Source organism: Psittacula echo (assembly GCF_963264785.1).
Source record: "Psittacula echo genome assembly, chromosome: 1".
NCBI classification, from domain to species: Eukaryota; Metazoa; Chordata; class Aves; order Psittaciformes; family Psittacidae; genus Psittacula; species Psittacula echo.
This window is the reverse complement of record NC_137735.1, coordinates 67,835,941-67,951,614: the sequence shown is the minus strand read 5'-3', so window position 1 is coordinate 67,951,614 and position 115,674 is coordinate 67,835,941. Positions and strand designations below refer to the sequence as shown.

The window sequence follows — 115,674 nt, the reverse complement described above, 5'->3', positions numbered from 1 at the left end:
GCAGGTATCTCAATGTTAGGAAATGTTAGGAAAATATTGCAACTGAAAGACTGTGTTGAAGTGACTGACCCAGACATAAAAAACTGGGGGATTGGACTATACAACCTTTTAGGATCAATTCCAACCCAAACTATTCTACGATTCTGTGATCTCACAGCAGAACACAACTAGCATCACTATTTTCCAACCCTAACTCCTTTACGTCTCACCATCCAGCTCATTGTGTATTCCTTCCTCTGCTTGTATCACCTAGTGCTTTTCAGGAATAGAAGGAGCACACATTTATTCAGAACCGTAAGTCTTGCTTTTGTTCTCTTTTTAAAGTAGCTAAGTCATTCTACACAAAAGTTTCCCAGGTCTCAGCATTGTTCTCTTGTATTTCTAAAACCTCACTACACACAACTGCAACTTTTGTGAACTAAGGACTTACTTTCAGCATTACCTTAGCATTTCCAGAGAGTATCAAATTCTGTGGTCATCTGTTTGCCAGATTCTGTGTGTAGTCTAATGAACAAACTGGTTTACTCGTATGTGAACTGGGAGAAAACTATGAACTTGTCACTTCCAGCAAATGGTTATCAAGTAAGGAAGGAGAAGCAAGTTAAACTTGACTAGTAAGTGGTTACTGTCAATACAACACAGGCCTGGTGAAAACCCATGAATCAGTAAACAGGGCTTGGTTAATAATTTAAGACCAGTCAGCTGCTCTGCTGGTGTTTGAGATGGTGTATTTATTGAGTCCTGCAGGCCCATATGTTTCAGTTTAGCTTATTAGAATCATCATGCATAAGGGTGGACACACAGTACTTACATAAGGTTGCAGTTCCAAGGCTGTTGATATGAAAAACACTAAAATTGTGAAGAAAAAGACCAACTTTGACCTTATAGTCAGATTTATGCAGACAGACTCTGGCTGTGATATGCTGCCATATGAAAGCAGTGCTTTGAAAAACCTTGTTACAGTTTACTGTTTACCTCTTTCATCTGTCTTCTCACCCTTCCTCCCCCTTCCTCTTGATGGACAGTTTGATAACTGTTTTTAAACACCTGCTTGAGACAGATGACTGGTACTTTCCAATGGAAGTTAATTTGTTCAGCACAAGCCGAACTACCTGTTCAGCATAGCAGACTATGTAGCTTGTACTTTCTTGCTGTACAACATATCTAAGCCATGACTTTTCTTATCCATCCACACAGCTGAAACTCTGATTCTCATCTTGATTACCACAACATCCTTCTCTGTGGCCTTGACAGATGCAGTCTTGTCTGTTTCATTTAATTCAAAGCTACTGCAAAGATGATTTCCTCTTACCTCATTCTTTTGACCGGCCATCTCTCAACTTCTAGTTTTCAAATATCAGCTGCTTCTTTACTGCAAACTCAATTCACTCATTTAAATTCCTAAGGCTTCCCAGTTCTCTTCCTCCCTCATCGTCTTGCGCCACACCGACATGCTCCGTTCTGATCACACCACAAGGCAAGCTTGCATGCCTAATCATTATATTCCTGAGATTTCTGCCATGTCCCCAATGATGATTAGGAGATCCCAAAAGATAGCTGCAATATATTGGCAATATTGCCTTATTGTCTTTATCCACAATTCCCTTCAGAACCCTTTTTCCCTTGATGTCCTAAAGAAAAGCTGTGACAATAGTCAGACTGTCAGTGTGCTGAAAATACTGCTTGGCATATTGCCAACATTATCTCACTGTTTCCTCAGGTTTCCTCCTCTCTTTAATTTCTCTTAATTGCAACCTCCATGGAGCAGCAATCTTTTTGTTCTGTATTTGTACAGCATGAAACACAGTGAAATCCCCATCTGTGACTGAGGATCAGGTACACGACATAAACAATAATGAAATTACAGAGGTTCACAGTTTCTCTGAGCAAATACCACACGGCAGAGCCCAAGGAGCTGCCAGTAAGCTTGAGTTGTATTTGTAAGGAGGACTACATTCATGTAAATTGTGCTGGCACACCTTCCCATTTCTACAGGGCATCATAATATTTCTAGGTAGCATTTCTGGCAAAACATTATTTTAAAATACATTTGGCAGAAACCAGAAACATTTTAGAGTTAAAAAAGTAGGCGAAAGCATTTTGTCTGGGCTCTTGGCACAGTTGTAAGCAAGTACCGCACAAATCACTGCACTGTAGTTTAAATCCAGAGGTTTTACTATGAAGGCTACTGCAGTACAGGGAAACTCAGCATTACAAACCCTCTTTTCCTCTCCTGTATCATGAGTTCACACATTTGAGATAAGCATCTCACCTGCCCATCTGCTGAGCTTTTCTGTATTCCACATGAATGTATTTATTTAATACACCCAGATATGCAACCCAGTTCAGCTCTCCCCCAAAGGCACATCTCCTACCATTTTACCCAGCCTGGTTCTGAGAGTTTCTAGTGATGGAGCAGGTTTGCACACTTGTTGTAACCTGACTACAGTTGTTCTGTAGTCAAAACAGTCTGATCTGGATAAATGTTACCCCTTTAAATTTCATCCCTTTACTTCTAGCATAGCACTCCATATAACCTTCCTTCATCCTTGCTGCTTGCCTAGTTCAAATATTCAGAAGCATGTAGCTTTGCTTCTGGATATTTGGTAAAGCCATAAAATTCCTCTAATCTCTCCTCATAAATAATATTTCTTCTGAGGACGTGTTTCATAACTGATTTAGTACTGACTAGGACATGGGAAACTCATGATAAGTTTCCAGTTCTGCTGCCAGACTTCAATTTAAGGAGGCAGTCTCTATATCCCTTTCTACTAAACAGGGCTCAGTATCAGCTTGTTTTGTAAAGCACCTTGTACAAAAAGATGAAATTCTAATAAAACTGGTAAAGTTTGAGGGAGATCACCAGTGATATCAAGATAGCTTCTCTTTTTTCTGATGTTTAACTATCTAGTTGGGCACTTTAAGAAAAATAACGAAAACAAAAGATACAGATAAAATGTCCCAACTTGTTTTTAAAAGTCCCTACTGAATTTGCTTCTCATTATTATTTCCACAATTCCATTCAAAAGCCCACTCTGGAAAGAGCTCTATTGTACAAAGAGAATTAATGATTGCCTCTTGACTATTAATGCTCGTAAGGAAGCATGCAGAATGACTACACCTTCTTGCATGTTTTCAAGGTTCTTGAAAGTTTATGCAACTTTTTCATGTTGCCAGTGTTCTTTATTCGTCAGTTTCATCTTTTGCTACAGGAAGAAACCAGCCAGCTACTAAACATATCCCTTTGTTCATGACTTCACATGAACAACTTACTAAGTAGTGTTAGTTCAGGAGTCAATTCAAAAGTCAGCTGAAACATTTCTCAATAAGCTTTAGAAGACCTACAAATCAAAGGTCTCCCATCACAGAAATTGTTCCAAAGTTCTGTAAATTCACAGGAGTTCTTTTCAAATCCCTTGCAAATGTCTCTTCCTATATGAAATGCTGTGTGGCTTTCTAAGGCGTACTGTGACTGTTCTCCCTATCTGTCACTGGTCTTCCCTTGTCATTGCCTATTCTCACATGACAAAGGACAAGCAGAAGTATTCAGCATGCCTTTCTCTCACTGAACTGCTGTCCTGAGGTGGCTCTCTACCATTATCAGTCAGATTACTGACCTTTGTTCTAAACTTACTCTTATCAGATATAATACTTACTTTATCATACTACTGCTTCTCCAGAAACAGATGATTGTTAAAAGTAGCCTTTTAATTATACTGTCCATAAGGACTTGATGTAAGACTCTAAATGTCTCAAAAATTATTTCTGAAAGATAAGTCCTATTGTCACATTGCATGTAATGCCTAGGTAGTGAATATCCATACAGTACTGCGTGCCCTCCTGAAATAGGTCACAGGAATACTTTGTTAAAATCATGGTGTTTAAGAGATTAGTCCGTTATCTATCCCCATATTTAATAAATGGTCACATGCTTCAGCAACTGGAAAATAACTGCAAGATTGCCTCAAGCCTGCACCACAGTGCAGTCATGTATGTAGTGATCTGATACGACCAAACAGATGACCTATGTGCAACTGTAACAATCTGACAGAGTATAGATAGAAAGACAGTTGAATTGTTGGATGTTGAATGTTTTGGCTCAATATAGGCACTGAGACAGAAAGAGGGAGAAAGCGAGTGTGTGCATCTCCACTAAATTACCTCTGTGAGTAATCCACGCTCTTGATGTGGCTCAGCGATACTAGTGCACTACAGAAAGTAGATGATCACAGCTTTATGCAGAAACCCAGCTTTTTGTGTTCTAACATCATTAAAGTGACACCTTTTAAGTTGTTCTGCTTATTGCTTAGCCACCAGAAAAGCTGGAATTCCTATTATTTATTCATCTATCTTTTCCAATCTGTGTGCACAGGTAACAATTCCATTGCTTACTTGAGCCTCATCACACAAAGCTGATTTGAATTGCGGGTGTGTGCTGTGGATACTAGAGCCGCAGCATAGAAGTGCTAAAATTAGGGGTGAACAACAACAAAAGCAGAACTAGAAATGCTGAGGTTTGACTTCCTTGGCGTGCATGTGTAAGAATTCGTTGCTGAGTTTTATTACTCTGGCACTTCTAGAATCAAGCAAACATTCACTCCAAAATGAGGGGCTTTTATATATATGTTTAGTTTCACTTTTTATTCTATTCAGAAGTATGTTCTGTAAAAAAATATACTTACAAGCAGTTTACATAAATATTAGGTACATTTAGCAGAATTAAATGTAAATTAATTACTTTTGGACTTTCTAAACCAGTGTGTAGTAACTGATGATAGATGCACTCCTAGTATGCCACAACTACATTGCAGAATGTGTTAGCCTAACTCACCTTTGTGAGCTCCTCTGTGAGCATATGAAAATACAAATTGCTTCAGCCATAATTTAAAATCAATCACACTATACCAGGGCAATGATTTAGTACATGTGTTTCTCCACTAGCTGCTGGTAACTGGGAGCTGACCATGCTCTATGCTGACCCAAGGAACAACTTTTAGAGCAACTTCAACTGAAAAAAATAAGTTGAAAAGTCTCTCAATCAGACTTCTTTTTCAAACAAACTGAAAGAAACACTTCCTTTAAAAAAAAAGAAAACACTGCCCTCCTTTGGATCAGACATCAACAGTCACCAGTTTAGAACATAGCAGGAAAATCTCTTCTGGAGGAGTGAAGTCTGGTATCATATCCTTTAGCTAATTCCTATGTAAGGTCCATCTTGGAAAAGACCTTGCAAACCACAGGCCACATTTTGTTCTAAAGCATCAGAGTACGACTGTACTGTAGTTTAAAGCAAATGTGAGGGAGCTGCTGGTTTGCTTTTGTGAGGCTGAGAATAATTTAAATAATTTTTACGAAGCCGTAGACATACTGAAAAGAAAGTGGCATAGCAAACAAAAGTTTTACCTGCTATTTCTACAATGTAAATAAATACAGCTTATGTAAAGTCATTACACATCAGGTAAAAGATGGAAGCTCGATAAACCATAATTAACCAAATCAGAAATCAGAGCAACTTAAAATGTAACAAGAAAAAAACCCCACATTATTTAAAATCTTATCTAACAGATATCACCCTCAATGCCCACACATCTCCTGCTATATTTGCCATGGACCTGGAAATGAGGATATTTATTACATACAGCACTTCATGCAGTAGTCCCTGGCTGGAACCAGCCCCAGTCTGAATGACAACAACACACTTCTAGACACTTATTTAGGGACATCATAAATTAGGTTGGCAATGTCTTCCCTACTTTCAGTAGAGAGGATAATTTGCATACAAAGCAATGGATTTTAGGGAACATGTAGGTAGCTCTCTCAGCTAATCAAACAAAATAGCTGTAGAGATCTGGTTTCCATACACATGCAAAGTATACAACACACAGAGCATGAATAATTAGCATTAATGAACATCAAACTCATCACTGAAGACTGGCTGTTGATTCAGAACACTGCTGGAGTGCGGAACTACCACTCCACTGGGAACTAATACAAGGAAAGGGACTGAAGTCTATCAGGAAAGTCAAAGATGAAGGGGACCTTCTGTGAAAAGAGTATTAATAAAACACATGCTTCTTTTACCCTTTGTAAGGCAAATACACCCTCCAATAGCTAGATCTGACTAATGGGAAAAGAACTGGTAAGAGTCACATACTGAGAGGTTTCTTAGGAGGGTTTTTGGTTTTTAACCACAATTCTTCCTCAGAGCTTGTCAAAGGAAAAACTGGGTAGGCATTTCACGATCTGATTCTTCATACACTAGCTGGATGTAGAGAACTAATAAACTTTTATTTACAAAGAATCCATGGATCTTAGGAAAGTTGTTTATCTATTAATTCCTTGTATGTGCAGACTCAATCTTCACTTTCTGTCTGAAATTATTCCACTGGATGCCACCTCTGAAGTTACTGGATTTCATTCTCAAAGGACAAAACTCAGGATACTATAATTATAAAGCAATTCTTATTTTTCCTCTATGAAGGCATCATTTCATATTAAGTTGTTCTTAAAAATAAGGCCAGATTTCCCACCCTCCTCTCCCTTCTGAAGCATGTCCTAGACATATTTGTGGTCAAAGAGTAGGGAGCTGTGAACCACAGCAGAGAGGTGAGCTACTGCCCATGAAACAATAATAATAATTTGCCCCTGTGGGAGGCAGCCTCTGTACTGAGCCTGCCAGAACTCAGCAGGAATCAGGACTTGCACTAGAGTGACTTAATGACAGAAACAGGATCAAGTAAAGAGGGCTTAGAAAACAAGAAAAGGTGAAAGTATGCAGAAAGAGGGATGGAGCAGGAGCAGGGCTAGGGAAGAAGCAAGCAGTTGGGATACTGAGGAGGAAGGAAATTGTGCAGAATGAGGCAAGGAGGGGAGAAAGACACACCACAGATTTCCTTTAGTCTACAGAAATATCTTCCCTAAGAAACATAAAACTAGGGGTGTTCATGGCTGTCTTGTACCTGAGTAGGCACAAAGCTCTTCTGTGATTAATCCTGCGAAACTGCATTAAAGGCATACACCTAAATGGTGCATTCCCCTCAATGGCTAAAACAGCATCTCCTCAGGTGAAACAGAGGAGACCCAACACCATGGGAGCTAACAGACATGGTACTGCTGTTGCGCCTGGCTTTTCACTATGAGAGAACAGTTTTCAGGTCCACCCCACATTACACAGAAACTTCAGCTGTGGCACAGGCAGAGGAAGATTTCTTGCTGCTGCTTCACCTGGACCCTTTTCTGGCCCATGGCAGGTAATTCCATCAGTAGATTTGTAAAGCCTGAGAGCAACTTTTCTGCTCCTTGGTGAATTTTTTGACAAGTGGCATTCACATACAGTATGTACTGTTACTGTTGCATGGGCCTTGCAGCTGGTTCTCACTAAATGAGATATCGTTGTAACTCCTGCAATTTTATCCTGGACTGTGTTAACACAATGGTGTAATTCTTCCAGTCTCAACTCTTGAACTGGTATACTTTCATACATCTTAGATTTGATGCTCCATAAAAAAAGAAATATTTGCTTGGGTGTGAAGAGGTGTTAGAAGAATTACTGTTCATGGCTAAAGAATGCAAAGGCAATAAAACAATCTACTTACTATTTTTTGAGGTTGAACCATTTACAGAGTAACATTTTTGAGTCTTTGGGTTTGGCATTAATGTCACAGCTTCATTCTTTTCTTCTTAAATAGTTTACTTGGCTTGGAAATTGGGTTTGTTCATACACACTTACTGTTTTATCTTTTCCCCTTCACCTTCGAGCTTTCCCAAAGCAAGACTGGAAACCTTCACTCTAGTGTGATGCAATTCCCACCCGGGGAAGTTGGCAAGGGAAGCTACTCAAACACAAAGGTAAGAGATAATACCTTGCAACAACCACTTCCACAGTCTCAAAAATCTCTCTTAAACATCGAAATAAATTAAAAACAAAGCCACCTTGATAAAGCATTTTTATAAAGTGAGATAGGGAACAAAGTTAGTGCTCCACCATGTAAGTGTTGTTATTCAACAAATTAGGTTTAAAGTAACAGAATTTTTCCTTAGTACATTCAGATACTTCACATTAGTGTTCATTCCTTCAAATTTTCATCCCTTATCACAAGCCTTGCATTAAAAAAAAAAAAAAATTTCTCACGTATCTTTATATTTTTTTTTTAAACAAGACATCAACTACTGTAAGACTCATGATAAAACTAAGATCTGGGCACAATTCTATCTAATTCCCTGGGAAACAGCCTACTTTATGGAGGCAAAAATGTGGCCAAAGATCCCTTCCTTCTCCAGAAGATGTTTTTTTCATACACAAGGTCTCTCTCAACTGAGATCTCTCTGCTATTGTATTATTATAAGCGCTATTGATCATCGAGTCCATTTAAAGCATTAGCCACCTTAAATAATTCATCTCTCCAGACTAGCTTTGGCCCCAGATGCCAGCAGCAATAACCCTCTACAAGACTTGTACTAAAGAAGAGCCAGCATAGCTGCAGCTTAAGGAGAACACATCCAAGAATAAGCAAGACAAATGACTGAGCAAGCATGTCACACAATTACATTCCACTGGGGATTCCTCAGCATTCTAGAAACCAGGTATGTGGGAACAGGAAACGCAAGATCTTCAGATTCTGCATCCGTATGCAAATGTCAATAATATTTATTGAAGTATAGGGCTTTGAAAAAAAATAAAATTATATATATATACACGCAAAGATTTTGTCCTTCTTGTTATCAGCCTGTTAGTATGTGACTGCTGACTGACACATTACTGTGCAGATGCTCCACTGGCTGGTCAGCACAGTGGCCTGGTTACGTGCTTTGGTGGGTGTTCCCAATACCTGACAGACCATGAGGCAGGCAGCAGCAGAGAAAAAAAGAACAACGCCCAATCTGTTTTAGCTAGTAAGTTGCTGGGGTTTTGGAGTTCTGCCTGGTACTCTGGACCGAGTCTTTTCCACTAGTTGCACATTACAGAGCAATGAACCATTCAAAATACCCTGCAAAGAAAAACTCCCTTGGTGCCCAAAGGGACCCTCTCTTTCAAAACCTGTAGCAATAGCAGGCACCCTGGTCAAAGTACTTGCAATGAAGCTGATCAAGCCCAAGGTAGGCAGAATCCAGGCCATGAAGAGATCACATTTGATTTTTCAAAACAGTTTTGAAATGGCAAAATTCTTTAAAATATATCCCTTATTTTTCCTCCTGTTAAGTGCTATGATTCAGAGGATATAGAAAAGCTGGTGGAGTGGCACATGGTTGGACGGCACACCAGTACCTGCTGCAGCAGAGGGCTCACAAAAGCCAACTTACTCTGCCCCTGAAGCCAGCAGTACTTTTGAAGCCAGCACTGGAATCTGTGTTGCTAGAGCTAGACTGCTGAAGAACTCCAATCAGCCATCTCAGCACCTGAACTGTCGTGCTGGGAGTTTCTATGGCTGCATTGAGATCCACTAATTTTTGCAATACTCTTACAAAATAAAATCTATGATCATGGTATGAATTTAACTGTCATTCAATCAACAAGCTTTGATTTAACAACCATTAACAATGACAATTTTAACGACTACACGTTTAAAATCTCAAGTGTTTTGCATTTAACTGCACTGTGGAACAGAAGAAATACATGTTAGCCACTACAGAGCTGGAGGGCTCTAGGAAGGACTAAGAAGAAGTAAAAGTCCCTATGTTCTGACTGGCCACACTCACTTTAGAAAGATGCCAGTGGTCAGATACATTAGAGAACACTGTCAAAAGCACAAGAATCTCATTCCTTGGAACAGGGTATGCACTGCCAACGCTGCGCATCTCTATTACAAAGAGGTGGAAGAAACATTTAGTATCACTTTGGAGTGATGAAAGAGAAAATGGTGTCTTGTCAGTTTCTATAGTGGTACTCTCCAGTGAGCTAACCAGAAACTTCCTAGTATCTTTACTGAACACAATGAAAAATTATTACAGATGTAGAAATTACCTGGGCCAACGCTGCTCCTGAATTACTACCATCTCTAGCATTATCACCAGTGGAGTGAGGCAGAATGGGCTTTCATTCAAAGGGAAAAGCAAACTGATCATTCTGAAGTCCAGCAGCACCCTGTTCCGCTGCACATGCCGAGTCACCTAGTTAAGAATTAAGAGAAGATGTATCAGATGAAGGAGAAAGGCCTGGGAAATGGAAGAGGGCACACTCGTACATTACAGATAGGCTCACTCTTGCCCAGTCACTACCTGGTTTTACAGGAATCATAATAGAATTAAACTTTAAGGAGTATTTGAAGTAGTCTGAAGCAGTAGATTTATTTCATTTTTTTAATTTAGCGGGCAAATGTTCTCTAAGTCTAGACAGACGCACAACAGGAAATCTGAGAGTAGAATGGACAAGTGTGAAGGAAAGTAGGTCTATTTTAAGACACATATGCCAGATGTTATGAACAAGTCACTCATTTTCAGACAGCAGATCCATATTTTTGCAAAATTACTCATGTAGAAAAGAACAACATGTATGCATTTACAAAAATTAAATGTAATAAGTGAGTGGATATGAATGCAAGTGGGCAGTAGTTGTGGATGGTTTCCAGGCGGCCAATTTTGGATGCAGCTTCAGGAGCAGCATCTGCAAATAATGCTGCTCATTCATGTAACATACCTTCAAAGTGTATCTCAAAATCTGCAAGACTCTCAGCCACAGCATGGCTCTTAACTATCTTAAACTGGTAAGTGGTGAGTGAACAGGGAAGTGTGGGGAAGAGAACATACACCTAAGAGACTTACTGACAAGTATAAATACACCTCAGTTTACAGGTTAAATCTGCAAATGACACATTTAATACACTTCTGTCACCATCTCCGTAAACTGTTGTTCTGCAAGTAGGTTACTGTCATAGGGTGTCAGTCAGACTAGCTTTGAACACCCTGTGAATTTACCAGTACAATTACTGCTTTATTAGCATGCACTAAGCATGAAGCTCAGCTCCTTTCAGTCAAAGTTCATTAAAACAGAAATGCACTGGCAGCTGTCATTTCCTAACAAGGCACAGATTTTTAAAATGCTGTATTTTACATACAGTGTGAAATTATATATTGGATGTGTTTTTATAATGTTTTGTATAAGAAAAATAGTTCCAAATGCTTTGTTGTATGTTAGAAAGTACCAGTGAGTTTATACAAATGCAAATTACCCAATTGTATAGCCTGAGCTGGATTCGTCTCTTTCCTCAGAGCTTATTGTCTTAGTTATACTTACTATTGAAAAATACAAACCAAAAGAAATATTTTTGGTTTTGTTTTCAAATGTGCTGACTAAAAGCAGAAGGATACAGTATCTCCTAGGATGCAAACCATAGGTTTTCCTGTATCAGAATCCTTCAGTGGCTTACTTAATATACTGCATTGCTTACATCTTATACAACCACATTTGAAAGACTTGTCTTCAAATTGGACTCTTGATCAAGCCACTGTATAACAAAAGCAAATGGATGCATTAAGACTGTACAGTACAAACTGACAACCTGATTGAACGAGCCGTTTCACCCATACTGCAACGAGGATTTAGCATATCCAGAGTACCCTGCCTCTGCCTTCTCTGAAAGCAACAGAAATGTTCTTTTACTTGAGTGTTTTTGACTTTAAAAACCCCACCACTTTTCTATTATTGATTCTCAGAAAGTATCAGAGCAACAGAAGTTATCTCCATAAGATTACACTTTGGAACAAGGAGTCAGTGAGGTTTTGCCGAGTGATGAACTGCAGAAATGTCTCTCAATTGACCAACTTCTCTTCTTTCCAGCCTTCCCAAGTTAGAAAAATGCTTGCAATGCCGCCACTGAAGAGTGTTTTCAAAAGGCACCGCAGCTGTGGACTTCCAGAGATAACAAATTAGCGCTGTAACAGGAAACAAGGGAAACAGGTGAAAAGGGCTGTTGAATGTTTTGATGTTGGAGCTCAGTTTGAGTGCAAAGCTGAACCCTACAAAAAGAGGAGTGGTATTGAAGTCTGCCTCAACCACACTATAAACACTGTTAACGCTGTTGGCATAAATAGGACTCACTGCACATGCTGTGGTTTAGCTAAAACGTTCCATGCATCTGTACTTAACTCTTAGCCAACTTCCTTTTCAGGTCACTATTAAATCATTTTAATTAGGAAATAGTTGCATGGTACTTTCAGTAACAAAAATGTGAACCTATTACCACGCAGGCTTAGCTATGGTGTTTTAAATCTAAGCCTCTAAACCCTCCTGTAATGACACATGACACAAAGTTGCCTGACCAACTACAAAATCCTGAGCTTGGAGAAGCATTTCAGTACCAAACCTGAAGACATTCTGCATTAAGCCCCTGCATTCATGACCATCATAACCAGAGAGTGATTTGCTAACATGCTTGTTATCAATACTCATCAAAACTGGGCTAGCACACGGCTACATTGACTGGTACTACTCCTATAAAGTCAACAGAAGGCTCACAGGAGCGCCTATAGGAGAGGCTGTCCCACACTTCTTCTACCCTCAAACCTCTGTTAGTTTATGCCACCTACTTTAAAAGGCAGCCAGACAGCTGGTAGGTAATCCACCACCTCTGCTCAACTTCGTAATGAAACCCTCAGAAAGATGAACTGATATTTTATAACCAAATTAACTTTTGCATTAATGTCCATTACTCCAGTGAAAATAATTCACACATGGAAATAGCTGAACTCATCATGCTCTGACAGTTAATTCCATTACACAGCTTTCTTTTAAGCTGGTCAGAGCTCCTCTGTCTGCTGCTGCTGCTTCACGTTCTTCCTTACAAAACTAACATGGTGACAGCAAGAAATCAATACTTCTGCTTTACATTTTCATGTCATCTCCTATTGAAAGACCTTCATCACTAATAAAATACCAGGCCACAACCAAAGAAAATGTTTCTCACTACAGCACTCACAAAAAGAAACAAGCTACAGATATAATTCTACCGTGCTTTTGAAATTAGGAACACAGGTGTATGTTTAAACATGGAGAATCTTACGGACAAGAATGAAAGCAGATCATGTCTCCAGAGTCCTTAGTTAAGCCCCATCCCTCTCCCTGTTGGTAAATGAGTCTCCATTTCCACGAATGAGTTGTGTAGAACTCCCACAAACCTGACTGACTCCCAGGTCCTTCTGAAAAGCAAAGGCCTTCTGTAATGAGTGCAGCTCCAGAGTCCCACCTTGGTGTTTGTTTATATACATATGCTTTGTTTATATACATATGCATACAACTAGGTACAAACACCAAACACATTCATCTGCACTTTTCACTCACTCCTTCAGAGGCAGAGGCACTGATGGAGGAAACGAAGCAAGCAATTGATCCAAATTACTTTCTTTCCAAGAGAGCTTTGATGAGCTCTGAAACACTTGCAGCACAGCCTTATTTTTGAGTCTTGGAGCCTTGACTCTGCAGGTAACCTGCTCTTTGGAGCTGCATGGAATGGAAAGTGCCTGGCACAAGGGCAAGAGCCTGACTCCCTTAAGTTGCAGGGATCAGTACACCTCACATGAGCCAGTGAAACTCCTCCTTCAGCCATATTCTCCTTCACCCTGAAGAGTCTTTTTACTAGCCTTTATTAAAATACAGCTCTTATTTTGCACCACTTTCACTAATGGCTTTGATCTAAACATGAATAACAAGTGCACAACATCCATTTTCGCTAGGCTACTGTGAGAGTCTGTCTAAAACCAGCTAATAATTTACATGGAAATTGTATCTAGCAGAGGGAGCCACATGGCCAATATAACAGAATAATATTGACACAGGCTAGAGAAGTTAACTAAACCTTTTATATGAGGCCTACAGAGTTCAGACACAATACAACCCTGAATTCCACAAGTGTATAATTTTACAAAATTCAAAGGTAACAGAATATATAATTACATTTATTTTTAAGATCTGCCCTTCCAAACTGACTTGCTGAAATGCTTTTACTGTATATAACATGTCTGAGAACAGTGGAAGACATAATAAAGACAAAAGATCAAAAAGTTTTCTATCTTTATCATCATGAGAGCTTTGAAGCATGCTGCTGCACCAACGAAAGGAGGAAAAAAACCCAGCTGATCCAGATCCCCCCTTGTGATACTCCAGGATTCGGAATGAAGTTAGTAGGTCTCTTTACATAGACTACTCAAGACCAGTAAGGTAAATTCTGAACTGGTTCTGACCAATGTGAAGCAGAAATGAGTAACTCTCAACACAATTCTGAAAATGCAAGATGTGCTTGGTTTTCAGTAAGCTCTGAAGGCAGCTGTCAGCAACTTCACTGACACCAACAAAAAAGCTTAAGTAAAGCCAAGTAGCGAAAGGATCAGAAGAAAAAACTAAATAGCAGCACTGTAGTTACACTGTAATAACATTTCTGTAAGCTGCACCAGTTCTGATGCTTAGTGTCTTAGGCCCTTTGTCCTGCAAGTTGCACACATTCACCTTTGTACCTAGAAGCTGTCTCAGGAGTCCAAATCGAGATTATGTCTAAAAGTGTGAGAGGCAAACTGTAAATTCTGAGAACTCTCTCATTCTGTAGCTGGATAGTGCTTCACAAAACCAAGATTCAATTTTTAATGAGGCTTCAGAGAGGTTCCTAATTACAATTAAGAAAAAATTATCAACATCCTAAGCTGTCAGCCTTTCTTTGAATACAAATTAAAAGACAGGTCGATTCTGAACATGCAACCCCCTGAAAACAAAGTGGTTCCACTATTCACTATACTGTCCTTAATCAAGCCAAGTCCATTTATAGTTTTAAATTAATTACAAGAAAACTCCATTGTACTCCATTCCAGGAGTACAAAAGAAAGCTATTTCCAAAGAGGTAAGTAGTTTAAGGTGAACTTCTAGTTTATAAGTTCAAACTATGTCAAATTTTCTTTAAGAAGCAAAACTAAAAGACTAAAGTGGGGTTTTCTTTGAACTCGATTTCTCTTCCTGCCTCCCATCTACCACCACAGAATGTCACACGCTCACTTACGTAACTTCACTCATTTACATTACCTGACTGGTTTTGATGCAACTGTTTATGCAAGGAAAATGACTCACATTCCTAAGTATTCGAAGATTACATTTTAGATGTAATTCTTTTCCCAAATCTGTCCATTGCATCTGTTTGGACTGTAAGTAACATTTTTTGAAGACTTTAAGTTACTTTCCCTTATCAAACAAACCCTCCAACAAACCCCCATACACAGCCTTAGAGAAAATAAGAACAAGAAAAAGCTAGCTGCTGGATGAACACACAGTTCTTCCACAGAAGCCTGCCATAACAGTGTTTGCTCAGCATATCTCTCGTGAAGCAGTTAGAAACCTTCTAGCTTAACAATTTCCGGGAAAGAGCTCAAGGTTCAGGCGATACACCACACAGCGTAAGATGTGTATAGCTGCCAGCAGTGTGCAATAACACCTGTGTGCTGGACTCATTAAAGATTTAACCACAGCAGTCACATGTACACTAGAAAATGGCTGACAACTGCCATGCCTAATGCATGTCTCCAGAACACTGAGAAAAGAAAGTAAAATGGAGTTACCTTTGGATGAGGAGGATGGCACCTTCACCAACATTTCTTTGGCAGATGATTCAGGTAAGAAACTACAGTAATATACTGATACAATACCAGTTCCATAGGGTGAATACTAGTACTGGAGTACTGGGGGACCACACAAATCTGTAGATCCTGATTATCAGGTACATTGAAGTTTTAGCTAATGCCCTCAAGTAAACTTTTCTAGTTGTAGAGTTGAATAAGACTTGTGATTAGTTGAGAATTGAGATTTTGGGGGTATGGAGCATACGACAGTTTTCACAGGATAGCATATGGTAATATACATTTGAGCACATACAGCCTATCACTGTTTAGAATGAAAAAGTTACAGAAATGTGAACTCAGGAGTTACTACTATCAAAGAAAATACAGATAATGCTGACCTTTCCTCCTGAATATGGGATGATAATCTTTGACATACAGCAGTGAGAGCTCACAAGAAGTGATGGAAATTAATTGGCAATGGAAATAATCTGATCCATTTAAATCCCCACTGTTAAGCATTTAATTCTTTTAAAAGAAACTGGAAAAGCAAAGACTGCCCCCTCCCTCCCCATCCCACCCTTCTATCTTACGGAATAAAAATTATTTAGAATGGGAAGGAAAATAGTTCTACATACTGGAAAAATTAAGTGAGTTAATATGAACTGACAATAAATTATTTAGAAAGGTGTGGCTAGAGTATCAACTTGACTATGTCATTATGGCTGCTGTAGAGCTGTGCTAATTAGTGTTAGCTGTGCTAACACTACCTAGGAATCTGGATTACTTTTTAATGAATAATACAAGTCCTATTCTTCCCCTCCACCCCTTTTCTTTTAGTTTCCTATATAAAAAACAAAACAAAACCACTCAAAAAAAACCCACAAAAAACCAAAACAAACAAACAAAAGCCCCCATGGAGTTGATCTTATTTTTAAAAAACAGCTCTCTAGAAATCAGTGTGATGGTGCTGAACTGGAGGTTTGAATGCACTTTGTTTATATGGTATATAGCTTAATGACATCAAGATTTGGTTGACCCAGACTATTCACATGATGATAACCTGGCAGACTTTGGTCCAAGTTGTGCAGTAATGAAGGGCTCTCTTGGCTGTGAATCCCACTCTTTCCCTGAAGCATGGTGTACAACAGTAAGGGAACTGTTTCATGACCTACTGCACAGCTGGTAACATGGCAACAAACAGATGAGGGGCAGCATACAGCAGCAAGATTGTCTGGTCTTTGCTGAGCATGCAGAAGCAGCTGAGTTAGGGATGACTTCATTATACTGGATGTGTTTGAATCTGCCTTGTCTCACAGATGAGCGTTTTTGCTACATTGCGTTCTTAGTCTTTCAGAATACCTAAGTCTCTTTCTTTAGAAAGCAAACACCCACTAGCCTCCTATACTGCTAACCTCAGCACCCTCACAGCTTGGAACATGTTAATACACATGAGAAAACAGAGGCAGAAAGTTCAAACTCTTGTTCAAGTACAGCTGACACTGGATACTCAAGTCAACCCAGGCATTCAGGGCCTACTACTCACTTGAAAGATGTCACTGCTATAAAAGTAGCTGCTCAGCAACAGTGCAAATAAGACTCTACTGCACATCAGAAACTGAGCACTTAAAATTTACTAGGCTCTTGACTGCAGTAACACACCCGAGGTCAGAGAAAGATCACGTTCACAACACAAAGAGGACAATACACAAGCCTTCTTTATGCAAGATCTGCTACCAAAACCAGAGCTTTTCCTCTAGTAGTGAAGAGGTGGAGGCAGTCACTCGAAAGTAGACGGATAACTTCAGAGTAACTGAAAATGAGTTACATTTTCAAGGAAGCTTTTAGCTTGAAGGCATATTGGGAGAAGACAGTAAGACTCCTGGTGAACATGATAACTGTTCTAGAGAGAAAGGTGTAACAAAATTCCTAACCTAGAATAGGAAGAGACTATCACATACTTTGTAGGAAACAGCCTTCCTTATCACTCCCAGTTGAAGTTAAGACTGGCTACAGTAACTCTGAACAGAAGTTAAACAAAAGTTAGCACAGAAGCTCACAAACAGAATGGGCCTTACAGCTTTAACTGTAAAGCAGGAGAAGAGCATCAACTCCAGAAGAGCAGAAAAGACAAAAGTTTTACATGGTGAGAGAGAAAAGATTCCTTAGGATGGACATCAGCAAGCTCAAGCAAGGGATAAGGAAACTAGACTTGCAATACAGAGATCATAAGTACACTTTGCCTGAGGATGATCTGATGTTTTAAAACAAGTGTTCTGTAATTAAATGTTAAGTAGTATCACAAAGATGAGCTGGTTTTAATGAACTCAAGTATGTCTATAATTGCATAAGGCCTGCCCCCCCATTTCTTAAAACATACTGGAAAAGATACTAAACAGACAAGTAGAACAATGTGCTACATATGTACAATCTGAAGCATAGTCAGAATACAGCCTTCATGTCAAAGTTTCTTTAGTAAAGTGAAAAGCCATTGTGGCAAAACAACAGGGGTTACTGAGTCTGATTAACTGAGTGCAGTGCATGAATATTTAATAGCCATTGCTCTTTCAAAACAGCAGCATTTCTCTACTGGTTAAATACACAGATATTAAAAATAAATCAAGATGGACGCAAAACGGCAGCAAGGTAGAAACTTCTCAATAAGTATTTTAATAGCAATATCAAAAGCGCATGAAGTCAAGGAGAGCATTCATTAACAGCATTTGTGACCATATTTTCACCTTTAATGAAAGAAATATCTTTTCACTTAGAAATCCAAGGACCTGATAAAGTTCCCTCAAAAAAGGACCTACTCAAACAAAATCACAGAGGAAATTAAACCAAAAGTAAAGCAGAACAGTGAGATGATGCCCAACGGCTGGAAAAAATTCTTAATGTTCCTCTGATCAATGCTGTATAAGTAAATCAAGGCTCTCTTTGTTTACTACAAAGACCCTCTTACTCTTTTCAAATATGCTTTACAGAAAGCCAACATTAAGGACTATATTTCTCATGTAATACCCTCCTTTTAAAAGGCAGATACAAACCCCTAAAGGTTTAAGCCTAACTTACAGAAAGGCAAAACAGCTTTTCATCTCATTAAGCTACCAGTAAAGCTTTATGGAACCTCACTTAACATCCTTCCACAAAATCTGGTGGCAAACCTACAGGTGATGATTACAAGCACGATCAAACTCTACATAGGCCAACATCATGCCATATATATATTGGTATTCACATACCAATTTTTTTCCCCAACTGAATGCTCACCGTAACATCACCTGATGAGGTCCCATTCTCACTCAGGAACTCAGGCACCACCAAAGCACATGCAATAAGTAAGGATGCAGACAACAGATAGATAGACCAATGTAAACCAAGATAGCTGTTCAATTTGTAGAATTTGTAGAATTTGATTTGGTTGGGAAAAAATGCAAACTAAGAACTACTCAAATTCTGCATTTGACAGCAGTCTGTAATTGTAAATTAGAACGCGCAAGGATGTGCACAAGGCTACAAAAGCCTTCTGAGGTTACTCAAGAAAGAGTAACAAGAAATGCAAAGAATTCTGGTATAAAGCAACACCAGTTTAAAAAAACCTTCTCAGGGTCTGTCATTTCTGCAGAGAAACAAAATTATGAAGATTTGATATAAAGGGTCTTGATATTGCAAGGAAAAATAATTAAGTCATTTGTATTCCTTTTTGTCTTTTTCTTTATGACAATAATTAAAGGAGAAAACAGTACAGTTCAAATAGCAAACTCATCTCAGAAATAAGTACAATACCTTCTTCTGTTAGCAGAAAGAAGAATACATTTCTATTCTGGTGTTGGACAGTGAAGCCTCTGTCACCAGTCAGCTCATGTAGGCGCCTCTTGCGCCTGTAACCTTGCCAAAAAGGAAGTGAAAGGCTTGTTGGTTTGCACTGTGTACCATGGAAAAAACAGGATGTATACCAGAGGTTTAAGAGTAAAATGTCTGAAAACCTTTGGCATTAGCTGCAGTGACTTAGAATCTGAGTCCAGAGCAATAAAATTCTCTCCTGCAGTTATGTACCTGTACACATATATTCATTCAGGTAAACTATTAATGATGCTTTATATCCTAGGGAGATTGTTGCCATTTTAAGCAAAAAGTGCCCTTTCAGTGAACCTAGATAAATGAATTCCTTTTGCCAGCAACATCAGCTAGAGAATCCTCTTATTTCTTAAGTAGTAAACAGTCACACAGCCACTCTAATTTGCTCACACTTACATGTTAGTAGTATTCAGCACATTAATTTTACCCCTCCCAGTGAGTGAGGAAACCACAGAGAAGCAAATGCTGCCAGACCCCTATCAAACCAAAAACAGCTCCTGGGAATAACCCCCAGACAGGACCTGCCACTCTAACAACTTACAGAACACAGAAATGACACTTTCTAACACAAGGATTAACAGAAAACCCTACAGGCTGATAAAAGCAAGAATTGTTATAAAATGGCTTGAATTGGCCATCTCCAGCCAAAGGGGACACCAAGCACACTCCTACAATGCAAGGTAGTCTTTGGTTCCTCTACACACATGCACAGGCATTGTATGAGATCCAATACCCTAGAATCCTAGAATGGTTTGGGTAGGAAGAGACCTTAAAGCTCATTCAGTTCCAACCCCCCACCATGGGCTGGGACACCTTCCACTAGACCAGGTTGCTCCAAGCTCTGTCCAACCCGGCCTTAAACACTGCCAGGGATGGAGCAGCCACAACTTCTCTGGGCAACCTGTACCACTGTCTCACCACTCTCATAGTGAAGAACTTTCTAATATCTAACCTAAATCTCTTTCAGTTTAAAGCCACTTCCCCTTGTCATACCACTACATGCTTGTAAAGAGTATATGTCTGACTATACTGCAGTACAAACCTAAGGAACCATTTATGCAAATGTCTAAGACTAACCCAGTAACACTGTGTAGACTAAAGACACCATCTGCTCTCTGCTGACAGCAACTCTACACCGCTAACTGCAAAAGCTCAGATAAAGACAACATTCCCAAAAGGAAAACCCAAAAACCTCTTACACATGTTAACTTCTGAAAAGGAGTTTCAGCCTGGTGTTCATGCTCAGAGTAAATGAAAGAAAATACTACAGTCAGAAAACCGCAACCATGCAAAGTAGAACGAACCCTCAACAGTATACGTACTGAAATAGAAACAGTAGGTAAACCAGCAACTCTTGGAATTACTCCTCTGTTTTAGCTACAACAGAATAGGAGCCAATTTGTCTGGTTTCCATTCTGTCCCACAATTTAATGTAAAGGATCTTCCCACTTTGCTCATTTGAAATGGTTTAGACAACAAACTGAAAATGTAATGCAGTGAGCAAGGTGGAATTTCTATCGCAGAGAGGTGCACTTTTCCAAGGTGAGCCTGCAGAATTTACACACACACCCTCCTTACAGTATAAACCACAGCAAGCTCTTCACCAGGTACCCACTTGCAGAGTCTGGCCATGTTTCTCACCCCCAATCAAAGTGCTGGAGGCTGTCTTGCTAGGAAGAATTAGGAGAACCTGTTGAATGCCAGGCTTGCCACACCGAAAATACAGCGAGCAAGATACTGACAGGGTGAGAAGCACCCATCATTTTAGAAGCAGCAATCAAGAAGAGTTACTAATAATCTCCTAAAGCCCAGCAACCACCTGAGAGGACTGCCTGCAGGGTTAAAAATACCTTTTATAGAGAAGGTGATATACTTCTAAATAAACCAGCTAATGGAACTGAAAACAACAGAATCGTCCAGTGCAAACAGACTGCAGGACTCTAGTTAGAATACATTCTCATAATTTGAGCAGCATTCAGTCTAATCAGAATTTATCCAATTGTGAGGTTAAAAAAGTTATTACCATGATGTTAATAATATTGTGGAGACACCCAGAAGATGTAGATACTAGAAATACATACTATCTGAAGTGTATTTAAAAATACAGTAGAGGGCACACTTACCAAATGTTTTTATCCTTCTCATTTATCCACACACCATCAAGTCATTTATTTGTAAGACATTTATATCATCGAATGGTTTGGGTTTGAAGGTACCTTAAAGATCATCTAGTATTCCTGCAACATACAGGTATGATATGGATATATTTCACTGCAATATGGTTCAAGCTACACAGTACCTATAAAGATATTACAGATCATGCAGTGCAGTTACTTCAGTGAAGCCACTAAAATTAGCTTAGGTCCTGCATGTTGTCTTTTCTGTGGGTGACAGACTGTCCTACAGGGTCCGAAGAGAGCACAGGGGTTATTCTCTCCAGGAAACCCATACACAGAAATAGGTGTGTTGGTTTGGAGCTACTGTTGCTACTAGGTGAGAGCAACTATGTGAAGTTACTTAGGTTTGTGTGTGATGTGGACTCTAACGCTGAAAGATCCAGGAGCAGGGAGTTAAATCAGAGGTTTCTTGGTCTGGACACTGTTGTGCAAAAGACTTATCAACCTGCCACACTGGAATGGGCCCAGCCATGTTTACGCAACACTGAACTGGAGTGGATAAACACTGCTAGATTCCGGCTGCGAGGCTGCCTTCTCCAAGAGTGCCACATATGAGCATCCTGCAGTTAACTGCAGCCTTACACATACTTGGTTTTCTCTAGCATTCCTCAGGCTTTGCCAGCCTACCTACACTTGGAAGAGTTAGTTACATGCTGAGGAGCACCTGCCTTGCCTCAGTTTCTTCTGAGCACAACAGCATCCAAACACTGGCTGCACACTACCTTTCTGGACAAGGGCACTAGCTTAGGGGCACAAAAAATAAGCTGTCAGAAAAACGCTGATATTAATTTAGTTGTGTACTCACACGTTGCTTCCATTATTTTATCTGCAATTCGGCGGTGTTTAACGGGCAAGTCCTGCCTACGATTAAGAACACGCGTGAGGAGGCTGAGGCGCGACTAACTATCCCAGGCGCCAGGGGGCTCCCTCGCTCCACGCCCCCCCAGCAAGGGGCGGGAAGGAGGCGGTGTCAAGCCCTGCCATTACGTGAGTGGGTGGGAGTATCCCCACTGGCGAGTACCGGCCGTGAGGATACTGGCCGAACGGGACGGGCCTCGCCGGCCGGGAGCGAAAGAGGGAGGCTGGAAGGGAGCAGCCGGGATACGAGCCCCGCAAACGGAGCTGCGGGACGGCCCCCAGAGCTCCTCCCTTCTGTCAGTGAGGCGCCGAGGCCCTACCCCTCCTCCCCGCCGCGCAGCGCCCATTGGCTGGCGCGGGCAAGGCTGTGTGCGCGCGCAGGGCCAGCTGCCGGGGTGCGGGCGGCGCAGGCGCGGCGGGAGGCGCACAGCTGCGGCCGGGCCGGGGCCAGGGCGCAGCCCGCTGGGAGGCAGCGGCAGGTGAGAAGCGGGGCGGGCCCGGGGAGGATGCTCCGAGCCGCGGGATGCTTTGTGATCAGTGCTGCCGCTCCCCAGTCCAGCGGGTGCCAGCACTGCCGGTAGCCGTTCGCGTTCCGCGCTCCAGCGAAGGGCAGGGCTGCGGCGCGAGGGGCCCGCGTCCTGCAGGCCCGGTCTCCGCGACACGGCTGCCTGTGACAACGGGGATGGAGGGGTGGTGATGGTGAAGGGGCTCTCCTGCTTCTGTGCTTCTTTGACGGCCAATTCCAGAATGATCGGTGCCGGGAAAGTGGCAATCACGTCATTAAAACACAGGGTTAGTGATGCACTAGAGTGAACAGTTATTCTTGTGAACTGAACCACAGCTACGTCAAGAATTATATATCACATAAGGCTCAAGGAAAAATAATGTTAAAAAGATGTTGCTCTGGTTTAGGGTTAAGTGGTAGCTTTTCAAAAGCAGTTAGAAAAATGCATGGAAAAATACAAATGTAAAGGCAGGTCCATTAACAGTTGCATCAATGTTACTTTTTTTTTTCCTTTAAGCAGAGCATCTCTCAAGAATACGCCCTTCAAAGGCAGAAAGAGACCACCCTACAATGATGAATGCCGACATGGATGGTATCTTACTGCTTTTCCTTATTATTTTTTCTATTTAATACTTCATTTCCAGCTGTTACAGAGGTTGCACTAAAACCCATATGATTTATTGCAGCTGTTGAGGCTGAGAATCAGGTGGAATTAGAAGAGAAAACACGCCTTATTAATCAAGTGTTGGAACTGCAGCACACACTTGAAGGTTAGCGGTTTGACATATGAGATTTTTCGCAAACACACACTAGTATAGCAAGAGAAGAGAACCTTGGTTTTCTTGCCCTACCTTAGCCAGAGTGCCCAGAAGTATGTTGCTTGCCCAAGTGAAGGTACATGAGCAGGATCTCAGAAATACTTTATTTTTTTTTCCCCCTCCTTATGCAATATAACATTTGCTCAACTCTTGTACCAGAAGCAGAAGAGAAGAGGTGATAGCGTTAAATGTGCCCAAGCTCCTTAGTTGACAAACATCTCTGAGTCTGCTCCTACCTGTACTGTTGTGTCCAGGCAGTTTAGTTTGCAACAGCTTAATTCAGAAATTTAAGAGAATAATAAAAGTACAGATGAGCAGTTAGTTTGTGTATCAAGTTTGTCACCATACTGGACTACAAAATGCTACAGAAGAAATGGGCTTCAACCAGAATTTGCAAGTAGCACAAGTAATACCTTATGGCAATGTTTCCCACAGTTAAAACTATTCACAGTTTATGCAGGCACATAGGACATACTCATTGTCTACAACAGTGTCTAATATGTTTCTTATTATATCACCTTTGCAGATCTCTCAGCACGAGTAGATGCTGTTAAGGAAGAAAACTTGAAACTGAAATCAGAAAACCAAGTTCTTGGACAGTATATAGAAAACCTGATGTCAGCCTCTAGTGTTTTCCAAACAACTGACACAAAAAGCAAAAGGAAGTAAGGGTAGACTCACAGATGATGTCATTGTATTGCTGCTGTCTTTCTTTTTTTTTTTTGTTTTAATTGGCATAGGCTACATGAGCTAAAATACCTTAGTTTGCGGCTTTACTGGATACCTGAAGATGAAAAGCTCTGGTGATAAAACACAATGAAGAACATTATCATGAACAAGAGAGATAAGTTTGTGTAGTATTAAGGTTAAGCAGTGTGCACATGTAGTGTGGAGACTTACTAAACTTTTGTATTTTAAAAATGAGCATTATCTTTACCAGTTGGATTCAGTTTGTCAGGTTAAACAGAAGTCTGCTGGCACTTTTTGAAGTCTTAGGGTAGTATTCTCAAATAGCAAGATAATAGTTATATTGTGTTGAAACCTCATTTGATAAACGTGTTCAAAGTCTCATTGCATCACCTTTTCCACCTTTAATATATTACAGAATAGATCTGCAAAGCAATTTTAAACAAAAATCTAGAAACCAGTTAAGAATTTCTGTGAAGAAATATGAGTATGACACTATTTGCAGGGCTTGTGTACAGAAAAACACTTAAGATTTTTTGCAAAGGGGGAGGGTAAGAGAAGAGGAACGAGGATAAGCAACTTCAATCAGGGAAATACCAAACTGAGGCAGCATCAGAGCATTTGTAGTTTGCAAGATGCACTGTCAAACCATTTTCAGTTTCCTGTTTCCTCAAAGAATGATCAGTCACAGCATCATGATCCTCCTGAAGTTTTTTAGTTGTGTGATGAAGAGTTAAATAAAAATCCAGGTAATATACCTTACAGAAACAGGTGGTCAACAACTGCAGAACAATCTGCAGTGAGGAACCAAGCACAAGTCTTTCCTTCCCACCTTTTACCTTCCTTCTGAAGTGCCAAACTCGTCTTTGCTTCAGGCCTTAGAGCAACTGTTTTCCTGCCCCAGAGCCTGAGCTTGTGAAGTACCTTTCAAGGCACAGCACAGAAACAGGTATCTTTAGGCAGAAGACTGCAGTGGAAGAAAGGTGGCTTTTGCTGCTCAGATTTTTGCTGCTCTGAGCAAAGCCTAGCGTCAAGGTGCCCTGTTTTTTACTGGCTTGCCAGTTTGTTAATAGGTTTGGCAGAGAAGCTCAGCCCAAGTTGTGGGTCTGAACATTTCTCATAGAAGCAGCACATCTAGCATTATCAGTATTAACAGAGAGAGAGAGAGACTGAAAAACAAACAATGTACATTTTAGCAGTACTCAGTCATGCATTTCATCTTGCCGTACAGCAGCATTGCAGACCTTATTTATGGGAGTAATGTAGAACTGAGCTCTCTCTCTTCAGTAATGAAGCTGTTGTACTTTTAACAACAGCAAACCACTAGTTAAAGGATCTCTTCCAACCTTGCTGTGATGAATTCTATGAAATAAAGCTGCAGGAATGGAATTAGTAGGTCTAATAGTAGAATAAATCCCTCTCAAACCCAAAGTTTCTTGGCAGCTAAGCACTGCTGTGTCTTGAGTGTAAGCTGACATTGTGAGGTTCCCCCCTCCCAAAGGAGGGGTTTCCCATTTCTCCCCATTTAAGATGGCTGTACAGCAACTAGAGTGTCAGCAAAGTCAAATGAGTGCAAACAGGGCACTAACAGTTCAGTTTTGAGGGCTGATTGGAAGTCTGAGGCAAGAAAGATGATGGAGAAAAGTTTTACCCACCAAGGCACAACTGGCTGATACCATTTGTGTCATCACATCCTGTAAACATCTCAAAGTATTTTTACTCTTACACTGGCTACTTTCTCACTGGAACTTTAAATTCATCCAGTAATTGCTAGCAGGTAGAGCAGATCACATGGTTAGTCCAGGGTTTGGGCATTAAAAAAAAGACTACTCGCACCAAACACTTGACTTAAGATTGCCTTGTATTACAGCCATCCCAGCTTTAAAGCCACCTCACTGCACATCTCCATCTGCACTGTAGGGGATCAAGTGGAAACAGAGCATGCGCTTGTTAGACTGCAGCAATTTCCCGAGATCAAGTAATCTTAAAATCATGGTTTTGTATTGTAAGATTGGATAGTGATATTTTAATCCATCAGTGTGTATATAGTAGCCATTTCATCTATGTACCATTTACATCCCGGTACTGTGGCCTTCATTTAACTTATTAACATTTTAAAGATGTTGTATTTCTGACTTTACACTAAATAAAAACTTTTGATTTGTCTCAATTAGTTTGGTTTAACATTTGTGAACTCTAAAAGTTCTCTTAACTGTCTCCAGCTCTGCCATCACCTTAATTGTTTCTATGCAGCCAAAATGTCTGAAAGACTAGATGTAATTAGCAAGTGTTAAAGAGTAAACCTGGGTTAATTGATATATTTTCAGCAAAGCTTCCAGTTCCAAACTCACCTAGTGTTTCCATCCATGAATTTTGAATTTCTGTATACTTTTCTGTTCTGGCTAAAGGAAGAAGGAAAAGGATTGGTAGATTGTGTCTAACATTGTCAAAGCTAAAACTTGCATCTCTCCATATGGGAGAACTTTAAGCCAAGTTAGAAGAGATTTGACCTTTTCTTAAACAGGTAGTGAGCTCTACATTAGACAGAAACCAGAATTACTTCATCATATATTCATGAAGGTGAAAGCTAACAGAGGAGTAGCTTCAGTTGTAATTAAAGAGGCCTCAGTCTCCTATGTAGCCTCCCCTGAATATAAGACATAGTTTGGGATTGGGCATCATCAATAAGACTGCTTTTACTAAGCCATGATGTAGCTGGTGTGTCTGCAGGCTGCAGAGGTCTGATACTCACGAGGTTCCAAAGAGGACTGACACTTTTAATAGCAAGGCATCCTGGAACTGGATTATCAGTTTCAAGCAGCCATGATAGCAAGAGCAAGTATTTTTCCTGAAAAACCTGTTCAAATACAAATGGAATACACAGGAACTGTGGGGAAACCTCAGTTACAAGTGTCAATGAAGGTTCTCCTTTTAGCCTGGCTTTCTAGGTCTATTGCCTCAAACCCCCAAAGCTCTGATATTTCTCCCCTAATTACTAGCATAAGACTAGATCCAAGTAAGATGATGTGCAGAAAGATATCTTCTATCTCTGGGTAATCAAGGTCATTAAGTCAGTATTTAAGTGAGATAGGCCTTACAGAGAGTCAGTATTGCTGCAAACACCATCCTTGAGTCATAGCCTCATCAGATCATTTTACCCATAATAAATAGATCCTTGTTTACTGAAGTGAGGTACAAGCAAAGATGCTGATGGCGCATTAATCAAGACCTTATGGGAACCTTACTAAACTCTAAGGGAAGACTAGCAACCCCTCTGGGAGTGACCAGTTCCTGGAATAACTGTATCACACCAAACAAACCTCTCCTTCTCTCCGCACACCCCCCCCCCCCCCAAAAAAACCAAACCAAACAAACCCAAACAAAACCACCCCCCCCAACAAAACAGATAAACACTACCCCCAAAACCACAGCTGAATGCTGTAAAAAATCCAAAGGACTTTTACCAGGCTCAGACAAGACACATTCAATAGAAGTGCTGAAGTGTTCCCTGACAGCTCACAGTAGCTGTTATTAGCAGGGTAACAGATTCTAACAACTGGTAAAAACTTCTACCTATTGGTCACACATCTCAGGCAGGAGGCGGAATCTGTACTCTTCACTTAACCTTTTGAGTTTAGACCCTAAATAAAGAGGAGGGAACCTGCATTAAATCAAACAAAAACCCAACCAAAAAAAACCAAAAAAACCCCCAAACAAACAAAAAAACCCACAACCAACCAACACACCCCACCAAAAACCCTCAAACTCTTAACAAAACCAGAGGCCTTTCCACATAGTTCACACAAAATAAGAGTCCAATATAATTAACTTTCAAATAGTTCAGCACAAGCACTTGAAGGCACTAGCTTCTTGATTAGGGTTAATTCATTGTTCATTTGTTAGAGGCTGCCATGGAATATACACTGACCCAATCTGCTGTGAAAATATTTAAGAGGTTTCTGGTGACTGCAGTTTTATTGTTCATTTTAATATACAGCTGAGCTTTAACAAAACAACATTTCTTTTACAATATGCAGTTTATTTAAACTATGTTATGAGAATGCCCAGTTACTCACATCTGTAAAAAACTGAATCCATCAAAAATTCTTATCTATATTAATAAATTCCATGTTAAGCAAGAGAGTTATTAAATATTTTCAGGAGGCAGTGTACACTTAGGAAGTATTCTATAAACAGAGGTTATACCGCTCTGGCTTGGAACATGAGAACTATAAAAGTTTGAAAAAATCATCTGTATATGTCACTTTTGCAGTTTTGATACCTGCATTCAGAAGTAAATCAAGTCACATCAATTACTGCTTGTTCTAGGAGTATTCTATTTTAAAACAGCTCTTAAAAATAAATTACAATGTCTAAAGTAAACAGGTGACCAGCCATATAACAAGATCAACTAAAATAAATAATTTACAATAGAAATTGTTGCTAGCACTAAATCATACAAAAACAATTATTGCATTTAGCTCTGCACAGAAAAAATACCTTTTCTCATAGCAACGTGAACTGCTATAGATGCTACATCTATACTATCATCCTCTTTCAGCTGAAAAGTGTAAACCACTAATTTTGTGCTAGAGCTGCAAAAATATTATAATTTATTCACTTTAAAAAATATGTAGAGTAAGTTATCTCCAACTAATACTAATTTCTAGGAACCTTCAAATCTTAAGGATCTTCACCTTAAGATCAGCTGGCTGACTTGTAATTTCCCATTTATTCTGAATTCAAAACATCAGACAACTCCTCACAGATACTTCTCCTTAAAAAAAGGGAATCAAGGAAGGTTAAAAGAGATTAGAGAATTCAAATAACAACTTGTATCAATGAGCCCCCCTTTTTCCTTCAAATCTCAGGAACTTGCCTGCTCTCAAGGCCCACTGAGGTGACATACCAAAAGTTACTATCATCTAGATCTACAAATACTAGCTGGAAGTAACTCAGTCCTTCCGTACTCTTCTTTTGCGCACTGATTTCAGTGCACCATCTCCATAACCTGTGTCTTCGTTAGCTTCTTTCACCTGTGGGGGGGGACCAAAAAAATCAGCATTAAAATTTTAAACCAATTTTGATTATCACAACTGGCATACTACTTTATCCCCCTTTCCCTCACCCCCATCATTGTATCACTAAATGCAACACTTCAGTGATAGGACACTTTTTTTCCATAATACTAATCTATGAATAAATAAAGTAAGTAGAAGACTTTCTATATGCAGAAGGAAGAGACTGTACATCAAAGCCGATGTCAGGAATTTGGTTTTGCTCATTTACTGCCTGGTTTAAAAGCAGACAATGCATTGCTTTCTCACCTCCCTGCATCACCTAATCGTAAGCACCTCATTTAGAATGAGCAGCTCACAGACTGTGGCACAACCCGAGTGAGAATATGGCATACATGATATCTCCCAAGTAGGTCACTAGGTAACTCATGACTGAAATTTGTACACCCTAAAAATACCCTGAGAGAAGCAAGACATAACCTCACTGTGACAGCATGTAATGGCATACACACAGATACTGTTATTATATTCACAGAGAGTCACATGCACCTTAATGGATTCATCAGATACTGTGTTCTCAGGTAAGTTTAAGGGAAAAAAAGACGCCAAACTTCTTAAAGGAAGAAGAGGAAGTACTGAGTAAGAGGTAATTAATGGAAAATTTCAGTGCTGAAACAATGCAACCTCATGTAAGGTACAGTTTCTTAGAGGACTTCTATATGAAAAGGAGTTAAGGTTACATTAAACAAGTCCTCTAATCTGGGAAGGGACTCATTTAGGGAGTGGCAAGCACAAGGATGACCAACAGAAATACTGTGGGTGGATCTAAAGCATCTCTGACATACCAGTGTTACTAAATGTAAGGATAATGAGCAGTTGACAAGCAAGAAAAGCACACACAAATTCCATTCTACAATGTAATTTTCTGAAAAACATTTTACAGATTATCTGGTGACTGGATTAACCTGCACAAGAAAAATGGAACTGCAGGTGCTGAATTCAAAACCAGTATGGGTCATTTTGATTAAACCCTTATTTCTTTTAGCCAGAAAAGAAAAAAAAAAAAAAAGTCTCACTGAAAGGCTATTTGTTCAGAATCACATGTTTCCTCAGTTAAGTAGCATGATATAATGAGACTGACACCTGCTGCAGCAGCCAAATTTAAGGCTTGATTCATTTAACAACTTGTTAAAAACTATACTCCTGTAAAAATGTTTCATGTTTAGAGACCTGCATGATCACTTCATACTATAACTATATTTTAGAATAAATATCACCTCTTAGCCAGAATTACACAGGAAAAGACATGTTTCACAAACCTATAGAGAGCAGTTGAGGTGTCCAACTCAAATAAACACACATCCCCCCTCATGATTTGTTTTATGTTTTAACAAAAGAAAAACTCTTGTGGGTAACTGAGCTTAGAAGAATGATGTTGGATAAGGACAACCCAAAAATAGGGGAAAAAACCCCACAAACCTTACCTCATCTTCTGAACTAGATTTATTTGACTTATCACATTCTTCTTGACTTGTATCCGCAATGTCATTTTCTTCTTCTTCACCCTCATCTTCTGCAGAAGAAACTAGTTTTACTTGGTAAACAAAACTATATTAAATATGTACTATTTCCAGACACACCAGTAAGGAAGGGAGCCAATCTCAGAATGAACTGCTAGTTTCCAATAACCCTTAAAAACATCTCTAATACAGAGAGTAGAATTCTCAGTGTTCAGTAGAAATTGATCAGTGTTGGATTTACTAACTAATTTTAACAGCTTTGGCATTCACTCTTTTCACAATAGCACATACTTTCAGACTTTTAAGTGACCAACTGAAATGACAACTTTCAGTTGGTTTCCTTCAGGGAAAAAAAAAAAAAAAAAAAAAAAAAGCAGCAGCTTTCAGTATTTCCAGGCTTTATCAAGAATTACTAAAATCAGTGACCAGTAGAATAGTTCAAGGAACAGCCCTCCCACTGACAGGATGAAAGACTTATGTTAAAGACTTAATGCATCTGTAATAGCTTTTAAAAGGTACATGTATCTGAACCATTCAGATGTGTTCAATATATAAAATATTCAGAACTAAGAAAATACATACTGTCTACAAACACAGAAAGACTGGTGGAAGCATATTTACTTCCTAAAAGTGAAAAATACTGAGAAGAACCTTACTTTCTGCTTATATTTATCAAAGAACTATTAGCTATGGAATGCTAATTGCTGGAGGTTGTCAAAGACAAAAAGATGACTCAGAACACAGCAGGTTATGCATACTCAAAGATAACCGGCTGTAATTATTGGCAATGCAATCCACAAAATAGTCCTATTCATATATTTACAATCAATCAAACAGCAAGCTGGCTTGCTCATCTTACCATCTTCAGCAGTATCTTCATTTCCTTTTTCTTCTTCTATTTCATCATCATCTAATTCCTCTCCCTCTTGGTCTAGTTCTCCTTTTGTAACTGGCTTAGATATATCAGATTTTTTAAAGTCAATATCTTCATCTGTTTTCTACAACAAATTAAAAATCAATTTACACTTAACCTAAGAATTAAACAAAAGCCACTGTAAGCTAAGTAATATCAATGGCATATTGAAAGTGCGTACTGTTGCACAGATGATCACAGTTTTAAAATAAAGTATTAAGAGTAAAATCAAATAAAAAGATAGTAAGTTTCTCTTACCTTTGTTGGCCAGCAGAACAACACCCCTAGACCAACAGGAAGAGCTAAAGTCAAGATGTAAAGAATCCAGAGCCACGGGTGGTCTTCTGCAGCAGTCACCAGTTGACTAAACATTCCAGGCTACATTAAAAACAATTATTAATTTTGCATTTACATCCCTCAACACTTAAGTTTACAAAGTGTACTGTAAATATTTTAAGCTTTATGTTGCCTAAAGAAAACCCTTCTTTACCTCTATCTTTTAATGAGTAAAACAAGATTGGATTTTAATACTAGTAAAGTAACAACTTGACAGACCACAAACTAATAGCAGGTGCTAAGTAAGAAGTAACAAACCTGGTACTCCAAATGTACTAGACTGGCCACCACTCAATTTTGCAAAGCAACATTTGAAGTCTTGGCAAGCTCACACTTTATACTCTTCCCAGCTACTTTGTTTTTATCCCATACTGTGATAACTCAGCTGGAAGCTCCCAAAGCATCAAGAACCTCAGAGCAGCAGACAGCCTCCTGAAGAGCAGTGTCTTGCTCCGTCTGTACTACCATGTTCTCTCCTTTGACAGCCAATTATTCAGGGTGTAAACTGTCCTCCCAGCCCAGTTCTGACTTACGTAGTAGAGGGAGGTAGGTAGGCCAAGTGCCTGGTCCAGCAAGACCCCTGGAAAGGGTACATCAGAAACAAAGGCAGGAAGTTTGAGAGGTGGAGCAAGAGGACTCAAAGGGAATTTTTTTTTTTTTTTGCTATTGTGTGTATAGGCAAAGATACAGGTCCAGACATAAAATCTTGTTTCAGAAAAGGGCAAGGATGTGGGAGGTGTCCTTCCTAACAGCATGGGAAGATATGCTGTTGCAACTTGCTCATCCTGTGATGCTCGTCCCCTGACAAACAGCAGCTGTCAGGAATTTGACACATTTACCACTAACCCATCATTTCTTTCCCACAACTGCAGGCCTCTTGTCACTCAATCAAATACAGGACTGTTAGAAAAACTGTAGTCACTACAGGCAGACACTAGAGGGGCTCACGATCCCGTATGTCAGAACAAGTCGAGCCTTTGTACGTGAAAAAGCTCTAGCAAAAAGTGTGGATACACACATCGAAACGGAAGAACAGACACAGCTCCATAAACGTGTACTATTTTCAGAGCTGCATAATATGCATCCAAGCAGCCAAAGGCCTAAAATTATTACACAGAAAAAACACATGACTATTCACCCATTTCTCATAGGAGGGAAACATGCAAACATGCAAAGAACATACATAATGGAGTTATCCACAAGAAATAAACAAAAGAACAAACCCCCCACACAAAAGTCCACCAAACCAAAGAAAGAGGTCTTTGAGTGCAAGTAACTCAGCTTCCATTTGCTGACAGGTACTCAGTTTCTAGTATCACCATGAACAACAGAACACTTAACCTATAGTGAAGCCCATTTCCCACTAGTGTTTAAGTAAAATGTTGTACCCTTTTAATTTCAAGAGGGTATTAATCTGGGAATGGTAAAAAGCTATGAGAAAAAACAACCCTATCATAGTTAGTACAAATATTAACTGCACACAAATTAATACTGTCAGCATTAACTGACAGATAATTCTTCCAAAAGCACATCTTCCTCACTACTTTTGGCTACCAAGAACATAAAGTTTATACCTCATTAGCACCTGCTACTAATTTCTTCAAGCCCCAGCCATCTGCTGCCCAGCGATCTGCTACTTCTTTTTCTGAACATATAATGAAGTTATCGAAGTAGATATCAGACGTCATAGACCAGAGTTCTAAACCAATAGCACTGACAGCAGTCATCTTGAATGGGTGACTATCTTCAAAATAGTCTGGGTTTGGTATTTTCCGAGGGCTCCAGATTCCCTTTAATGGAAAAAGAAAAAAAGAAAAAGGAAGAAAAAAAAAAAAAAAGCCAAACAAAAAAAAGTACTCGCATTACTTATACCTCACTAAAAGCCAACAAACTCTGAAACAAATTTTAAAACAATTGGAACTTCCTGACTATTTTAAATACACTATTTAAGAAGACAAGCAATTGAGTTTAACCTACATAAAACCAGAATTGGAAGTAGCCCATAGAATTTTGGTAGCTGGATCTCAGTTTTCTGTTTAGGGCAGACATCTTAAAATTAATGGGTTTGTCCACAGAGGGTTACAGTAATAACTAACTGTACACAGTATCTCCATTCTTGCTGGTACTGGCGATTCCAAACACACTCTTTTTAAGTTTCCTAGAGTAACTCTAGGAAACAAATTTCCTACTGAAGGGGAAATACGATATTAGCATTACTTCTTCCTCTAGTCTCTCCTTCTCTGACACATAGCTTTGGGCTTTGTTCATCAATATAGCATATACATTTTTGTAAGGGCACTGCTTAATGTTTTGTGGTCACTAATAGGATCTTCTGAGGTAAGCATCTATTGTCTGGTGGCCTAAGACTGCAGGGGAACTACATCCCATGGTCCATATGGTCCTTTCCATTATGTGTGCGTATAAACTGACAGCTACTGTAACCAGAAGCGTTAGGGAAAATTTTATGGAAGGAAAATTCAGCTTTATTATACCTATGCAAATTAGATTCAAATTTTGTTTGCAAATGTGCTTAGGTTCTTAAACTCGTAGAAATCAGATTCAAGTATTCTCCAGCCACAATACAAAGTAACTTCCCTTAATATCAAACTGATTTCCTTGTATCTGTAGGCAGAAGGGGAATTTAATTATTGATGCTTCCACTAAAATTTAACTAGTAAGTCAATCTGCTTACTGAAAAGTTTCGTTTTTTAAATTAAAAAATGTTAAGACTTAAAACTCCAACAAAAAAGATCAATATTTCACTAAAGAACATGATCCAGAATACAATTATACAGAACATACTAAGTGATACGAGTGCAAATCATGCCAAAAGCGACTTTTAGCATAGACATTGTTTTAATGTAGGAAGCATTTATATTTTCCAATGTACTTAAAGAATATAAAAAAGCTCAAAATGTTTAGTGAGGGTATTCACGTTCTAAAATACAAAACATACTACATATATTTATTACTTTGAATTGACTGCTCTGTTGAACTCCGTACCTTTTAACAAAGACTATTTCTATTACCTGATAGTTTGGATTATCTATCAAAGGTGCTTTCCATTTTCCTTTATAGTTTGGGTTATTCTTCATGGGACGCACCCAGAGGCCACAACCAGGTGCAGCCTCACACTTTGGATTAGGGATCTGAGGGGCTTCCCACTCCCCATCCATTTCTTCATCCCTACATAAAAGATAAGAAGTTACAAACAGCTGATTTGAGATTGGGCTGGTCTGAACACTAGCAGTCAGTCTGAAGTTAGGGTCCATACACATTTTGCTTTAACAATCTCAAAATTTTGACCAGTTCACAGAACTTTACCTAACATCAGCAAAACTTTTTTTTTTTTTTTTTTGAGGACTGCTATACTCTACACAAAAATGTTCTGGTTTTGTTTATGTATCTTAAAAAAAAAAAAAAAAAAAAAAAAGGCAATAAACATGTTCATTTTTCTCTAAAAGCAGCCCTCCAAAACAAATACACATTCCAACTTACTCCCTCAGAAGGCAATGAGATTTGGATTGACTTCTGATCCACAATTCAATTTGCCACAGACAATAGCCAGGCTTATCTACAAGCATGTTAACAAACCTGTGCTTACTGAATCAAGTTCTTACCAGTCCTTTGGTTTTCTTGCATTAGGGTCTGGAACATACTGTGGTTCATCATCAAGCCATCCCTCAGGCTTCACAGCATCAGGATCTTCTATTCTGGAAGGCTCATCTTCATCCCTTCAATTACAGACTTATGTTAGAAAATACAGCAGTTGTATTTTGAATCAGCACCTGAAACACAGCACCTGACTTTGAATGAATGTTCTGTTCAGAGGACTGTAACTGGCATGAAAGGCATGATTTTCAAAGGCACAAGACAATTAGACACAGTGATCACGAGAATTAGACATCCAATTATCTGTTTATAAATATCCTAGTTATATTTACACTGTTTCAAAGTACTCCTTAGCCCAGAAATTGCTGCCATTAACCGGCAAGTGTCAGCTGGATCTTACCATTAGGTTTTTCCCTCCTCTTCCTAAGTTGCCATATGAACCACAGTTCACACAGAAGGAAGTAGAAATCACTGAATGTAAATTAAGACTATATGGTGAAGAAAAACCTCAATGACCCTCTTCCTAATCTCTCAGGTATAGTAATCTTAACTATTAATTGCAACCATGGAGGGTAGAAATTGAGCAAAAAGCACAATTTTTATTTCCTTAAAAGATGACCAGATTCTTGTACCGACCTCAGTTATGTTTCTGAATTTTAGTGCTTCTAGTAGTGAAACATATCCCAACTGCTACTAGCAAAAAAAGTAAAACCAAACAAATCCTTTAGAAGAAGAACTTGCAAGTAAAATATATTGTACAGATAAAAATGTTCTCCTTACCAGTCATCTGGTTTGACAGCATTCGGATCAGATATTTTTGGTCTCTCATCCCAGTCATCAGGCTTCTTATCACTAGGATCGTCTATTTCTTTGTGAGGGTTTACTGGAGGAACCATATCCTCAAGAAGACTTCCTTTACTGACAACCAGTTGGTCAATTAAAATTTCAAATGTATCATCTGGTTTTAGCACTAGAATGAATAAACTAATATTAAAGCAGTAATGGAAGCATTCATTTTACAAATATCTTTAAACAAAACCTATGTAATAAGCACAAACTTAGACAAGTTATAGCAAACAGAATCCTCACTAGCCACTCAAGTACTGGATCTGAACACAAAACATTAGAATTGCTACTGTGGGGAAGTATGACAGGAATCAGGCCTTCCTAAATGAAACTTCTTGCACATCCAAGCACCTTGTAAGAGATTTTTCAAAAACCTACCACTTGATCAAAATTCTGCTTCATTTTAAATTACAGTTTCACACCAGAAACACAGGAAGCATGGAAACACAGCAGTTGCATCAGTAACACAGCTAAAGGATCAAAATATTTTCTCTCAGATTCAAATCTGACAGCCATCTCCCTCAAGTGCAGATTATGAATACAGAAAATTCTTTCCAAATGTTTTGGTATTTTACAAGTGTATCTGAGAAGCCAGGGTCATAGAACTGTGCTGTGACAAACGCAGTAACAGACACTCAGTAAAAGACACTCTATCCACATCCATTTCTAATAACCAGTGAGCACATCTTTATGTTCAAGCATCCATTCAACAAGCTATTAAAATAAATACTATTCCATTTTTATGACAGCTTTATAAAGATGGATGATGAAAACCAGAGTAACAGTCTCATAATGACTGTTTGATAATAGCTAATTAAACTCCTGCAGGCTAGAAGTTTTCAACAGTATTAAAATACCCATAAATGAAAAAGTTAAACCCCTGTATCACTTCAGATACAATGCAAAGAACTGATTTTTAAACTTCAGTTATCAGTCACGTAAAGCATTAGAATCACACAGCTCTATGGAGTCTATTTGAAAAATTATAACAGAATAAATGCAATCTGGAGTTGAAGTATCTTTAGGCATAATTTCTAATGAACAACCCAAATACAGGAACGCATGCACTCCTTTACCACAAGAACAGAGTTTTGTTTCACTTATTATCTAAAAGTGAAAGCTCATGGTGGCACACTACAGTAATCTATTAAAAAAAAAAAGAACAAAGTTACTTTTCCCATGGCACAGCAGTTGAACATGCCTTCTATTATTATTCCATGAAAGTTCAAAAGTACAATCAATTTTGCTGAAAAAAGAACTAAGATATTAAACTTTCATCTCTGCTATACTGTTTGTTGGCACAGAAAGAAATGTCACATGAATTAAAACTAGCTCATATTAATTCATCTTCAGAGAATATGGTAACATCTGCTCATACACACTGCTGCAGATACAGGTGTGAGAACTCTTAAGAAGTGGAGGAGAGTGGCACATGGCATGCTGCAGATGTAACTGAATTCCTGTGAACTCTGATGCCTTCCTGGAATATTGGACAGCTGTGTGTCTTTCAATACCTTTAACAAATGTATTTTTATCATAAGTACTGAAAATACTAATTCTTCACACTAAAGGCTGGCCAGAACCGGTATTCTTTCCTGTGGCTGAATATTAAACAGCAGCATTCAAAAGCCACTCATATGTCCTGCAGTTAAGCCCAGTCATTACGTCACTTAAACCCAGTCATTAGATCATTTAAGCCCAAACCACTAAGCAACCACCCCTCAGAATTAACAAACTATTACAAACAAACAAAATCAGACTCAAATACAAAGCTTCAGGGCATTGAAACACAGTTTTAATCTCTCCTTTCCAATTTAAACTTGTAAGTTTACCAAGATGTATACCAAGATATATACCAAGAGTATACAGATGCGTCTTCTTGTCCAAGTAGAATTTCTTTAGGTCTACATCAGGACGTTTTGCATGTTTTTCCTCATATTCTCCAGTTTTAGGATTCTTATGTCTGAAGATAAAGTGTAGTTTGTAATCTTCTCCACATTTATCTGGTCCAAACATAATAGTATAAGGTGTTTTGTCAAAAAAGTATTCCTGTAGAAGCAAGAAAGCTGAGCATGTGTTATACTGTATATTTTAAGAAGTTATACTGTATGTTTTATGAAGTAATTTGGGGTACTTTATTCCCTTGATGTTACGGCATAAGGCATAGTTGTCTTTTCCTAAAAGGTAACTGAAAACTGATAGCGTAAACCATGAGGAGAATTGAACTGTTCTCTCACGTTGCTGGGTGCTCTCTGTTCTCAGGGAACGGAGTAACTGTAGAGATCACTTAAGCCTCTGAAAGGAGGATTATTTAGACCTTACCCCTATGCTAAGTAGAGATGCCTGTCACAAATCAACACACCCAGGTATCTATATTTTTCTACAAACAATAAGCTAAAAGATGGAAGGGAACTTGATATTGTTTTTCATAACAATTTTATTTTTTCAGTAAATCCCAGAAATATTATTCTTCAGTATTTTATTACTCTTCTTGCTCTACATTAAATAACAGCAACAGTAATATACAACCCTGAAAATGTCAGATACAGTGATTCTCCTTCAAAGTATGCTGCATTAAACTGGGATTTTTCTTCCAACTATCTGTATGATTTTTGTACTTGGAATGCACAGTAACATGGTGCCTTATATCCTTAAGCAATTTCCTGAAGAAGACCACTTGATTTCTGGAAGTTTTATTCTTGAAAGATATATTCTGAGATAAATGCATTAATTAAAATAAGTCCATATTCTTAAGTTTTTTGAATGCAAAGTAAAACTTTTTCACTTCATGCACTACAGAAGTGCATGCATTTTAAGTTTGGTCCCTTTTACAACACTCAACAGTCTAAGGAAAATGTCAATGATAAGAATTAACAATAATTAACTATCTAATAGCAGTATGCACATATACAGCATTGAGACATGTCCAATTTCAAAGTTTAAAAAACAAAAACCAAAACCACAAACAAAACCAAACAAAAAATGAGAAAGAGAACAGTGGTTCTTTTAAGTTACCTCATCACAAAGCCAGTGAAATTTCAAAACCAGTACAGGATGAATTGTGAGCCAGGTCATAAACAGGCAAATTTTGCATTTGCCATCTCCTGGTTTACCTTGTAGTAAGACAATGTAAAACTTACAACTTCAGTTTTACTGTCGTTTACATGTCTTTCCATTATGACAGATGTCATGCTTCTACTTATTTTCCTACAGTCTTTTAATACTTATCTGTTCGTACTCACCTTATTTGAGCATAAAAAAACCTCCACACCGGCATACAAATGTTAGGAAAAAGGAAGAGCACTAGGAAGTTTCATTTAAGGTTTTATTAATACATCTTGGAAATGCTTACAAGCAACTTCTTACATATGTTGTCATCTCCTAGACTCTTGCAAAAATAGATATTATCCCTTAATATCTCATGAAGAGTCCCACTGTTAAGTGGCTCTTCCTGACTGTCGATTTGCAGTCAAGTCCTATGCTGTCAACACAAAATTTATGTTGCAGAAGCTCCTAGGTCACAAACCACTGCCAGTTCTCAATGTTAAAAAAGTTGCTAAAATACCCTCCATCACAGGCTAGACAGCTTATATCTACACCCAGTGCAGTGGCAGAAATACTGAAGTGGAAACAACCAGTGCCAGAACTGAGACTTGGCTAGAAAAGGCAGTATTTTAAACACTGGCATGGTAACGAAGAGTTTTGCAGACAAGTTTGGAAAGGGCAGGCAAGTCCATGTCAATGTATTAAGGGAAAAAAATAATCTACAGAATAGTCCAGCATACTAAGGCAAGCACTTACTAATTTTTCATACCTGATCATTCAGGCCTTTTCCTGGGAACAGAGATTCCCCATCCCTTTCAGTTTCTAAATCCAAGCCGTGACCCCTTTCTAAGATGCTATGTTGTGTGCCATGCAGTAAAAGGTGTTTCACAAATTGCAAGTTGAGATTTTACAGCTTCTATTATTGCAGAAAGTCAGGTTAAACACACACAAGAGACTTTTGTCCTGGATATAAGACATCACTTGTGCAGAACTAAGAGTACGTTAATCACAGCAAACTCTTTATTCTAGCCTTCTGAAATTCACATTTTGAAGTTTTTTGTGAGAATACAGATCTTAAGAACTTTAAGTTTTAGACTAAGTTTCATTAACATAAATAGAAACTATAACAAGAATAACATCAAATATTCCACCAGTAAAAAATGCACAATTCCAAATATATTGTGTGTATATAGTAAATTATATGTATATTATTACCTTGGCCAATCTTCTGCTTAAACATTTGGGAAGCTTTTAAGAATTTAGGATCCATTAAGAATTAATTTCTTATTGACATTTCACAAACACAATTATGCATTTCTCAAATGAACAACTGACAGCGAATGTTAAGTATGAGGACATACCAGATTCAAGTCATCGCTGCTGGAAAGAAGTTTAATATATGCACCACCACAGTCAATGCCTTCTTGAAAATTCACTTCATATCTGGGCAAGTTAAGAAAAGCAACAAAACATTCGAAGTATCAGACAGATATAAATTAACATCTAATCTGCAAGTTCTAATTATGAATACATTAAGACTGTATTAGTCACTAAAGCAAAACACTTCCATGTGACCAAAAGGTCTTAATTGCCATGCGAGCTAATACAGCAGCAATGTCCATCAAAAAACGCCACAGTAGCAACTGCTACAGTAGGTATCACCAGTAAGGAAAGTTTCAAGGCAGTATCAACCAACATGCAAACATCAAAGTGAAGTAAAAATGGGCGAGAGTTCTACAAAGCTTGTGCCACCTCTGAAACTGACCAGATGACACACAGAATTTACCCAGAGGAGTTATCTGGATATATCTGTAAATACAAGAAAGCAAGTCTGAATATCAGAAAAAAGCAGTCATATTGCCATGGTGCTCACAATCACTAATACTGCTATAACATGTTCAAGATTCTAGTTGCTTTTATGGAGCTACACAAGTATTCTGAAAATGGAAAACCACTGTGCTCAAACTCCATATGATTTAGATCCTAGAGCAAGACTGAAAATTAGCTTTTTCAGCAATCTTGTAAATATTAATTTTTTTCCAAAAATATGTCAAGAGTTTAATTATATCTTCTTATTCGATTACTAAATTACTTACAGTTCTGACAGCTCTGAATAGGATAAGGCAATGCTATGTGTAAGTCAGTTTTTTGTTTTTTTGGTTTTTTTTTTTAAACAGACATTCAAACTATCTTCTTGGTGCAAAGATTTTAATAATATTAAATCTTAAGCAAAAATAAAATCTGAGGGATTACTTACTGAACAATCAAAGGTTTATCATCAAAAATAAATTCCTTTGTTAGCATAGCTGATATTGCATGATGCTTTGCGACTGATTTTAACACTAATCCTCTGTCTCCAGGCACTGTGTTTTCTTTCAGCTCTTCTACTTCCCATTTTCCTAACACACACATACACACACAAACACAGAGTCTTTGAAAGAAATATAGGCTGAATTAAAGAAATCACAGCCCCACTGAAAGCAAATAAAGACCAATTGCTAAAGTACAGAAAAAATCTTGACATGTGATGTCACAGAAGTTAAACAATAATAATCCAATCCAATACTGGTAATCCTGCTATGGATACAAAACCTCACTCAAGTCCATCTTACATTTCCCAAACTAACTGCTGTACAGCACTCAAACTGTGTTCCCCTCCCCCAGTTAAAAAAAAAATCATGGTACACAAATTTGCTGCTCCTATTTTTCTATCAAATCAATAACTGAACATTTTAACCAGCACTTTTCAATAATTAGAAACTACTAGAATTCCAGCTCCACAGTTAAAGGATAAAAATAAAAACTGTGTCATGCCAAAGATCCATCTAACCCACTGCTCTGGCTCAGACAGCAAGGAGGAGAGAAAGCTTAGGGAAAAACAGAGCAAGTAGTTTTAACTACAGTAAGTGATAAGCTTTTTCTTTTTTCTTTACCCCAAGTAGCTCTTTCTACAGCAGTAAAACTCCTACTATCATAACTGTTACAGCCAAGAAAGTTATCAAAATCTCAGTTTTATGTTTAAAACAGACTTTCTCAACTCAAAGGAAAAAAAAACCCATTACTCCAAAGTAGGAAAGAACTACATCCTTTCCATAATCCACCATAAACCAATGAAATGGAACAGAAAAATATACACATTTAACATTAAATGTGTTTACACCACAAAATTTCATTAAGTTTATTGCACAAACCCGTAGCGTGTGTAAACTTCCACTGGATTTCTGTTTAATTGCAAGTATTTCTGGTAAGTGCTAAACCTAAAACCATCTCTTCTATACCAATTTACACACCAAAACCCTACAAGTTATGTTTGCTTACCACTTTCTATTAACATTGACTTCATTTGACAAAAGAGCAGTGTCAAATACTTTTCTTCTGCAGCAGAAACTTTTCCTGTTCTCCCTACTTTTTAGAATCACAGAATGGCTTGCATTGGAAGGGACCTTAAAGATCAGCTAGTTCCAACCCCTCTGCCACAGGCAGGGACATCTTCCTTGAATGGGTAGGGACACTTTCTCTTGAACGAAATAAATTCATATGGTAATACTATTGCCATGGATCACACATCTGTTAGTTTAAAATCATATTAAAGCAGGTATTTCTAGCCTAGGAATTTGTAAGTGCAAACCCCACTGACAAAATCCATCAAAACAACTTTTTCATTATTACTTTACAGATTTATTTTAGACTACTATAAGAAAAAACTGTACAAGAACTACTGAAGAACCCTATGCTCAAGCACAGGCATTCTGAAAAAGTATTTTAAAGAAAAACATCATTCAGTTTAACACTTTCATTTCAGAGGCTAGACCTGGAGACTGGGCTGGAATAAAATTAATTTTCTTCAAGTTTAAACCACGACAGAGACCAACCCATAAATCAGTAGGACAGACACAGCAACACAGAACATGCTGCTTTAGAAATGTGCTTAACAACCAAAATTGAAATGGTACATCTTACTGACATGATTTCAGAGAACATAGTTCTCAAGAGGTGCTATCCACAATCAATACTGAATATGTAGATGCCAGAGGGTATTTTACTATCATTCACTGCAATAGATTGTTGGGATGCCAAAAATAGAAAATTATCTTCACGCTAAGTGACCCAATGAGCAAAATTTCACATCTCTGTTTCAGGGTAACAGTCATTATACAAACTTTTTTCAAAGTTCTCAAAGAATAGTTCAGTATAAGAGGTAGTTGCTTCCCAAAGAGCAAAAGAACATCAGAAACTATACAGTGGAAATGAACATTAAAACTCTCTACCATCATATTTAGAAATGTTTTCATCTGTGTCTTCTTTCTTGGTTTTAGACAACATCCACCTAAAACAAAAAGCGTAGTAGTCATTGAACTGCTTATGCAAAGCTGTATTATTTAACAAGCACAGGAAAACCAGCTTTTGCTTCTAGGCTGTGAATATGAGAAAATGATTTTGCCAGTCAGCATCATGGCACTTTGTGTAGTTCAAAGAACACGAAACAAAAAATTAAAATAGACTAGTCTAATACAGCATTTCAAAATACTTCCTAAGATTATAATTGATTATACAATTATAGCACTAAAGTAATTCAATTATTCTGAATAAACTTCAGTTTTATATACAAGGTAAGTTTGGCAAAATATAAGAATTTTACATAAGCATATAATGTCAAAAATACATGGAAAATAGCAAGGTTCAAGTGTAACATCTTCAATGTGATAAGGAAAAAAAATAATCATCCAAAGAAACTTTAACGCTACCCGACAGTAACAGTACACATGCATAGCAAGGGACAAAAGGCAGAGGTAAAAGCGTCCAAATGACAAATGCAAACATGCATTGAACACATTCTAAGTGTATTGCACACAGGGCACCCCAACAGGGAAACCAACTCCTGATCTCCTTGAGACTATGAACAAGGCGAACTCAGCTTATCAAATTGAGGTCACCAAAAAATATGCACATTTCACACATAGGAAAAAGTGTTCATTTGGAAAAGGAAAAAAAAAAAAAAAAGTAGAAAGAAAGGGCAATCCACCCTCATCTGGCCATACAATGGTTCTATCCCGAGCCATGTCCAGGAATATCTTAAGCCAACAGTGTCACTGAACTCTTCATTGTATCAACTACAATACTACATTTTTGTTATTAACTCTAGAAAGAACTACCTTCATTCATTCTGAACCATCCTCTGCATGGAGTATTTCAGGGATGAATAACTTTCCTGCTCAAATTTCAGTCAGATTTGTTTTTCCAGAGATGCTAGAAAAGTTCACAATGTAAATGGCAAACTAGATCCTTGGTCTACCAGGGGAAAGACCAACAAGGAAATAAAACATCTCTACAAGTCACACAGAAGATTTTCAAGATTCATTCTCGAAAAAAGCTATTCTATTCTGGTGATTTACTTAGTCAACTTATACACACTGTTTCCCAAAAGCTTGGCTGACGAAAGGCAACACACTGCTTACTTTCTCATACAGCTTAGTTCCACAGTTGTTATCCTTATGTAAATTATGTACAGCTAGACCAAAAAAAAACTCCCAAGCATCGTAGCAAAATCTTTGAATTGTAAATTTAGCAGGAAGACAAACTCATCTTTCAACAGATCTCATGAAGCTAGAAATTGGAGTGAATGACATTTTTCAAGTATCCCAGTAAGTTTTTGCATTTGTTAAGCAATGTTCGCACAAAAACCAGCAACATATCTGAAATGTTAACTATCAGGCTTAACATTATGCTGTATTTGTAGCAAGCATTACCAGCCTTCCCAATTGTAACCCCTGTAAAAATTAATTTTTATAGAAATACTAGCAGAAAAATGAATACAAAGTCCTCCCACTATACGTTAAAGTGTTCGAAGTTTAAAATTTTAAGGCATAAACTTACCCAGCCAATACTCCATCAAAGGTTTCTGTAAAATACACTTCCCCAGTTGGCTTTGGAGTCCGGTACACAACCTAAAACACACACACAGGTGTATACTCTAACAGAAATTACAATTGTCAAGTTGAAATACACTATCATACCTCTAGAAGTAGTTCCACCCAAACAGACAACCAGATTTTGATCATTAGAAGTATCTAATAGCATAAACCACCTTTCCTCACCCCTCTCATTTTCACAGTTTGGGTGCATCCCTCTAACAGTGAGCAATTTCCCATCTGTGATTTTTAAAAATTGCTTCCTAAAAACCTCATAACTAAAGTACTGCTACATATCTTATGTGTAACAAAACCCCAGGAAATTTACCAAATTTACCAAGCTTGGACCGATTCTCTGCTTCCACCCTCTCTCTAGAAACATTTTTCATTCTTCTGGTTTCCTGTCTACTTGGCACATTATAGTTGAGCTACACAGTAAAAAGTTGAAAAAATGATTTATGAATATTGCCCACATCTATTGCGAAGTAGAGCATAACAAGCAAGGTTTTCTGAGAGCAAAGTGTCCAAACTTAACTGATGAAATCAAGAACTGGTCTAAAGTCAAAAATCAGTAAGACTAAGATACTTTCTGCTGTCTAACAATGGCATGTTAGAAGTTACAACAAAAAGGTTTTGTATCTAGACTGAAGCACAGACTATCAAAACCTTCTTCATGACTATTCATCATAGGCAGGAGATGTGATTTGACACTTTGGCATAGCAGGATCATTTGTTAAGCTTGTCCTACGTGTCACGTACAGCAACTGAAAAAGACTGGTGGGTTTGACATCCACTCAGTTGTTAACTCGCTCTTTTTTAAATACATTTGTCCATCAATTTCTCTAGTAGTTATAATCACATATCTTATAATTAAACAAGCTTTAACTAAAGACTTCTGTCATCTTACCTCTAAGGAAGATTTATCTCCATCAACATCAGCTTCTTGAGACTGCTTGTCAAAATCCTCTACTTCAACACTGGAATCCGGAGTGTCTTTGTTTTCAGCTTCTGCAGTAACTGAGCTAATTATCAGGACACCCAAGCACAGCCAGTCCCACTGGAGGTACATCCTGGTTATCTGAAGAACTGAAAGTTTTAATTTTTTAGATTTCAATTTAAAGTTTTAAATTTCATTGCAAGGATATTATCAATACCATTGGAATTTTACCCCAGATTTTATCGGTAGGAGAAAAAACCTATTAAATAAGAAATACAGATCATAGAATCACAGAATCAACGCAGTTGGAAAAGACCTTTAAGATCACCAAGTCCAACTGTCAACTGATATAATAAAGTATTATCACTAGAGTATTTTAGTAAAGTACTGTATCTTAATTTGAAAAATTTCTCACTAGACAGCCCTGACTCAAACTCTATTCCCCCTCCTGTTGTCCCTACAGTAGTGTTTGTAGTCTGTTTCCTTACCTTGCCAGGCCACAAATCTAGCAAGAATGTGACTGCAGTCTATATAAGTTTTTAAGAATTAAGACTGCTTTTATTTTTTTTTCTTTTTTATTCCTTAACAATCTAAACAAGTAATCAAAGCGAATCAGTCTCTACAGTGTAGCAAAAAGTAACATCCCTTTCATTAGGGAAAATGAAATTGATAGTTTGGATCTCCTGTGTCCATCCCTTGACCTTACTTTTGTTTCATGGCAAAACCAACTTTTAGAAGGATTTGGATTATTTTCCTCCCTTTCTCAAAAACTTCTTCCACTGTATTGCCCCACATGATAATATCATCAGTGTATTGCAGGTGTTCTAGAGCTTGCCCCTGTTCCAGTGCAGTCTGGATCAGTCCACGTCAGATGGCAGGGCTGTTTCCACCCTGATGCAGTCGATTCCAAGTGCATTGGACGCTCCTCCAAGTAAAAGCAAACTGTGGCCTGCACTCTGCTGCCAAAGGAATTGAGAAGAATGCATTAGCAATATCAGTCGTGGCATACCACTTGGCTGCCTTTGACTCCAGCTCATACTGAAGTTCTAGCATGTCCGGTACAGCAGCACTCAATGGTGGTGTGACTTCATTCAGGCCACGATAGTCTATTGTTGGTCTCCACTCTCCATTAGACTTTTGTACTGGCCATATATGGCTATTAAAGGGTGAGCAAGTCCTGCTGATCACTCCCTGACTCTCCAGTCTACGGATCAGCTTATGGATGGGAATCAGGGAGTCTCGGCTGGTGCAATATTGCTGCCGGTGCGCTGTTGTGGTCGCGATTGGCACTTGTTGTTCTTCGACCTTCAGCAACCCCACAACACAAGGATCCTCTGAGAGACCAGGCAAGGTGGACAGCTGCTCAATTTCCTCAGTCTCCAAAGCAGCAATACCAAAAGCCCATCGGTACCCTTTTGGGTCTTTGAAGTACCCTCTCCTGAGGTAGCCTATACCAAGGATGCATGGAGCCTTTGGACCAGTCACAATGGGGTGCTTTTGCCATTTCCTCCCAGTCAGGCTGATCTCAGCCTCCAGTACAGTCAACTCTCGAGATCCTCCTGTCACTCCAGAAATACAAATGGGTTCCACCCCTTAACAGCTTGATTGCATCAGCGTACACTGTGCACCAGTATCTACTAAAACCTTATACTTCTGTAGGACTGATGTGCCAGGCCATCTGATCCACAGTCCAGTAAACCTGACTGTCCCTCACCTCCACCTGGCTGGAGCTGGGGCCCCTCTAACAGTGATCATAAGATTCTGCACTTACTTCTTGTACAAAGGTATTAGAATTCCTTTTCATAGGAGTCTGAGTAAAATCCAGCTCTTCCAAAACATCTGGGAAACTGCATACTCTGTAAATTTCTGCCACATCGGTCATGTACACTCAACTTCATCTGTATCTATGGGTGGCTCTTTAGCATCCAAGTTATGATAAATCTTCTCTAGAATAGCTAATTCCCTCAGGAACTGAAGGCCTCTATTGTGGTCCACTTTCCTGGGTAGTGCATATATATATATATATATACACACACACACACACACACATATAAACCATCTTCCTTTAGCGATACCTTTCCTTCACAGCTGACAAGAGCTGCCTCCAGAGGCTGAGGACTTGTTTCTCTTTCACCATGGCTTTGTCAGGTTCCTCTTCCCTTGCAAGTGATCCCAGCTGCTTGGATTCCTCACCCTCTAGTTTGTGACTGCTGGCCCCTTTGTTCCAGCATCGCAGCATTCAGGTGATGATGTGCTTGCCTGGACAACAGCTGAAATCTTTTCACATATACCATAATTCAGTCAAGGATAGGGATCGAGAAGTTGCCTCCTGTTCTGCCTCTTCCTCTGCTCCCGGTAATGGTTCCTCTAGTCCTGATAATGGCCCTTCTTCATCTTCCTTCACTGAACGAGTTGGCTTCTGTTTCCATTTCCTCTTGCATATAGAAGCAAACGATACCAACACAGGTTGGTTCTCTGGTTCAGTTATATCACCCATTGCCAGGGTCTATCTAGTGGTCATGCTTGTTGTTGGGGTTTGAATAGTTGCAGTACTGATCACAGGAATTAAAACAGCTGCAGTGCTTTTCACTGAAGTTTGAATAGCCACTGTACTTGCCACTGGGGTTTGAATGCCTGCAGTGCTTGTTATGGAGATTAAAATAACTGTGGTGCCTGTTGCTGGAGTTTGAGTAGCCACAGCGCATGTTGTGGAGACTGAAGTGGCTCCAACGCTTGTCAACAGGGTTTGAGTAGTCATAGTGCTTACCACTGGGATTTGAGTAGCTAAAGTGCATGTCACAGTGTTTGAAGTAGCTAAAATCAGTGTCACTGGAGTCTCTTTTTCTCCTTTGAGCTGCAGTGCTTCTCATGTGGATTGAAGTAGCCACATGCAGCTGTTCAACCCTAAGCAAGATCCGAACCATATTCGACAACATACTGATTTCTATCAATAGGGCCAGGCTGGTTTCAGCATCCCAAGAATGTTAAGAATTTTCAAAATTCTCAAATGTTGCTGTGAATAGCCTAGGCGAGATTTGTAGGGGAATTTCTCCTCCACTGGTTGGTTCTCCCAGGAGAAAAAGCAAGAGGTATGATTATTAATAGCCTCTGTTACACAGCTCCCACAGTATAGAGGTGACAGCAATACTGAGAACATATACCAGATCAGTTTCATGACCAGCAACTCTATTGTATCACAAGCCACTACTATAAAGTACAACAAAATGAGAACCTTAGCCCAGGCCCCGAAGCCAATAAGCACCAAAACAGGGAATGCATACTGCAAGCAAGATATATATATATAAAAAACTGAGACCAAACACAACAACTCTGAAAACAAATGAAATCAACACTGTGACCCACAGACTATTAAACCAAGACAATTAAAGTTTATAACAAATTTGTCACACTGGTCAGATCTGTCATTAGCTCAATCCTTCGTGCCTCATGTTGGGCACCAAAAAAAGACTGTCATGGTTTAGAACCAGCCAGTAACTCAGAATCATGCAGCCACTCACTCACACTCCCTCTTTCTCTCCCTCCCTGGGCAGGATGTGGAGGAGAGTCAAAAGAATGTAAACCCCACAGGTTGAGATAAGAACAGTTTAAAAAATAAAATATATTGACAATAGAAAGAATATCAACAATAATAATAATGATGACAATAGGAAACAAAGAGAAGAAACGAAAGCTCAGAAAACACAAGTGATGCACAATACAATTGCTCACCACCTGCTGACTGATACCCAGCCCAAGCTGAGCAGCAATTGGTTCCTTCCCGCTAACTCCCCCCAGGTTACATACTGGGCATTATGTGCTGTGGTATGGAATATCCCTTCGGCTAATTTGGGTCAGGTGTGCTGTCTCTGCTTCCTCCCAGCTTCTTGTGCCCCTCCTTACCGGCAGAGAGCAAGAGACTGAAAAGTCTCTGATCAGAGTAAGCACTACAGAGCAACAACTAAAAACATCGGTGTGTTATCAGCACTGTTTTCAGACTGAAGCCAAAACACAGGACTGCACCAGCAACTAAGAACAAAATAACCCTGCCCTTACCAAAACCAGGACACCACTGCACTGGTATTTCTCCTTGGCTTTTACTAATTTCTAGCCACAGTAAGTTTAAAAAGAAAGACAAATACTGATATTTACTTCGCTATCGTAAGAAATTTTCAAACCCTGCATTACTTTTAGCCACTACTAATCATACTAAATATTGTGCTGCTGAGGTGCTTTCTGAGCCTGAGAAAGCGTCACCCTCTTAGTTATGTCATCGCTTTTTAGCGACTGAAGTGTTTACCACTTCAACCCTAAATATCCCAGCAATTCAAGATACCACTTTATACTGGAAGGTGAGAGTCTCTTACTGACTTCATCAGATTTGCTAAGCAATTCAAACATTTTACTTTGCTGTCTGTTTGGCTTGAGTATGGCAAGTCTATGGTTTCTGCTTTTTCTCAGTTATTAACACAGAAATCCATCTCAAAAGTTACCTGCAAATTTTACTAGGTTTTTTTGTACTTTACTTTACAGATAAAACCTATGGATACTGTTAATTCATAGACTTCTTTGGCCAATTCAAGAACTTAAAATAATCTTGCCCTGAAGATGTAAAGTCATTTAATTTATCATACATGAACATCCCATCTTACAGTGTGCTTTTGAGCAACTTTGTCTGAGGGTATCACACTTCACCACCCTCTTTCTCTTGTTCTTCATCATCATATGAGGACAAACAGTTGACAAATTTCATATCAATACCTTCTGGGACTCTTTAGCTCTTAGCTGAAGTGTCATATATAAATCAAGTATTAGACTTCCTTTTTTAGCATAAAACTTGCCTACCCCTTAGGTTAGCTAGTTTGTCATGCAGATGGTCTCTTCCTCTTTTCCTAAAGCAAATGAAGAGATACATCTTTTTTTGTCAATACTTTTGAGGTGTATTGTGTGTAAGATTCAAAATGCCTTTCACAGTAATTTTGCTGTAATTAACCCTATCCACTTGTTCCATACATAGACTAGCAAGAAACCAGACTAATACTATTCCATACAGTTCCCCTTCCTAAACTCCTGATGCTTTCACTTCATTCATAACCAATTCTTATCACTACTCCCTGATCCTAGCCTATGACATTCCTAATTTCACTCAGTCTTCAATTATATCCCTTTCTTTTGCTTCAAGAAGAGATGGCACACTTTTAACATAATCCTAGAAACACTGACATACATTTATCAAGAACAATTACAGTTATCACTCGCTTGCTAGGCAAAGATGGTTTTAAACAAGACCATTACATCTTTTACTTTTGTGAACTCCGCCAGTGCTACAGTCTTCAAATGTAAAATGAATCTTTCAACTAAGCCAAAGAGTTTCTGGTCTCAAAACACAATGTCACACTTCACACTTATTTGTCTCTATAACCTACTGAACTTTCCTAATTAACACACGAAGGCCTACAAAAAAACTTAATTTTTTTTCTCAAGGTGATCATAAAAACAAGCCAAAAGGATCCCCACTGTTAAAAGTTCCTCAGCAAAACAAAACAAGTTATCCCATCTATGGCCCTCACACAAACACAAAACATGTTTATTAGCAGTCTTGGCCTCAGCACCAAAGGCCCATGTCTTCCAAACATCTTTCAGGGAGCTGCAGCAAACAGGCAATTGCAAAACCATACACCTGGGCACTAGTTTCAATTGGGAATGCAATATAGCTATAGAACGACCCATATGGGAACTGTCTAGCTATTCTTCAGTGTGAAAAGTTGAAATCACCTAAGTTGAGTCATAAAAATTTAGCCAATAATAATTACACCTCCAAAATGGGATTCCCTGTTATTCCTTTTGGGATGGGCAGCATATATTCAGCTTTCTCTACACATATAGACAATCCTATCAATATATATAACTTTAGGCCTGCAATTTAAAACTTAATCTTTGCATAGCTTGTTCACTTTTTACTGTGAGAGCATGGGTAACTACAGCATATCTGCACTGAGCCAGCAGTACTGCTGTAAAGCAGGCTCTTGGGACCAGCCACACTGCTGCAATATCACACAATATTGCAACTAAAGTAAGGAGCCACTGTATTTAGTGGCTCCTTAGTATTTAGGAAAGACGAGAGGCATAACCTGAAAGAATATTCTGACTGGATATTAGAACATCCCCCCCCAGTGAAAGCAGGCAAGCAGTGGTACAGGCACACACTGTCTCAGTCCTTGGGGTTTTCCCAAGACTGACCAGATAAAGCCCTGAACAGCCTGAACCAGCCTCAAGGCTGACCCTGCTGTGAAGAGCAGGTCAGAGCAGATACCTTCTGGGGTCCAGTTCCACCTGAACAATTTAATTTCTACAGATGGGTGCACAGCACAAGTATGGCAACCTTCTGCACCATAGTCTTTGCATAGTCTACACATGCCGTGAAACTAATGGCATTGATATTCCAATTCATGTGGAACTAAATAGTGGTCAGGATATTTTAGAGTATTGCTAACTTTTCCATGTACTTTGAAGAAGGCCATGCCTTCCGCATGAAACTCTGAGTTTTGCATTCTCAAGCCGAAAAGGTGTAATAAGACTGCCATTAACAGCCTTTCATCACTCAGAGGTCCAAAACTTCTGCATCCAGCACCAACACATGGGCTTTTCTTAGGGCTCAGTGTCAATTCCATCCAGGACCAAAGGGAAGTACTTCTTTCCCCAACCCATTCTTCCACCCATAGCCATGTGCTGACTTACTCCTCTTGCACACAGCTGCACTGACATCAACTAACCAAAGACAACATTCAGGTGAAGCTGCTCCATGAAAAGCACCCTGGAGTTAGAATCACAGAAAGGTTTGGGTTGAAAGGGGCCTTAAAGTTCATCTAGGTCCAAACCTCCTGCTGTGGGCAGGGGGACCCTCCACCAGAGCAGGTTGCTCCAAGAGCCGTCCAACCTGGCCCTGAACACTGCCATGGTTCTTAAACAAACCTTCATTATTCCTTTGTCTTGTATGAGAATTTCACTTTTTTTTTTTTTGCCAAAGCATTAATAGCATTATACTGAAATGAACACAACTCTCAAGCCGCAGTGCTGAACTCGCATGAGTGCCTTGTCAAGCTACTTCGGTACTACAGTTAGCTTGAGCAAAGCCTCTAGGAAGATGTTATTTTTCAGTTAATCAAACAAACAAACCACCCCCCTTGAGTCAAGTGGCCACTCGGTGGTCAGGCAGCACCCAAGATGAGCCCCATCCCCACGTTTTACACAGAGACGACTTGCTGGAAGCCGAGGAAGGGAGGCCACAGGCAGGGGCCGCGCTCCCCTTACGAAGCTGTTCTCCTTACGCCCGGGGCCCGGCCCCGAACCCCCGCCCCAGGGCCCCACCGGGCGGGCGGGCGGGCGGGCAGGAGCCGCCACAGCTCAGGCTCGCGCTCCAGTCCTCGCGCCGCAGGCAGCCTAAGGGCCGGTAACGGCCGACGAGCGAGGAACGCCTCCTGCCCCCCCTCTTCTCTGCCACACACAGCGCCCCGCCACAGACCACCCTCGCACCTGCCGGGCAGCGGAGGGAGGGAGGCAGGACACCCTGCACCCAAGACACGCACTCACCCGCCAGGGCCTGGGCTGCCGTTTCTCCCCCCCCCCCCGTTATTCAATGCCCTCCCGACACCGACAGCCAGTCCCCCGCCGCCGCGGCAGAGCAGGCCCAACACACCCCTCCCCATAGCGACGGCGGATTACCAGCAGTAGGACACGCTCCACACCCCGCCGGCCGAGCACGACCCCTTTTCCCAGGGCATCACCGGTGGCGCATGCGCGCCAGCTCTCCCCACGCTCCCGGGGATGCGGGCGCCCGGCAGCAGGTGCTTGCCGCTCGCTCCGCCCCGCAACCCGCCCCAGCGGGGCGCGCGTGGGCGGGGACGGCGGGCCAATCGAGGAGAGCCCTCCTTGCAGCGTGGGCCAATCCGGGCTCCGCCCGCGGCTGCCAGCCTCACCGCACGTGGTGCCCGAGCCAATCGCGCGGCAGCACCTTCCCAGGCTGCATCTGGGCCTCGTAGCGGCGACGCCGTTAAGCGCCGGAGTCCGGCCCGGGGTGCCGGCTCGTTGTACAGGCGACAAAGGCCGCGTTCTTCCCGAGGCCAAGGCCCTGTGTTCCCTCGACAGTGAGTTACTAGGAGAGACTGCAAACACAGGTACATTGAGTTTGATGTGTACCTGTGCGTGCTCCACCCTGCAGTTGTTCAGATAGACACTGCTGTCATGGCCGGACTTTACACTGGGCCCATAGCTGCAGTGCATGAAGGTGTGGGCAGGTTCAGTGCAGAACATGACTAAATGGAAAAGCCCCAGTAGCAACTTGGCGTGCAGAGTGGAATGGAAGCTACACATCATCTGTAACAGTTCCTTACCAAACATAGGGTGTTAGGAAGAAGCCCGGATAATTCACTTGTGTGTGATGGTTGTTGCTATTAACATCCAAAAGTACATAAGAAATTCCACACCTGCTGTTGGGGCAAGTCCAGAGGAGGCCACAGAGATGATCAGAGGGCTGGAGCACCTCTGCTGTGAGGACAGGCTGAGAGACCTGGGCTTGTTCAGCCTGGAGAAGAGAAGGCTCTGGGGAGACCTTAAAGCAGCTTCCAGTGCCTAAAGGGGCCAGAAAGAAATCTGGAGAGGGGCTTTTGACAAGGGTGTGTAAAGACAGAACAAGGGGGAATGGCTATAAACTGACAGAGGGGAGATCTAGATTAGATACAAGGAAGAAGTTCTTCCACGTGAGGGTGGTGAGACACTGGCACAAGTTGCCCAGAGAAGCTGTTGGTTCTGGGTCCCTGGCAGTGTTCAAGGCCAGGTTGGATGGGTCTTGGAGCAGCCTGGTCTAGTGGAAGGTGTCCCTGCCCATGGCAGGGGGTTGGAACTGGATGAGCTTTAAGGCCCCTTCCAACCCAAACCATTCCATGGTTCTATGAAACTCCTCACTGAACAGCCAACCCTGATGACAAAATACATACAGAACAGCGTCTGTTGGTGCAGCTACGCGCCCCGCTGACCAAGCCCTGCCCTCAACACACACAAGACACACGCACACAAGGCACATAAGGAGGAGCTATCCCCTGTGTCCCCCAGCACTCCAATAAAGAATACCTGCTTGTCAACTTAAACTTTGTTGGCAAGTTCTTAGTGAGTTCTATGAACCACCTCATTACAGTGACACTTTCCTGTAACAGGTGAGTACAAGGCAGCCTGAATGCAGACGCTGTTCCCTGCTTGTGACTTGGCTGCAGTAAAAGCAATGGGAAAAGAAGATTTTAAGTTATTACTAGATCACACACTTAATTAGTAAAATGTTCTACACAAAATGCTGCTTCTGCTTTGATTCCTACTTCTTTTGCTGGCAGGTGAAACAGGCCTTACAAGAGGGCAGTTCAGACTGTAAAGTTACAGAGTCTACAAGAACTTGCCATTCTGAAACACCTGACAAGATCCTGAAGATGAAGATAATCCCCATGTGAAATGATGTGATTTTGTTGAAAGAACTAAAAGCTACGATATGCTAAGAACTGAACTGAGGCATCAGGAGAAGATCCACACTTTAATCATTTTCACACCTATACAAGTTTCTACAGCTCTGCAGGCAAATACTTGTGTTCTGTAGGTTATCTCTTGCTTTGCCATTTTGGGTAGAGGGCCCTGTTCAATTTGTTTTTCCCCAAAGATGCTAAAGCACTTCAGGTTCAGAGAGAGAATTACTTAAGAGAACTCAATTTTAACTTCCTTTAATGTAATACAAGTAGTGTTTTATTTTCTAGTACAGGTTTTTGTGACTAAATATCTCAGGCTCCTGTATGAGCAGAAAACAAGATGATCTGAGGCAGCTCTGCCCTTCTCATGCCATATAGTTCGATGCAGAGCCTCTTTATTTCCCTTCTTTCCCTAGCTGCAGTTTTAGCTGCTGCTTTTTAATGATCCACTGGCCTCAGTTTCATTCAACCCTTCTTTTTAATGTAAGTGCTGATGGATAAAGGTGTCCGTCTGTGTATTGCTAAGCACTCTGAATTACTGCATTAATTCTTAACCTGCATGTCGTGGTTTAAGCGGAGTCAGCCACGCAGCTCACTCGCTCCCCCACCCCCTTCCTCCCCCTGCTCCCAGAGGGATGGGGAGGAGAATCGAAAGAATGTAATTCCCACGGGTTGAGATAAGAGCAGTCCAGTAACTAAGGTATAACACAAATCACTACTGCTACCACCAATAATAATAATGATAAGGGAAATAACAAGGGAAGAGAATACAACCGCTCACCACCTGCTGACCGATACCCAGCCCGACCTGAGCAGTGATCTGACCCTTCCGGGTAACTGCCCCCAGTTTATATACCGGGCATGACATGCTGTGGTATGGAATACCTCTTTGGCTAGTTTGGGTCAGGTGTCCTGTCTTTGCTTCCTCCTGGCTTCCCCTCCTCCCTGGCAGAGCATGAGACTCAGAAAGTCCTGGATCAGAGTAAACATTACTGAGCAGCAACTAAAAACATTGGTGTTATCAGCACTGTTCCCAGACTGAAAGTCAAAAACACAGCACTGCACCAGCTACTAAGAAGGAGAAAAATGTCTGCTACTGCTGAACCCAGGACACTGCATTAAACTCTTAACCTAGTAAGGGCTGCGGTATTTGCTCCAAGACATACACACGTGCATATGTACATATATATATCTCTACACTCACATATATATAGCACCACAGTATATAAACAATACTGTAAGTTATCAAAATATTAGAGAAGGTCTTTAAAAAACACCCTTCTGAACTGTTTTAATGTAATAAAATTAATTTAATCATATTCTAAATAAAAATACTCTTGCATTAATAATACAATTCTTCATTAATTTAATGTATTTAATACAAATCCACACACAGGTGCGCAGTGCAGTTTGTTTCTCACACTGCTGTCAGGATGCAATGCATGAGCAGGAGAATGAGGGCGCAGTTGTGCTTCACGTGCCAAGGAAGTGATGCAGGAGTTCTGCACAGGTAGATGTCCAAGGTGGATTACCATTTCCCAAAAACATTTCAAATGACACAACTGTGGCTCAACGTTTATTTTCAAATCTATACTGAGCTTAGCTTTGTGACCAGGATTTAAGTATCAGTACATACTAATTATCAAATTCCAGCGTCAAACATTTTACTTGAATAGATTTTCTTTCTACAAAAAATACAGTTACACATAATACCCTTATTTTTCCTGTAGTTAATTCAATGCACAATTCACTGACAAGTTTTACAATCCTCCAAAAAATGCCCATTTAAATTTCAAGTTATTCAAATGGTATATTGTAGGCACTTTCCATTTAAAAAAAACAATTAAATATAACTTAGGCTACATTAAGGCTGAAACACACTTCTTCCATTAAGTCTGAGATCCATTTTCGTATTATTAAGTTGTTCCTATCTCTGTGGACTGCTCTAAATGCTTGCAATAAATATTGATAACTTTTCCTTCAGTTTTATTTTCCCCCCAAAATTGACCAGTTTTTAGTGGTGTTGAAAACTGTGTCCTTAATATTTTTCAAAAATATCCATATTTTTAGTTCCAGTGAAACTTAACAATACGTGTATGCTTTAGTCCCTGAGACAGCTTGTATTGGCTTCTTATTTGTGTATAATAATCTACATTGAATGTTGCCAAGTTAAGGTGAGATTTTTATCTATGACACCTTACTCAAGAACATTTTGTAGAAATTACTAAAGTAATCAGGCTCTTCATAGCTTCCAATATTCCTTATATAAAGATTCAATAGTTAACTCTTTCCTAATACACAGTATTAAGAATTAAATGGGTTTGTATTTGCTGTCTTTACCCAGCCATTTTTTTGTTGCTGTTTTCAAACAATCTGTAACAGGTGACAAACCAAATATTCTTTTTTTCAGTTTTCAGATGTCTTGATGAATACCTGGAAAAAACCAAAATGTCATATTTTCTAAAGCCTGCAGAAGCATTGCCTAAGACAATAGCTTTTCCTTCCTTCCAAATATGGCTTTAAGGCTGTAGTAATTTCTTCAGTGATTTCTGCTAAGTATTTTCTATTTAGGGGTTCACACAAATTCAGACACTTGGGAGAATACTTGAAGAATCAAAAAATCACATTAACCTGAAAATGTTTGCATATTATAATTAATATCCAAGATAGTGACTGGAAAAATCTAGAAAAGCTTCCCTGTCTCCTTTGGATGGTTTGTTTATCATGACCCAGATTCTAGTGGCTGTATTTACAGCACTTCAAAACTAGAGAATCGTCCCAATTGAGTATTTCCATCACTTTCTAAGAAGTAAATTTAACCTCTCCCCTGAATAACTAAAATAATTCTCTACTTGTGTTTTTCCACACAAAATCCCATTTGAAATTAAATACAAATTAATGATTATCAGTACTGTACGGTAAGAAGAACTGATACTTATCTAATAAAGCTTTAATTAAAATGCTTTTGTTAACATGCTTACCTCACTAAGTATTGCCCATACAGGAGAATCAGAATTGACTGACAGACGAATAGCCTGTATTTTTCTCATTGACTGATTGATATTGCCTTCTGCAATTCCATTTTCAAAAGCCCCTAAATAAAAAATAAACCAAGACCTATACAAACATCCATTAGCACGAAATATACTTACGCAAAAGCTGTAAATTACAAATTAAAAAATTAACTCCAGGGATACAACATTAGGGAAAAAAAGTATTTTGGAAAAGATGAAACAGTAACAAGTGACTAATAAAGCTACAAACAAGAAGGATTCATTCCTTCAGTTACAGCAACTAGGAGCTAGAAAAAATGCAAGAAAATAAAGAACCTATAGCTAGAAATTTTAGAAAATACATTCAAATAAGTTAGTGGTGACCATATACATATGGCACATGTGGTCATGTTAAATAACCTAAAAGAATTTTTCTGAGAAATCTAATAATTTTTAAAAAGATGTATTTTTCTCAGTGGTGTCCAGTGATAGGACAAGGGGCAATGGGTGTAAACTGGAGCATCAGAGATTCCATGTGAACATCAGGAAAAACTTCTTTACTGTGAGAGTGACAGAGCACTGGAACAGGTTGCCCAGGGGGGTTGTGGAGTCTCCTACGTTGGAGATATTCAAGGCCCAGCTGGACAAGTTCCTGTGTGATGTACTCTAGGTTACCCTGCTCTTGCAGGGGGGTTGGACTAGATGATCTTTTGAGGTCCCTTCCAACTCTCGGGATTCTGTGATTCTGTGATTAGGAATCATGGACCAATTCTGATACATTTTTTCACTAGTTCCAATGCTTTTTAACTGCAGGCAAATGAAAAACACGCATCCCATGTACAATATTAATTTCCTATTGGCTTGCATATGCAACTGTGAGTTGACAGCATTTTGGTTTGGCTCTCTTAGAGCAAAATGCCAAAGGGAGATGGGAGAGAGGTGCAAATCAAAGCAAAGTGGAAGTGCTGCTAAGGTGAAAGTGGTTCACTGAGACAAAAGAGTAATTAAGCGGTAGAGAGACAAAAGAAAGTGGCAAGCAAAGCAGATCTCCCAGTAAGTCCCATTTTTGTTCACATACTGGCATTTTAGTTTAGGTAATAGAAACCCAGACTTAGCAGGCACGTGGAGTCTGCAGTTCATTTAGGAGAAGTCACACACCACTCTGAGGAAGAAGGTGCACTGTATTATACTTCATTTCAGGTTGGAGCACAGGTTAATGCCCTCATAATCATAAGAAATCCTTGTCTTCAGCTAATGAGGCAAAATCCAAACCAGAGTCAGTTATCCTGTGTGGTGGGTTGACGCTGGCGGGACACCAGGTGCTCACCAAAGTTGCTCTATCACTCCCCTCCTTCAGCAGGATAGGGGTGAGAGGTATCACAAAAGGCTCATGAGTAGAGATAAGGACAAGGAGAGATCACTCACTAATTACCATCATGGGCAAAACAGACCTGACTTGGGGAAAAAACCATTAATTTAAATTATTACCAATCAAATTCCGGTAGGGTAATGAGAAATAAAACCAAATCTTAAAAACACCTTCCCCTCACCCCTCTCTTCTTCCCAGGTTTAACTTTATTCCTAGTTCTCTACCTCCTTTCCCAGGGGGTGGGCTCCTCACACTCTTTCCCTGCTGCACCATGTGGTCCCTCCAATGGATGGCAGTTCTCCATGAACTTCTCCTGTGTGGGTCCTTCCCTTGCGCTGCAGTTCTTCATGAACTGCTCCAACACAGTCTTCGCATGGGGGCACAGCCTCTTTTCAGGCATCCCCCTGGTTCCAGTGTGGGGTCCTCCCCAGGCTGCAGGTGGGTATCTGCTCCACCATGGACCTCCATGTGCTGCAGAGGCACAGCCTGCCTCACCACAGTCTGCACCACAGGCTGCAGAGGAATCTGTGCTCTGGTGCCTAGAGCACCTCCTTCCCTCTTTCACTGACCTTGGTGTCTGCAGGGCTGTTTCTCTCACAGATTCTCACTCCTCTCTTCAGCTACAGCTGCTGCTGCGCAGCAACTTTCCCCTTTTCTTAGCTCTGTTATCCCAGAGTCACTACCATAGTCACTGATAGGCTCAGCATTGGCCCGTGGTCTTGGAGCCAGCTGGCATTGGGTCTGAGGACATGAGGGAAGCTTCTAGCAGCTTCTCACAGAAACCACTTCTATAGCCCCCCCACTACCAAAACCTTGCCACAGATACAACCCAATACATCCTACTAAGATCTTGCAGAGAGTGCAGTTAGTTTTTCTTCTAATTAAATGTCTTAGCTTTCGCCACTGTTAGTAGGGTTCTTCATCATTAAAATAGTATAGTCACTGGTTAAACATCATATACTACAATATGCAGGGGTGTGATGGGTTTGTTTTCCTTCCTAGCTCACCTTGGAATATTGTATTTATTACAGAGTTAATGAAATTCTCAAATGCAAAACCACTTTATATGTAAGAACAAAATTTCAGGTTTTGAAGTCACAATAAACTATTTACCTATCTGTAAATATCCGTCTTTGGTTGCTGGGTAGTTATATTTACTTCCATTGTCAACCAGTTCTTTTTTTAGCATTTCCTGTGAAAAGTAAAACAATAAGATCTCCAGAAGTATTTTCTAGGGCATGACATCTTGTGCTGAACATCATTCTAAAATGAAATAACACTCTGTATTACAGTTGGAAGTGAGAGACTTACATCAGCTGGCAACGCTTCTACAGTTGTGTTAAACAGCTTATCACCAGGGTGCTCCATGTTTCCACTTCTGAAGAAGTACCTGATAGGAAAGGTATGTTATTTCTAAGTATTTTATACTTTAGAAAAGTTCTCGGAAATTAATGCTTTCCAGTTTGGATGGAAAGTTTCACATACCTTTTCTTTTATATGTCGTGGGCTGCAGAGAACAGAAATAGGCACTGAAACTTCCCAGTGTGTGACCAAACCATGCTAGAGGCTTTTCATTTTAAACAGAACAAGCATCAAAAACATCTTTTTCTGGAGCCACAAAATGCAAGTGTTCCCCTTTTCAGTGCTCAAGTTCCAAATAAATTAACTTTACAGGTTTCAATGGCTAAGGAAGATCTGCCCTCTCATCTGTTCCTACCATCCTAAGGCTGAGGTGAGATGAGCTTCTGGAATGCAGTGGCAGCAAAAATGCCTGGTTTTACAAGACCATATGCTACATGCCAAGAGAATCCCCCTTTGTATCAATACCGATCAGGTGCTTCTAAATAATCTCTATAGCCAGTGAGCAACAGCACTGTCAAAGCAAGAATCGAAGCAAAACCACTTATGAGATTTCAAAAAAAAAAAATTATCTCTATTTGGTTTTATATTTTGGCATTAGAGTTCTTAGGTTTTTAGATCCAAAAAGAGCCAAGGAATTTAAAGCATCAACTTCCCTCCTCTGCTATCAAACAATCAAAACCTAAGAAGTACACCAAATATTATAGGATTAACTATACATTTTCACAGGTTAGCAGTGTGATGGCAATGCAGTATGTAAGTTAGCTTCATCCAGTATAACTTCCCAGTAACACGAAAATGCAAAATACAGGCTACCAAGTTTTCCAAAGCATAACGCAGTTAATTAACGGTGTTGATCACAGAACACCAGTGTTTATTATAACAACTGTCATTTAGCGCAGCTTACTAGACAGAGATACAGACTTGCTTTCTTAGAACTTTTTAAAATAAAAGGGAAATCTACAATCTTTGCAGAAATGGAAGTGGTCTAGTTTTGTGACCAGTTTTGGGAGGAAGTGTAACAACAGTGAAGGAGTTTTTCTCTCTCAATATCATCACAAAAATATGGTAATTGAGGTAATTTGCGTCACTTTCCTGGAACCATATTTCTAGCTAGATGATTAATTTTTTAACGCAGGTCTGTTCTCCAGTCTGACAAAGAGAGAAGAAACTTTGCTGAACCAGGCAGGATGGGTCCTTTTGGTGCCAGCCTCAGTTTCTACTGTTCATAGAGTAAGGCTTTCTGAAAAACACTTCTCTATGTTAAGCTATAGGTATCTTCCTTTAAAAGACACCCAAGTTGAATGATGTGAAAACAGAGAAGATAGTTTCATCTCTTAGTATGAAAAAAACTTTCAAGGTGAGACTTAGCTGTAGATCCAAACATGTGAAGTTAGAAATCTGGCTGTGACCCAATTGTTCAAGTTTTCATTACAGCAATGGGAATATACTCAGTATAGACAAGGAGACTCAGCAAGTGATTCAGGTGACCAAACAGCAAGTAAGATGAATAGCTGTCTAGCTTCCACTGACTTTATCAAGATCTTTATCTGTTATGTATAGTAGGACCTTACACATCTACCTTACATAGACGTCTCTACTGTAAACACCTACATTCAAATCTCTGAATCTTCAACTGAATCCCACCTTTATTAATTCACTCTTCATTATTTCCCCACAATAGTGAATATTTCCTCTTTTTTCACCTACACTGGTAAGTGTCTGGTCTGGGACATGGCCTTTGACTTGACATCAAGCAAACAGCCTTTCTGTTGACAAATACAGAAATAAACCTTTCACTGACTCCTTTGATGAAACTCACTAAAACAAAATTCTTTTGAGAATTATCATGAGAATGTAAAATATTAAACTGAAGAAATAAAAGATATTTAAAAAAAAAAAGTTCTGTAATTACCAAGCAAGAAATGCATTCGGGAATTCAAAAAGGGGAGCACATAAATAGCAAATCATAGATTTCTTGTCAGTAACGAGGCTATGGTTTAAGGAAACAGTTGAGCACTGGTGACTTTGAATAGGCTCAATCATTTCCTGACTAGATATTCCATATCACATAATACTTACTTTTCAACTTTCAGTGGATTTAAAAAGGTGAAGCTGATGTAGTCCCCTGCCACTGGAGCTGAAGCCCAAAAACAGTCTTGTCCTTTATAAACTTTCTCCAAGGTATATTGCTTGTATGTTTTTAGGCTGGTACCCACTTTTGCAGGTGGATTATTATGTGCTTTATGTAGCACATTTTTGCCAAAATCTTTATCCTGTTCGATATAAAGAAATCAAATATCACTAACATAATGAAAAAAAGTGTTCCAATATTTTGAATTATAGGAAGCTATTCCAGAAAATAATTGCCTCAGTGTCAAAAACCACACAATCTATTTCTAATAGAAATATTCGTTTCAATGTAGTCACTGAGACTCAGAGTTGCAGTTTGCAGACAGAGTTTTACTGATTATTTCTTAGTTGCCTAGATTTAATAATGAAATTCTCCACAGTAGGCTATTTCATAGTTGTATACTGTGCCTTCTGCCAGAAGACCTGATACTGGTCTCTGATAAAGACTACATGAACCTCTACTCTGATCCAATACAGCAATTAAAATGGCTAGTCTAAATGGCGCCATCAGGACATCCCTGTAGTCTGGTGCTTCATTGCTCTTGTTCTTGTGGTAGAGCCACTGTTTGCCACCCAAACTCTCACTAAAAATCTATGGCTGTCACGATAGTCACAACCTTGTCCTTCTTACTAGTCTCTTGCATTGGGATTGTGGACTGTTCGTCCAAAACAAACCATCACAGCCAGCTGCGTTTGTAAGGGGCAGAGCATATGAAACCTTGTACTACGCAGAGGGTGCCATGAAATGCAACTATGATGGGTACAAGTATTCAGATTAGAGATTCAAAGATATTTGTGCAGAAGCAGTAGGCCCCACCTGCAGTTTAGACACCAGATCAATATTCTCCCCCAGATCTGTAAACCAAAGTTCTTGGATACAGAAATGCATCTAAAGCCCAAGATGCAATACTTGAAACTGATTTGAGAAACAAGTCAGAACACAAGCATATCATTTAGAAACATGGCATTAGTTTCTTATCCTTACCTTCAAATTCTGTATCTTCCCAGCCAGTGATGAATAAATTCCCACATGCTGAAAGAGAGATGGTTTAGCACGGATACGCAACTTTGCCTTTTCCTTTTCACAGTGTGTCTGAAAGAAAGTAAAAGGGAGCTAAGTTGTATTCAAATAAAGGAGAGAAAACTGAATTACATACAGCAATTTCCTTATGTACTTGAGGGTATGGGTCCTTTTTTTTATCTATAGTTAAATGAGTAATCCTTATATTAACAGTCATCTTATTTCAAATACACCGTTTCTAGACCTAATATTTGTAATTCCTCTAGTGGTGCTATGTAGATTTGAAGGCTCATCATTCAAAAAAATGGACCTCACATCTGAAACTGATTCATTTTTTTTACCTTTTCTAGCAAATTTCATTTCTCTTAGCCTTGCTATATCATTCTAATTAAACTATTTTGACCAAACTGACCTTCTTGAGTTAGATTCAAAGTTACATTTCAACCTTTATTATTTTGTCTCTTTCTACTATGTTTGAAAGTCTTACAGTTACTCTAAGTTATGTATCTTTCTTCTGACAATTAGATAATGCCCTTAGATGCTGTATTTCAATCTTGATTTTCCAGTTTAGTACACTTTATAACATTATAACATTATACATGTAATGTTACAGAACAGCTTACTGTGGAGAATTTTATTTTTACATGAGCAAATGTAGCTGAATCTTGATATGCTAACACTCAGCCCAGGCAAGAGAACATGTGCCAAACTCCCATCACCACAGGATGGCACGTAATAGCCACAAACAAGTACCCTGCTAACTCACCTGTGAGGCATAGTGTGTGATCACTTAGTGACATTCTTAGTTGCTTGAAAAGGGGAAAGCATGTGGATTTCTGTCAATTTTCCTTCTTGGTGCCTCTAGGAATGCCCACTGATTCAGCCTGTCTAACAGAAGAGCAGCCCCTGGGATCCCTGTCCTTCCTCCAGCCACCATTTTCCATATTGTCATGAGTAGTCCCATTAGGTCATGCCACTGGTCATTCCCACCCAAGGGCAGCGTTAGACTTGACTTGTCTCAGTAGGTTTTTGCCACCCACAGCAATTGAAATTGCAATTGCAGAAGTGAAACTCACTAGAAACTTGCTGATACCACTCCGATTTGGCTTGGCCAGAGGAGACTCCCATGAGCTGGCTGCCTGACTTTCAGGAACAGAGCTTCATTTTAGGTACGAATCAGGTCTTTGAAGCTAGTACAGTCATTTAAAAAATGAAAGTAAAATGTTTCATCTAGCAGCCAGAAATTGGCACATTAGATCTTGAACGGGTGATGTTAACATTATTGTATCTTTTTCTGTTATCACAGGCATACAAGAACCTAAATTAAAGGTACTTGAGGCTCACTCTAACTCATATGAGCCACCCTAACCCATGGAGTCGGATTTCAAAGCTTACTCCTATCTGTATGAAGTGGGAATGGAGACTCTTCAGTGGCATTACTAAGTGTAAAACCAGGGACCTTATGCTATCCCCAAGAGTCTCCTCTGCTATGCAGTAAAATGTGAAGCTTGTTTGTTCCACTCCCCTCAATCTCCTGCTTTGTACAGCTCCTATCTATCTCTTCTTCCCTCTTTGTCAACACAAAAGTAATATGTGCAAACACGTGGAGTGGGGACTGGCTATACTAATCAAATAAAGTTCTTGAGCCTTAAAAATCAAGAAGGACCAGAAACTGGTCCGTCCTTTGTGGCACAGTCTGTTATAGAAGAAAGGTATAAGTAGTGACTAGCTCCAAAGACTGGTGAGAGAAAGAATGCAAAAAGGGCATAAAGAAATACTTAATATTTCATTGGGCTCACCTTTAGTACTAGAAATGGCACCTTTTGCAATTCCACACAACTGTTTCTTTCATTTTCAGTGAAAAGTATCATTTAGCTCATTTGACCCCCATTTCCCTGCATTATTTTTTTTCAGCCAAACAGTCAAATTTTCCCAGGCAGTAAAAGATCTAAAGCAAGTTCTGCTTCCTGAAAGAAAGGAACTGGTATGCAAAATTCAGAACTACTGTAAAAGGTATGCTTTACTGACTTTCATTTTGGGGGCCAGCAGAAGATTATGAGAAGTGACAGTTCACATAGGTTTACATATTCAAAATGTTCTTTAGTGCTGCAGGGTTCTCTACATGACCAGCTGCAGGCAGCTGGAGGAGGCAAAACAGCACTGACGTGGAAATGTGAATTGCTGTGAGCTGGGCCTTGCCATATGCCCTAGCGGGCTCAAACATCATGCAACTCTGTGCAGATCAGCAGCAGATTTTTCGCTACAAATTCCAAAGTCATATTTGAGGGATTTCTATTTCGCCTTTTAAAAATAAACTATTTCATCATGAGTGTGTTTAAGTATTAGTTATGTTCACAAATTCATAGACATACTTACTGCATCCTTTTCTGGATGGCACACTTTAACCCAGAGCAGGTGGTCTATAAGCCAGTCTATGGGCTTATCTTTATAGAACATGAGAAAAAATTGCACTATGAGTGGCAAGTCTTCTGATTTAAACAATTTTCCTGAAAGCAAGACAAGAAGTTGCATATTCAGATATTTTTATTGCTGTGCAAAAATCACCAGCTTTATGTTTACTCCAGCCTTAAACACATGGATGTAACCCTGATATTTAGTGAAAATTTCACAGACTCCAGCTCTGGAGAGCTGCTTATCCTCCAGCTTGTTGGGATTTTGAAAAGATATCCTTCCTATGCCTGGAGATATTCTCACATAGTCAACCAGTGGACTAATGAAGTATGTAGCGTAACCTAGTTCCAAACACAAATCTGCCAGTCACCTGTACCAGTGTGTCAAATGAAACAAAGTCCAAAGAACTTCTCAAATTGCTAGACATGCAATTTGACTGGCAATACTATACTGAGTATCTTTAAATAAAGACCTTGATATAAAAAGTGTTGTTTTTAAAATACTATCCCTGTTCATTTAGTTCTCTTGCTATTTGTGTAAGCAGATTTTGTTAGATTTCTTTATTTGACCTAATGCTTATAAGGTGTTATCACAACTGAATTATATTAGAACCAAAAAAAAAAATTTAAAGAGAAACTTACTACTAAAAATAGTAAAACCCTCCCCTACGATATAGGATACATGTTCTGCTTCACAAAGGAAAGGAAGCAGATTGTTTTAACAGATTGTTCAAATTCCTGTCCTGAAGAGAAGACTACAAGCTATAGAGTCACATAGTGCCCTGGGGTGGAACAATTGCTTCTTATGGGAATCCACCTACTAGATCCTATGCTGAGGAGACTGCATTAAAAAGACAGTTTTAAAGAACATAAAGGGTAGAAGACTTTCAGTGGGAGCTTTCCTGAGTCCTTCAATGCTTTGAATGTAATTCTGAGGAGACCTACTCAAAAATGCACAACCCACACAGCTCCAAATCTAGTTGACCCTGCTGAGATCGTAATACTTACCAATAAATCCTAGCTGGGAGAACTCAAGAATCATCCAATCTTGGGACTGTTTAGCAGCAAAGTTTCTTATACCTTGAATATAATCAGGTTTAGCTATAATGTCATCTTCCAACTGGGGAAAAAAAAAAGAGCAACAAAAAAAGAGGAGGCAAGTGGTGGTTTTATTGCTGTCAGTCACTGTAAGTGACAACCACATTGCATTTGACTGCTGTATAGTGTGCATTGAAGCTGGGCCAAACTACAGTGGATTGCTATTTAGCTTCTACTTATATCTCTGTTTCAGTATCATTCATTAAACACTTCTTTACAGGAGGAATCACAACACCATGAGTGCTTCTCCCTTTTCGAGAAAGGAGGACTCCCTACCTTGAAGAGATCTCACTTAGAAAAAAAAATGACGCAAAAAGAAGTTAAGGAAGAAGACAGTAGACACTTTGTACTCAAGTTGTATAGCACTGATAAGCAGCAAGAGCAAATTGTTTGAAAAGCAAGGTGTGTAAAGCAGATGGTTAAATGCTTTCCCAAATAGCCTAGGCAGATTAAAAGGTGACTGAGAGGAACCATGGATGATTACTGAGACAGCAGTAGAAAGCAAGTTGTTTCAGGGAATACAAGTGATGAAAGAAGGAACGTGCTGTGAATCCCACTGAAGGACAGCGTAAAGGCTGAGACTGAATACAGCAGTAGAGCCAGCTACAGGATACATGGAAAAGGAGACAGACATCCATCAAGGAAATGGGAAATGCGTTGGCTGCATTTTTGTATGGCTTTCAGAGAAGAATGTGGGATCTGAAAAACCAGAAGCTGTTCCTATTACTAAAGCTGAGGATAATGAATCCAAACAAGGAGTTTAGAGGTACTGACACAAAAGAAAGAAATGAATTCCAGAGATAATTAAGGAGCAAGTAATTCAGGGCTTGAATTTGGTATGGGTGTGAAAAACACAGGAAGAGGAGGCTAAACCTTCAGGAAAATGTTTGGGTGCAGTGTTGATCCAACTGCTGTACTTCCTTGGCTTTGGGGTTTGCCTGGTGACACTGGAATCTGGTTCAGAAAGCTAAACAGGTAGAAAATGAATGCTATGAGGGGGAAAAAAAAAAGCAGCATGATTTCCTGCTGGTTTTGTGTCCCAAACTGGCTCAGCACAGAGTCAGCAGCAAGAGCTTCAGAAGGCCCAGAGCTTTCAGCTGAATTTGGCCATTACTACGAGAGTAGGGATGGTGGGGCAGAAACGTGTTGTCAACGGTGAGCCCAGGAAGAAGTAGAATTAATTTTGAAAACAAGATTAAGAGATCTGTTCTGACACAGCTTTTGCTGATGGTAAGGTAACAAAAAAGAGATAGATGGAGACAGAACAGATCGAGATGCATGCTTCTTAGCAGATTCTGAAATACGGGAATTGAGCTGATGTGATAGCTATGCAGAACAGAACAACAACAACAACAACAAAAACCATGACATCAACTTACAAGAAATCTTGCATAAAATCAAATGAGCTAAGAGGACTATCCAGTAATAATTAGCTAGATGTAAAAGGAGAGGAGCAAGGAATCAGAGAGTTTCAGAGAATCCTTAAAAAGAAATTCAGGGCCACCCAAAAAAGGACAGAAGGCAGAAAGAGGAGTATTTAAAAAACCTAGTGATACCACCATATGAAGAAACACCAGAAGAAAGCATATAATGGTAAAGATGAAAAATACAGAGACTCTGATGCAAAATGAGCGTGAATATCATTATGAGCTGAAAATAGTTTTGCATATTGAGAAATCTGAAACAGTCTTTTCTGAAGGTGACAGTTAAAAGTGAATATTGGAGAATGTACATTGATATACTATGTAGCACAGGCCATAAAATGTTTATTTACCCTTTACTGAGCCCTGTAATTTGTGTCCAGCTAAAGCACATCTTGAAGAGCATTTGCTGTTGCTTAGAGATTTCAGTATAAGTTCTTTTTCATTAGATTATACTATGTGTAGTTATCCCAAATGTTTAGTATGTAGTACCCAAATACTAATTTGAATTTTTCTGGCTTCAGCTTACATAGAAGACAGGCAAAGTGGAAGAGATGGTTCAATAGAAGAGATGAGATGACTTGGGGGATTTATTATCTTTTTTCAAAGATTATGTTTGATCAGTAGGTAAGGTTCATCCACAGTGATTGAAGCCTGTTGGCTTCAATGGACTTCACAAAGTTTAAATCCTGGTTCAGCAGTATTTACGTGTTTATTCAGCAAAGATCTTGCCTGACTCATGACATCAACTAATCTGTAGACATCAAAACTAATTACGTATGCTTATCTTCTTTCAAAATTCACAAGTTAATAGCAGTCACTAAATGATAGTATTACTGACAAAATAGTAAATAATGCCTAAGCTAGTTCAAGTTTTCCCTAAGATTATTGAAGTAAATCTTTGTACCGGGCTGGGGAAAAGGATTTTTAAGTTATTTGCTTTCCATTAATACAAGGTTTCCAAATGGAGGAAGATCATAGCTAACTTTATAGCAGCATGTGTTCCTTCTTTTCACTTGTACTCTACAGAGTACTTTTGGGGCAGACCAGCATCTGTGCTACAAAAACAGCTGCAGACTGAACACACAAAGAAGTGGATATACTAGGTAGCGGTATGAGGAAAGCACAGATTTAAAAAAAAACTCTGAATGCAGCCAAAAATACCACCAGATCATCACAATCCAGACTTTGCTCCAGATAATACAGTTCAGTTCTTCTATAATGTCTCAGATAAGAAAACGTATTCTCAAATTTCTTCAAAAATACCAATACATAAGTAAGTCATTTCCATGCAAACATGAATGCTTGGAGAACTTTATAATAGAAAGGGACATTAAGTGTCTGGCAGCCTACATAACATTTCCTATGCCTTAATGCTCTACCGCACTTAGTAAACTTAGGTAGAATTCTTAAAAATGTTAGAAAGTCACAGGAAAAAACTTAATTTTCCAGTAAACCTTAACTGTTCAATAGACACCATTTTTCTCTGTCCACCTGTCTTCTGAGTGCCTATGCCAAATTTGAGAACAGAACATAGACCCCTGAGTAGCGTTTGTGTTAAACGCTGATGAGAAATGTAGAAGATGCCTGCTCTTGTGCTTTTCTCTTCTGCTTCTGGGAATCTTGTGATATATTTATGTGATACAGAGCCTGAGGCCTGCTGGAGGAGAACCAGGAAAACTTAAGAACTAAGCAAAATACTGTTCTGAGCTTTTTTAAAAATACTGTTGACATTCACAAGCTACATGAGCTTTTATAGATCTGTTCTGTTATTGAGCAGTCATAAATTTTGGAGTCTTTAGCAGTGATTATCATCTTTGTGGAGTGCAAATCAGCACAAACCTAGAATGACGGGTAAACCTAAACCTGGATGCATGGAGATCTTCTTAAAGTCTAACTCCCTAAATCTTCTGGAGAACTTAGGATCTGCACCAACTTGCAGTTTAACCTTTTCTCCAGTATCACTTTACTGGTATATTTCCCTACCTGTAAAGTTTTTTTTGGTTCATTGTGATCTGAGCTGTAACCTGGATCTACCACCACTATTCTGTCTTGCTGCATTAAGTGAAAACACATTAAACTCTGACTTTCTTAACCTATTCAAATAAGGGTTTCATGCTTCAGTTATCTTGTTATTCAACCTCACAGGCTGGTTTTAATCAAACAGTACCTGGATGCGAGATTATTATAAGCACAGAAATATGTGGGTGCATGTAAAGAGCACAGGCAAAATACACAGAAAATTATAATAGATTCCTGTTTTTATTGAGGCATTTGAAACAAAATTGCCAAAGCTAATAATCTGTACAGATGTATGGCAGCTACTTAATGATAATGTAAACATACCTGTAAATAAAATCTTCCCTTTGGTTGGGCATATAGCATTAAAAAGCTGTAATCCAAATTCTGTTTGGTTCTCCACCTAAATATAAGCAGCAAATTCTGATAAGGTTTTTGAGGGGGTTGCAAGAATTATTTCTATAATAAAAGCATTTCTAATGCTCTACAGTAAAATTGCAAGGTTGAGTGTTCTAACTCATTTTTAAGTGAATATAAATTCCTCTACAATCAGTTTAAACATTTGTAAATAATTCCCATAAAAGTTATCATAAACTAAGCAAAAAAATGTTATTTGTATCAATGTAACCTGAAACAAAATGTCTAACAAGTATATTCATGCTAAATGACTTAAAGATTCTACTCAATATATTATGAACAGCCAGCAGAGATCAACACACAATGATTATCTAAAGATCAAAAATGAAGTGCTTTTTACTGATGAACAACAAAGAAGCAGGTTGATAAACTTTCCAGGTTTAAATGTAAATACACATTTTTCCCTACAAAGTACAGTCTTTCATTTTATCTGACGATGAAGCTGGTGTTTGATAATCAATACTAAAGGACTCCAGAGCAATTTATCATTACTTAAGTAACATAAAAGTGTATTCAAATCTAATAATACCTGAAACTTAAGTATAAGTATGTAAACATGTTTATGCTCTAAAAGATATACTACAATAAACATGCATACATGTACTCCCTGATCTCCTCCAACCTGAACTCCAGTACTGCAGCTTCTCCACTGCATTGCTGGGGTAGCTTCTGGTATTAGTTATTGTTAAATGAAAGAAAATTACTGTCCTCCAATAAATAAATTTTGTTAGGTTATAATCTGCCTCAGTGAATCTGGGAGACATGAACGAATGAAATCACCAGCTAGGATATATTATTAACAGTAGTATAAAAAGTCCATGATCACCAGAAGTTAGGTCATTAAACTCATAGTAGTTGTTATCAGTCAGGTAAGGGGCCCTGTAGGGTTTCCGTTGTGTGTTCACAGAACCTCTCCCTTTCTGTCATATGAAAGATTCTTCTATTTTTATCTTTATGACCAGATAATCTAGCCTATGGCCTCTTGGCATTACCCATCTGGTTACCTAGAGTACCTAAAGTCAAGACCTAAAGGAGAAGCCTTGGCTGTCACCCTGAAATTGACATGCAGCATAGCTTTTCTCAAGTTCCGCTTGTGTAATAACTTTTTTTAAAGTACACTTGAGGTCCATTCGCTCTAAAATACAGAACCATTATCAGCTCAGTGTTGACATTTGCCAAATTTTCAATTTTATAGTCTTAGCAAAAGTTCTTAGCTTTTATGCAGCTATCTCACCTTACTCTGTCCTCTGGATCTCCAAACATTTGCTTCAGGTTGGAAAGATCTGGATAATAAGAAGCAGGAGGAGAAATAACCTCTAGGACTCCAGACTGGATTTCTCTGGGGAAGCTGTGAAGAGAAGCTTAGTGAGACCCCATTCCTCAAAACGATTTTTGAAGGCAATCACAAAAGCTCCCCAGGGTTAGGCCTGCTCCTCCATAAATGGAATTCACAACTCTAGCAAAGAAATGAAGTCACATAGGTTAGGAAACCAAGAAGGAGTCTTTGTCAACCATCAGAACAGACATGACAGTAACTCACTGAAGTCTCAGAAAACACTGAAGAGAAGGGTGTCTCAGAAATCCTGCCCCTCCTGCATTTACAGATACTCGTAATCCTGATACGGTTGCCAAAATGCAGCAGTAATTCACAACCAAATCCACTATCTAGAACTACACACAACTGTTCCCCCTTGCACAAGAGCACCTAGCATTCTTACACTTGCTCTAACTCTAATGCTGTATTCTAGCATATGGTATGGGGAATCTGGTCCTAGTCTCTGCTTCAAAGATTAAGTTTTCCATTTAAAAAGTAATTTAAAAAAATGTGCAATCAATTTTAGCAGCCAAACCTGGAAGCCGAATCTCTCCCTTTCCCCAAAATATGCTAAAAATCAAAACAAAACACTTCAGTTTTTAATAGGTACAGGATCACTGAAATAAGGAGTTTTCAGAACAGTGTTCCCCATTTCCTATGATTGATGAGAAAAAAGCTTCTTTCAGTCAGCTGCACTTCAGGGCCATTAGCCTTATCTGTTTTGTGACTGTTACCCACACTATAGCTTTTCTCCGAAAGCAGCTTTTGTTAGATAAAATAAATCTACCAATAAGTGTGTTTTTTTCCCCAAACATTTTAATTCAATAGTTGTTCCTCTCAAGCTGCTCTAAGGTTTTTTAACATGCACGTGATGCTATGTACACCTATGGGAAAGAATGATAAAAGCAAGCAAAACTGCAGTGAGAACCAGGCCTTCGTTTGACAGCTCTTATATTAATTTGGCATGGCAAAGAATACCCATCTCATGTAACCCATTATATAATAGTATTTGACATTACAAATATTATCCCACTGCTGTCCAAAGTCCATTGCCTCCATGAAAAAGAGGCAAATGAGGAAACAAAGACACCTAGGAAACATAACAGACACCAGAATACACTGCAGGGCTGTGAAGTCCATGGGGACCTAACACATGTAGTCTCAGGTGCCTTGAATTGCATCATTAATTTTGTGGTGAAAAGACTTAGGTTCAAGTAAATATTTATCAGAGGCTTAAGCTGAGACCTGGTCTGATTAGTTAATGTGTATTTATGAAATTATAACAGGAAAATAAACTGATATACATGCTTCTGTTCTGAATTTCAGTGTGTTACAATACACATAATAAGAGTGCACCTTTGCCTCATTTCTTAGCAGCTTCCTTTCAGGATGGGAGAGTTGAAGTTTATTGTTGAAATGCTCTAATTCTTCACATATAAGTTCAAAATCTGTTTGCTGGCTGTTGTAGTCTATATACTCTATAGGACTTACCTGTTTTTAACACTTTCTGCAACACTGTTAACATACTCTGCATTCACCTAAAGAAAAGAAGGGGGGGTTCATTTCAAGTCACCCATTTTTGTATTAAGCAGTATTTTGTGGGGAATATTTATATGTAAACACTTCATTTTTATTCTCTAATTCTTTTAATTGCAAACAAAAGCAATAGGTTATAACAGCATTTCTACTAAAGGACACGATGGGGTTTTCGAGCCAACTGAACTTTCAATGTAGTTGAAAGCAAACTGAACTATCTCCAGCTATGGTTTCTGCATTTTGTTTTTTCACTGCTTCTGCAGGAAGACAAGCATTTTCTGCATAAAATTCTGTCCTACAGCTTTCAGTTATGCCAGAAAAGCACGGTCATATAACTGTCAGTAAAAAGTGCTGTTTCAGGTTACTCATCCAAAAATCACAAGGGAGGCCTGAGGCTGCTGAGAAAAGTCACCGAAGCAAAATTTTCTAAACTAGCAATACTTAAAAGTTTGATTTAGAGTTTCTTCCTAATATAACAGACTTAGGGCTCTTGGTCTGGGAATTTTGAGGACATACTTATTCAGTGCTGCTGTTTCATAAAAGTAACAGTTTTAGTGTGCAAAACACATCTCTTAATTATACTAAAGAGTGCTAAGTTTTATGGGTGTGATTTCCAAAGCAATATAACACCTTTCTTAGCAGTTAGGATCTTTTATTTTTAATGCACACAAATAATCATTAGCAGCTATATTTTGAATTTGTAATAATTAAAAATGATGTGAAGTGGTAAGTAAAGAGCTGCGATAAGAAAAACTACCAACAGCTTTTGAACTCCCTTTCAGTCAATAAGTTACGCTGACTTAACTCATGATGTAAACGTTTAACTTGATCTTCTGTAACTTTATGGGAAAAAGGAAGGTCTAATTTCATGATCAACGAACACACCTGCCCTACTCTCATAATAAAATGTTCTTATCACCTCTCGTTATCAACCTGCTCTAATTTACTGCATGGCTGAGAAATCGAAGCTGCAGGAATGTGACTTCGGGAAAGGGAGAAAGGGAAGAGACTGATTCTTAAAACAGGAGTTTAATCCTAAATTGGCTGAAATGGACTATTACTACAACCAAAGCTATAGAAGTGCTAGGTTAGGACTATCAACATTCAGAAGGAAGTATTCAGAAGTTAACCCTTAAAGAACTCTCTGAAGCCCGGTAATGGGTTTATCTGAATGGCAGCTAGGCAAACCTCATCATTGCAAGGGCTTTATATTGGGAAATACAAGCTGTAAAATAAGTTCAGCTCCTGAAAATTATGCTGAAGAGGAACTACAGTCAGTAAAATTAGGCCTATTTATTGTTGTGACCCAAACTGAAAAATGAAGTCAAGACCTAACTTGATAAAGTGAACTATGCTCTGTTTGACAGTATTATAGCTGCAAGAGCTGCTCTATGTGATGACTGAACTAAAAAAGCAAACTTTAACTGTTAATGAATACATGCATGAAATTTAATGCTGTTTATGGAAGGACAAAGAAATATGAGCAATAAATATCAAGTCTGAATAACTGCACTCTTTTTACCTGCAAGTAGCTATCACTAGCTAACTCCCTTCTGTAGCTTTTTTTCCAATGTGATCAAGACATTTTGGAATGAGAAAAAAAAATCATTTACCCCTAATATTCTATCTTGACTATTGTTTACTTTCCCAAATGTTGAACCATTTAAGGCTTTGAACAGTTTTCTTTTTCACAACCCATGGCAATACACAGGCAAAAGGCAAGGCTCCAGCATGTCAAGGTACTTTGCAAGATAAGATGATATCAAAACGGCAGATAAATAATCTGAACTCTGGTTAGGCTGAATAGGTTTACTTTTTTTTTCAGTTCTATGGAACTTTTCTGTGGAGGATTTACATTTCATTCTTGAAGCAGAATACTTTGAGAGATAAATAAGGAGTTCATATTTATTTGAAAACCTGACTGCAACAGCTGTGTAAACGTCATATGACTTTTTACCCTTTGATCATCTGAGTTACAGGGTTTTTTCCAGATATGAACACTGAAGCACTAACTGCTCAGTATCTCCTTCAAACTTAAACAAATCCTTCCCAAAGGTGTAGCTAGCAGTATTTTGCAGTGTCTCCTACACTATTACACTAAGACATAAGTATCTATATTGTCTTTCTATCAGCATACTGCACTTTTCCACACAAACTTACCTCTGCTATAAAGACGATTATCAGGCAGTCATTCTTTTCCTCTTCAGAAAGTTCGTACAGTAGGGAATGCAGTGTACTTATCAGATAATGTTGTTTTTCCCTTTTCACAGTAGGAATACCCATCACCAGTGAGACTGCAAAGAAAGAAGTCCGCAAACCACATAACTTTAAGTCAGGTAAAGGGAAACTGAAACTACATTTTAATTTTTATTTGATGTGACTGACAGACTTAGTGACAGTTAATATTCCTATAGCACTGTGACAGCATTTGCTTTGCTACCTGGAAGGTGAGATACCTCCAGCTAAGTTTAGGTTAGAGACACCTGTGTTTCTGTTAGAAGCACCAGGTCTACACTGTGTAGACTAAACATTTGAGAACTTAGAGATATTAGGAGATATTACTACCTCTGGCAAACACATAGGTATCTTCTGTTGAAAGTAAGTATTGCAAAAGTGCTAGCTCTTGGTATGGAGTTGGAGATCTGTGTTGTAAGAGTTAAACCAATCCTGCTCTAATGAGCAAGTGCTCACAGGAGGTGAGTGCCATATATCTCAGAAAGAAATCCAACTCAAAAAACCTTTCTGAGCAGTCTAATTGATGTGAATCAATGGCTTTGACATAATAATAATAAAAAAGGAGCTTAGACATTATCAAGAAGAAATGAACTAAGATTGCCCCTGGCAGAGACTCCACTAGTAGCAAACCTATGCTGTATTACATCATTAGATTGTAAACAGGTTCTCGCTTTTTCCATTGGTATGATCATTGCCTAAACCAGGGACCTAATCCAGCTCAGTAAACCTGTGGAATTCTTAGTCTTTACAGATGACTGCTATTCACAAAATCTCGTGGGGCTGGTAAGGAAGCAACAGATTTTGAAGGAGTAGCTGCCGTTCATCATCCATGCCAGTGTCAGCTCAAAATGCCAGCACTCCAGCATTCATTCCCAGCACATAACCTGCTAAACTATTGGGGGTTTGTTTGGTTTTACACACTTGAGATCAATTTGTAAATAGCGGTCTTGCTATTGTGATTTTAATGTATGAATAAATGGAAATTAAACATGGAGCATTCTTTCATTACTTATTACTTTTCTTCCTTCCTCCTTCCTTCCCCCCGTCCCCCCTTGCTTGTGAATGTATTTGGGTTTCTGAGGGTCTTTTGCAAATCATTTTGCTGACAACCTCTGGTCTTTTTCAGACTGACAGATCTATGGGCACTCCAGTAAGAACTCCAGCACTAGGTCACATTGCTACAATTGCTACACATTGCTGCAGAAAGTTATCCATTCTCATGGGCATGGCCAAGTTGCCTTTTCAGTTAAGCCAAAAACGCTGCCAATGTTTCTTTATATGAAATCACCCTGGAGAAGAGTCATAATTTCAACAAAACACAAACCCCAGCAAAATGGTTGATGAGTTCCTTATTATTGCTTATGAAAGTTCTTTTTAACTATCACATGAGAGTTAGAAGATGTAACTGTATATTTTGTATTAGATTTCACTAGAATTCATTATGATTTGTGCAGGTGTTAGCTGATTTTGCATGTGGATGAAAAGGTTACACTGAAGATTTATTAGTATCTTTTAAAGGATCTCATCACCTTTCCATTTGCTTCTAACTTTAGCAAACCGAGTACATTATAAATTCTTCTTGGCTTCCTCATTCATGTTCATTTTAGAGGAAAAAATGTCAGCTAATGCATCTTAGCCATATGAATATATGAATAAAACCAGTATTGTTTTCTCAATTATGACTATTTTTTGTTGATACTTAAAAACATTTATCAGAATACTTCAGGGTAGAAACTTGAAATTGGGAGGGGTGTGGTAGAAGTCCTTTTGCCATCCCCATTAAAATCCATTCATTTTGGCAACATTGTAAAGTTCAGGGGAAAACCCACTCCAAACTTTGAGTATGCTTCATTGTTAGAACTTAGTATATAATATAAACACATAGAAAATATAAGCCAAACTTTATATCCTACCTCCGGTTCTCTGTTGGCCAAAAATAACATTTGGGAAAACAGCATCTTCATATTCTCGAAGGTGAGGGAGATAGTAGTACATGTTTATAAGATGCACGGGGAGTTTTCTGGTGAAGTTTAACGCTTTCCACTTCATATCATCTTAAAGAAATAACAAACACACATATAAAGAGCCAGCAATGAACCTTATTATTTCAATTGTTTTGCTAAACTGAATACTATCAGATTACCACACATAGTGGTAATCAGTCAGAACTGTTCCTCTGCAGTGATTCTGTATCATATGTTACTCTCCTCTGCTAATAAACTGAGAATGGCCCAGTACAACCCCCGTGCCCCAGGCGATGGTGCAGAGCTCCCTGTGCCTGAACAGTTGTAGGATTGAGCCATCCTGAAACACAGTGAGCAGTTATTTTAAAAGCAATGGGAAAAAATATCTTTTTAAATTGAAGGAACACAGATTCTTAATTACTTAACAAACTTTCTTAATTACTTAACAAACTTAAATGGTTCCCCTAAAATATAACACACGGTGGTCTCAGGGCTCAAACAGAAGTTCTCAGGTTTTAAAATATCCTACAGCAAAAAGGACAACCAGATCTAGGCCTTTAGAAACTATGTGAAAAGCAAAAGACCGTAGTAGTTGAAAGTAAGGAATATTTTTTCTCTACTATTTTAAAACAAAGATTAAAATAATGAGAATATTTATTCATGTTGAAATAACTCAAGCGTGACCTTATAAAAATAATCTTATTTTTTTTATATAAGCCATATAAACCCCAGATACCATTTATATTATTTATTAATACCATTAATTTAATAATTTATTTATTAATTTATATTTAATAATGTATCATTTATTAGTATCATTTATATTATCACTAATTTATCTTCCTTGCTATAAACATTACTGAACGTTCCAGTGGTGGTAAAAATTCATCAAATGAATCTAATAAAAAACTTGGAAAAGTTAATTCTAAAATAATTATAAAATCAGTTGTGCTTAATGTAATAGGGGCAGAGATGATGCGCACCATGCAATTTTAACAAAGGTATTTGAATGGATTAAAATGAAGACTATATTTACAAATGTCCTGTTTCAGCAGTAGCAGTCATTTTTCTCCTTCTTAGTAGCTGGTGCAGTGCTGTGGTTTTTTGAGTCTGAGAAAAATGCTGATAACACCAATGTTTAAGTTGTAGCTCTTACTCTGATGAAGGACTTTTCAGTCTCTTATGCTTTGCCATGAGAGGCATGAGATGCTGGGAGGAAGCAGAGACAGAACACCTGGCCAAAACTAGCCAAAGAGATATTCCATACCACAGCACATCAGGCCCAGTATATAAAAGGGGGGGAGTTACTCAGAAGGCCTAGATCGCTGCTTGGGTTGGGCTGGGTATCGGTCGGCGGGTGGTGCGTGGTTGTATTCTCTCCCCTTGTTATATTCCTTCTCATAACTATTCTTGGTGGCAGCAGTAGTAGTTTGTGTTATACCTTAGTTACTGGACTGTTCTTATCTCAACCCGTGGGAGTTATATTCTTTCAAATCTCCTCCCCATCCCTCCGGGAGCGAAATAACAGGGAAAGTGATTGAGCCACTGCGTGGTTCTGAGTTACCAGCTGCGCTTAAACCACGACAGTTCTTTTTGGCACCTAACGTGGGGCTCGAAGGCTTGAGATAATGACAGATCTGACCAGAGTGTGTCTAATTGTATCTATGATAAGCATTCATTGTTCGGATTAATTATCACTTATTACGATGTTGATTTATTTGCTCTCAGAGTTGTTGCGCTTGGTCTCAGAGTTTCAGCATGTCATATCTTACTTGCAGTCAGTGTTTGCTGTTTTAACATTTATCACCTGGGGGGCCTGGCCTAAGGTTCTTGTTTCGCTGTACTTCATGCTAATGACTTGTAATACAATAGATTCATTGATCATGAAACTGATCTATTATGCGTTCTCAGTGTGGTCATCACCTCTATACTTTGGGAGGCATATAATGGGAATTTTTAGCAATTAAACATATTTTTTTCCTTCTCAGAGTGCCAAACCATGAAAGAGACATTCCCTCACACCCTCCGCTCCCTCTGTAAATCCTCCAGGCTATTTACAGCAGCATTTGAGAATTCTAAAGGTTTTGAATATCCTCTAGATACCTTTGAAACTTGCCTGCTTCTTTTGCAGGGAATTGGCATGTTGACGCAAATACTGCATGTGTTTTTGCCTACGGCCATACCACCCTGAGAACACCTGATCTCGTCTGATCTCGGAAGCTAAGCAGGGTCAGGCTCAGTTAGTACTTGGGTGGGAGACTTCCTGGGAATCCCGAGCGCTGTAGGCTTTTTTTTCAAAGGACTGTCATGGTTTAAGCCCAGCCGGTAACTCAGAACCACACAGCCACTCACTCACTCCCCCTCTTCTTCCCCCCTCCTCCCGGAAGGATGGGGAGGAGAATTGAATGACTGCATCTCCCACAGGATAAGAACAGTCCAGTAACTAAGGTGCAACACAAAACCACTACTGCTACCACCAATAATAATAATGATAAGGGAAATAACAAGGGGAGAGAATATAAAACTAAAAGGGGAAAATAAAACAATAAACAAAAGTGATGCACAATACAATTGCTCATCAACTGCTGAGCACTACCCAGCCCAACTCAAGCAGTGACCTTGGCCTTCCGGGTAACTCCCCCCAGTTTATACACTGGGCATGACGTGCTGTGGTATGGAATACCCCTTTGGTTAGTTCAAGTCAGGTGTTCTGTCTCTGCTTCCTCTGGTTTCTTGTGCCCCTCCTTACTGGCAGAGCATGAGAGACTGAAAAGCTCTTGTTCAGAGTAAGCACTACTGAGCAGCAATAAAACAACAGTGTGTTATCAGCATTGTTCTCCGACTAAAGTGAAAAAGACAGCACTGCACCAGCTACTAGGAAGGAGAAAAATAACTGTTACAGCTGAAACCAGGACAACAAAGAATAGCAAATGGTCTTTCTCATCAAGAAAACAGCTTGGAAACAAAACTGAAGATCACTTCAGACTTTATTTACCAGCTAAGGCTAAATCTTGCTTTCCTGCCACAGGCAGCATATGGCTCTTGCACTAGAATTTTATCTGTCATTCTCTCTTGCTGGCTTTTTCTACATCCTACTAGCTACTGCAACATGTGGGTCTTCATGTCCCCAGTGAAAAATACACCTCCTATGGATTTATCTATGGTAATTCATACTTCAACGGGTGTCTCCTCCAGACACTTTATCTGTTGTACAAAGACACTGGTGCTAGGGCATTGCTGATACCAGAACACTGCCTCAACTAGTTTTAGCCAACAAAATCACGTTGACAGCCTATCTTGCAAGTAGTTTATTAATAATCTGATGGAAATGTGAATGCTTGTAAGTGATGCCAATTAAAAGAAAATCTCTGAGGAGGGTTCTCCAATTTTATTTGGTTTTAGACAGACGCCAACATGCAGTTAAGTTTACTCTAGTGACCTGGCTTCTTCCCATGGTTTAATTAAACTTCTTTTTTATTTAAAAATATATTAGGTCCTTGCCTTACAGATTGTTGTACATCCCCATCTATCTGATCTATCTCTACATTGTAGTGGCATACAGTAGCTTAGACTGTTTGATTCTGTCCTCTAAAAGAAGTGATATAGTAGTGCAGGATCTGCCTTCTTCCCTTTTAGCTCGAAGAGCTACTTCCCTGGGGAGAGGAGGAAAAGTAGAAGGGGCATCTCTGTGCTTGTTGTGAGGCATTCCACAACACCCCTGCCTTCTAAAAGAGTCTAGATGTTACTGAAAACTACTTTTTAAAAATTCTTATTTGCATTCTGTACAGTGGTCTGGTATCAGATTAAAACAGGGAATTAACCAGGACTTTTAGAGGGGAAGAAGGAACAAGGTGCTTTCCTAACTTGTGTAGTCAGCTTTGTTTCTTAGACTGTTCTTCCCTGTCTCTTTTTGTCTGTTTATTCAATATTAATTCAGTGGGACTGTTCAGATGCATCTAAACAAATCCTTGAGTGTTGGCAGGGTTGTGGTCTTACAAGGTTTAGAATACAGACCATGTTGTCAGCCACCAGTCAGCCCACATACTGTGCACATAGGCAGTATCTAGCCAGCAAGACCTCATGGGGCTTCTCAGCTCCTGGATTCAGGCAAGCACTCAGCTGTATGTGGTCTGTATGCCTGCTGAGATGAGACTGTGCACCCACCACACACACCTTAGTGCCTGGGGTCCACTGGCAGGATGGGAGAGCACTCATGGCCAAGAAGGGCCCCCACAAATGTCACTCCACCTAGACAGGAGGGACACCAGGACTGTGGAACATCTGAAGAGGTGTACCTGCCTTCCAGGTTAGACACAGCCCTATTATTTATGAGGGTGTAGTGGCATAGTAGGAGCTGTTAAAAAGAGCTTATTCAGTGCTCTGTAGTTGACAGTAAAAGAGGGATAAGCATTGTAAGAAACTCGATTAGCAATATGTACAGCTTTGCCATTATGACCGCACCGCAATCTATTGTGTCCCCTTTTTTCCCCCTCATTTGGTTACTAACTGATTCTATTTAAAGAGGGGCTACAGATTACTTCCCCAACCTTTTAAAAAAGTAGATACTTCTATCTAATGCTAATATAATCAAATCAATGATTTTCCTCCCCACACTCATGATAAAGAAACAGAGTCATAGAAACATGAATGCACAAAACTTTGAACAGTTAATAATGTACATTTTTATACATACAAACCTGTATGATTTGTTGTCAAGTTCATTCTTTTTGCAACTACACGTTTAATTTCATCTAAGGCACTGCTCAGTTCCTGTGATCTTTTCTTATTCTCCTTTTCAGCATACAATAGTCTTTGCTGAAGTTCCAGAAACTGGTTTTGGTACATGTTCACGTCATTTTCTGCAATGAGAACATAGTATCTTTACAAAGTGGTGAACTATATGATGGAATAAAGAGAAAGTTTAAGAATAGGAGACAGTCTAGAAGAAGACATGACCAGCAATGTGTAAACAATAATAAAAGAGGCCACTCAAAATTTAGCCATGGAATGAAGAAGTCTGGAAGAGTATTAAGAAGCAGTTTATAGACTACAGCTGGGGAAAGGCTTGCAACAGAAGAAAAGAACAATATGACATCTATAATAAGGAAAAAGTCAGTGGAAGACTATGAGGTGCAGGGGAAGATGCTTTCCAGTAAAGCCAACAACATTCTTCACTAAGTGACAAATCTTGATGACCTTTGTCACACTGAAGGGTGTCATAATTTAATGGTTTATCTTATGTATAAAACACTACTAAGATTAAAGTGCAGATATCCTCATCTATGAATAAAAAAGTGTCTGAAGTATATTAAGAACTATTAGTAAAGATGGTTATTTGAACTCCTGGATATATTTAAAAAGCAAGTTCATTGATGACACTAAGCTGGGAGGAGTGGCTGACACACCAGCAGGCTGTGCTGCCATCCAGAGAGACCTGGACAGGCTGGAGAGTTGGGCGGGGAGAAACTTGATGAAATTCAACAAGGGCAAGTGTAGAGTCTTGCATCTGGGGAGGAACAACCCCATGTACCAGTACAGGTTGGGGGTTGACCTGCTGGAAAGTAGTGAAGGGGAAAGGGACCTGGGGGTCCTGGTGCATAGGAGGATGACCATGAGCCAGCAATGTGCCCTTGTGGCCAAGAAGGCCAATGGCCTCCTAGGGTGCATTAGAAAGGGTGTGGTTAGTAGGTCAAGAGAGGTTCTCCTCCCCCTCTACTCTGCCCTGGTGAGGCCCCATCTGGAATATTGTGTCCAGTTCTGGGCCCCTCAGTTCAAGAAGGACAGGGAATTGCTTGAAAGAGTCCAGCGCAGAGCCACAAAGATGATTAAGGGAGTGGAGCATCTCCCTTATGAGGAGAGGCTGAGGGAGCTGGGTTTCTTTAGCTTGGAGAAGAGGAGACTGAGGGGTGACCTCATCAATGTTTACAAATATGTAAAGGGTGAGTGTCAGGATGATGGAGCTAGGCTTTTCTCAGTGATGTCCAGTGATAGGACAAGGGGCAATGGGTGTAAACTGGAGCATAAGAGATTCCATGTGAACATCAGGAAAAACTTCTTTACTGTGAGAGTGACAGAGCACTGGAACAGGTTGCCCAGGGGGGTTGTGGAGTCTCCTACGTTGGAGATATTCAAGGCCCGGCTGGACAAGTTCCTGTGTGATGTACTCTAGGTTACCCTGCTCTTGCAGAGGAGTTGGACTAGATGAGCTTTTGAGGTCCCTTCCAACCCTTGGGATTCTGTGATTCTGTAATTAGAGAATAAGTGAAACTGCTTTGCATTGAATGATCCCTTCATAATATATAGCCCACCTTTGATTAAATACTCTAGAATTGTATCAATATTAGAAACACTGTGCTCTCAGTCATGGTTATCAGACCTTCTGCTGTTCTGCATAGTATTCTAGGATAACATCAATCTTTTGTTTGTAGAATAGCTTTCCTAAGAAGCCAATATTGTCAGAACTTCTCAAGTTATTAACAGATGATGCACAAGACTTATACCTGTCAGTGCCTCCACTGCCTCATTGCCACATGAATAAAAGATTGTTAGACATATTAAAATGAATATAATAAGGCAACACTTCAGTAATGTCACCTGCTTTGCAATAGGAAGTAAAGAAAGTAGAGAGCAGAAGGGGACTTCTATTTCATTTTGAAGTGTTTTATCATGATGCTTATTTTGTTTATTTTGTTTTACTTTGGTTTTGTTTGGGTATTTTGTTGGTTTTTTGTTTGTTTGTTTGTTGTTGGGGTTTTTTTTGTGGGTTTTTTTCATTAAATGCTGTTATTTGGACACTTCTCCCATTCTATCTATGGACTGTGCCAAGTCCCATCTGTGGCAGGACTAATTTTCTAGGACCCACCATTGTCTCTCAGCAAAAGTGAATTCCTGGGAATTCTAGCATATAAAAGAGACTAAGTGCAAAATGAGAAGGTAACACAAATTGGTGAGGATTTGCAGAGGCATTTCAAACTGGAATTAATTTTTATTTTGGACAAATGCTTGTGGTTCTTCTTTTTTTAATTTACAATAAACACAAGTCCTTAATTTAATCAATAAATGTGTGGTTGGAAAACCCTGAAATTTAAACCATCTAAGAAGAAAGTAGTTTTAAAAAGAAGTGAACATGTGATCTGTATTATTATTATTGGTTTCATTAAATTATAAAGTGTGTTTAATAAAATAACTATAAAATGAATGTTTCCTAAAATTTTCTGACAGTCTTAAAAATGTTTTACTTGCAAGAAACGCATTCCTATCTAGGAGCATTCTCTACTGTGCACCTATGAATGCAAATTTAACGTTTGTAAAAGGAGGGAAAAACTGGATTATTTCAGCTGCATGCAACAAGAAAGTTCTACATTACTGAAGTAGGCTTCCCTAAAAAATAGTTGGAGAATAAATAAATAAAGGAAGGTCCAATGCAATGCAGAGTGCATCTTTTAAAAGCTTCAGGGGAAAGGTTAAAATAGATTTCCAACACAAATCTTTCAGGAGGCATCAAGCTGCAGAGCTAGAACCCAAACAAGCTAAATTATTGGAGCATGTAAGGAAGATCCCTTTCATCAACTACTATGTAGGAATATAATTTATTGGTTTATGCTTTTCTTTTGCAGCTGTTTCTAATGCTATAGTCCAACCTTTATTTTTTTGCTTTAGAATGCATATGAATAAAACAGCAACAGAAGGCTTAAGCTGATTTAGGTGACTGACAGACATTAATCATACTGTTTTCATAGCAAGAAAGTGATTCCAAATAGGGCATCAATACAAATAAATATGGCAGAGATTTAACTTGCCATTCCAAGACAAATTCAGAGGTAATAGCTAAAGCTATAGTAAGAGATGTGCATTTTTTTTTACATTCCAATTACCTTTATTAGGAGTTAGATAATATGAAGTGCCAAGAAAAAGTGGAGGTTTAACCTGCAGTAAAGTTCCATGTGCTCTTGGGAAGATGCAAACAACAAAGAGTAAAGTGTTGTCCCATTGACACTTCCAGCACTGTAACAATGTAAGATTTTACTAAATCAAACTAAACTTCCCGTTGGTACAACTACATTATAAGAGAATCAGTGAAGAAATTGCACATGAATAATAGTAGACTCTCTCTTTACAATTCTTTCAGCTATCCAGTGTCAGTGTGATTCAAAACTGTCAGTGTCACTACTGGACTGACATTTTTGCAACCACCAAGTACCTGTAGTTTTATTTGCTTACTTATCGATAAGCCTACCAAAATAGTCATAGATGCCTCTGACAAATAAAAGGTCAAGACTCTGTTGTCACTCAGTGCACCCAAAGAAGCTGGTATTTGTAAATGGTCTTATCTACTTCTTCAGGCGAGAAAACGGAAGCCACATTTTTGAGACTTTCGGAATTGAAGCCTCTGATCCGTTACTAGAACAAGACTCTTAGTAATCGCTTATCTTACTCAATTCTAACAGCTGGGGGAACAAGGGCTGGACAGAAGGAACACAGCATTCACTCATCCTTAGTGAAGACTGAGTTTGTTATTATAAACATATATAATTCAAAATAAAACATGAAACATTCCAAGTGTTAGAGCCTATGTAAATGAGCAATATTAACTATTAGTAAAACTTTGGCAAAAAATGTGTGTTTGGACAGCAGTACTGAACTTCTTATGTTTTGCTGTGCAGTAAGGTACTGTCATGAACAGTATTCATTACTGATATAATTGTAGCAAGCTAAGAAGATAGAATTAGAAGCATTATGAAGCTAAATACTCTAAATGCTTAATTGGTCATTAAGTTAAATGGATTTGTATGTTTGTGGAAAGTGTTGCTCAAAGTATCTAAGGATCTGCACAGAACTAGACCACTGGCTTCCAGTAGCTTGCTTGGAAATAAGCAGACAGGGTGCTTTCGCAAACATAGCTCACTCTGGCAAGGAGGGACAGGAGAAAAGAGCTTCATGTATCATGAAATACTGTCTGTCCACAGTGATAGCCTGACTTGGCAACACCTTAGCTACCAGTGGTTCTATCAGCAACAGGGAGTGTCAGGATAAAACTGGAAAAAAGCAAGATGAGGACTTATGGCAAAACTACAGAAAGTTAATGACAATAAAAGGTGAGGTGAAGATGAATCACTCTGCCAGGTTAAGGAAACCTACCAGGAAATGTCCATGGGGTTACGCTGGCTACAAACCAGGAGAGTTAAAAAAAAACCAAAATAAACCAACCACCAAACAGACACAGCAATAGTATTCAAAACTTTTGCAACGAGTTATCAGCTCTACTACAGCATTTCAGCTGTTTGCTACACATTGCCATAGATACTTATGGCTACTGTAATTCTAAGATGGCAATACTTAAAATGGTTTTAAATGCAATCTTGTTTTACCTCCTAATAGATACATATATATATATATATATAACTTTATGCACCAGGAAATGAAACTGTTTAGAGACAATACCAATCTCTGAAGTAAATACTCATTCTGAAAGTTAACCAATTATTTCTCTTCGCTCTATGCACAAGTACTTCCTATTATCATATCCTATTATCATAAATGCTTCCAGTTTTATTAGCAGTTGATTTCTGGCAATATCTAAGAGTGTCTAAGGAACAATTCATTACTATCTCCTCCTAGCATTCAAAGAAAAAAGAAAATAAAAGGAAATCTGGGAGTGGCAGAAAGGAGAGAACAAAACACCCTAAAAACTAGCAGTGACTCTGGTTCCTGTTTCTTGATTACAAGCCACACTGCTTATCATACCTGGAGACACTTTCTTTTAGAAACTGAACTTTGGTTAATGCCCGCCTTAAAAGAAACTATATAAGCACGGTAACTGCAAAAGATCTTGTCATACTCTGCACTTTGAACCACTGCTTGCTGTTCAGGTTAATGAAGCATGTTAAACCACTGACACGTGCATTGCATTAATAACTGTGGCAGGCTATTATCTTCCCATAACTGATCTAAAATACAGAGACCTCACTAAATCTTGTTATATGCTGCAAGCTTGGGTTTTGTTCTCTCAGAGTAAGGAGGAAAAGAAAATTCCCCAAACAATGCCTCTGTCTTAGTTCAGAACAGCCAGTTCTTATGCAAACATTTACCATTCAACAATGTGCTAAAGTCTAAGGGTATTTAAGCACCTTTCCAGGTTAAAGACACCTTCCTGAATTTGTGTATTTATTTTTTTTCTTGGTAGCATTACAGCACAGAATTATTTGTAACTCCCAACAGGTTAGAGGCAGCCAAGAAAATCTATCGAAAATACAAAAGCTGCTTTACCTGCACTGGGTATATTCACTCATTATGTTTAATGTTCATCAGAACTGGGGTGGCTTCAATGGTTGAGCTTTAAGAGTAGGACACTGTATGTCTTAATGCAAATCTTACATCTTCAGAAGCCTCTGAAGTCAGTCAGTGCTCAGGTTGGTTTATTTTACACAGCTGAAAAGGGAAGGTTAAGTGAGCAGATTGAGAAGCTTCTAATTGTTCCCACTCATCTGTCCTGTCCATGCTCTGATGGCAACTGAGCTGCAGAGCCTATTGCTATGGCGAATGGTGAAGGCTGTAAGTAGGAGGCGAAAGATTGATTTCAGCCAGACACAATTCTCAGCCGGATGGCTGAAACATGGCCTGGCCATGACACAGTAGTATCAAATGTGCAGACTCAGGAAGCCAAAGCACAGTGCAGTGAAGACTGTCTCACCAGGTTTTTACAGCCCTCAATGAAGGCGTCCACGCAAGCAGAGGAACCAGGAAGCAGTATGTTCTGCCAGTGCACCTACTTGTCTTTGACAGTATCCACATCAGGAGCTTCAAGATAGTGGAGGCCAGAGGAGGGACGCTGCATTAACCCAGTGACATCAAAGAAAAGCAGCGTGACAGCAGTTTCAGGGGTAGAAATACGGGTTCCTCTGTGCCCATATAGAGGATATATTAGGAATAGAATTAGAATTGCTTTGCAGCATTAAAATGAACCAACAAATACCTTACAAAGTTAAAGGCAGGTCAAAGTTAATAACTGAGTTTAAAACACATTCAATCATATAACAAACATGGACTTGCTATTGGGTTTGGCATAGAAGGCTTTTTACTGAAGGATTTACATACTTTATTTTACTGAATATACATAAGCAAACTTGTCTCACAGCAAATACAACTTAAGTTCTAATGATATGTTCTTAAATGTTGACCAACAATCCTCATTTTAGATCCGAGTCTTTTCCTATATTAGAATGTAGTGAAAAGTGATCTCAAAACATTCAGTCAGAACATCACTGTTTCCTATATAACGCTGCTTTCCTATATAAGCAATAGCGTTAAGTGAGAAAATACATAAATTAAATGGATATTGCATGGTGTTTGCCCATAAGTGGTATATCTCAGTTTTAACATAGCGATGTTAGTAATGTGATATGAGTTCTTAATAGCAGTGGAAAATTCTCATTTAAATATGGCCTTTATCAGAAAAATACTCATTCACTTCAAGCAATGGTTATTGCTTCATTCTGATTAGTTTTTAAAATATTTTCACTGTTCTGCCTGATGTAGCAACAATCACTTATTTATACACACTTATAATTAAAGACCTAGCCACTAACTAAATTATGTCTGGATAAAACTGTTCCTCAAGACTCTGTGTGCAACATTAGAGAAGTGTGAAGGTCATATGTTTGCACTTGCTTAAGTACAGGTTGTGACGAGATGCTGCACAGCAAACAAAGAGAGGTCCGAAATGTTCCCTATCCCTTTCTCTACAAAAACCAACAGTAGCTAGTCTCATCTTGTACCTGAATCTTTATACGATTTATGACTCAGTTCCTCTACTTTTGAGGACAAGGCAGCTACTATTCTGCCTGAAGTAACTGTAAGAAGCAGCAGTGTCTTAGTTTATTAAATTACACATTTAAAAGCCAGTGAAACTATTGAGCTTTTGTAAGTCTTGGATATGAATTTAGATATAACTTGGAATCAGTAAGCACTTAGTATTAAGTCCTATTTGAGGTTGTTGTATGGTTGGGTTTTTTAAAACCTAAATGCAGAACTAGACAAAGAAACTAAGTAAGCAATCAGTGGACTGGAGAAACTCTTCCCTTACCACGCTGTGCATTTTGGCCACATCCTGACTGCATGTTGGGGCAAAACCTGCATGTGTCCTAACCTCTGTATGCTCTCAGTTCCACTATAAGGAAACATACGCACAAGGGCAAGCAGGGAAGAGGTAGCCTACCAGTCAGCTGGGACAGCTGGGGAAAATGCTTAAACACAGTCTAGCAGACCTAGAGCAGGCAGCAAAATTGGCTCCTGCATGTTCATAAATCTGGATAAACTGTACTGGCTGAAATAAGAATGGTGTAATTCAAGACTCCTCACCAATCTGTCAGTTTGCCACTATTTCATTACAGCTTTAAGCCAGAGTGTGCCAGTTGAGTCTGGACAGGAAACCTGCAAAGAACTCCATCACAAATGACAGGATCTCCTGGGGACCTGTGCTTGGGTGCACAGCTGGAGCAGGGCTTGGCCAGATGAAGCAAAGCGTCACACAGGGGGCAAACGATTATTGGAAATAAATGTGTCATCAGCTGTTCGGTCTAGCGTGTGCATTACTATGTCTCAACTGCAAAACATACTTTCATCAGAAATACCTTTTTAACTCTTTGTACCCCTTTTCCTGATGAAAACTTTCATGAAACAATAAAAAATGTAGTATGTTAAGCAATTTGATAAACCTCAAATATGTATCTGTGAATGCAATCAAGTATGAACAGTTTCTCTCTTCTTCACCCCACCTAAACCGAGTAACTAAGCAAATGCGGGTTTTGCAATATTTGACTCAATATATCTATATATATTAACATGCTTAGGTGCTTGTGACATCATATTTTAGCATCACTTCCTCCTAACTTCCAGACAAAGCTTAGTTTTCATTTACCTGGATAAAGCATCCCCCAAATTTAGGTGAACAGGGCAGCAATCTATTACAAGTGAATTCAAAGTGATCTAATCTTATAACCCTTACAGCAACATGAAGAAGCACTGCAATGTGAGATGAGGTGATTTACCTTATTGCTGGGACTTCTAGAAATGCACTGTTATGCAGCCAAAGTTTCTCTTTATTCAGGAATAGTCTTTCCTCTGAAGAAATTTTATGTCAGTTCATAATGAGTTTATAATGCAGCCTTGAATTCTCCTTTACTCTTTTTCAAGTGGGGGAAAAAGTCAAATTGCTACCTCCTGACATTTATCTTCATATTTTCCTCTCTATCTTCTTGTTGATTAATATTTACATGGAACATAGTAGCTGAAACTGTATAATAAAACAGAAAGTATAAATCTATATGAAGAGGATTTATATGAGAGCAAATACTTTTGGTCAGGTGGACTGTAAGTAGATTGTAACTCACTTTTACAACAGTAGGAACATCTGCATCATCCTGACAACAGCCTTTCCTATCCTCAGATGCAAACTTTGCTTCAGACAGGTTTTGCTTGGGGCCCAGGGAGGGACCAAAAAGCTCACAGCAAAACCACGTGGGATGTGGAACAGGTATTGCTACAGCAGTCCATCTGATTACTTCCAAATAGCAGCCCGTGTTTGCAAGGACTCTAGAGGATGTTGATGGAATCACCACACAAGTTTAGGCAGACAGTATCAGATTTTGCTGAAGACATGGTGATTAGCAACTATCTCTGCAGCTACTTTCATATCTTTTTTTTGGCCACAAAAATATCAGCATATTTAAAATGAAACCTCTGCTTATATTTCTGAAGCAATGGGAAGGGTGACTATGAAAATCTTTGAAAGGATAGTTAAAATATATATGATATTATTCTTCACGATGAGGGCAGTGAGGCACTGGACAGGTTGCCCAGAGAAGCTGTGGATGCTGCAATCCTGACAGTGTCCAAAAGGTCAGGCCGGATGGGGGTTTGAGCAACCTGGTCTAGTGGAAGGTGTTCCTGCCCATGGCAGGGAGGATTGGAACTGGATGATCTTGAGGTCCCTTCCAACCCAAACCACTCTATGATTCTACGATTACCAACAATAGCTGAAGTCTAGTGACTTTGGTAGATTCTGAACTTTCAGTTTTAAGAGCATGAGAGACACAGGAGCATCTTCCCTACCATGCCAGTTCAAGTTACCTGTACTCGAGTTAAGTCTCACAACTGGAAGTCAACACTCAGGCTCCACCAAGTAGTTAGAAGCAGTACCAAACAGCCAATTATTTACTGCTGTTATTGACAGCAAACACATTTCAACTCAAATCCTTAAGATAGCTAGCCCTTTAGTATAAGGAGTTTAAAGGTCACAGGCTTAAGCTATTGATTTTTATATGCACAGAAACTGGGACAGAACCAATGCCTGATTTACACTTGGACCTAGTACTCAAGGGCTGAAAGGCTCTGAGACTGGAGACAAACCAAACAATGCTTTACATGACTATTATACACTTTTCATATTATGGAAGTACTTAAGACCACTAGTTTTGAGCTAGGATGCCCTGTCCTAGTTGTACAACAAACAAAAAAAGGTTATTTGCTATCCCAATGTCACTAAGATCCGAGAAACAATAACTGGATAGAAATCAGAAGAAATACTGGAGACTACTGTTGCTTAATGCAATATGCTGCAAGCAAAGATCAAGAGCAGCCTAAATGTTTTAATGGGCAAAGCAGAGAAAGAAACTAATGTAAGAGGAGATTTAACAAATGTGTGGAAGAAAATTAGCCAGAGAACAGCATTTGAGTGAAAGAGGTGGGAGCTGACAAGCTGCAACAGTAGTTACTGCAACAGTAACATGTGGGATAAGTGAAAAGGGCATTAGAAAACACAGTTTGACATGTGAGAATATTGGGCACTCCTGTTGTGCTCTAGGCATGTCAGTGAAAAGGCACATTCCACAACATGGAAGGGAAGAAGAGAGGTTTAACAATATTTAAGCAGAGGTGTCTACCTGCTTTCAGTGAAAAAGATTAACTTCAAACCACCTTCCTAACTAGATGTTCTGTAACAATAGAGCATTAGTTGATTTGCTCCCAGTGCTTCTCTGTGGAAAAAGGTGACAACATACACTCTCAGTATGTTGGTATGTTCTTGGGTTTTCCTCAGAGGGTAGAAGCTTCTAACACCATTCAGAAGCAAAGACTATCTTTCCAGCAACATAAGCTTAATACAAAAATCGTTCACCACATGCTGTTACCTCCTCCATTAGTTACTAGTATCAACTCTTATTTACACATTTGTGAGATTTACCAAGCTTACAAGAGAATGTGGTTCTGAAGACTACATATTTATGTTTGTCATGGCTAAAAGTTTGTTAAGAAACCAGGCGCTAATAATAATAATTAGGAAAATTATGTCACCTGAAAGGAATTGGTTATTCTGTTTACTGTGGAGGAGGAGACAGCTCTGGAAAGAGAAAAATTAAAACAATATATATACTACAACATGTATTTACCCTCCACCAAAAAGGACAAAATAAAACCCAAACCAAAACACCTTGCATGGAACACCAGCAGAGAAAGGCCAAAAAGAAAGGGGAATTAAAATGGAATTTCAGGAACAAGGAGTCACAAGAAACATGGTGCCAGGGCTGGTAGCTACAGATGGGACAAATGTTTTCACTTTATCTTCTCTTGGATCTTAGTTTCTTAACGCACACCCTGCCTTTGCTTCTCTTTCTCCTTCCCCACTCCCAGCAGGACTGCCACCAAGAAAAAGTGTTGTAAGATAAACAACCATATAGTCGACGAGAAATTATGAAAGCGGGAGGGTCAGCACTGCCTTTACTCAATATTCTGTTGTGGTGCCAAGATCTCTATTGCCACTTCTATCTGTTACAGAAATAAATAATATAAATAAATTAACGGCTAGGCAGAGTTCTGCCCTCATCCCATGAATTACTAATCGGCTTATTCTAATTCTACAGCATCTATAAAACCAGACCTTTTTTAAAGGTGCATATGGAAAGCATTTAGAGATCGCCTCTCTCTGCCTCACCCAAAACTATCACATAACAAGCCACGTCTGCAGACCTCAGAGGTACTGTTTGGAGAGATCTTCTCATTTATTTTTGGAAAATAGCATCAGTTTCATTTTTTCTGAGAATCTTAGACATGGCTTTTCATAGAACTATCCAGCTTGTGCCACCTGCATAACCTATGAAAGAGACACAAGTAATTTTAAGGCTTATAAATGAAACTGTAAAAAAGTCAGGGGGGCTCAGCCTCTCACACGCCTCGACCTCCCCCCAGGTTCTCCCTCACTGCCGCTGCCGCACGACGGCCTCACTCGTCTCCGTCGTCCCTGACGGGCAGAGGGACGACGGGCAGAGGTATCCCGGCCGCTGGGGCAGGGGAACCCAGCGCCACAGTGCCCGGACGGCCCGTCGAGAGGGAGATGCCGCCGGCCAGCCCTCCCTCCGCTCCCCGACCCGAAGGAACGGACAGGACGGGCTGCTCTCGGCTCGCCTCGGCTGAGCTCGCCCGCCGCCCACTCTCACCTCGGGCTCCCTGCCACGCCGTGTACCACAGCAAGGGGAAGGAACAGCCGAGGCACAGCACCGCCAGGAGCCGGCCGTGACGGAGCCGCATCTCCCGACGGGACGCTGCCCTCACAGCCCCGGCCGCGGCTCTGACGCCCGAACGCCACTTTCACCCGGGCAACTGCTGACCGGGCGTGTCCACGTCGTGGAAACCTGCCCGCCCCCCGCGCCGAGACGGGCCGGGGCACGGGCACGTCCTCCCGGCACCCCACTTCCCGGGAGCAGTGCCGCCGTGCATCTCCTCGTGCATCGCTTCACGGGAGGGACCCGCTCCTCCAGCCGCCGGGCATCCCCCCCCACAGACAGCTGCTCCGTGAAGGAGCGCTCCGGCCAGCCCCGCTGCGCAGCCCCGGATAGAGCGCTCCCCTAGCATCAGCCCTCCTGACGCTAGGAGCCAAACTGGAAAACCTCTTCACTGCAGCAAGTATAGGCTGTACTTTTACAGCCACGACTGCCCCGCGCCTGGGCAGGTACAGTATAGCTCAAGTCACACCACCAGAACGATTATCAGTATTTTGCTCGTTTAAACCCAATGTTTCATTTGTTTGCATATCACTGATAAGATTCTATCAGGAAGGCAACCTACAGTGTACAATTAATACACACACCTAGCACAGTCATGAAGAAACAAAGTTTTTCTGTTCATCTTTAGAGAAAAAGTAGGGAAAGCAGATGCAAAATCTAATCTGCTGACATCCTGATGTGCACTGGTTAGGATGACATTTTACTTTGGCCATCGTGCCCCGCTTCACACGTGTCTTCCTGACATGGCAGGCACACCTCTTTCCCTGTTTAGATCCTTTGCAATCCATAAGCAAATGGAAAACTGGTCACTGTTTAGAATACATCTTCTGTAACATGGTTTACAAAGAGAGGAGACATTTACTGAGCCTTCCAGAATCTGTTACTGAGACACAGTTCTAATAGAACCACTCGTGGTTTAGAAGAAGAAAGTACCTCCTTTTCATATCTGGTCAGTGGGGAGTCAGTGGCTTTCACTTTGACGTGTTCTCTGCCTGCTCACAGGTCTAACCCCCAATCCCCACCTGCAATAAAAAAAACCAGTTTCTCATTCTGCATTGTCAAGTTCTGAAGGACAACTTCAGAAATCACACTGGACTTGGTCAGCTGATAAAAGCAGTAAGGTGTTTGCTATCTAATCTGTTACCTGCTTCCTTATTACTAGCATATAGAATTTATTGCCTTATTTACCCAAAGGACATACTATTTTATATAGTTTGGTTTATAAAAATATGCCTGTGTTATTAATACAATATCTCTTCCTTCCTTTTCTCTATTTGTTTACAACTGCATCTTAACTTATACCAAAGCCCCAAGTCATTGGCAATAGTGTCATGTAAGGCAAACAAAACCCAGCCCTGGTGTGCAGACACAAGCGTGCTGGAGACCTAGTGTGAATGCTGCCTCAATGTGCTACTCCTCATATCACCGACACCTTGACTACATCCTTCTTTGAAAGGACTTCAGACTCCCCAAATTGTACATTGCTGCTCCTGCAAGGTAATTGAAACCTTCCAGTGTCTGAATGATTATTTGGATGGGTTTACTTCTCTGTTTACTAATGACTTGGAATTATACATGTTATTACTCATGAATCACTGTGAAAGCTCGAGTTTGCCCTCACTATTCCTGATCAGTACTCGTTCACTCTAAACTTCCCTCTTCCTCTTTTCTGATTGCATCTTTGCTGTTTTTACTGACAAATGTTTAACCTACACTTTGAATATGTATTTGCAATTGTTTGTATTACCAATGTGATGATGACTCAATCTTCTCATGCTATTGCCTCCTTATCACCATTTTCCTTTCCAAATTAACAAACTAAAAGCTCAATGTACGACTTTTGATGGAGGATCAATGTAGATTTTGGCACAGTTGCAATAAAATAGAGATCTAGAACTAGGAGGAATAAATAAGCATTAAATATGTTATATGTAAGGAATAAAATGCCTTTTAATTGACTGGCCAGTGTTTTATCCGTTACAAAGCCAAAGCAAACATGTAAATGATGTGGTCAAGCGGGAGTGCTACTGAAGATAAGAATAACAGAACTCTAACACATGCTTAATTTTGGCTTATTTTCAGAGCCAGTAAGAAAAAAAGCCACAAACCATCACATATTTCCAGAAACTAATAACAAAGCTACACACCATACTGGGAAAGTCTATGCAGACTGCCACTGAATGCATTAGATGTTATTTATTAAGGCCACCACTAAAACAAATGCAGTTATTCAGCCGTGATGGGTTGTGGTGATCATTTACTTACCGCTCACTATTTAGACCAGCACCTTAACTTATGATGAGGTAGTGCATTAACTGATCCTCAAAAAAAGTCAAAATACCTCATCACTGAAAATGTCATGAACTTCCACTGTATCTGGGCCTACTACAGAGGCCCTCTTACTTCTTTAATACCTTCCTCCCAGTGCTCTTTTCGTATGTTATTTCACATGCTCAAGAACTATGCAGAACTGGAAAAAGATGCACAGGGATTTTTAGGGCAGTGATAAATACTTCAGACCAGTTTTACCTCAGAGTAGCAGACTTTCTGCATTTTTGGCAAACTGATCATCTTTAAAAACACTATAAAACATGCTGCCGAGTAACCTAAGTCATTTGACTTAGCTCCATCCAGGTGCCTTACCTGCAAGAAAGTTTCTAGGCTTGCCCTCATGCTTTGTAACTGAATCTCTTTTCTTGCTAAGATGATTATCTTATATTGTCAATGCTTGTTTTCACACATCTGTGGCTAAGTAAAAGAAAGATGAAAATAAATACTGGACAAAATACAGGCTCATGGGTGAAGTAAGTAATGGATTATTTTGTACATGGGTTGCACCTGTCCTTCATCTACAAGGGTACATGAACAAAGAATAACTGCCAATAACAATAGGTAATAGTTGCTGCCATGGAAAGTTTTCTGACTGCGTAGAGATCTGACTGATATTGCTGGTTAAAGTCCCCTTTTATTTGACCTGCTGTCACCTTAGAAATGTTATTTTAATAGGTAAACAGTAGGTCATTATCTTTCCTTCAACCGAAGTCTAGGTGAAGGTAATGGTGGAACGCAACTACTGGACACAAAAAGAGGAAGCTAAATTTTTTTCTTAAGCTACCACTTTACATTTTTGACTGTCCTAATACATGAACTGACTGAACACGATGATACAGAAGCATCTTGCACGAGTCAAGAACTAACATTTGTGTAAAATCAAACATGCTCACTGTTTGGCAAGTTATAAAAAGCTCTGAAAAGCCTGTCAAAACCAAATGCTTTAATATTTTTAAATAAATATATGTAACTGGTTACAGATTTTACTTTAAAATACATATTTAAGAAAACACTGTGTAAGTAAAAAAAGTGTGAGCTAGATGAAAACTTGCCTCTTTTAAACTCTCACATTTCAGAAGTGCTAAAGCACAAGACTTTAAAAATGTCCAAGCTCAAAAAGTCTAATTATAACATAGAGAGTATGGTGCAATGGCTTGTCAACACTGGATACTCTACACATCAGTCCTGGAGACTGGAAGCAAAGGGAACTGACTGAGAAAACAATGATAATCTACTGTGTGTATTTATTGTTATGGTAAAGTTTAAAATGTAATAAACCAAAAAAGGAAGTGGAACGAATTCCAAAACCTGCAGTAGTAGAAGTTGTTACTTTGGTTCTTGATCCATACAAAAAGGAATTTCTATTTAAGTATAAATAACAGTAAAAAAATACTGATAGTGATAGGAAGCTATTTAATCCATTAAAAGATGCAACGTAAAGTGAAACTCCTGAAGCAGTAGGAAGGTTTTATTTTGGTATACATCAACAGAAGCCTCATCAGCTAGAAATTTCCTTGCTGTTTGCACAGACCCACACTCTGAGGATGCACCTGCTGGGCTTCCCAAGTTACTCTGTTAGCTCATGCTCCTAATGAACTATCTCAAAGCAAACCTCGTTGCACAGGCGTGAACACTGACAGCAAGGACCTGACCATCCTTTCTTTTCCTCATGCTGTTACTATTCCTCTGCCTTATCAACATCAAACTATGGTGCCCCGCTGCTGCTGAAGCCATTCTCCTGATAATGATAATTCACCTAGCTGTGTTTAAATACCACAGCAGCAGCAGCAGCGCTCTGCCAAGCTGTTAGATGGCAGGCGTAACACAGTGGTTTTTTCCTGATCTGGATTACTTACTCAGTTGTTCACATACTAGCGAGGTGAGAGCTGTAGCTTACACTGGTTCTGCAGCACTGGCAGATCTTTTTCTTCCAATGTTTTTTATCAATTCTTGGGCACTGGATCTTTGATATCTTTTCAAGGTATTTTCCAGGTTTTGTCCATCTTGGACCAACCCATATGCAGGCAATGTGTGGAACCATCGTACCATCCTGTCACCAAGTAAGAATACTTTTTGATACAGAGAAATACTTTTTAGTTTATTTTCATCCAGCCGCACTCTAATGCTTTTAAAGTCAGATTACTCACTCAAGAAGTTACAACGAAAAGAAATAACCACCTGCTGCCTCTTAATATGTACCATCTCTCCTCAGTTTTAAAAAGTAGGAATCAGACAGCCAAATAACTGAAGTTCATGTATCAATGATTCCCCCGCATGAAACTTGGCACCTCTACTATGAGGGTAAAAATCCAGAAGGAGGATGCCAAATGTGTTGGTCCACCCTCTGAAATCCTCTATGGGACACAGGCCACCAGACCTGCTGTGTGGCTTTTGATTCTGTGTAAAAGGTACTTCGATTTCCTCATATTGAAAAATATATCAGAATGTTGCCAAGCAAGTCTGTCAGCATCCCTTCAACCATCCCAATTTGCATACAACTTAGAGCAACAGAATTCCTTCTGCTGTCCCCAAGGAGCTGTTTACTAAAATAATCATTAATTATAATACAGTGGAAATACTGACTGGAACTAATTAAACCTTTAGGCTGAAGCTCCATTCAGCAATGGCATAAAAGGTGGCAAAGCACACCTTTTAGGAAGCATCTGGCCCAGGTAAATCCATAACATCCTTCTGATTAGCGTTGCCTTCAGCTTTCGCACAGCCAAGCAACAAGCCTCCAAGCATAGTTTAAACACTGAAACAAGCACAAGCGGTTCTGAACCATAATTTGTAAGGCACCACGAATGAGCTGAAGGTGGTAACTAGCGTTATCTGACGCTGATTGGTAGCTCAGGTACGAACTCGAATGTCTGTGCCAATTCCCTGGTCAGCTCTGGTGTGTCCCAACTGGCAGGCCCGTGCCAGACACACTAAGGTGTTGGGTGAAGGCCTCTGAACCACCACCTGGGAGGTGTTACCTCTGCCTGTGCCTGAACTGGCCTAGGAAACAAAGCCTCTGGGTCAGGAGGCGGCTCCACCCAAGCTCGGCCGCCCGCTCAATACGGCGCAGGCCACCCCAAGCTCTCCACTGCCCTCTGCCCAGCGCGGCGGGAAGGGCCAGGCACTTGCTGAGGGAAGGCAGTTACCCCCGCGGGGGCTCCCAGCGGGGCAGGCAGCCGCGCCGTGACAGCCTCAGGACGGGGACTGCTCCCCCGCAGCGGCGGTAGGCCTCGGCTGAGGGAGCGGAACCGAGCGCCACGCGCTCCTAGGTGTTACAGCCGCGCAGCACCCCCGGTAACCGCCACCGGGACGCGGAAAGACTCCCCCAGCCCAGCACTTCCGCCCCGTCCTCTCCCGACCCTCCATCACTTCCAGGTCGGGGAAGGCGGCTTCCGGCGGAGGATGCGGAGGGTTGCAAGCCGCCGGTAGGCCGCCGCCACGGTGGGCGCGGGGCAGGTGCCCGCCTCCAGCGCCGCGGGGCGCTGACCATTAACAGCCCATGAGGGCAACGCGGGGCTGAGGGGACCCGGCTTGGGAGGCCGGTCACACAGGCGGCTGCCGCCGCCGCCACGCCCCTCCCGCAAACGCGGGGCTTCCGTCATGCAGAAGATATTGATGTACTTCTGGGGCTTCCTGTACAACAACTACTTTCGGTTTTGGCTGAAGTGGCTCCTGAGGCTGCTGACTCAGAAATGCGAACTGCAGCGGGTCTTAGAGGGCTCGAAGGCGGGTGCGCGGCGGACGCTGAGCATAGGTAATGAAGGAAGGGTGCCAAACCGGGACGGGCTGGAAGCCTTAGAAACGGCCTGAACAGCAGCAGCTGGGAACCAGGAACTGTCCCGGTCGCAGCGTGCATCCACTGGATGGGGTTTTCAGACTTTCTTCCTGGCTGTTCAGTGAGGATTTTCATAGAATCATAGAATGGTTTGGGCTGGAAAGGGCCTCATCCAGTTCCAACCCCCTGCCACAGGCAGGAACACCTTCCACTAGACCAGGTTGCTCCAAGCCCTGTCCATCCTGGCCTTGAACACTGTCAGGGATGGGGCAGCCACAGCTTCTCCGGGCAACCTGTGCCAGTGCCTCACCACCCTCACAGGGAAGAACTTCTTCCTTATTTCTAATCACAGGCAGTTTAAAGCCATTTCCCCTTGTCCTGCCCCTTTAGGCACTGGAAGCTGCTCTAAAGTCTCCCTGGAGCCTTGTCTTCTCCAGGCTGAACAAGCCCAGCTCTCTCAGCCTGTCTCCATAGCAGAGGTGCTCCAGCCCTCTGAGCATCTTTGTGGCCTCCTCTGGCCACATCCCTCCTGTGTTGGGGGCCCCAGAACTGAATGCAGTACTCCAGGTGGGGTCTCATGAGAACTGAGTAGAGGGGGAGAATCACCTCCCTCGACCTGCTGGTCACGCTTCTTGTGGTTCAGCCCAGGATATGGTTGGCATGATACCTGTTGATTTTGAGATTGAGTAATTTTGTTTAATTATGTGTATAAAAGTGATGCAAAATTTTATAATGTGCCGCAAGAACATGTATTATCAATTATTTGAACAATTCAATTTAACTGTGACATTTACTTTTTTCTGTATTGCAGAACATTCACTGGAATCATCAAAGAATAAGGTAAAAGATACTAGCGTTTAAACTGTAATAGAAACTTCTTTCAGAGACAGATCCCAGAAAAGAACATATGCATTTATTCTTTGAGGGTGGAAGAAAGTAGAGGCAGAGAGAAGAGAACAGTATTTCAGAGTTCTGTATGCTAGGGTTAGTCAAGGCTTCTCAAAAATAACCCTATGTCCCTTCAAATGTTTGTTCCCATCTCTCCAAAAGTTTACCTGCTCTTCAGCAACCCAGGCAAGTTGTTATGAAGAGCTTGTGCTCTCAGAGAGGGTCAGTTCTCCCTGTCACAACAATCTCTGCTGTTCTTGTAGAAACCAGAAGTGTGATAGAGATTAATGATATGGATAAAGCAATTAAATACTGTGTGTACAATAATGTCTTGAATTGCTGGAAAAACATAATACAAGTTTGCAGGTGGATATTGGATGACAAACTCATTCCAATTGTTCTGTAGCTGTTAAACATAAGCTAACACTTTAAACCCTCGAATGAACAAAACCTGTTCTCTGTAGACATTGAGGTGACTGCATTCTCTGTTTTCCTAGCTGATCACTGGAACATTATGTTGAGAGAGAATTAGTAACTGCCACAAGCATCTTTGTTGCAGTAGAGCACAGTATGGGTGGGTCTTTTAGCATCTTTTAATGAAATATCAACTATATTAATGTTAATTTTTAAAAGAGTTAACCTTTTGCTGTACTGAAATGAAGCTGCTTTGGTGTTAGTATGAAACGTGTTAAAGAATGCATTACGACCATAAAAAGTTTGGAAGATTAAGTGAAATTTTAGGTGGGCAGTGTATAGTTATTGTTAGTAATATTTGCCCTTTACCTTAGAAGGCTGCAGAATAGCAGTATCTTACATTATGTTCTTTTGTTTCACACCAGCATTGAAACCTCAACTTTGTTAGCTCAGCATCTCCTAATTCTGAGGCATTATTTCCTTATTGAAATTGTATCCCTCTTACTCCTGGACAGCTACATTTTTTTCAACTGGATTAGGAATAATATATTTCAATTCAGCGTTTGAAAGCAAAGAAGAACCTTGACCTTGGGAGCCTTGAGAACCTTGGGGCCTACAAGGATGCTGGGGAGGGACTATTCGTCAGGGACTGTAGTGATAGGACAAGGGGTAACGGGTTCAAACTTAAACAGGGGAAGTTTAGATTGGATATAAGGAAGAAATTCTTTACTGAGAGGGTGGTGAGGCACTGGAATGGGTTGCCCAGGGAGGTTGTGAATGCTCCATCCTTGGCGGTGTTCAAGGCCAGGTTGGATGAGGCCTTGGGTGATATGGTTTAGTGTGGGGTGTCCCTGCCCATGGCAGGGGGGTTGGAACTAGATGATCTCAAGGTCCTTTCCAACCCTAACTATTCTATGATTCTATGATTCTATGATTCTATGACTAAGCAACTCACCAACTTTTTATTTACTCTTTATGGGACTCCTGTGTAAATGTTGTTTATAGTCTGACAAAGTTACAAATTATGCTTTTATGTAATTATTGCATATGATATATATGCAATTTGATCCTGTTTATTGTAAATATTTACAATAAATTGTTCTTTCATAGTAAACAATATGTACATGGCAAGTATACAGAAGCTGAGAAGTAAGAATAAAGTAGAGGATAGACTTTGCAGTCCTCATAAGACTTTTATTATGTTAACTTCCTAGATTTTGAGAAATGCTGTGCATGTTGAAGAAGCCGAAGTGGAGAAGTGTGTCAGAGATTTAATGAAAGAAAAGAAAATCAAACAGAAGGATACAGGGTATGTTTGGAACCCGAACAGAAGTTCTTCATGGCAGATAATTCTGATTTTTTGGCATATTCTTGTAGTTGCTAAATCTGATACAATATTTAAGCCATTCAGCACAAGTATTTAAAAAGAAATTAGAAAACAAGGTATTGTCATGTCCTCTTCTGCTCTAGAAAATAAATTGCCAAGTTTTAATTGACATGGATTTAGGATAACTGCATCTCTATCTTGCAAGCTCCTTCTGTTACTCCTGATTTCTAAGTAATGTGATTATTGCATATGTTGGTTACGTAAACTATGTGATTGCATAGATATATTTGAGAGTATAGTGATGTCTGATGAATGTTTGCATTCATCTCCATAAGTAATTATGAACACTTGGGAGGAAAAATTGTGAATAGTCAAAATTTTAAAGTTTAATGAAATGCTTTGAAGCTGTTAAGTATTTCCAACAAAACTTCGCTTCAGAATTTAAAAGTCTAGCGGCAGGTGAAGGATGATATATGGAGTTTTCTTGTGTCATCGCAGATTTCAGCTAAATGACTTTTTACTTACATAATCTAAGTGAATAGCACCTGACTGTGCATCTCTGAAATTAGCTAGAAGGTTTTTAAAGTAGAAATAAGGTCCATATAGCAGTGTACTTGACCAATATGCTGTGCTTTGAAAGATAAAAGTAAAGCACTTCCTAATTCTGTGTTGCAGATTAATTAATTAAGTAATTGCATTAACATAAGAAATGTCTTATCTGGTAGTTCAAGCAAGGATTTATAACTGACTTTATGCCAAAAATAGCTATACCTCTTTATGAGCTTCTGTGTGGCGTTTTGTTATTATTTCAGGTTTAAGACAGATCTGCGTATATCCTTACTGCAGATATCAGGTTATAAAAAACTTTATTTGAATGTGGAAGATCTGAGGAAGATCCCATATGATTCGGATAATGAAGAGCATGAAGACCAGTTAATTGAGGTGAAAATAATAATTAAATACAAAAGCTGTTTGTTTGGCTTTTCCACTCCCAAGTCCAATAGCTCAAGTGAACTTAATTTATTGGTAGTATTCTTACCAGTTGGCCTATTAAAGCTCTTTTCTACTTGTGAACTGCTAAGCCATTACACAAGTGCCACATTAAAATACAACATCAAAGCAAAACAAACTAGTAAACTAGAGTTACTTCTGCTGAGATTATTTTGTGTGAAATTAGACGTAACACCAGTACATAAGTATCAAAATACTTTTGTAATGGATCACTGAAGGATCGTAACTAAAAATATATTTAATGTTATGCATGTGTCTAATTTATAAACCAATAATTACCAAATTAAAAAAAACAACAAAATGAAATACTAGTGTTTTCTTAATACTGCATCCCAATCAGTGTCAAAAAGGATAGTTTCGTACTGGAAGATAAAAGCTATCAGTAATGTATTTTAGGTAACAATAAATAATAGCAAGGAAATAATACAATACTGCTTGAGGCTTTTTTAAATAGCTTCTACTGTGCAAATACATTAGCATGTCATTTGCAATTATCTCAATTAGCTATGCAAGTCCCAACATTGACATGTTAAGTGAGCATTCATTGATAGTTTGTATTTCAGTTTATAGCTATCCTATCAGAAAATGGTGCATAAATTAATTTCTGATGTGAAACAAATCTTTGTCTCTTTAGTCTTGATACAGTGGCTTTGTCTGTGAGGGGAAATGGTCACATTTAATGTTAAATGTAATTATTTTCACAATGTCTGAAATAAGCTATTGTATTATGACTCTAGATTGCTACTGATGCAAAGAACAGCATGCAGATTGTATTCTGTTCCTTGGTGAATGGTTTCTAATGTGCAGTAGCAAGTGTTCTGAATTACATGACTTGGAATACTTTAGCAGCCGTGCATAACATGGAAGCATATTTGTGTAGCTTTGGAATTTGCTGATGCCTCATGAGAATCTGAAGGCCAGAATCACCAAGCAGTGGTGTGACATTGGCTTCCAAGGTGATGACCCCAAAACAGACTTCAGAGGAATGGGACTGCTGGGATTAATGAATCTGGTGTAAGTGAAAAATAAGCATTTAATTTCTTTTGTAACAGATTTTCAATATCTGTATATTTTCTCTAGATAGTGCTATTTCTAATAAAAACCGAACAGAAGCAAATAGAAATTTTGGCTTCTGTACAGTGAAAACTGGTATTTTCTAAATAAGTCAACATTTCTAGAGGTTGCACATCTGTAAATGTGTGGCTGAGTAAAGGCCAAAAAGCAAGTTGAGGACCAGAAAATTGCCTGAGACACCTTATTTTTTTGTTGTCATATGATAAGATTTGGTAGGTTATAACTTAGAAACTAACTTGTCAATAGCTTTTTGAATTCCTAAATTTCTGTAATGAAAAATAAAAAGGTTTGCATAATGTTGCTAAGCTAATTTGTAGACTTGGGTGAACTTCATATTTTTCAGAACACAATTTTTCTTTCCCATCTTTATAGTTCATACTGAATATAATTTAACTTGCTACCTTTGCCTTGGTTTTCATTGTGTGCCATTTTTCAGTCCAGGGTGGTATTCAGCTTTAGTTTAAAGCTGCACATTTTGATGTTGAACATGTTAATTTTTTTTTTTGTTTGTTAATATATGAGCTTTACAAAATAATGCAAGATCCTGTTTTACACTAACAGGTATTTCAGTAAGCGCTACACAGATGAAGCTCGTCAGATTCTTTCTCATTCACATCACCCAAAGCTGGGGTAAGTCACTATATTTGACTTTTTTTCTGGCTTGCTGTGTGTAAGAGCTCATATGAAGATCACAAAGTATGTCTCCTGAAAATAAAGAGGAGAATATTTGTGGGTGTTTTGTTCCCAATAAAGGGTGAGAAACCCAACACAGAAATCAATTTAAGGCTGGGAACTATGTGCAGCTTTGTTTTCTTTTTTTTTTCAGAATAGACTTGCTGGGACAAAAATGTTGCAAAATACTGGCTTTGGCTAACACAGTGAACACCTTTAACATCATAGTTATCCTTATTTGTAGTAGGCTTAGTTTAGATTTAGAAATAAATACTTACTTTTTGCCACCTTATGATCCTGTGTTGGGATGGTAAGATGATCTGTTAAGCTCCCTTTTTTGGCTGGGTTTCTGTTCTGTGATAAATATATACAAAGAGATGCTTTGTGGTTGTTCAAATTTAAATACATTTTTGAAAACTTTGTATATTAAAACATCTAGGTTATTTATAGGGAAATATACTCTAAAACCAGTCAGGTACAGAGGAAAGCAAGTATACCTGTGTAGATCATCCAATCTGTCTAGTCTCAGTTAACTCAGTCACCTACCAAGAATGGGAGGCTTTCATGACTTCCAACTAAATAATACTACCTTGCGCAACGAGGTCATGAATAAGAGATCAGAGTTACATCAATTAAATGTTTGTATTACTGACACTAATGAATCATTTTTTTTCCCTTCCTCCAGAAACATTTGTTTCAGAGGTCCTTTAACAATTTCTATTACGGTGCTTTCTCTGCCGTGCAACAGAAAACCAGATTTTTCTCAGCTTGAAGAACAGGTTGAGATGGCCATTCCATTTATACCGCAACAGCATTTTTGATGTCTGATTTTTAATATTCCAGCAGAGCTGATGATTTCCAGTAAGGAAACTGAGGTCAATGCTGATTAGCTTTACCATCTCATTATTGCCTAATGGCAGCATTTGTCATACTATTGTATAGGAAACTAATGTTTTTAGAGAGCTTTTACATGGTTGGATGCACCAGGGAACAGAAAGAGTGGTCTGTAGGCCAGAGTCAGCTTGCCAACAACAAGTATCATAAGAAGAATTGACCTGCAGTTATCCTAATGCAGACTGTTTCAGGGAAGCTTTGAAGTCCTTCAGTCCATAAGGTAACACATGATATCTGATTGGTGTTGCAGATATTCTTATGCAATAGTTGGAATCAACCTGACAGAAATGGCATACAGCTTACTTAAGAACGGTGCTTTAAAGTCTCATCTGTACAACATGGTCTTTGGATTGCCGCAGATGGAGCACTTCCATCAGTTTTACTGTAAGTATCTGTAGCTTCTGTAGTACAGACTACTGGGGAAGGCCTAGGGTTCAGGGTGCTGAAAATGCACCTGATGCTTACACACTGTGCTACAGAAATTCACATTTAAGGGATACATTTGGGTGGCTTTCCATATATTAGAGACTGCAGTCTGAAAACTTAGTATTTGCAGATTTTCTGTTCTATTCATTATTACAGCATCCAAATGCTTGCTGTTGACCATGATGGGACAGTCCCTACTTTAAGGGATTGATTAGAGTGTAAATGATCGTTCTAGTCTAGCTAGATCAAGGCAGAAAATTGTGGAGGCCTTTTTTCCAGGTCTGCATTTTTATTTCTTCACAGGTTACCTGGTTTATGAATTTGACAAGTTCTGGTTTGAAGAAGAACCAGAAAGCATTATGCACTTCAACCACTATAGAGAGAAATTCCATGAAAAAATTAAGGGACTTCTCCTGGATTGTAATGTGATACTGACCTTAGGAGATACAAAGAAACCTTAACTCCTCTGCAGTCTATGAGGTTCTGCATCAAAAATGGAGTTATGCATTTGGATAAAACTCTTGCATGTTCCACCAAAAGCTGTTTAATAATAGAACCTTTTTTCTGTCTTTTTTTTTTTTTTTTTTTTTTTTACATTTAAGAGAATAATCAGAAGTGAGTTCAGAAAGCTTGGACAATCAGCCTCTGTTTACAGGTCTTTATATGCTATTCTCCAAAGGACAGCTTTTTTAAAAAAACAAAATGCAGAACAAAAACCAGCCAACAAGCCAAGACAAAAAATAACCCTCTAATCTCAAGAGCCTCTGGAACATTTGGTTTCACAATTTCTATTATACTTCTTGTTGCAGGGACATGAAGCAGGTATTTATGCTGCATCATGTTTTCCATTAACTAATTTGACTGTTAATAGTCTTTTAAAAACTTCTTTTTGAAATTACTCTGGTTTTAGATTTTGTGTTCTAGTTCTTAAATGTAGTTGATGGTTCACTCATCAATGTTAAATTTCTCTGTAAAGAAGATGTCCATGAAGGGGATGTTTTAGTCACTTATCATTTTGGAGAACAGCCTTAATCCATCAACATACTGACTTACTTAGGAGAAATTACTTCTGACTAAGGAAGTTTTCTTATCTATGGCTTTGTACCAGCAAATTCCTATGCTTGGGAAAAGCTTAGTTTGCAAACAAACAAAAAGAACCACAAATCATCAGTGTGAGGATCAGATCCTCTGACTAAAGCTACTCCTTCTAAAAATATTCCTACTGTAAAACATTTCAGTTCTTTCTAACCTGACTTCAGCTGCTCAGGCTGCTTGACTTCACATCTGTTGTCAGCTCTTCCTTTAGCAGCTAATGGAGTCTTCTCAGTGGGAAGTACAAGAGTTAGTTTAGCCCTTTTATATAGTTCACTTATTTCACTCATTAAAAACCTTTGTTGCAGCTGCAGTCCCTATTTTGTGAGAATAAACTCACATGAAGTACAAGTCTAACAAAGATGTCTTTTCCATGGAAGGGATGCAACTGTTACATGTTTCTTAATCTTGGCATCCTCAGACAATCTAGTTAATAGGACTTCATATCTATAGTGTGACTAATGATTGCTTAAAGCAACTATAAACACATTTGGTATGATCATCGCTTCATTTTTTAAAAACCTACTATTAAATATAAGTGCCTTCTGCTTTATTCAATCAGTGTTTTACTTTGATTCTGTAGCCAGATCATAGCCTTAGAAACTTGATTTATTTGGGAAAGACTCTTTGAGTATATACCTAAATAGCACACAGTGGCAGAAAGTATTTGTATGCTAATATAAGCTTTCATGCCTTTGTTTGGTTTTTTTTTTAATCATCTCAGGTAAATTGGTTAACTTTTAGTCAATGACTAATCGTGAAGAGATTCCTGAAGAATATAATTATTGAACACAAGGAAAAAGACAAACCCATTTTTGTAATGAGTAATGTTACACTACATAAGTATTAAATGTATTATTATAATATGTAATACTACATCTGCTTGGAGATAATCAAACCCCAACTGGGCATGGCCCTGAGCAGCCTGATTTAGGTGACTGCTCTGGGCAGGGGGTTCGACTAGGTGATCTCCAGAGCTGCCTTCCCACCTCTGTAATTCGGCAAGTCTATTGAGTAACTAGTAACTTCTTGCACTGCATCTACCCAGTTGCTTTTGATTCCTTAAATGTTGGTGGTTTCTTATTTGTGGGAAGGCTCCTGATCAGGGTAGCCAGTATAGATGTAGAAGGTAACAGAGTTCTGTTTTCTTTTTAGGATACCTTCCATATAGATGAGAGTTAAACAATTCTCGATTTTAACATGTGCAGGGTGGAGAAGCGTTCTTCTCATCTGTGTTAGGTTGATGCTATTCTACTAAAAAGATAACGTGAAGATGCTTGTAGGGAGAGTGTTAATGGTTATGCCATGGCTTGGAAGCTGAACAGCTAAACTGACTGATTAGATAACAAAACTGACAGCAAAAGGCCAAGTTCTTTTGCTACTCCCAGGTACTTGACTCCTGTAATTCTCACCACTAACAAAGCTGGATCCTGTGGTGAGTGTTCTGGGATTCAGGTCTTGCAGGGGAGCTGTTTTTCCTGACCCTTGTAGATACTGTCCATTCCTAAAACCGGAGGAAGGAGGTGGAAAGTGGACTCTTTCCCAGTGGCTGAGAGGTTAGTTGTCTGTTACTTTCTAGCCCCAGCTTCCGGCATGTTTGTCTTTGTTAATAATTTTTGCTATTGCTTGCAGATCTGCTTTGCAAACAATGTAAGACTAACTTTTGGAATTTCAGAAGTGACCCCAATACGTTTAGCAGCAGGAGGAAAAGAGAGCCCATTCTTGGTTTTTAATCTACTGCTTGCTAGAAAGTAACAAAATTGCTTGAGCCATCCTCTAAAGCACTCCCCTGTGCCAGAGTCTGCAAGCTTTTGATTTTTTGTTATTGCAACAGTTGCAAATTAACTTACATCCTCCTCTTTCCAGCCTTGGAGCTTTCACTTGGCTCGTGGTTCACTGGGAGACTGGCATTTAGCTACTGCCGAGGCTTTTAAAGCCCAACCATCAAGCTTCACATTTCCTATCACACACCTAGGGCTTTTTAGTGTAGAATATAGGCTGAGCCTGATGAGATGCATCTACCGTGGCAGTACACAAGGAAAAAAAGTAAACCCAACCCTCATCAGATGAGTGAGATATATGGGAATGCATTAGTTTGCATGTAGCAATTAAGGTGAACATTCTGTTAGGCTCCAATACACCTTCCCAGTGAACAGATAGAATGTGCATGTAGTTTTGTATGCTCAAGTAGCCCAGGCCTCCTGTCTAGGAGTCACTGTCTGTAGACTAGCACTGGGTGTCCTTGTTTTGCACCAGTGGTAGGATAATTGTATTATGGTGGTAGCTAGAAAATACATGGGAAAAAGTAAAATTGTGGTTAGGGAATAAGAATGTGTTACTAGTCAGCATTTTATACTAACTGTTGTAGGGCGACAGTCCTAAGGTTATGGTACTAGAGGTAGGCCATGTTTCTGCAAGTTGATATAATCAATTTGTCTATATAAAGAATTTGTCTAACAGCAGAGTTTGTTGCTTGTGGTTTTAGTCTAAGAGTCTTAAAACCTTGCTAAAATCTTTTGTTATTTATTAACTGTCATGTTTTAAAGTATGTATTATCTTATCAGAATTTGCAGGTACTATTAGTTTTCTAACTTGCTGCCTCTTGAAAGCATTCACAATGTGAAAGCTTATATGCAATAATAATTTTAGTAAGAAAACCCAACAAAACTGAAGACAACGAGGTGGTTCTCAAAGTATTTTGTTGTTACTATAGGAACAACTATTTCACAAGCTACCTCCACTCATGTTGTTTCGTGTATGCTTGAAATGTGGTGCCGTTCCATGAACAAATTAACCTGAAGTAGAAGTTTACCACAAGCAAAGTAAAATCTAGTCTTTTTAGTAAGTAAACATTGCTTCATAAATACGAGACTTGTTTGGAAAGCAGTGCTATTTAGGAAGGAAGGAAATGAGGAAGTTTTTAAAGTGGTTGTGCATTTGTCAGCTGATAGAGCAGCATAAAGAATAGGGCACTTTGTCCTAAAGGACTGTAGAAATGGGGCCAATTTAAGCACCTCAGCTAAATAGTTTTGGATTTTCGCTCTTTGAAAAACAAACCAAAACATTAAACACATACACAAAGCACCAAGCATTTCCAGATTTTCCATACTGGCTTAAATAACAGACATTTTACAAAATCATATTGGTTAGCCTTGGTTTTAAGCATTATTGTGATGAAAAAGTTTGTGTTTAGTTAGGTGGGAGTTCAGCAGTCAGTATTCTTGGAAATACTGTTAGCGAGTTTGTGGTAGATGTAACCTGTTGTTCCTTTCTGTCATCCTTGGTTTGTGTTGCTGTAGTACACTGGTGATCACTCTTTGGGCTGATGTTTCTTGTGCCAGTCTAGATAACTGTCTTTGTCTAGGGGAGAACAAACAAAAGCCAGCCCAAGATGGGTTGTGGGCAGTTTCCTCTTTCCACTGTGCTTAGATAGCTGCATACTAATAGAAATTTCTATTTACTGCAATATAAAAGCAATAATGTAAACTGTGATGTCTGTGTAATAGAAAGATGTTTACAATGGTAGCAAATAAAGAACAAGTTACTGCAAAATACTGTCAACATGAATGTGTTCTGGCCTGCTAGAAACTATGAGAGTTTCCACTTAGCCATGCTCTCAGTGCATCACTTGCGCTGCAAAAAGACAGGAAGCTTTATCCCATTTGTTTTGTGGGTGTTTTTTGCTCTGAGAACTTGCTTAGAGTTTGTTATAGTTCCTGGGCTGGCGTTCCTGGGCCTGCTGCACAAACTGTTGGAAGTGGTAGGCAGCACAACATCTGTGTGCATGGAAACTGAACTGGAAAATGCAACAACAGCTGGAAAAAAGGCTGGCTGGCTCACATGCATTTTCTAGTTATCATCATGTAAGGTATCTTCCTTGAATCAAACACCAGAAGAAAGGGACAAGACTTAAATCTCACTGAGATCTCCATAAAAATGGTGTTTAACTCTGAAGGCTGCTTTGATACTATAGAAACACACACTTACATACAAGTCCACTTGAAATCTGACATCTGTTGTAACAGGAAATTGTGCAGTGGGAAAGTCCAAGTTTGACAGACAAACCGAACTCAACCAAACCTGTCACCCTCTATCTTGCACTGGAGTTAAGACCAATGTGCTGTACTTCACTCGTTGTGATCCCAGCACTGAACACACATGATGCTGCTGATAACAGCACATCACACATTTCCATTATTAGCCATATTTCAATGTCATGTTCCTTACCACAGTTTTGTTCTAAATATTTGCTGTTGGGCTACTTTTTATATTTTTACTATTAAATAAATCAGCATTTTAAATGAGCATTAAAAGTCACAATTACTGCTTGAATTACATAACATTTGACTCAAGACTATCTTCTAGTGGAGAGAAAAAGAAACAGCATAGAAGTTTTCTTCCAAGCAGAGGGGGCAAGCCTCAGCAATAGACACAACTACTTCACTTCCTTTCTTGGTGTAATGTTATATCTCGGTGTGTATCTAAACGGGTCAGCACCAGCCGTGGATCACCCTTCTCCCACTAGTGCATTTTTCATACAAAAATAGACACAACAGCATCAATAATTTTTACAGTTAATATTTCACTGCTGATGAAGTCTTCTAGCTACAGTGTACCTCACTGTTACTGAATTACCAGGAACTGGAATAGATAAGAGATTATGATTGTCAGGTTGCTGTCAGGGATGCCAGAAGCTTGGAAACTAACAGCACTGGAGCTCATTAACACACATACAACCCGAATTGGTGGGACTTGGCGAGCTCCCCACCTGTAACCCATTGGTACAGCCATGGGCACCTCCTCTGACCTACTGCAGTGCTAATGCACCAGTGTCATCTCCCTGTCTCTCCCACAGCCTCGCACGTACCACATCACATCACTGGCCTCTGCCATTGTGATCTGACATGACACCTGACATCCACTGTAACAGAAGCTCTAGCATCTCTGTAGAAGAACCCCTAAGGTGCTTTTCTCTTTACAACAGTTTCGGTTGTGAAGTTTTCAGTAGGTTTAATCCATCACATAACGAGCTTTTTGGTTGCTTTCCCAAAACTCATGTAACACAAAGACCACCACCCTCAGCTCTAACCTACAATTCAGGAGCTATAAGATGCTACAATGAAGGAAATCAGTACCTCTGAACTTTCATATATTATCAGCATCTAAGTAAATGAAAGACAGATTGGAAGAAAGAATGTTTATGGCCTTTTTATTTTTAATAGAGAAAGCTCTATAAAATAAGCTCATGCTCCTCCATCTGCTGGCTGCCTCTTGGCTGGCAAGCAGCACCCTGTTGCCAATAGGCTCCTACCAAACTAGAAAAGCAGCACACATTGGTGTCCAGTTGTAAATTTCACCTATGGAGAGGAAGATGACCTTCTTTTTCTGCACCTGGCTGAGACTAACAGCTCTAACTAAACTTTACAGTTCACAGATAGAAGAGTCTGTATCCCAAAACATGGAAAACACAGGACATAGGCATTTCTAAAGCCATACAGGCTTGCTTTCTGCAACACATACAGGTAAGACTTGAACATATTCACTCACATTTCCTTGAAGGTTTCACATCACTGCATGCCGGTCAGCTGAACTCCTCTGCAGTTTTTCCTCACATCATCTCCCATGCAGCTACTAAAGAACAGGTCACAGTAGATCTTGTCTCATCAAACAGGTGACTGCCAGGTGGCATTTGGCATAAGCAGCCTTACCTCCAAAAATCTGGGTAAAATCAGCTCACCTGGCTGCTACCTATAGCAAAGCTGTTCTTAAAGATGACTTAGGAGCTTTGTGGACATGATCAGGAAGGTAAGGAGCAAAACAAAAAGAAGTTGCCTTGTAAAACGGCTCCTGTTACACAGAGAT

General features: G+C 39.4%; 4 protein-coding genes across 9 annotated transcripts; 2 read left to right on the top strand and 2 right to left on the bottom strand.

Moving 5' to 3' along the window:
• Positions 1–22,689: 22,689 nt before the first annotated feature.
• On the top strand, positions 22,690–26,592 carry SCOC (short coiled-coil protein). Of its 5 annotated transcripts, none has more exons than XM_080623234.1 (4): positions 22,690–22,897; positions 23,444–23,515; positions 23,610–23,693; positions 24,268–26,592. In XM_080623234.1, exons 2-4 carry the CDS (start codon positions 23,494–23,496, stop codon positions 24,408–24,410), a joined length of 249 nt encoding a protein of 82 aa, XP_080479360.1. In that variant the 5' UTR covers positions 22,690–22,897; positions 23,444–23,493; the 3' UTR covers positions 24,411–26,592. The 5 variants fall into 5 exon arrangements, with proteins under 5 accessions (XP_080479360.1, XP_080479361.1, XP_080479363.1 ...); XM_080623235.1 differs by having other exon boundaries at positions 23,441–23,515; XM_080623236.1 differs by lacking the exon at positions 22,690–22,897 and adding an exon at positions 23,083–23,210.
• Positions 26,593–29,312: 2,720 nt separating this feature from the next.
• CLGN (calmegin) lies at positions 29,313–46,696 on the bottom strand (the record flags this gene model as incomplete). Its single annotated transcript, XM_080631953.1, has 14 exons — positions 29,313–29,464; positions 30,931–31,019; positions 31,826–31,964; positions 32,138–32,257; positions 33,790–34,005; positions 35,245–35,401; positions 35,836–35,949; positions 36,608–36,797; positions 38,530–38,722; positions 41,080–41,161; positions 41,976–42,117; positions 43,987–44,045; positions 45,593–45,663; positions 46,535–46,696. The coding sequence occupies 14 exons, from the start codon at positions 46,694–46,696 to the stop codon at positions 29,384–29,386; spliced, it is 1,815 nt and encodes a 604-aa protein (XP_080488079.1). The 3' UTR covers positions 29,313–29,383.
• Positions 46,697–57,413: 10,717 nt separating this feature from the next.
• On the bottom strand, positions 57,414–95,987 carry MGAT4D (MGAT4 family member D). Of its 2 annotated transcripts, none has more exons than XM_080631144.1 (15): positions 95,843–95,987; positions 84,053–84,214; positions 79,305–79,445; positions 77,317–77,450; positions 75,112–75,158; positions 73,540–73,653; positions 72,216–72,291; positions 68,359–68,470; positions 67,316–67,446; positions 64,904–65,011; positions 63,868–64,061; positions 61,738–61,816; positions 61,540–61,618; positions 59,046–59,158; positions 57,414–58,497 (listed from the first exon to the last, which is right to left on the bottom strand). In XM_080631144.1, the coding sequence occupies exons 1-15, from the start codon at positions 95,931–95,933 to the stop codon at positions 58,471–58,473; spliced, it is 1,608 nt and encodes a 535-aa protein (XP_080487270.1). In that variant the 5' UTR covers positions 95,934–95,987; the 3' UTR covers positions 57,414–58,470. The 2 variants fall into 2 exon arrangements, with proteins under 2 accessions (XP_080487270.1, XP_080487271.1); XM_080631145.1 differs by lacking the exon at positions 95,843–95,987 and adding an exon at positions 90,125–90,199.
• A 5,852-nt stretch (positions 95,988–101,839) lies between these two features.
• Positions 101,840–110,156, top strand: ELMOD2 (ELMO domain containing 2; the record flags this gene model as incomplete). The annotated part of the gene is made up of 8 exons (XM_080638978.1): positions 101,840–101,993; positions 102,826–102,854; positions 104,531–104,625; positions 105,456–105,585; positions 106,535–106,668; positions 107,290–107,358; positions 108,545–108,678; positions 109,024–110,156. 8 exons carry the CDS (start codon positions 101,840–101,842, stop codon positions 109,179–109,181), a joined length of 903 nt encoding a protein of 300 aa, XP_080495104.1. The 3' UTR covers positions 109,182–110,156.
• Between the last annotated feature and the right edge of the window lie 5,518 nt (positions 110,157–115,674).

Excerpts from the sequence above, each read along its gene's own strand:
- SCOC (XM_080623234.1), top strand. The coding sequence starts at position 23,494 with ATGATGAATGCCGACATGGATG. Across the intron at positions 23,516-23,609 it reads GATGAATGCCGACATGGATG|CTGTTGAGGCTGAGAATCAG; the intron begins GTATCTTACTGC and ends GATTTATTGCAG. Across the intron at positions 23,694-24,267 it reads ACTGCAGCACACACTTGAAG|ATCTCTCAGCACGAGTAGAT; the intron begins GTTAGCGGTTTG and ends TCACCTTTGCAG.
- MGAT4D (XM_080631144.1), bottom strand. The coding sequence starts at position 95,933 with ATGCGGCTCCGTCACGGCCGGCTCCTGGCGGTGCTGTGCCTCGGCTGT. Across the intron at positions 84,215-95,842 it reads GGCGTGGCAGGGAGCCCGAG|AAAATGACGTGAACATGTAC; the intron begins GTGAGAGTGGGC and ends TTCTCATTGCAG. Across the intron at positions 79,446-84,052 it reads CTTGACAACAAATCATACAG|ATGATATGAAGTGGAAAGCG; the intron begins GTTTGTATGTAT and ends TATTTCTTTAAG.